Source organism: Lytechinus variegatus, chromosome 2 (genome assembly GCF_018143015.1).
Source record: "Lytechinus variegatus isolate NC3 chromosome 2, Lvar_3.0, whole genome shotgun sequence".
Lineage (NCBI taxonomy): Eukaryota > Metazoa > Echinodermata > Echinoidea > Temnopleuroida > Toxopneustidae > Lytechinus > Lytechinus variegatus.
The window spans coordinates 48,603,559-48,747,737 of record NC_054741.1 but is presented as its reverse complement, the minus strand read 5'-3'; the positions used below and the strand labels follow the sequence as shown (position 1 = coordinate 48,747,737).

General features: G+C 36.5%; 3 protein-coding genes and 1 long non-coding RNA gene across 7 annotated transcripts; 2 read left to right on the top strand and 2 right to left on the bottom strand.

Annotated features, from left to right (window-relative positions):
* The first annotated feature begins 30,192 nt into the window (after positions 1 to 30,192).
* Positions 30,193 to 34,248, top strand: LOC121408230 (muscarinic acetylcholine receptor M3-like). Its single transcript, XM_041599622.1, has one exon. It carries the CDS (start codon positions 30,425 to 30,427, stop codon positions 31,784 to 31,786), a length of 1,362 nt encoding a protein of 453 aa, XP_041455556.1. The 5' UTR covers positions 30,193 to 30,424; the 3' UTR covers positions 31,787 to 34,248.
* A 24,361-nt stretch (positions 34,249 to 58,609) lies between these two features.
* On the bottom strand, positions 58,610 to 107,904 carry LOC121406842. The gene is made up of 6 exons (XM_041597712.1): positions 107,817 to 107,904; positions 104,160 to 104,435; positions 103,598 to 103,666; positions 102,063 to 102,335; positions 63,306 to 63,362; positions 58,610 to 60,127 (listed from the first exon to the last, which is right to left on the bottom strand). The coding sequence occupies exons 1-6, from the start codon at positions 107,902 to 107,904 to the stop codon at positions 58,737 to 58,739; spliced, it is 2,154 nt and encodes a 717-aa protein (XP_041453646.1). The 3' UTR covers positions 58,610 to 58,736.
* A 7,037-nt stretch (positions 107,905 to 114,941) lies between these two features.
* Positions 114,942 to 117,825, top strand: LOC121408228. 3 transcript variants are annotated; one of them, XR_005969020.1, is made up of 4 exons: positions 116,068 to 116,178; positions 116,291 to 116,773; positions 116,886 to 117,482; positions 117,654 to 117,825. It is a non-coding gene; the product is annotated as an uncharacterized LOC121408228 (long non-coding RNA). The 3 variants fall into 3 exon arrangements; XR_005969021.1 differs by lacking the exon at positions 116,068 to 116,178 and adding an exon at positions 114,942 to 116,057 and having other exon boundaries at positions 116,886 to 117,825; XR_005969019.1 differs by having other exon boundaries at positions 116,886 to 117,825.
* Positions 117,826 to 135,096: 17,271 nt separating this feature from the next.
* Positions 135,097 to 142,938, bottom strand: LOC121408227 (transmembrane protein 199-like). 2 transcript variants are annotated; one of them, XR_005969018.1, is made up of 7 exons: positions 142,700 to 142,938; positions 139,483 to 139,559; positions 138,982 to 139,071; positions 138,169 to 138,208; positions 136,720 to 136,832; positions 135,654 to 136,020; positions 135,097 to 135,284 (listed from the first exon to the last, which is right to left on the bottom strand). XR_005969018.1 is itself a non-coding variant. In XM_041599621.1 (6 exons), the coding sequence occupies exons 1-6, from the start codon at positions 142,899 to 142,901 to the stop codon at positions 135,943 to 135,945; spliced, it is 600 nt and encodes a 199-aa protein (XP_041455555.1). In that variant the 5' UTR covers positions 142,902 to 142,938; the 3' UTR covers positions 135,290 to 135,942. The 2 variants fall into 2 exon arrangements, 1 of the variants encoding a protein (XP_041455555.1); XM_041599621.1 differs by lacking the exon at positions 135,097 to 135,284 and having other exon boundaries at positions 135,290 to 136,020.
* Positions 142,939 to 144,179: the final 1,241 nt, after the last annotated feature.

The following is a 144,179-nucleotide window of genomic DNA, read 5'->3' as shown; positions in this document are numbered from 1 at the left end:
ATAGTTTTAATCGTAAGAAATCATGAAGTGCAGCCAGACTCCTTTGCCTAGCCATCAATTTAAGAAGAACCGTACCTACATGAGAATAAATTGTATTAAGTGTTCCACATGCCTAGCGAATCTGTGTATATGAGCATGCCATAATAAAGGGATATTCACAAACGTAACAGACACCTACAAAGAATTAAACTAATCAAAATAAACAAATGCACAACAAAACGCATACCACTTACGAAGTCATTCTGTGCAACGAGAATGAATGTTACGTAATAGCACGTGTGGGAAGAGAAAAACAAAAACGAAAGAATAATTCAGTACGACCTCATCATTAGACCTTGAACAGGCCAAAAGGATGAATTAACAAATGGTCATTGCTTGAGTATTTGTATTCAGCTTGAGTATTTTCACTGCGAGCAGTGAAAAGCTGATCAAAAGGTTTGCACATGCAAACAATGACAAGATCAATTCCTTCACCCGTCATCAATTCAGGAAGAGCGTAATAGAACATTTTGGATCTAAAATAAAGTATGCCGCAAAGGTCGGCAAATCTTTATTATAATTTCATTTTGCGAAAAGAGTTCAACCGAGGAACCTTGTTTGCATGAACTGAAAATAAGCAAACAACGAAATTAATCGAAATAAGAACAATTTTTTGGTTGTCCAATGAGTGGAATTTTTAGTCGGAAAAAATGTTTTTATTTGAGAATGATTTGCAATTTTTGGTCGGAAAAAAATTAATTTCGTAAAATATTTATTATTTTGAAACCTTTTTTTTGGGGGGGGGGGTGGCAGAAATAACTGTCAAAAACCTTCCAAAGTAGTTTTTTAAAGCTATAATTCATAGTTCCATTTTCAGAGGGTCTGTCGGTTGAGGACAACAACCAAAAAATAATCTTATTTTTGCCTAAATACGGGGAAAGCAAAACCTTTTCAAGATATCTAGGATACATGCATTAACAATGGCATTAACACGACGTATTTGAACACATGGAAACAAATGAAACAAAATAAATAAAAAAAAATGAAAACAAATGACCATGCATTGAATGTCAATTGGAATGATCAACAAATATTAACACAACTCATAGTTGAAAAAAAACATATAAACTGCATCATTGAATACTTAAATCATGACAATTTGTGATCCCATGTATAGAATATAAAGTAAAATTGAACTGCAAATGGAAACATTGGTAGAATTACATGTTGGCAATTCATCGAATTTCAAATAGAGTAATTCAGAAATCCTGAAAAAGTTAATATATTATAATGACCTGAACATTTTTATATTGTTCTGTTCATGATTTCAACAGTTTTGACCAGTTCAATATAATAGTTCGGCATTTAAAACTGAGATTTCTTCGAAAATAAGTTGTGGAGAAATTATGTATGACAGACAGATTACTTGACTTCACAGGTCTTGTCAATGTTCAGATGCAGTGGTTGCCATGTTTGAAGGAAATCTCTTCGTTCTGTTTATGCGGATTCCTGTAGACAGATTTTCCTCGCTGTGGAGCTTGAATGCAGCTACAGCAAGATAGACGTCCGCGTTCCTCGGGGATCGTGGCCATTTGCAATTCCATGTAGATAGTGTGAATGTACAGCAAATGAAACATTGGTAGGCCTATATAAAAACATGACACTCAAACACTCTCAGATCGGTTGTCATTTCATCAAATTTGAAAAAGGTAATTTATAAATCCTGAGAAGTGAATACATTATAATGATCTGAAAATCCAGTGTTCTGTTTATGATTTCGATAACTTTGATCAGGTTGGTAGACTAGTTCGGCATACAGTATAAAACGGAATTTCTTCGAAAATAATTTGTGAAGAAAATTCAATAATTTTTAGCAGTTTAAAGTTTGGCATATAAAACTGGAAATTCTTCGAAAATAATTTGTGAAGAAGTTATTACATAATTATTAAAGACAAGATTACTTAACTTCGAAGTTGGTCCACTTTCCGGGTCGAGTCGATGTCCCAGATGCTGGTTGCCTCGTTTGAAGGAAAATCTTCGTTCCGTTTATGCGGATTCTTGTAGACAAACGTTCCTCTCTGCGGAGCTTGAATGCAGCTGCAGCGAGGCGTCCACGTTCCCTTTTCATGGCGGGTGGGAGATCCGTTCTGATGGTGACACGGGAGAATTGTTCATCGGGCGTGGTCATCTGATCGGACGTCCCTGGCGTGGTCGCGGCCTGGGGGATGTTTCGAGTAGGGTCCTGGCTCGTAGAAGGCATGTCATCAGCCTGCTTGGGGCGTTGCCTTGAAGACTGCTCATACGCGTTCAATAAGCGATCGCGATCCGCCATTCTGACGAATCGTATGATAATTGGTCGAATCGTGGGCTGGTTACTAGCTCGTTGGGGGGCAGGCAGACGATGTGAATTTACGAGGGGAATCCGGACAGCTTCAGTTCTCGAGATTTTCATAAAATGAACAAAGATGTCATAAACAGTTTCATACACATTCTCATTAATGCCCCGCTCCCCGACTCCATACACCAAAAGATTTTGCTTTCTTTCGTGAATTTCTAAGAGAGTTATCTTTTCCTCCAATAGTTTAGTTTTTGAATCAATCTCCTCTTTCAACCTGGGCAATTTTTCTTTTTCTACTTGATCAATCCTACCCGAATTGAAGTCTACCGACTCTCTCAGCCCCTCAATCGCCTTCCTAGACTCAGCAATGTCAGCCGAAACAGAATCGAAGCGTTGGCTCATATCGGCAGAAAGTTTGGCGAATAATCCCTTCATTTCGGTGATAAGATTGCTCCCAGTTGAGTCGCTTTGCTTATGTTGATCCGAATTGGGCGGGATCGCGGGATCTGCGGTCACGTGACTATTCCCGCCAAGGTCGTCGGCGTTTGCGTGTAGTTGCGTTAAGGCACCCTCATTGGTATGAAGAATTTGAGGTTCAAGTACTTTTTCTGAAGCAGAATTCGATGTAGAATCCATTTTTTTCTTCGCTTTCTTGGTCACTTTCTGGTGATGATGAAGTCTTGGTGGGTGTCTAAGGTTGTAGGACCTGTTGCTCATCTCAGATCTATTTCATATCTTTAAAGCGGTACAATGTTCGGGAGCTCAAAAATACGCGTGTGTCACCTACGAGAGCATGTTAAATTACATTCAGTACGCGTTTGGAAGCCCTGTTTACACGTGCATCGGCTTTTGGCTCAGAACCATAAGCCGATGCAGAATTGGCTTTTATGGTCTATCTTGCACCGCAGAATCGGCTAACCCTCTCTGGGAATCGACGGGCGGACGACATTTATACCGTTTTCATACTGAAGGCGAAGTTGAGTTACTCCGGAATAACTCCCGATTGAGTTTATACGCTTGTACTGCGGACCGACTTTAAACCCCTTTCATATTGGCAAACACCGCAGCGGTGTATCCGCAGTTGTTGCCATGGTTTCCAAGCGAGTTCGCGCCATACGTGCTGCGAGATCACAGCGATAAGTGCATACCGCATTTCCGGTGCGGAGTAACTCCGTTTGTAACCCTCTTCTCGAAGTGGGTTGAGTACACCGCTTTGAATCCGGATCAACTAATCTCAGACTTTTCGGTTACAGCCCGATAGACCGCGGGTCCGTTAGACCGCGGGTCCGATAGACCGCGGGTCCGATAGACCGCGGGCCCGATAGTCCGCGGGTCCGATAGACCGCGGGCCCGATAGACCGCGGGTCCGATAGTCCGCGGTGTGTGTAAAATTATCATCATGACAATATAATGAAATTCATGTTATAAAGAGGTCAATGATACGAGTCCATGGGGTTCTATAACGATGACCCACTGGACAATCGCCCCCTGACATCTACTTCAAGGAAAATATTATCCCCATATTTTTATCGTCGGGGACTGTTACCCCCCCCCCCCCCCGGAAATATACCCTCTAGACGCCATACGGAGCCTCTAAAATGCCATCGACTTGACGACATGGCGAGATACTTTATCTTGCCATATCGACTAAATAAGATTATTATGTCCGCATGGCGAGATACGTTATCCTGCCAAGTCAGTCCACTTATAAAAAGTTATGTGTCAACAGTCAACATGACGAGAACATGGCGATTCATCGGGATTCTTGCCGGGACTTGTACACTTCATATCTCGCCATGTGGACATATGGACTTGACAAGATAGAATATATCGCTATGTCGAAATAATAAGCTTATTAATTACTTAGGCGGCGGAAGTGGGGGGGGGGGGGCTTTCCCCCCTAAATTTTTAGTTGAGAACCTTTTTTTGGTCGTCAATATCTTTTCTACGTCCCCTCTCCCTAAATTGAGGTAGACCACCCTAAAATATTTTTGCCCCCCCCCCTATGGTTGATAACCTTCCTTTTTTTTCCTTGTCAAAATATTTTGGTGGTCCCTCCTAAAATTTTGGTTGATTTGCTTGTCAATTTTTTACCTGTGTCCATCCCAAAGTTTCAGGTGGATCCCGGCCCCTAAATGTTTTGCCTTCGGCCGCCAATGATTAACTAAGACATGGTAAGATAAAGTACCACGCCATGTCGTCACGTTAAGGCATTTTCACAATTATTATTTTCATAATTATCTGGGACAATTGTCTGGAGAGTAAATTTCTGGGGGGGGGGGTAACAGTCCCCGGCGGTAAAAAAATATGGGGATAATATTTTCCTTGAAGTAGTTGTCAGGGGGTGATTGCCCTAATGGGTTATTGTTATAGAACCCATGCAGGCGCGGATCCAGGATTTCAAGGGGAGGGAGGGGGAGCAAATTTGATCTGATGTTTGGCGCCCATGTGTACTTTTCGAAAAATGGCGCCTACTCCCTACCGGTCAGACTAACTTAAATTATCTTATAATCACATTAAAAAAGAAATAAAGACCACTTTTTAATGTGTTCTTGAAAAAAAATCCATGAATACATAAATACCAAAAGGTAGGGGGACACAGGGGCGGTTCCAGCCTTCGCCAATAGGGGGGGGGGGGGTGGGGCGGAAATTTGTTTTCAGCCATATTTTCCCCGATCGGCAGCTCGAAGATAATTTTTGTTTGTTTCTTTGAAGGGGTAGTCCTTATTAGTCACTTCTTGGCTTTATCCTCATAAATTAATACATAATATCATAATCCTCATTTATATGATTCGAGCGCGAAGCGCGAGCTAATTTTTTGGGAAATTTTAAAGTTGAACTGATTCTGGGCAATGTTTGTTATCCTGAAAAAGACATGTATGCAACTTAATAATTACTACGAACGCAAAGCGCGAGGGGAAATGAACTGATGAAAAAAATACCTGTTACATTTGATTTGACAATCAAATAATGCGAGCGCGAAGCGCGAGCTGAATCTCTTCGAAATTTTCACCCAAAGAAAGGAAATTCTAAGCACTTTTTTATTAACTCAAGCAGAATAGGTATATGAGAAAACAAATAAATCAAGCGCGAAGCGCGAGCGGAAAATTTCTAGATTTAGTTCCATGATATTTACTGAACGAGACACTCTATTCATGATTTGTAAATCCTAAAAAAAAAATGAGATTTAGACCTAAAAGGGGGCCACTCTGTTCATGTTTTGTAAATCATCAAAAGGATGAGTAATATGGGGTCTTCCTACATTAATAATGCGAGCACAAAGCGCGAGCAGAAAATTGTTTAATATTGTGATCTGAAAATGGATAATGATTTAAATTAGAGAAAGTTGGGTATCTGAATAAACATGCTCGAGTGTGTTTCATATTTAGACCTAGAATCTAGGCATTCTAAATACAACTTTAATCATGAAAATCATGAAACTTTGATGGTCCGATCTGAAAAAAGAGAGTCAATTTCAGCTTTATATTTCTAGCACTTTGTAAAAAAATTGTAAGGTGGATATGGATCGCACTTAAAAAAGAGCTGATATTATTATGACTTTGAGTTTTGACATAGGACCGGGACATCCTTACGACATGCCATCATATGAAAATGATGACTATCTTCCTATTAATCTTGCTAAGCGTGAGATGAAACAAAGGGACAATTTAATTATTAAATTGATATCATATTTATTAATGCCTATTGAGGGCACAAAATCTGATGATATCATGGCATAAAAACTGGACATTTCACTTTTGTGATTATGAATAGGATGCATCAGTTAATATATTTGTAACCATTAATGCGAGCGCAAGTCGCGACCTATGATTTTTGATAAACTGTCATGAAAAGGGGATTTTAAGTAGTTTGTTGTATAAACTATATTGAAACATTTATATAACTCGCCAATCAAAATGCGAGCGTGCAGCACGCTAGCTGATGCGTCTTAACAATCAGACAAGAAAAGGGATATTTTGAAAACTTTATGGAATACACGAAAATATAGGTACATGATAAATCAAAATTTGCGAGCGCGTAGCGCAAGCAGCAAATGTTAACATTCAAACCATAAAATTGACATTTTTACAGAGCACTTTTCAAAAACCAATTTTTAAATTACACAAAATAATGAAAGTTCGATTTCCGAGGTGAAATATATATGTGTTGTATATTGACTTCCAAACTTGATATTCGAACTACATTTTGAGCAAGATATGTAAATCACCTAATAGGCAATGCGAGCGCGAAGCGCGAGCGAAAGTTTTATATAGTTGCATTAAAGATTCTTTTTATTTTCCAAGTCTTTCCCTCATCTTATTTCATGCCTTCGTCGTCCTTCTCTTCCTTTTCTCCTCTCTTTTTCATCCTTTTTTCTTCTTTCTTTCCTTTTTTTTCTTTTTTTGCTCCGCCAAGGGGGGGGGGGGGAGCTCGGCCCCCTGGATCCGCCTATGGGGAGAAGGGGCGGGAAAATATAACAAGCAAAAAAAAAGGGTTATCATCGCCAAATTAAGGTCATCTCGTCCCAAAATACATGTTTTATTTCGATTTAGAATAATGTATTTCTATGATTATAAAAGACCAAAATAGTAGGGGGACATTTTATATTGTGTCCCCCGACTATTTTGAGTAGGTGGGACACGTTCCCCCCCCCCCTTTCCCCCTGGGATTTCCGCCCATGATGTAATATCAGTGGGAGCGCGAAGCACGAGTGATTTTGGGGGGTTTCAATTTGGTTTAACTTCTCACCAGATTCAGCCCTACCAGAATATTGTAAACCGGAGCTGTAGTTTCTGTACTGTTGTTTTAGTATACCCTTCAATATCATTAATGATAACCTCTAGGGAATATGCAATCTCGACTAATTATCCTCATCAGTGGCATATTTATTCAGCATGGGTGCCGGGGGGGGGGGATCGAGGGCACCAAGATATAAAAATAGATGAAATGGGGGGTAGACGTTAAAGAAAATCTGAGATTTTATTCTTGAAAAACACATTGAGGTATCTCACAAGGCCTGAATAAATAATGAGAACCCGAAGCGCGATCTGATTTTTTTCCCTGTATTTTATCTTGAAAGCCTAAGTCAGGGGCGGTCCCAGCTTCCGCCAATGGGGGAGGGGCCATTTTTTCACCTATATTTTCCCCGATCGGCCGCTCAAAGTTGATTTGTCCAAGTGCCGTAATGAGCCAACAATTTCGAGGGGGCTCGATATGGCGTATCGCATAAAATTGATAAGAAGTTGGCAGTGAGCGAAGCGAGCAAGCAAATATGTTGACACTTTTATTACAAAAATACAAGGTTGTGATAGTATTATAGATTTTGACATGATATTTGGAAAATAATAGTATATTTCATCCTAATATCCCTTTCATTTCTCTCTATTTTTTCTAAGCGTTGATTCTCTCTTTTTTGTTGGGGGGAAGGGGCAAACGCCCATGTCCTGACAGTAATTTCCTAGATTTACTTTATAAGCAACATAAATGTGTTAAATCTCATAAGCCAAATGCAAGCTAAAAATCAAATTTCATGTATATTGTCCTGAAAATTTAACATTCTGGGCAATGTTTGTGAACCTGAACAGGACGCGTATGTAACTAGATAATTACCACGAGCGCGAAGCGCGAGCAAAAATGTTACATATTATCGCCTGGTCGAAAAGTTAGCCATTAAGAAGATACATATTTCAACGATTAAACTGAACATTTTTGATATTCCAACCTAAAAAAGATGAGATTTCAAATCCCCCAATGGGACATTCGACATTCATTTCCATCTCTCTCTTTCTTATCTTTCTTCCCATCTTTCTCTCTTTTTAATATTATTCTCTTCCTATTTTTTCTTCTTCTTTTCCCCCTTTTCGTTTCTTTTCTCTTTCCCCCAATTACTTATCCCTCTTTCTTTTTCTTTCCTTTCCCCTTTTTTCTCTTTTAATCTTTTTTTCTTCTCTCCCTCCCCACTCTCTCTCTCTCTTTATTCTCTTCTTTTCCCCTCTTCCTCTATCTCTCTTTCCAGACACCCAACAACAGGTCTGGAAAACGAAGATCGAAGACCGGGGACATGCGTTATGTCAATGGTATAAAATTTTAATGCCAGCTGAGCTGAGCGCGATATATTGCTCAATCAATTATCATTCACATTACGATATCCATACAATTAATCATTAACTTATCAACCAATCATAATTCATTACATATCCAATATCAGAATATTTCTGAATTTGATCTGAATATAATAATGGTTTATTTTAGCTAGACGGATGCGATGGCCCCGGTCTTCTGTCTTCGTTTTCCAGACACCCAACAACAGGTCTGGAAAACGAAGATCGAAGACCGGGGACATGCATTATGTCAATGTTATAAAATTTTAATGCCAGCTGAGCTGAGCGCGATATATTGCTCAATCAATTATCATTCACATTACGATATCCATACAATTAATCATTAACCAATCATAATTCATTACATATCCAATATCAGAATATTCCTGAATTTGATCTGAATATAATAATGGTTTATTTTAGCTAGACGGATGCGATGGCCCCGGTCTTCTGTCTTCGTTTTCCAGACACCCAACAACAGGTCTGGAAAACGAAGATCGAAGACCGGGGACATGCGTTATGTCAATGGTATAAAATTTTAATGCCAGCTGAGCTGAGCGCGATATATTGCTCAATCAATTATCATTCACATTACGATATCCATACAATTAATCATTAACCAATCATAATTCATTACATATCCAATATCAGAATATTCCTGAATTTGATCTGAATATAATAATGGTTTATTTTAGCTAGACGGATGCGATGGCCCCGGTCTTCTGTCTTCGTTTTCCAGACACCCAACAACAGGTCTGGAAAACGAAGATCGAAGACCGGGGACATGCGTTATGTCAATGGTATAAAATTTTAATGCCAGCTGAGCTGAGCGCGATATATTGCTCACTCAATTATCATTCACATTACGATATCCATACAATTAATCATTAACCAATCATAATTCATTACATATCCAATATCAGAATATTCCTGAATTTGATCTGAATATAATAATGGTTTATTTTAGCTACTGACGGATGCGATGGCCCGGTCTTCTGTCTTCGTTTTCCAGACACCCAACAACAGGTCTGGAAAACGAAGATCGAAGACCGGGGACATGCGTTATGTCAATGGTATAAAATTTTAATGCCAGCTGAGCTGAGCGCGATATATTGCTCACTCAATTATCATTCACATTACGATATCCATACAATTAATCATTAACCAATCATAATTCATTACATATCCAATATCAGAATATTCCTGAATTTGATCTGAATATAATAATGGTTTATTTTAGCTAGACGGATGCGATGGCCCCGGTCTTCTGTCTTCGTTTTCCAGACACCCAACAACAGGTCTGGAAAACGAAGATCGAAGACCGGGGACATGCGTTATGTCAATGGTATAAAATTTTAATGCCAGCTGAGCTGAGCGCGATATATTGCTCAATCAATTATCATTCACATTACGATATCCATACAATTAATCATTAACCAATCATAATTCATTACATATCCAATATCAGAATATTCCTGAATTTGATCTGAATATAATAATGGTTTATTTTAGCTAGACGGATGCGATGGCCCCGGTCTTCTGTCTTCGTTTTCCAGACACCCAACAACAGGTCTGGAAAACGAAGATCGAAGACCGGGGACATGCGTTATGTCAATGGTATAAAATTTTAATGCCAGCTGAGCTGAGCGCGATATATTGCTCAATCAATTATCATTCACATTACGATATCCATACAATTAATCATTAACCAATCATAATTCATTACATATCCAATATCAGAATATTCCTGAATTTGATCTGAATATAATAATGGTTTATTTTAGCTAGACGGATGCGATGGCCCCGGTCTTCTGTCTTCGTTTTCCAGACACCCAACAACAGGTCTGGAAAACGAAGATCGAAGACCGGGACATGCGTTATGTCAATGGTATAAAATTTTAATGCCAGCTGAGCTGAGCGCGATATATTGCTCAATCAATTATCATTCACATTACGATATCCATACAATTAATCATAACCAATCATAATTCATTACATATCCAATATCAGAATATTCCTGAATTTGATCTGAATATAATAATGGTTTATTTTAGCTAGACGGATGCGATGGCCCCGGTCTTCTGTCTTCGTTTTCCAGACACCCAACAACAGGTCTGGAAAACGAAGATCGAAGACCGGGGACATGCGTTATGTCAATGGTATAAAATTTTAATGCCAGCTGAGCTGAGCGCGATATATTGCTCAATCAATTATCATTCACATTACGATATCCATACAATTAATCATAACCAATCATAATTCATTACATATCCAATATCAGAATATTCCTGAATTTGATCTGAATATAATAATGGTTTATTTTAGCTAGACGGATGCGATGGCCCCGGTCTTCTGTCTTCGTTTTCCAGACACCCAACAACAGGTCTGGAAAACGAAGATCGAAGACCGGGGACATGCGTTATGTCAATGGTATAAAATTTTAATGCCAGCTGAGCTGAGCGCGATATATTGCTCAATCAATTATCATTCACATTACGATATCCATACAATTAATCATAACCAATCATAATTCATTACATATCCAATATCAGAATATTCCTGAATTTGATCTGAATATAATAATGGTTTATTTTAGCTAGACGGATGCGATGGCCCCGGTCTTCTGTCTTCGTTTTCCAGACACCCAACAACAGGTCTGGAAAACGAAGATCGAAGACCGGGGACATGCGTATTATGTCAATGGGAGAACATGTGTAGGGGGCAAGGTCCAAAGTCCATTCTAACCCGCGCACGTGTTTTGTACACACTTTGCACTGCTTTGTACACGCTTCGTGCGTGAACTACAAACGCTTTCACACGAGTGTGATACGTGTCCCCGGTCTTCGGTCTTCGGTCTTCGTTTTCCAGACACCCAGGGTGTGTGGTGGCCTTTCGTGTTCTTTGGTGAAGAAACATGATCCATTCTCTCCGAATTATGTTTGATATGGCGAGTCAATTTGGGGTGCATGCTCAGTAAGAAATACATTGTTTGGTGTCCAGTTATAATTCATATCTTCTGAAGAGGAATGTATTAGATTATTCTCGGAATAGATAAATGTTTGGTGCTCAGTAAGGCAGGGTCGAAAGTGTGGGGTTACACTTCGTAATTCCGAAGGTTCGTAATTCCGAAACTCGTAAATTGCCTATACCTCAATGTTCGTTAATCCGAAAACGTAAAAGGGTTCGTTAATCCGACCATTTGTGGCGCTATTCCGAAGGTTCGTTATTCCAAAGGTTCGATAATCAGAAAGCGAAATAAGGTTCGATGTTCCGGAGGTTCGTTAGTCCGAAAACGAAATAAGGTTTGTTGTTCCGAAAGCACGTTAATCCGAAAAGGAAATAAGTTCGTTAGTCCCGGGGGGCCACTTCCATTCACGAGTGGATACCATGCGCGACCATGGGGTCTCGAAAAGCACCCTAAACACGTAATTTCCATATTCTGAAAATGCACCCCTTAACAAGTATTGGCGTGTGAATCCCTACCCTTAACAAGTATTGGAAACAAAACGATACTCTTGGCAAATATTCCCCGAAATAAACCCCTAAACAAGTACAGGAATATTTTATTATTACGGGTCCTTCGGTCGTCGGCTTTACCTTATTTGGTTTAGTACGATCCCACCTTCTCACCTCGCGCAAAACGGACTCTAAACACGAAGTGTTGGGGCAAAAAAGACATCCTTATAAAAAAATTGATTTTGTTTTATCATCCCCGTAAATTCTACTCTAAACACGTAATTTTCCTAGCGAAATAGATACCCTTTTTTCATAACTTTTGTGTTTTTGACACCCTTATCACGTTACGTACGTAACGTGCCCTATCGTGAAAAGGACATCCTTTTTACGTGTTTTTTTGGTCGCGCATGGTATCCACTCGTCAATGTAAGTGGCCCCCCCCGGGTCGTTAGTCCGAAAACGAAATAAGGTACGTTAATCATTACAATTTTGGACTAACGAACCCTTGGAATTACGAACCTCACTTTGTTTTCGGGCTAACGGTCCTTCGGAATTACGAACCTTATTTCGTTTTCGGACTTACGAACCTTTGGAATTACGAACCTTCGGAAATACGAACCTTCGGAATAACGAACCTTCCGAATAACGAAGCTTCGGAATTACGAATGTATGCGGAAAGTGCATGGGGCAGGAATAAAGGATACGTCCTCTTAATAACGGGCACTATCTTAAAGAAAAATGACACAAAAAGAAAAACAGCAAATCTACCCTACTCTTAATGAAAGAATGCTTAAGCGTACAGTGTCATGAGACGTTAAGCATGTGGGATCAGGGGCAGTGAAACGTATTTCCGTTGGGGGAGGGGCAAAGCCAAGACTGAAATTAAGTTAAAAGGAAATTTAGGTCAATCAGATATAGCATCACAATCAGATTACCTTCATGCCTAATGTAGCGGTGTGTTTTTGGTAATGTAAGTGGAATAAAATCCTTATAAAGGGGATTTCTGATAATGAAATTTGTATATTTAAATTATATTTCACTCAGCGAGCGGGCTTTTTGGGAAAATTGGGAAATTTAAGTCTATAAGAACTTGCTTTGTGCTCGATTCTAGCTGGCACTAATAATAACTCTGAAATTGGTAGCGTGTTAAAAAGGTATGGAAACTTCTTTCCATGGATTTTTTTTTGTATGTTTGTATGAGAAAATGGTCGTCGGAAAATTCCGTCACCATGCATGCTCACGAAAGACACTTTTTTTTTCTCTCGAAGAGAACATAAAAATTTTAGGGCCATGTAATCATGGAAAAAGTTAAGAGGCGCCAACTTTCCCCTCTCCAAAATTACCTATTTCGGTCACAATTTATTTGAATAGTATTCACTTAGTCATGTCTTCTTTGTGTTTTATACGGTAGAAAAAAAGGATATACAAATAAAAGAGAATCAGCTTTCGGGGAAGAAATGCGTAGATCTAAAAACATTTATGGTAAGGGGCACATTTTTTTAGGGTAGAAGGGGACACTTTTGCTGTTTCAAAAAGTGTGTGTGTGTATGGGGGGGGGGGGGGGGCTTTACCACGCTGCGCCCCAAGGATCGCTGACCCTGCACTACTGAAAATAATGTTTGATCTTGAGTAAGAAGGATGAGAGTTGCTGTTAAGGTAGCCTATCTGATATATGCGTCGGGCTAGCCGTGTTCGACACGGCTCGCTGATCACACTGATCGCGTTTACACAGCATAAAATTGCCGTGTTGAGCACGGCTCGCGTGTCGAACCCCCGAGCCGTGTCACTGTGTAAACACGGTAATAGTGGACAAACTACATACCGTGTTTACACATGACTCGGCTCGAGTGTTGAATCCTCAAGCAGGGTCGAACACTGCGAAGAGGGCATGCTGTGATCGCGTTTATATACGTACATATAAAAAGGCGAGTTCAACACGGCTCGCGGATCTCGAACGGAAGAATTATGACGTCGCAAATTAAAGGCGGGAAATTCACCGCCGGAATCGAATCTTGTCCGTGCGAACAACAACAATGCCAAAAGTGAAAGCGCGCGCAGTGACCTAGGTCAAGAGGGTTCGACACGGCTTTCTGTTTACACACGAAAAAATTGCCGAGTCTGACTCGGCTCGCGGGTTGAAACCTACGATTTTGGCGGATCAAAAAAGCCGTGTTCGACACGGCTCGCGGATCACAGTGATCGCGTTTACACAGCATAAAATTGCCGTGTTCGACACGGCTCGCGTGTCGAACCCCCGAGCCGTGTCCCTGTGTAAACACGTACCGTGTTTACACATGACTCGGCTCGAGTGTTGAATCCTCAAGCAGGGTCGAACGCTGCGAAGAGGGCATGCTGTGATCGCGTTTATACGTACATATAAAAAGGCGAGTTCAACACGGCTCGCGGATCTCGAACGGAAGAAGAATTATGACGTCGCAAATTAAAGGCGGGAAATTCACCGCCGGAATCGAAACTTGTCCGTGCGAACAACAACAATGCTAAAAGTGAAAGCGCGCGCAGTGACCTAGGTCAAGAGGGTTCGACACGGCTTTCTGTTTACACACGAAAAAATTGCCGAGTCTGACTCGGCTCGCGGGTTGAAACCTACGATTTTGGCGGATCAAAAAAGCCGTGTTCGACACGGCTCGCGGATCACAGTGATCGCGTTTACACAGCATAAAATTGCCGTGTTCGACACGGCTCGCGTGTCGAACCCCCGAGCCGTGTCCCTGTGTAAACACGTACCGTGTTTACACATGACTCGGCTCGAGTGTTGAATCCTCAAGCAGGGTCGAACGCTGCGAAGAGGGCATGCTGTGATCGCGTTTATACGTACATATAAAAAGGCGAGTTCAACACGGCTCGCGGATCTCGAACGGAAGAAGAATTATGACGTCGCAAATTAAAGGCGGGAAATTCACCGCCGGAATCGAATCTTGTCCGTGCGAACAACAACAACAATGCCAAAAGTGAAAGCGCGCCCAGTGACCTAGGTCAAGAGGGTTCGACACGGCTTTCTGTTTACACACGAAAAAATTGCCGAGTCTGACTCGGCTCGCGGGTTGAAACCTACGATTTTGGCGGATCAAAAAAGCATATCGACTCCTACGGGACACTAACTGCGCGTGCTTTCCGCGCGTGTCTACCACTCTATGGACATGATGGAAATACCATTGGAAATGTCATGTTTCGTTAACAATTTTGTCATTCCTGAAAAAAGTTCCCACTTTTATCCCTAGTTCCCATGATATAATGCTGATGATATCATATCATTTCCATTAAATAATTGAAATTTTTGCAAAGATGTTAATTACATTCGCGTTTTGGGGTCAAAAACATCCCTTTCATATCAAAAATAGGATGAAACTCAACGTAAAATCCTACTTTATGTCACCACAAACGATTTCCCACTCTTCCAATTTCGCTTGATGGTATCGTACAGCTTAGTTCCCATGAGTCATTGTGCAATTTTTTCTAAGCTTTACGATGATGTAAGAATGATGTTCATTGGTCAAACTTTGCGTTCGCGTTTTAGCTTTAAATAAACATGTGTCAGCCCACAAGCCAATGGCAAAAGTTGTCATATTCGGGCCGGTGCAGCAGGCAGGAGCCACGGCCGCCGTGCCCCGTAGCGTATAGCCCTAGCGCTAGCCGGCTGGGCTGCGCTTGTGCGACTGTGCGTGCGCCGCTGAGCATTGGCGCGCGCAAGGGGTCCAAAAGACGTAAAAGGACTTGATATGCCGTGTTCGACACGGCTCGCGGATCACAGTGATCGCGTTTACACAGCATAAAATTGCCGTGTTCGACACGGCTCGCGTGTCGAACCCCCGAGCCGTGTCCCTGTGTAAACACGGTAACGGTATACTAAAGGGCGAGGACGCGCGCCCGTCATTCTGCTTCGCGCGACCAGTAATACCGTGTTTACACATTGACTCGGCTCGGGTGTTGAATCCGCGAGCCGGGTTGAACACTGCGAAGAAGGGATCAGAGATCGCGTTTATACGTACATATAAAAAGGAGAGTTCAACACGGTTCGCGGATCTCGAACGGAAGAAGAATTATGACGTCGCAAATTAAAGGCGGGAAATTCACCGCCGGAATCGAATCTTGTCCGTGCGAACAACAACAATGCCAAAAGTGAAAGCGCGCGCAGTGACCTGGTCAAGAGAGTTCGACACGGCTTTCTGTTTACACACGAAAAAATTGCCGAGTCTGACTCGGTTCGCGGGTTGCTACGATTTTGGAGGATCAAAAAAGCCGTGTTCGACACGGCTCGCGGATCACACTGATCGCGTTTTACACAGCATAAAATTGCCGTGTTGAGCACGGCTCGCGTGTCGAACCCCCGAGCCGTGTCACTGTGTAAACACGGTATAACTTGCCCACTATAGCCCGGCGGATATCAGATAGACTAGTGTTAAGGATGCAATACAACATTTTTTGGTCACTTAGTTCACATCTACGGTAGATAACTTAGTTGAGAAATTCAACGGTCTTCATCGAGACAATTATTATACTGATCATCATTTTTTTTGGGGGGGAGGGGTGATAAGAATGTGCTAAACGACCATAAACAGATATTAGCGAGGGAACAAAGCGACGTAAAAATTTTATATGCTCTCGTCATTTTCAAAAGAAATGTGAAGGTTAAGAGTTCATAAATTGAATGTATACTGTTAGGGGTTTGTGCCCCAAATTATAGTAACGAGCCTCAGGCCGTATTCTGAAGTCGGGTTTACCTTAAACTCAGGTCTCATGGGAAGCCAAAGTATCAAAATTTTCATTTAGTTGTATTTTCTTATGTTTACTGTGCTCTTTCCTTATTCATCGATGGTGAAGACAATCATCTATTTATACTTCCTTCACAATTATGAATGACTTAAGAGCCGAATGAGATGAAGTTTGATATCTTTACTGTAATAGTGTTAATGCAATAACTGGCTGCCCATACTTACGGGCCTCAGTGTGTACTGGTGCATAGAGATATACATCTCTATGGTGTGTACGTTGTTATTTTGTCTATGGTGTACCGGTATGTATATAGTAGGCGATTGAAGTGCACTTTTTCATAGGGGCCATTCCCCATGATTATTACATCGTAGGTATCGAGAGACCGAACTCATGATTGCAATAAAAAAAAACAGCTATGCGTGAGATTTTCTGTGAATCTGTCCAAAATGTTTGAGTCTCATGCATTATGCATGAGACTTGGTAGCTAACTGTTGAACAGTATAGGAATAATCACACGAGGTGTCTTTAATCATCTCTGCTTCGGTTAATTGAAGTCATTTTGATATTTTTCATAGGTAAAGGTCTATTCTGAGTTCTGCAGTGGTTAAATAAAATACAGATCAGGGGCCAGTTTCATAAAATATTTGCCGAAGCGGCCCATTTTCAGCGTCAAATCTAAAAACAGCGTATCAAGTTTGCGTTTTATAAAACTTTGCCGCATAAATCTTCTGCGGCAAATAAATTTGACGCCAACAGCACAGCTGTTTCATTTATTCATGAAAATGGCTAGCAATAATCAAATCCAAGTCTCCGAGACTCAGGAGGAGCAGGAGCGTCCCACGGGCGCGGCGTAAGTGGGACAGAAATAAACACGTTGACTAGATCACCAGACTACGACTACCTGTACCGTTTAATGATGATGAAATGTTTAAAATGTATGGCGTGACTGTTGCCGTGTAATTTGCCGATTGGAGCTCACACAGGATCGATCAGGAAATTCGAACACGGCAATTCCCTTCGAGCTTCGCGCTCGCGCGCCGGCGCGGCCGCGCCGCGCGCCCTGCATGCAAATATAAAATAAGTGTGTTATAGGCTAGGCCTAATTAGATCGAAGACTTAGATTCTTCTCGACAGGTTCCGTGCTAGACGGTAATGCCACCATCCATGGAGTAAGCAGGGATACTAGTTACTATCTGCATAGTCCATCCCAGAGTCCATCATGTTGCTGAGGCTATGTGTAGCATTAAGAATGAGGTAAGCTTTTCCTTTATTGCTGTTTTAATTGTCATGGTTCGGTTGAAACTGTCAGCTGGCCCTGCCCTGCGTTTTTCTACAAGGCGCTCGTTTCTACCGCTTCGCCGGCGGATCGGCGGCGGACGAGAGGTAAATTAACACAGTACCCCCATTTATACCATAGATCATAAAACTAAGTAACAGTTTGAAAATAAATGGTTTGTTATTTTTTTAAGCAGAAATCCCTCTTTACAACTTAACAAAATCACACTCGGAGTCAAGAGATAGCCACAGCTTACCGGTTACAGTGCGTAGGTCTATGACTACGAATTGATTTTTTGCCAAATGGATTCAACGACGATTAATTCGTCGCTCTCTTTAACTTAGAACTAATTGTCAACCATAAGAGATATAGTAGTAGCCTAATATACGGTATATCTCTAAGGCACTATTATGTCAACACTCCTTTGTTCATGGACTATAGTATAGTCTATATCAGGGGTTCTCAAACTTTTTCTTTGAAGGGCCTGATGAGACTCCAAGTAAACCTGAAAAGGGCCAGGGTGAAGTGGACACTTAGAAAAAATATTGTGCGCGAAGCGCAATGACCCTTGCGGTCGGGGTCCATTGTGTACCCACGTAGACCTAACCGTAATAAAAGTAATGGCAGTCAATTTGACTTTTAAACAAAGATTGAGAAGCTCTGCGGGCCGGATCCGGCCCGCGGGCCATAGTTTGAGAACCCCTGGTCTATATGGTACGGTATGTGGTATCGTGAGAAATTGAGAAATAAAATGCACACACACACACACAAATAATAGCCGAAAATAAAAAGCAGGGGTTCTCAAACTACGGCCCGCGGGCCGGATCCGGCCCGCAGAGCTTCTCAATCCGGCCCGCGAGACTCTGCTGGGATTTTTTTAATCACTTTTAAGTCACAATATGAAACATAGCTCAATATGATAACATTGTGTACCCACGTAGACCTAACCGTAATAAAAGTAATGGCAGTCAAATTTGACTTTTAAACAAAGTTTAGTGGAGTCTTTACTGTCTGTTTGATCTACTTATTAGATTGACCAGCGCTGTTGTCACCATGTTTGGATTTACATACAGGTGCAAAAGTACATTTTCCATAATGAACATTTTCAAAGAACTAACTCATACCGAAGTACCTTAGGGGCCAAATGGTTTTCAAATGGGGGTCTGGTCATGCAAAAAATCACAATCATATGGTCAGTTTCACGTTTTTGTACATGGTTTTTGAAAAAAAGTGGGGAGCTGTCAGCTCCCCCCCCCTTCCACGGCCCCTGCTTGCCCCATCCTTGTTATAGTCTACAGCAGACATGGTATATTATTCATTCTACTTTGACTACAAAAAATATTGATACTTCAAGACATTATCTGTCTCCCCAATACCAGGTATGTATAGGTACAATCTAGATTCGTTTTAATATGTTTTAAAGTTCTACAATTTGTTATCATTGATTAATATTGACTTTTGCTGTGTTTTGAAATCTTTTCTAATTTTGCCTGCGTTCCATATGAAACTGTTATGAATTTGTTAGATTAAATGTTCCCAAAATAAGGGCCAGATTGCAAAAAGAGGTCATCTAGGACCCCGACCGCAAGGGTCATTGCGCTTCGCGCACAATATTTTTTCTAAGTGTCCACTTCACCCTGGCCCTTTCAGGTTTACTTGGAGTCTCATCAGGCCCTTCAAAGAAAAAATTTGAGAACCCCTGATATAAAGGTAAATGAAGGAAAAGAATAAGGGAAGAAAAAACAAAGAAAACGATAAAGAAAGAGAAACAAACTGTAAAATTATCCAAAATATAAATTCACAGAAAATATGATTAGAATATTTTGTTGTGGCAAAGTTAAGGACAGTGAGAAAGATAAAAAAACACTGACAAGAAGAGAAAAGGGGCGGGAGGGTAATGTCCTCGATTATGCAAGGTATATCATGTCTAAATATTAAATCTCATGGATTGCTTGCAAACAAATAAGATTTGTTTTGCAGACCTACATGCACATGACTTGAATGTATTTTCCAAAGTGAATTGATTAGTTTTTGCTTGACATCTCCATACTGTGACTTCGATATCTCGAGGGTGAATTGTAGGCCTATTCAAACCTCTTCAAAATATTAGTTAAAGCGTTAAATAACATCCTCTAAATGTATTATTTTGATAATGACGTGAAGTAAAACATCATTAAAATGTAAGTTTATATTCTTGATTTCCTTCACATTGTTTTAGTCCTTTAATACACGAATGTTACTTAACAAGCTAGAAAAAGTTACATTATTAGATTGAGCATGTTGTAAATCAAAATAAAAAATCAACTGTTTAAAATACAATGTACCGGTATGCAGTTCTTGGATTTTTTTAAAAACCTGTATGAAAACAGTCACGCACTGTGCCATGAAAATACAATAAGGTGAGCTAATGTTGTCATGACCAGGGGCGGATCCAGCTTTTTATAAAGGGGGGGGGGTGGGATGGTATGCGAGAGAGCGTAGCGACCGAGTCCAAGCGAGCAGAGCGAGTGAGGGGGGAGGGTGTGGGAGGGGGGGGTGTCCCCCCTCCCACAGTAGGGAAAATTGTTGAAAATCTGTGTGTGAAAATGGCGTTTTCTTGCATCTAAAACACCACTATTTTTGGTATATAGAGGTCGTTGCCAAATTAACCCCTATGAAAATTTGTATAATTAAGTTGCATTTTCCTGCAATGTAAGGCCAGTTAACAACACAGATACAAAGAATTGGGGACCTTGGAATGAGCACTGTTAGCCTAAAAAGAAATAATAATAATAATAATAAATGAAATAAATATATAGAAATAGAATAAAATAAAATTACAAGTTAAAAAAAAAAGATAAGATTTAAAAAAATGGTCCCCGGATTTTTTTATTTTTTTTTTTGGGGGGGGGGGGGGTTGCAACCCCCAACCCCCCCTAGATCCGCTTATGATGACTGCACTTTCCTTTTTCTTTTGTTATGATATCATAATTCACATTTTAACGCATATACGTCGTTGCTTAAGTCATTGTCTTACACATGAAATCAGTAGTGTTTTGTCTCATCTGCATTAGACCCCGCTTTTCCGACGGCGGCGGCGTCAACACCAAATCTTAACCGAAGGTTAAGTTTTTGAAATGACAGTATAATTTAGAAAGCATATGGACCTAGTTCATGAAACTTGACCATAAGGTTAATCAAGTATAACTAAACATTCTGCCTGAGTTTCATGTCATATGACTAAGGTCAAAAGGTCATTTAGGGTCAATGAACTTAGACCATGTTGGGGGAATCAACATCAAAATCTTAACCTAAGGTTTAGTTTTTGAAATGCATCATAACTTAAAAAATGTGTAGACCTAGCTAATGAAACTTGGACATAAGATCACCCAAGTATCACTGAACATCCTGCGTGAGTTCCACGTCACGTGACTAAGGTCAAAGGTCATTTAGGGTCAATGAACTTTGGCCGTATTGGGGTTATTTGTTGAATTACCAACATAACTTTGAAAGTTTATGGATCTGATTCATGAAACTCAGACATGATAGTAATCAAGTATCACTGAACATCCTGTGCAAGTTTCAGGTCACATGATTAAGGTCAAAGGTCATTTAGGGTCAATGAACTTTGGCCAAATTGGGGGTATTTGTTGAATTACCATCATAACTTTGAAAGTTTATGGGTCTGATTCATGAAACTTGGACATAAGAGTAACCAAGTATCACTAAACATTTTGTGCGAGTTATTGTAGTTTTCAGAGTCAGCACTGCCGTTATATAAAATCGCGTGATGCAGGTGAGACCGCCAGAGGCATTCCACTTGTTTATTTTATTTAGTGAGTACAAAATATGAATATCATGTTTGGATATGACTTCAACTTGCTTATTGCATATTCATTAAAGCATGCTTAGGACTGCTTCACCAAAATAGAGTACAAAACATTAAAATGAAATGATTTTTTAAAGTTTAGTTTGTCAGATTAGTACTAAATCTTTTCAAATCATATTATTTTCAGCCTGGAGTCCCCCCCCCTCACAGGACTAACCTTGACTCATACGTCCATACACCTAAAAAAAAATCATCTTTCACAGTGAACACACAGTCACAAAACATTCAAATACTTGCATGGCTCCATCGTTTTAAGAAAATAAGATGGTCAGCACAATGCATACAGAAGACATGTTTACACAGTTGTAGGCAAGCACTTCATGAGCAATCTAGAAACAAGCTTTTTTTTAAATGAAAATCTAGTTTGGTGACAAAATGTAGAAAAAAGAAACACCAAAAATGAATGATACTATACAACTTTCCCTCTCACTTTCTCAGTTTATTTATTCATATTTTTATTTTTATATTTCCAGTCTCTGGACTTTGGGAGGATGTGTGGAAGGCCTTCACTTTACGCTCCACCCTTCCGTTTGTATGCCAGTTGCCCAGTGCTCACAGAAACATATTCTATCAATTTTCTCAACTCCAATTTCTACTAGAACATAAGTAGAAAGTATCTTTTTGTTTGTTTGTATTTATTTCCATATAGAAATAAAATATATACATGCTCAATTTAACATAACGTACAGATCATATGGAGGATGGCCTATTTCAGCGGTATTAATAAAATACCACTGTTCTTCCATGGGGTCCATGTTTGTTAAATAAAAAATAAATATAATTTAATCGCCGTCTTCTTTATATTACTATTTTCCTAAACACAAAACATACACAAAGTCAAAGAATGAATGAAGATGCATGCTGGACAGGATTTACAAAATTAATAATTCTCCTGACTTACCAAGGAGAATTGAGACATGATATTCACAGAATGTAATTGATATAATTCAAGTACCACAATATTTATGATTTATAACACCATAAATGTATCATAAAAAAATTTACACCGTACACTGTTAAAAAACCCGTGATTTTACAGAGAAATAAAAGAAGATTTTGCAGAAAGCAAATACAGAATCATTCTGTAAATTCATAAAACATGATTTTTTTTCTGCAATTTAACAGAACAGGGGTCCGTTGCAGAAAGAGTTGCGTTTAAACGCAAGTCAAGAAATCAATCGCAAGTCCAAAATGCGCGCTGTTGATTGGTTGAAAATCAAGTTGTGCGTGATTTTTAGAGTTGCGTTTGATTGCAACTCTTTCTGCAACGGGCCCCAGGTCTGTTTAAAAAGGTGAAAATTTGTAAGATGCCATACACCAAATACCAATTTCCTGTAAGATTACGCAATCTGTTAAGATTACAGGTGTTCTCGAGACTCTGCTGCAGGAACTTCTTTTATTTCAAGGATAAATTTTCTAACAGTGTAAAGAAATGCAATACCAAATATTATTTAAATATTTAGTAACTGGCAAAAAATAAACAAAGCAATGTTAATGATAAAACATGAAATTAAAAAAATAAATATTCCAGTTTATATTATAGCACCAATATACCATACTCGAGTGCGCATGCTATATCACCCCAGCTGTAACTGAGATGATATGTATATGCCTATGTGCTAAAACATTCAAGCAATTAATTCCCTTGGGGTAGTCATTCACCTCATCTTGGCAGAATGAAGTATAACGCTGATGAATCCTTTGCTGAAGGAAAAGAGGACATTGCCAGGATTTTAAATAACTATTAGACCATGATATAACAATATAAAAAGAGTAACCAAGTAATTAAATGCCTAAAATTGGCATCAGCTTGATATGATTTATATTATTCCAATATCTATCTTTTCCAACAAGACGATAACTTAATACCTCGTTCTTCCTCATATAGATAATCAAGTTTCCCTGCACCGATGATGAAGTGAGAGACCGACAAATGAACTTCTATAAGATCGCACGCTTCCATGGGGTTGTCGGTGCAGTTGTCCAGTTGATGGTAGCCATTTATACCTGCATGGACTGGAAATTGGCCCGATGAACATGTGTACATCAACCGCAAAGGCTGATATTCTATTAATGTGCAGTTGATATGCGACTACGAGTTAGGCTTACGAATTGTCTACACACGACAGTCGCATACTCCAGGTTAGTATTGGACAAAATCACACTTAAAAGAGTGTTTTGAAGGTGCGGATTTGAGCAGAACAACATATTATGTACATTACATATGCATAATTACATATTGCTTTTTAAATACACTTTGTAAATACTGAAAACGAAACAAAACACATGCATACCCTGTTTTTGTTATGTATGGACAGTCTGTGTATCCGGACCATTGATTTTAAACAGCCATTTGAAAAAGTTAACAAGCAAAGTTTCATCAGTGTTTTGTGCAAATTCATTGGCAATATTATAGAGATCAAAACGAAAAAAATACCACTATTGAATTCATGTTTTCTGTGCAATCCAAATGTGTTTCATCACCAATAATAGTTGCAGACAGTTGCATAAAAATGAATGGTGGTGTACGTGTAGTATTTTCTTGCTTCTTATGCAAGTTGATGAATAATGTTCATATAAACAATTGAAAGCTGAATATGAATCATTGGATTGAAATACACCTCCACTATAAGCAATACGTACATAATAAGAGATATCATTGAACCATTCACAAGGAAATGTGTTTAGGGAATTTATTGCATTCCTTATTGAATCACCAATTAAAGAACAATTCAATCTTCCTTCTTATTCAAAGAGCAGCATTGTCGGACATGAGTTCATCAGAGGAAACCTCCATGGCATACTGCTTGGTGATTCTAGTAATGCTCTTCATCCCTGGATCATGACCCCTTTCATAAACTCAGCTATATCAGGCTGAGAGAGCCTTAAATCGGTGAGTGAAAACATTATAGCCTTTTATTTTCTCCTTGCTTTTAATATTTAAAAGAAAAACATACTTACGATAATTGAGTGACTCTCTGTACAGGAATACAAGTGCCATTTCATAATTTTCAGCAAAAAATTATGGCCTTATGATACAAATCCTCATGTTTGTTGGAATGGGGAACAAGAGGAGTCAGAATGGGGGCAAACAATGGCATAGTATCTATGTAATTGCCTCATGGCCGTGAAATTTTGTTAATATTGGTGTAATTTTTTTCCAAATGACAAAGTATAGTGAGAGAATTGCTGAATCTTTTTTCTTCTTGATGTTAAATTTTACATTAAGAACACTGATTTTAAATTTTGAAAAGTTCAATAAATCTTTAACAAAATCCTTTTTTAAATAAGTACATCGTGTATCCCTGAGAGAAGGGGGGGGGGTGATATAAGTTGTCACCCCCATCTCTGAAACATGAAACATTACCATTCAGTTCCCTTGATTTTTGGTCACATTTTAAAACATGTCCCCATCTAAATTTCTTTCTCCCTTTAATAGTGCCCACAGTTCAACCAGAGTCCTCATCGAGCAAGTTAACGGGCAGTTGAAAAATAAGTTTCGCTGCCTTTTCGGCCATGGCCTCCAAATGGGCCCTCCGAACGCCAAGGATGTTATCATGGCATGCGCAGTTCAGCACAACCTGAGGAAAGACCTTGGCCAGCCTGAAGTCCCATTCCAACTAGAGGAAAATGATGACGAGATCCCTGATCTTCCTGATGGTGTGAATGGTCCCGCTACAAGGGCACAGATTGTTGCTAGTTTTTCTTCCAGTAAATATATGGCAAAGAGCTATGAAGTATTTTGAAAAATTCACATCAATCCTTTTCAAATTGGGACAGCATTGCTAACATTTATTTTTTTTTTATGGTTAATCTTTGTGACTGTATTATACAAGGAAACAGGAGCCTAGGAAAATCTGAATTTATTGCAATATTAAAGCTTATCCAACATTGCAGGTTTCGGCTTTAAGTTGTAAAAAGTAGCCCCGAAAAGAAAAGATTTTTTTATTTGCCTGATTCAAATTCTCCACACTGATTGAGATATATGGAGAGGATTCACCTTGAAGGAAACCATACCCCATGTGCATGAACTGAAAAAATCTGTTACTGTATTCAGACTCAGAGTGGATTTATTTCTGCCCCCCCCCCGCAGTAAACATGCATAACCTCTGAGTAAAACTAGAGGCAAAGCAGGATACAAAATATTCATCCAAATTTTAGGTTTCCATCTTTTTTTGAAATATGAATAATATATTATGATATGCGTATTGCGCTTTCATCACCTTGCAACCAATGTTCTCCTTTTGCAATTTGTGACACTTTCATTAAGAACGAGATGATATACGGTTAGCATCCTAGATTACTCCCACAATTACTCTCACTTTACAGGAAGGTCTTCATCATTTATAGAATTGTTATTTTAATCGAATTAATTATTTGTTATTTATTAATTAACTAATTTATTTATTCATTCATTCATTCCTCTAATGAAATGATGGGATATATTCAACTAGACGATAGTTCATTGATGTGCATTAATTTATGATTATAAGCCAAGCTTGGATGTTGTATTTTTAAGACCGCTTCTGACGAAGTCTTAATAAAAACGAAATCTAAAGCTAAGAATGGTTTCCTGTGTTATCTTTTGAGTTGACGTCATCACGTTATACATATACATACACACACATACATACATACACATATATATATATATAAAACAGCTTAAACAAATAATTGGCCATATTCATGTCCATTTAATGGCCTTTGACATTTCATAGTCACTCTGTGCAGTGTGCATTAAGTATATATATATTTTTTTCTTGGCTGTAGGAGAATTCTAGGTGCAAGATATGAGAGTAAAGACAAAGCGGAATATTAAAGTGTTCAGTGATCATTAGAGTATGGTTCCCTTCCTGAACAGTATATTCCGGAAAATTCAGAGTAAACGTCCATGTTTTGACTTCATGGCTGATTTAATATCAGACACAATTATCTTTTGCTTGAGGTTTGAGCTTGGTGGTATCAAGGAGAACATTTCATGAAATTCACATTCAAACATTGGCATGTTCTTACTATATATGCACTGGATAATTATTTCTTTTTACATGACCCAGAATCAAATCGCAGACATAAACGAGATCGATATCTCGTTCCTGCTTGAAATATTGTTGCAAGTGAATAATTTTTTAATACGCTTGATATTGAGTCAGTTAGGAAAAGTTGGAGATATATAGAGTAGAGTAGGCAGAGGCTTTTGATAACCCCAAAGTGGGCTATTTTATGAAATATTCTATCATTATTTGTGACTTTAATATGGAAGAAACACTTTTATGGTTGTATTGCGGGGTTTTTCTCTTATAGATTCGCAATAGTACTAAGAAACAGAATTGTGTGAGTAGGTATACATACTTTTGATATAACAAAAACAGGCAATTTAATGAAGTCTTCCATCATTTTTTGTGACTTTATGGAACCCACATTCCCATGGTGTATTGCGGGTTTTTTTCTCTCTTAGATTTCGCCATACTACTAAGGAACAGAAATGTACGAATAGCTAGATACAGGCTTTTGATATATATAAAAAATAGGTCATTTTATGAAATCTGCCATCATTATTTGTGACTATTTGAAAGCAACACATGTTTGAATGTAGAATACATGTATGGAGTAGAATTGCAGATACCTGCAGTTCAAATGTTTCAAAAGGGATAACTGTATTTTTTTTGTCAAGGAGTATGTGATCATACTGAGAAATAAGTTTCGCTCTTCAGAGAGCGAAACTTGATCTTTAATCATTGAATCCTCTCCTTCTCCAACTGAATTACACGCTGAGGAATAGGGGTGCAAGAAAGGTGCAACTTTGCGATGAAAGGTGCAGAGCGAGTTTTCGCGCATAGTTGCACCTTGTACTCGCAACCGCGCCTGCGCAGGCCCGCAGCTGGTGGTTGAGGTGCAATTTTGAACGTCGCGTATTGTCTAGGTTTCTGCCATACTTCATCCTTCTCAAAACCCTCGCAAAGTTGAACCTGCTAGGCAATGAAGAATACCTTTTCTTGCTTGCGTCTGTGTAATAGTGTATTTCCTCTGTTCATTTTTATGCAACTTGAAACCCCAAGCCGGGGGGGGGGGGGGGGTCCCCTGTACAGCTGCCCCTTGGTGACTGTATCATATTAAATAAGACTATTATACGACACTTTCATCTAATATCATCCGCGGTATTTGTCGAAAAAATGAAAGCAAAAGACATTATATAGTGTTTTGCATAATTAAAAATTATGATCACAATCTCTTTCTCCCGATACTTGTCCCTGTCTTCATAATTGTTCGAAATCAACCAGACGAAATAACAATTTTTGTAACGACACTCGAGTGGAAAATGTCAAATTATGAAAACATCTTGGATGTTAATCTGACGACGCCTTATCTGAAAATTTATCTCCAAACAGCAGCGGGTCCCATTTCCCAGACAGTCATGACAACGGACCTCAGAATAATGGAAGTAAATCAAGCTTGCAAGCAAAAACTGCCAATAAAATGAAAAAAAAAATTCTCTACACATCTCTTGCATAGCTAATGTGAATGTCATGTCATAAAAATTACTATCATGGAGTGCGGGAGAATTCCCCCATTTCCCAGCACATGCGCGCTTTTATGTACATAAAGTTCCGAGAGCAGTTTCCAGAGCACTGACACAAAAAAGAAAAAGAAAGAATTAAAAAACGTCATTGGTTTTAATAACGCTGGAAAAATTTCGCATTAGATATGATTTTGGTTTGATATGAAATACATATCCCCAAATCATAACGCTGGGAAAAACTCGTATCTCGCATTAGGTCTGATTAGATTTTGATTAGATTTTCTTGGATGTCTGACCTAATGTTATACCAGGTTCCTTTCTTGAATTGTAATTTCCATTTTGACTACCGAAATAGTGTATACTTTTGTGTTCCAACTGATTCAAAACATTGGGCTAATTTCTTGCATTTTACTCGTTATAGGGTAACTTGGGGGCAATATCCCTTAGGACATGTAGGCAACTAGTGTATACACAGTTGAAGTCAAATCATCCATTCTATGTAATACATATTCCTCAGATTAGTTAGGGCCAACTGGAGGGAACCTATGAACATCAAGTTGATTTGAGTAAATGGAGAAAAAATCTAACAAGCACAAGACTAAAGATTTCATTCAAATCCGATATCAATTTTCAGTTGAATTATTCTAAAGCTTTCATTATTTTGTACAGGGTTGTTGATTAGCATTACTCTCAAAGCAATGACCCTGAAGAGAAACGCGATTCATGAAATATAGAATAATGAATTTCATCTGTATAGTGACTGTGAATCATTCAATAAGGTCATCTGATAGTGGTTCGTAAGAAGGACGTTGCTACGGAGTATTGTGTGTCCATTATCAATTTACTGCATGGTAAATAGAATAACGTTTCCAACATATAACTTTTTCTTTATTTCTGTAAATTTCGTTTTCGCCTCAAAGTTTACGAGTATCTCTTACTAGTATTTTATTTTAATTACATGACATTTAAACATTTAATTTTGCACTCGTACGCGTTATCCAGCATAGTATATGAGATAATCTTGCATTAAATGGAGGCGTCACGGTGAAGTAGTTCTGACTCCATCTTATATCCTTCTCCTGGGCCCCGTCTTACAAAGACTTTCGGTTGATCCGATTAATCGTAACTCTATATGGAAATCCATCAGTGTCATAAATTTTTGTACATGAAATTTGCACAATATCCTTTGTAAACAAAGCGAAGCACAGTGAATTTTCAAGAAAACAAAGAATGCATGAATATACATCATAGTTTTGAATATTTTGAACAAACATGCATATAGGTGTTGATGTTGCTGGCCGATCAAAATTGTGATTGATCGGATCAATCGTAACTCTTTGTAAGACGGGGCCCAGGCTTAACTTTCCTCCAGCGAGAAAATGTGTCCATATTTTGCTGCAGACCCAGGTAGAAGTAATGACCTCTGTGACACACAACCCTTCTCCTTTTCAAAATGAATAATGGAGAAAAAAAAATAGTCCATTTTCACCTTCATACAAATGACTGCATTCTGTTTTTACCTACCAAATCGAAAAAAAAACTCGTTAAAATTTGATTTTATTTGATTTAGTTCATTCGTAGACGATGAAGATTAACACTTTAATTCAGTCCTTTATCGATTCAAGGTTGAAAGCATATTCATGACTTGACTGCGCAAATATTTAATTTTTAAAATGTCGAGGGATATTTCATATCAAGATGGAAGGTTAAACATGTACCGTACTGCTTGTCAATTTATTTTCCCACGATTGGTACACTCTAAAAAAATGTTAATTAAGCATTTACCCAATATTCTCTGTAAGGCATGCAGGCTAGGGGCAGTACTACAGCGGTAAACAATGGTATAGTAAGGGAACCTAAGATATGATGATATATTAAAACTAGGATATTATTTGTCATTTCTCTTTTTCTTAACTGCAGATTGCAAGTATCAAGAACGAGAACTTCATCAAATTTTGAGTATAAAATTGTTACAGAAAGTCAGCAATTTTCAAACTATATATTTCCGCGCAAGAGATTTGACTAATGGTATATATGGACTGGAGAAACCGGAAGTGATATTCTTCTCACTGTCAAGGTAAAAAGGCTAGGAATTGACAGAACTGACTTTTGAACCACTGACAGGTATAGCTTGACAACCGCCTCTACTATTGGGTGGATGGTGACTGGAAGTCCTTTGAAAATGTCAAGCAATGTTACAACAAAGAATACATCATGGAATTCGACTATATTGGACAACACCGAACAATTCGAGTTCACCTTTCAGAACTGTGTATTCATTTTCCTTGCATCGACGATGTCATTGACCACGGTTCTTGCAAATGTGATTTTAATCATCCTCGTTTGCGTAGATGCAAAGTTACGTAGGTACAGCAACTATTACATAATCAACCTTGCATGCGCCGACCTAGTGGTCGGGATATTCGTCATCCCACTGTTTAGTCTTTACACCATCTTAGGAAGATGGCCTCTTGGACCGGTGGTTTGTGAAATATGGATCATATTTGATTTCTCTTGCGTATCAGCCTCCATCTTTAGCATCAGCATTATATCCCTGGACCGTTACTGGGCGATCTCCCAGCCTCTGAAGCATCTTAAGAGACAACGCAGAAAGAGGGCACTTCTGATCGTTTGTGCCATCTGGGTCGTAGCGATGTTATGCTGGACACCTGCTGTCATTGTGATTGGAGTAATATCTGGCAGCTACGCGATAGAATCAGCTTGCCTGTACCTACCGGGTTTTATCTATGTCCTCCTATCAAATACTGTAGTATTCTTGTGCCCGATGTTATTGATGGTATGCCTTTACGCAAAGATGCTGAACGCCCTCAAGAAACATCTGCGCAACCTGACTGAAGTCACGAAGATGGAAACACCAGATACTTCCTACGCAAGAATATTTTGTTGTTGTAGCGAAACCTTGAAACCCGACTCCACTTTGGCGGACAACAAGCAATTGTCGATATCGACCGTATCTATATTGGTTGATTCAACATCTTCATTTACTCTCAAAAACGTCATAGATACAGATTTGAAGACAACTTATTCTAGTAAAACAAGCACCGATACTCTCGGAATAGATGAACTTCATTCAGTAAGTCGCTTATCAAGCGATAGTACACCAACGCAGTCATTGCCCTCTCCTTTACAACAGGAGACACGCGTGACAGGAAAATCACGCAACAGCGACAATGAAAGTTACAGTAAACGCCTTACAGCGAAGAGGGCCCATCACCATAATCTTGTGAACCATCGTCTCCATCAGAGGACAGCGCGAACTCTTGGCGTCATCGTCGTGTCGTTCATCCTGTGCTGGATTTTCTTCGTGATTCTCTTTCCTGTCAACTCCTACTGCAATTGCGTCCCATTATGGCTCTACGACATGTCATACTGGCTGGCCTACATGAACTCTACACTTAACCCTTTCTTGTACGGATTCAACAAAGACTTCAGAAAAGCTTTACGGAGGCTCATTTGCCCGTCGAAAAAACATGAGAACAATTCAGTGTCAAATTTCTAGTAAGCCTAGCTAAAGACCGTCCCAGGAGGTTTGCAGTTTTTTCTGATTCTCAGAGACTTTTAATACGAATAACATTTTATTCTAACTCAGAAATAGTGTATTTCTGGAAATCTACCTGAATCGTTTTCAGTTGGTAGGAAGGACCACATTTGATTTAAAGAGGTAGACGAAAGGGACACTAGCTATCGTTTTGCACAGTAAAAAAGTTAATCAAATGAATCATGTCCCTAATGAGAACATTTTTATCGCATGGAAAATTGAATTTTACCTTCGTTTTGCTTCTTTTGGGGACAAATTAGCCTCATACGAGTTCTCTTTTTTATGTTTTCACACTCTTTGCGCATCAGGCAATACTTAGCCGGAAAACGGCAATATCTCATTTTGTTCTATCGTTTGTATTGAAATTAAAAAAGAAGAAATGGGTGTGTCGGTTGAATTTTCTCAATACAAAAAATGCTTTTGAAATTTTCTATTGATGATGCAGATGCTAATCGAACTCTCTAAATACATTAAACATCATGTAAGTAAATTGGTGTTAAAATCAGACATGTTGACTTGGATATTAATCAGTAACAACTTGAAGAGCTTTTGCATTCTCCCCTTTTCACGAAGGTTGTCACTTGTTAGACATTGGAGGTGTCTCATTGAATTTTTGACCATTATATACCCTTTATGAAGTGGAAAGAAAAGTAATTAATATTTAGTCATTTGAATTTATTTAAATTAAATCTTAATTCATTATAGTAAGATTCAAGAGAACCTATTCACGGTAACGCCCTTAAATGTAAATAAAAAAAGAAAAATAAGGATTTCATATTTTTTTAATATTCATTTTAATACACTTTAATAAACCAAAATGGAGAAAGATGTTTGTCACTGTACCAACACGATCACGTTTATTTACTGAATAGTATTATCACTTAAACGGTGTTGGTTTGGACATAATGAAAGCAAAGTCCACTTTTCCAATATCGGGTCAGGATAAGAACAATCGGGCGCAGATCCAGGAGGGAGGGGATGTACATAAAACAGGGAGCAATTAGCGCTGCCTCTTGCGCATCTTTTCCAAATTTAGGGTGGAAATATTTTTCTTCTGGAATTGAGACTTTGTTTTTATTCCCTTGTTAATTATTTAGAAAGAAACTGTAACCAAGTTTGGAGTGATAACCCCCTTTCTCCTGGCTTTTTCAAGTATAAGAACATTCTTAACTATAAAAGGGATCATTGCGAAACATTGGATACGCTCCTGACTAAATAATTAATGTCGCCTTCAGTTAACTTGTCACAGCCAATATTTTAGGCGTATCAATCAATCAAGATATAAGTCTTAACGAATAATGATAAACATGCACTGTATAATTAATGTGAATGATATATATTTTATTCTGTATCATGGAAATAATACATCAATGGGAATGACAGTAGAGAATTCCGTGCATGAGGTACAACTGTTACAGTTCTAACAGCATTTGTAATTTAAAGATTAAACATTAAATGGCAATTGGATGTACTGACATGCACATCCATTCACTGCCACAATGGTTCTTTCACATAGAGATACTTTTTTAAAAATAAAAGTAACCACCCAGTCATGCGAAATTGATGAACAACTAATCAAACAAATTTGTGAATGAGCTAGTGGAAAAAGATTTGTAGAAAGATTTGATAATTCTAAACACGATCGTCACTGCCGTACAGATGTGGAGAGGCCATAGGGGCCATGCCCGAACAACAAAAAATAAGATTGATACATGGGTCATTGACCAAAAGAGAATTAGACCAAGTATGTATTAGACCAATTGAAAAATCAGACCAAATTATTAGTAGACCAGATGGGTTAAGCAAATGTGTTGATAGACAAACGGAGGATTAGTCTGTTGTTAGACCATGTGGATAAAACCGAAATGTCCACGAGTTCTGCTGCTGTTCTCTGTATTAGCCTTCCCAAAGCTAAATTGGATTTTTGGTCTAAATCCGATTTGGCTAATGGCCGTTTAGCTCATCCTATACATGGTCTTATTCAATTTCATCCACAACCAGTTCACCTTTTGGTCTAATTGTAATTTTTCCTATTTACCATTCCGTCTAATTTCTCTTTGATCTAATATCTATTTGGTCTAAATGGTATATCACTACTTGGTCAATTCCTGTGACAGTCTGGAAATATCTATTTGGGATTTAGACGAAAACACGATTAGACCATTCGGTTATTTGACGATTCAGCAATAATACCGACCAATATTCGACCAAGTCCTATACATTAGACCAGTTGGAAGTTAGACCAAATACTGTTACTAGAGCAAATCGATTTAGATTTCAGAGAGTTTGACCAACTGCTAATGCTAGACCATGTGGATATAACCCCCAAACTGATATTAGAAAAAAAATGATAGTAATTATTCTCACATAAACACACACGCACACACCCTCACAACCTTACTAACACAACACTTACCTCTAACATTACACACACAACCTTACCACAAACAACGACACGTACGACACACACCAGGACGCACAAACACTGCACACCAGACTGGTGGTTGAAGACAATATGTGTAATGGACGACATTTTGTGGTTCTAGGTTTTTTTTTGCAGACGAAAATTGGCACAATATGTTGAAACCGGCACGTGCAGCTCAAATTGTCGCCCTGCGACAGAGACAATATGTGGCCGCAACAACGTCCTAATGCCTGAAATGAAGAGTTGATATTTTGATCTACGTTCCACATCTGGAAACCATAATCTTCCACATATTAAGAAAGGGAATCATAAATCTTTGGGATGAAGCACAACTCCTGGTAAACATGATGTTATCTCATTTGTAAATTTACAATTTTTGGTATTCTTTACTTATTCAGTCATAAATCACATCTCGTTATAGTTTACATATATATAGTTGTAGGCATACATGTATATGACATGGTTTAAAGACTTCTGATTTAGTGAGCAACAAGTGCACACGTGGATACTTCTCTTCCAATAAGCTTATTGGTATGCGCGGTTGTATGCTAGCGAACTTAAAAAAAATCAAATCACATTTGAGAGTGATTATTTTTAATGTTTATTTTTGTTCACCCGTGTACATTAATTTCGCCTATCCAAAACTGAAACTACGTGCTTTGAACACATTTTTAATAACCTTGTTGGTTTAATGATTATGATCAATTATGTCCTTGTGAATGCCGTGCCTATATGTCTACTCTCTTAAAACAAATCAGTCAAATTGACGAGACCACTAGTCAGCTGGGAGTAACTGATATGGCAATCACTGATATTCACATTTCTGACATATATTCTAGTCAGAAATAACTCTGTTCTTGTAAAATATGACTAGAAAATAGTCAAATATGACTAAAATAACAGTTGCTCCCAGCTGACCCTTTTAACCAGTCACTTTTGACTGATTTGTTTTTAGAGTGTAGACGAAAGTCAAACTGAGTACTAATATTCTAGATCTATTTTGATTACAGGAGAGAGGCATGTATGTATAAATAGTCCATTGGACACTGTTCCTCACTATAGAGAAATAACAACTGTAACCATGACAACAGTGACTTTGCAACATATAACACGCATATCAATGATCTATGCACAGTTCTCAGGGTCACGGTATCCTTAAAAATTCAGTCCACCTCATAATAAATGTTATCGTCCTCTTTAAGGCATCCAGGTTGCCTGGAGAAACGAGCAGAATGATATTCATCTGTCGTGGTTGAGGGAAGTTCGGGTAATGGCAGTTCAGGTACCAGATACCCATCTCTCGTTATTCGGCTTGCCATGAATCTGCGTTGAAATTTGGTTGGTTTTTCAAGTGGGTAAATGTATTCATGATCTAGTTCAACAGGGTCTGTTGTGTCTTCTTTTGCATTCTGAATGGCTGATGCGATTGAGGTGTCGACATAATTAGCGTCGGAGTAGTGGTCTTCTTTTTCTAGACCGTCAATGTTATGGATAGTGGTGTCTCTGTTTTGTGCCATACTGCCACTGGCCTTTTTCGTTCTGGTGGTTTCAGGTACTGATAGCCTATCACGGATCTTCTTATTCATGCTCTTGATATCTCCAAAGGCTGCTAGACTGTGTCGCGTCTTCTTTCTGATATCGCCAAAACCTTTCAAACTGTCTCGGGTCTTCCGAGTGATGTTGCCGAACGCAGCTGAACTCCCATTACCACGTCTTTTGATATCTCCAAAAGCTGCTACACTTTGGCGGGCTTTCTTTTTGATGCTCCTGAACGATGTTGACCTGTTGCGAGTCTTCCTATTGATGTTTCCAAAAGCCTTTGAATCGTCTTTGACCTTCCTAGTTATGTCTCCGGACGCCCCTGGACCGTCTTGGGTCTTAATAGCATCGTCTCCCAACACTGCCGAAGCTCCGTAGATCTCCCCTTCCATCTCGTTGATTGGCGATGAATTGTCACAAGTCTCCCCTGCGAGTTCTTTGGATGCCTTTGAACTCCCTTCAGACTTCCTTGTGATATCTTTGAACGCTGATGACCTCCAAAACATTGGTTTAATTGAGATTCTGGTTGACTGTTGATGACTGCTTAATGGACTGACGTGGCTTTTGCGTTCCGAGGGTTCCTCTCGATGACCCGTTGGGAAATCTTCCGTCTTGGTGGGGGGATTCTCTCCAAAATTCTCCTCTTCTTTATCTCTTTTAGATACCATGTACTGTGTCTTGTGTAGCCATCGATAAAGAAATATAGCCACAGTGAAGACAATAACACAGACAAAAACTGTGCTGAAGATGGAAATTATGATAGTCGATAGCATACCCATGTCGTCTGGTTCATCTTATGCGAAGAAAAAAAAGAGAAGAATGAAGCTATAAGTTACAAACAAACCAAGGGAATCGTTAGGATGGGTGTACATCCATGAATTATTGTTTTTTTTTTATCAGGAAAGAGTCATAATAGAATGAAAATAACGCACATGGTGTACAATCAGAGAATCGAGCCTTATATCATACTGACATAAAATGACGGGAAAATGTAGTATGAGAACAGAGATGATCAAACCGAAATTTTGATTTTCTGAAACCAAAATTGAATTGATAAACTTGTAAATAATTATAAAATTTGGTGGAGAATTAGCTTAACAATAGCTGCTCAAAACATTCATTAAAATTTTGTAAGTGCCTCAACAGTGTGTAATGTGTAGATACAATTGATATCATCGAAATCATCACCACGATCATCATCATAATTATCGTCATCGTCAAAATCATAACCACCACTTTTTTTATTATCATTGTATCTTCAATTCCATTTTATGCATATCCAAGAATAGATACCGTGTTTACACGCTGCAACGGCTCGCGGTGCAGACCCGAGAGTAGATGCAGAAGCACCTTTTATGCGTGTGAACGCGATTAATTTGCACGTGCTTGCGGTGCAGCTAGACACGGCAATTTTTCACCGCCAAATTAGCAGGATCCGAACCGGGAGCCGATGCAATCACGGTACTTTTTCACCGTGTAAATATGAAGCCGAGTCTGCACAGGCGATTAGCGCGCGTTTCATGATGTTAAGGCCTGGTCACACCGCCCGAGCGTTGTTGGAGCGGTCGTGGAGCGGAGAGAAAAAATCATCACCGCTCGCTACCGTTCACAATTTTCGATTTCGATTGTTTTTTTTTCGTTTTCGATTTTTGTTTTCGATTTTCTCCCCAATTTTGTGAGCGAAATTCGACCCGTTCTCCCTACCGCTCCACGACCGCTCCAACAACGCTCGGGCGGTGTGACCAGGCCTTAAAGTTAATCCACTTATCTGTGTTTTGCCCCGCGAGCCGATGCTGCATCTCGAGCTGGGGCAGCGTGTAAACGCGACGCAGGATAATCTGCGAGCCGAGTCTCCACCGGCTTTGGGGTTTGCACCGCGAGCCGATGCAGCGTGTAACCACGGTAGTAGTCGAAATACCACGTCTTCGATAGGTTAATTACATATGGATATCGATCGTTGATACTTACATTCCGTATCCAAAGTTGCTTCGGTTGTACATCCACCGTTTTTACATGGGTCTTTTGTGGTGTTCAATGACGTCACCATATGAAATATGATAAAAAAGGAACAAATTAAAACTAAACAGAATAGACTGATAAATCCGATATATCAATTACGGATATTCAATGTGACAAAATAATGCAACAAAATAATTCATGATGCTAACTTGGTCAAGAAAGAAATAAATACACAAAATGAACTTAAAGCAACTTTAAAAATATCATAAAAAGTGGTGGAAAACTTGTTCGCTGGTTATTATTGTAAAAAAAATAGATATTATTCAACTAAAATCGGTAGCATTTTTCTTTTGGTTTGGAATATAATTCATATTTTCTTCGCGGGGGTTTGTGGGGGGGGGGGGGGGTTCAGGACAGATCCCACATCTCCGATAGGCCAAAGGAAGAAAAAGAGTGAAGACAGTAGGCAAGAATATTTAGGTGGTTACAGGTAACATACATATTCCTTTAGTTTTGGTTATATCTAACTAGTCGTAAGAATTCTGAATCATGATAGTTAAAATGAGAAAAGAAGTTGACAAGAATTATGTTTAAAATTGGGGGAAAATCACATTGTTTTCTATTCATGATAGGTAAATGAGATACATTTTAGATAAAGTTAAGGATCAATCGATTAAAATCGATAGAAAGTCATTATCTTTACTCCAACCTTAAAAGTGAAAATTTGGAGTTTACTTTTTAAACTATAAATAAGGCTTATTAATGTCATGACTGACAGAAACTCAAATTCTTAATTAAAGTATTTTCAAAATATGAACATACCTTCTGTCTCGTTACCTTTTCCCGATACTCCGAAGTAATTCATACTAAATAGAATGCAGATGACAATAAAATGATGCATTTTTACTCGCTTTAAGAAGGAAATATACAGAAAAAAGCAAGATAACATTGAGGAGACCCTACAGTCGATCGATGTGGTTACAATACAGTGATATTGGATTAAGGTAGGCTCTCGTCTGCTTAGGTTGATCAGAAAGTCTCTTTGATAAATTAAGGCTAAGCGAGTGTCCATGTGAGTTTGGAGGGTCAATAAATATTTCCATATCGCTATTATCTGTCTCTAATTGCAAGGGGTTCTGATCGATAATCACCACTGATCCAGAAATTAATCTCGTCTAAGATGTTTCACTCTCGAAATGCTCGAAATATAATTGATTTTGTGACATTGGATATTTTAACTTGCTTATAATGTGAAACCCTTTTGCACAAAGTGAGAAACACGTTCTATATTGGTTTCAGGGGCAGCGATCATGGGGGGGGGGGAGGGCGGGGGATCTCCCACTTTTTGAAGCACTGTAAAGGGGCCTTTTTACGTAAGAAAAATGCCCCCAAACGAGCGTGTACTATGCCCCTTTCACCCGAAGAGGACCCATTTTTTTGTGTCAGCAAATGCCAATTCTCGTATCAGTGCCAATCCATAACAAAAAAATGCCCCCTCACCAACGTGTGCTGTGCCCCTTTCATACCCGGGAAGGACCCGTTTTGTACCGTTAGAAAGTGCCCTTTGCTTTCTTATAATATGTGCCATTTCTCGTATCAGTACCCCTTTTTACCCAAGAAAAATGCCCCTCACGAACGCGTTCTGTGCCCCTTTCATCTGTGAGGAGGACACGTTTTATGTGTTTATGAGCGCCTTTTTGAAACAAGAAAAATTTTTAGATGCTACTATTGATATGAAGGAAAAAATGGTAAGACTAATCCAACGTGCCTTAAGTTTCATGAGTCATGTGAGTGGGGTAGATAAGTAGTGACGTACAGATTGGGGGGCTTGGGACCCTTCCCCCGAAAAGAATAATTCACGACCAAGAAAAAAGGGAAAAGGAAAGAAAGAAGATGAAATATAAAATTTTCTTAATATTATGACAAAATAAAAAAAATGGATTTTTGTTTTAAAAATGTCAAATTTTGTGCTCGCCTGCATCTTCTTATAAATTTTACGTTATACGACATATCAAGCCCCCTCAAAACCATTGACTCATAACAGCACTGAAGAAGTAATTTTTCCTTTGTTTTAAGACAGTGCTTTTTTTCCCTGTGCCCCCACTTTCATCTTCGCTCCGCCGCCCCTGATTGGTTTACTTCGTTTAATTCAAGGAAGAATTAATGGAATATAAACGAACAATATAATAACTTACATGCATTCTCCTTTTTTTTTTGATTGATTGGCCGATATGGCCTTTTATTGCATCCAAGATAAAATCATACATTTAACATGATAAAACAATATTCACAAGTATTATAAAGAGGCAAAGGGATAAAAAAGCAAAATACAATTTTAGAGATAACAATTACAACAAATGAAAGCACAACATACAAGTACCGGATGCAGGGGACCAGCAAAGGCCAAAGGCCTATCAAGGCTAGTCCCCGAACATAACATAACAATAAATAAATAAAGTATACACCAAATACAAAAGGGCAAAAACAGGCAACTGAAAGTCTATTTAATGAACGATTGATTAATAAGATATGATTTGTATTGTCTTTTAAAAAGAGACATTGACTGATAAGATTTCTGTTCTGATTTCAAATTATTCCAAATAATAGGTCCTCTATAATTAATAATGGAACGAGAAAAATCATATTTGTACTTTGGCAAGTATAGATCATTATAGTTTCTTGTTGCATATTTATTGACTGCCCTTTGAAAAATAAATAAATCATTAAAACATTCAGGCAAAACATTTTAAAAATATTTTTAAAATACTGATACATAAATATGGCAACGCAGTACACATTCAGGTCAAATATTGTTAATATATTGAGATTTTTAAAAATTATGTTTGTATGGGCAAGGTATGATGACTTTGTTATTATTCTAATAGCACGTTTCTGCAACAAATATAACCTCTGTAATAAGTATTTTGGACAATTTCCCCATATGATGTTACAATAACTCAACTGTGGCAAGATCATAGCATTATATAATTTCAGGAGAACTGACATTGGTAAAATATATCTAATTCTACTCAATATTCCTATGACACATGAAATCTTACGAGAAATTTCATCTACATGATCTTTCCAAATTAATTTATTGTCCAATTTCACACCAATAGTAGAGCGGATTAGCCGAACAATTGTGCAAATTATGACTAAAGCATGAAAATTTCACAAGTGTTAGTATATGCCGTAAGATTTATTTTAAAGATGGGAGGTAAATTTAAAAATGCCATTTTCGGCCGTTGCCATGGCAACGGAATAATTTCTCAAATATGACATACATGCCCATGTAAATGGTAAATAAACACGATATAGATGAATAAAATGATAATTTTCAAGCTTCCAATTGAATATACATAAAATTTAGAAACATTCAAAATCAACAAGATAGTTCCAATTGGTCCGTTGCCATGGCAACGGCTTGTTTTTCCCCAGAAAAATAAAAATTTTGATTAGAAAAACTTTGTAGAATATGATTTCTCTTGAATTTCCCCTAATTTTACAGTGTTAAACAAAGATATTTTGGTTGCTAGAGGTATAAATCATATCTCAAGCCATTGCCATGGCAACCAAATAACAACTGATTTACAAAAATAACATGGTTGACAAGACAATGGGCAGGTGGAAAAATCAACTGGAATTGACTTAATCTGTATGCTTTAGTTTTGACCCCCTCATTTGAACCAAAAATACAGAAAGTGTTCTGCAGGAGTTCTTTATAAAGATAAAACTTTATGTTGCCTTGGTAATGCTTGAATTAAATATTAAAAAAAAAACAATGTTGCAAAGATCCCGTTGCCATGGCAACAGCTTATTTCCCTCTAGAAAGGTAAAAATATTGATAAAAATGTAAAATACATGTATGATCATCATTCCAATTTCAATCATTTTTGCCTACTAATCGGGATATTGTGACTAAATTTATAAATATAACATCTTAAGTCATTGCCATGGCAACCAGATAACATCTTATTAAAAGCAACAACAGGGATGACAAGGTTATGAAAATGAAATTTTTTGCTCTGTCGCTGGCTCGGTGAGAACATTTTAAAGTAAATTTTGCTCGATACGTCATATCTGGCCCCCTCAAAATTACACTGCTGATTTTGACGAAGAAAATTGTGTAATATTGTGATAATTTATAAAGTAACGTATGAATCTATTCAACACGAAGTTTAATCTATTCACTGGTTATTTTACATGAAAAGTAGACTGGTCAAATACGATAAATATACCCTTACTGGTTGAAAGGTTAAAAATAATTTAAGCACTCAAGGGTGTTCCAAGATGGTGCCCTCACTGGCTGCCGTGAGCTAAAAATCCATAATTTATCCATTACTTGATAAAATGGCTTTAATTTGGGTTCTATTCATTGGTTTTAAGGATCAAGTAGTACATTTGGCCAAATACAGGGACAGCCAGTGGTTTGGAATGTCCAAAAATCCAAGATGGCTTCGAAAAATTGAATCTAGAATGGTTGCTGATACCTAAAGCGTACATAGCTCATTTCATATTGGCCTAGAGGATGATATATTGGTGTCTAAATCATTGGTTTCAAGAGTCTAACAATATTAGGACAAGTTACAATGACAGTCAGGTGTGTTCGAAAATCCAATATGGCTTCCAAAAACTATTCTAAAACGGTTGCTGATACTTGAAAATGGAATAGCTCCTTTTATATTCACTTGTAAAATATATTTTGGTGTTGAAACCATAGCTTCAAGAGTCAAATAATAAATTAGGAATTGGGAATATGATTTGTTATTTCAAGGGTCAATACATAAGGACAAGCTACACGAACAGTCGGTGGTCTATAGTATGTCCACATTTCCAAGATGGCTTACAAAAAAGTTTTGTAAAACCATGTCTAATGTTACTTACAAATATACATTGGTTGTTCAATATCTGGGGAATATTATGTTGCTGTCTAAACCATAGTTTAAAGGGTCGGTGTAATGCATTAAGACAAGTTACAAGGACAGTCATTGGTCTGGTATGTAAAAAAACGCAAGGTGACTTACAAAAATGGGGTCTAAAATTGACTGTTTTTAATAAAATTTGACGTAGTTCATTCTATATCCGCCTGTGAGATGTGATTCTGGTGTCTAAACCATAGTTACAAGAGTCAAATAATAAATTAGGACATAGTTTGTTCAATATCTGTCTGGGGAATATGATTTTGATGTCTCAACCATTATCATGAAACCATTTTTTAATGCATTAGAACAAGTTACAAGGACAATCAATGGAATGATATGTTAAAAATCCAAGATGGCCTCCAAAATGGGGTCTAAATTGACTGTTGTTACTTCAAAATATATAGTTCATTAATAATACACATTGGGGATATGATTTTGGTGTCTACACAAGTGTTTCAAGGGTCAACTAATACTGTACATTGTGTCCAGTTGAATAGACAGTCAGGCGTCAATATTGTGTCCAAAAATTCAAAGATTATTTGAAAAATGGGGGCTTTAATGTTACTTAAAAGTGGACATAGTACATTAAAATACACCTTGGGATGTTGTTTCGGTGTCTACACTAGGATTTCAAGGATCAAATGATATGTTGGGACTGGTTAAAATGATGTATAATTGTCCAATTTGCCTGAAAATCCAAGATGGCTTCCATAAATAGATTCTAAAATGGCGACTGTTACTTTGAAGTGGATATGATATCCACTTGTGAGAATCTACCTTGGATTTTGGACAAAATTGAAAACTAACCATCCTTGTTACTTGTCCTAATGTAATAGTGGACCCTTCATACCACAGTGTAGACACCAATTGTTTCTTACAGGTTTTATGAACTCTGATAATTTTGGAGTGATAGAAGTCATTTTGGATGCCATTTCGGAAACCCTCTTGGATTTTTAGGCAAAATGGACAACTGGATATCATTGTAACAAGTCTAAACATATCTTTTAAAACTTAAAACCAAAGTGTGAACACCAAAATCAGTTTTCCTTGGTGGATTTAAATGAACTATGTCAATTTTTAAGCAACAGGCTCCAATTCAATAGACTCCGATTATTTGAAGCCATCTTGGATGTTGGAACATACTGGATTACTGACTGTCCTTGTGTCCTTGTAACTTGTTCCAATGTACATGGTGTATTTACTGACTTTTAAAACCATGATTTAGATATCAAAATAATATGCACTTGGCAGATATTACACGAAATATGTCCATTTGTTAGTAACAGGGGCTATTCTATATTCCATTTTTGGAAGCCACCTTGGATTTTTGGACATACTTGACCACTAACTTGTCCTTATGTATAGTTTGACACATTTCACTATGGCATAAACTTATTCCAAGATATTAAACAAACTACGTTTTTTAATGCAGCAACAGCAATTTTAGACTCCATTTTCAAAGCCATCTTGGATTTCTTTTAATATACAGGACAACTGACTGTCCGTGTAACTTGTCATAGTGTATTACTTGACCATTGAAACCATGGTCTAGACACGAAATCATATAATTATCCCAGACGGATATGAAGTGAGCTATGTCCATTTATATATCAACAGCCATTTCAAACTCCATTTTTGGAAGCCGTCTCAAGGTCTTGGACACATCGGACCACTACAGTTTTTCTAATCAAAACTGATACTTTTCTTGGGAAAATGAGCAGTTGCTATGGCAACAGATCATTTGCAACGTTGATATTTATCATTGAATTCAAGTATTACCAAGGCATCATCAATGTTTATCATTCTAATTAGTTCATGCAGAACACTCATTGTATTGTTTCCCCGAGATTGAGGTCAAACCTTATGCATGCACATTAAGTGAATTTTTCACCTGTCCATAGTCTCCATACCCTTGTCATCCATGTTGTTTTTGAAAAAAATAGATGTTATCTGGTTGCCATGGCAATGGCTTAAGATGTTATATTTATAAATCTAGTCACAAACGTATCTTGATCAGTACCTTAAAATAATTGAAAATGGAAAGATGATCATACATGTCTGTATTCTACATTCTTATCAATATTTTTACCTTTCTACAGGGAAATAAGCTGTTGCCATGGCAACGAGCCCTTTGCAACATTTTTAAAAGAATTTAATTCAAGCGTTACCAAGGCAACATAATTTTTTATAGAACTCCTGCAGAACTCGTTCTGTACTTTATGTTCAAACGAGGGGTTCAAAACTTAAGCATATACAGATTAATTCTAATTGTATTTTCCACCTGTCCATTGTGTCGTCAACCATTTTTTTTCAAATTAGATGTAATTTGGTTGCCATGACAATGGCTTCAGATATTATTTGTATGTTAACAGCAAACATATCAATTCTTATCACAAAATTAGGAGAAATGAAAGAAAAATCAGAGTCTATAGTCATTTTTCTTATCAAAACTAGTACTTTTCTTGGGTAAATGAGCCGTTGCTATGGCAACAGGTCATTTGCAACATTGATATTTATCGTTGAATTCAAGTATTACTAAGGCAACATCAATGTTGGACATTGTAATTAGTTCATGCAGAACACTCACTTTATTATTTCCCCTAAATTAGGTCAAACTTTATGCATAAAAGTTATTTTCATTGTTTTTTCCTATCCATAACCTTGTCATCCCTGTTGTTGTCGTTTTTTTTTACATTAAATGTTATCTGGTTGCCATGGCAATGACTTAAGATGTTTTGCATATACATAAATTTAGTCACAAGCATATCCCGATTAGTAGGCAAAAATGATTGAAATTGGAATGATGATCATACATGTATTATACATTTTTATCAATATTTTCACCTTTCTAGAGGGAAATAAGCTGTTGCCATGGCAACGGGTTCTTTGCAACATTGTTTCTTTTTATTTAATTCAAGTATTACCAAGGCAACATCAATCTGTATCATTCCAATTATTTCATGCAGAACACTCACTGTATTATTTCCCCTAAATTAATTGAGTAGGTCAAACCTTATGCATGTACATATAAGTTAATTTTCATTGTACTTTTCACCTTTCCATAACCTTGTCATCCCTGTTGTTGTTTTTAATTAGATGTTATCTGGTTGCCATGGCAATGACTTGAGATGTTATATTTATAAATTTAGTCACAAGCATATCTCGATTAGTACCTCAAAAATGATTGAAAATGGACTGATGATCATACATGTATTCTACATTTTTATCAATATTTTTACCTTTCTAGAGGGAAATAAGCTGTTGCCATGGCAACAGGATCTTTGCAACATTGTTTTTTTTTTATTTAATTCACGCATTAACAAGGCAACATAAAGTTTTATCTTTATAAAGAACTCCTGCAAAACACTTTCTGTATTTTTGGTTCAAATGAGGGGGTCAAAACTAAAGCATACAGATTAAGTCAATTCCAGTTGATTTTTCCACCTGCCCATTGTCTTGTCAACCATGTTATTTTTGTAAATCAGTTGTTATTTGGTTGCCATGGCAATGGCTTGAGATATGATTTATACATCTAGCAACCAAAATATCTTTGTTTAACACTGTAAAATTAGGGGAAATTAAAGATAAATCATATTCTACAACGTTTTTTTAATCAAAATTTTTATTTTTCTGGGGAAAAACAAGCCGTTGCCATGGCAACGGACCAATTGGAACTATCTTGTTGATTTTGAATGTTTCTAAATTTTATGTATATTCAATTGGAAGCTTGAAAATTATCATTTTATTCATCTATATCATGTTTATTTACCATTTACATGGGCATGTATGTCATTTTTGAGAAATTATTCCGTTGCCATGGCAACGGCCGAAAATGGCATTTTTAAATTTTATGGCATATACTAATACTTGTGAAAGTTTCATGCTTTAGTCAAAATTTGCACAATTCTTGTGATTTTTGGAGCTTATCCGCTCTACTACAAGAAATTTTACAGATTCTGTCATTTGTATTTCATTATCATCAATATATATTTTAATTTGACTTAAATCCAGGCATTTATTTTTTGTTTTGAAAATTATTAAATTTGTTTTATCGAAATTAAGTAACAATTTGTTTGCAAAAAACCAAGAATGAACTTTTCGTAACTCAATATTGATGCAATTTGATGCTCTTACTAGATTATCATCAGAAACAAAAAGGCTTGTGTCATCTGCGAATAAAATAAAAGATAATATATCACTAGAATTCGGTAAATCATTCACATATAACAGAAAAAGAAGAGGGCCGAGATTTGAACCTTGGGGAATGCCTGTAGAAATGGCATTGCCAGAAGAAGTAAAATTTCCAATGCTAACAAACTGTTTCCTGTTAGATAGATAATTACTTATTAAGTCATTTGCAATACCCCGAAAGCAATAAAAATATAATTTCTTCATTAAAATACGGTGATCCATACAGTCAAAGGCTTTTGAAAGGTCTAAAAAAAGTCCAATCAAAATTTTTTTATTTTCAAAAGCATTGGCAATCTTTTCTGTAAGATCTAAAAGGGCATGATGAGTACTGTGTCTCTTTCTAAACCCATACTGTCTCTCATATAGTATATTATTCTTTTCAAGATATGTCATCATTTGATCACAAAGTATTTTTTCAAAAATCTTGCTAAAAACAGTTAAAACAGAAATGGGTCTGTAATTATTCAAATGAGTTTTATCTCCCTTTTTAAAGACAGGTAAAACTTTGGCAAGTTTCAAAGAATCTGGGAAAGCACCATGTTCAATTGAGAGATTAATGATATAACACAGTGGTTGGGCTATTGCAAAGGCAGAATGCTTTACTACTTTTGGATGGATACCATCATAACCTTGACTTTTATTAGCATCTAGTCCTTTAATAATTTTAATAACATCACAAGTTTTAACTGGACAAAAGAACATAGACGAAGGGTAATTTCCTTTTAACCAGTGACTTATGTCTAGTTTAGGATCTGAACGTCCAGCTTCTATGCTGTCTTGAATTTTTTTCCAATACTAACAAAATAATCATTAAAAATCTTAACAATATCTTGTTTTTCTGTAAAAATTTGACCATTGTGTTCAATTCTCATATCATCATTTGTAGGCCTTTTTTTGTTCATTACTTCATTAATCATATTCCACAAAGATCTTATATTGTGTTTAGCGCATTCAAACTTTTTCTGATAATATTCTCGTTTTGCTGTTCGAATCATACTATTTATAAAATTACGATTTCTTTTATAAGTATCATGTCGATATAATGTAGGTTTTTTAATGAATTTCTTATATAAAATATTTTTTTCTCTTATTTTTTGTTTTAATTGTTTAGTCATCCATGGTTTAGCTTTATTATCATCCTTCTTTTTTACTATGACAGTCTTGAAATATTCATCATACAATTGTTTAAAAATATCCAAAAAGGTGTCATAGCATTTGTTAACGTCATGTATATCATAAAGACATGTCCAATCAGCAAGGTTCAATTGTAAACAGAATCTATCAATGTTTTTGTCACTATAATCAACTTTCACATATTCATGTGACACTGTATCAACCTGATCATTTAGACCAACAATCATAAAAGGTGTCAAATGATCGCTAACATCTGTTGTTAAAATTCCAGCTCTAATAATATTTTCAACATGATTATAAAGAATATTATCAACAGCTGTAGCTGAAGTTGTAGTCACACGTGTTGGTTTAGAGATTTGTGGAATGTATGAGTATGAAAGAAACATGTTTAGAAAATCCTGGACACTTGTTTCCTTACTACATACATCGACATTGAAATCTCCCATTACTATACACTCTTTCTTTTCTCCTTCAATAATATTCAGACTTGGTTGTATTGCATCTAGAAAATCCTGTACCTTCTGACCTGGCGGTCTATACAATACAGTAACTATTACATTGGTAACTTTAGTAACAATTTCAATAAATATGCTTTCTACACTGTCACGAAAAATATCTAAATCAAACCTTCTTTTATATCTTAATCTTTTGGATATGTAAAGACCAACACCTCCTCCTCTCTTGTTTTGTCTGCAATTTCCTATAAATTCAAAATGTGAGATTCCAATAAATTGCAAGTCATTTTCTTTGAGCCATGTTTCTGAGACTCCAACTACAGTAGTAGGATCTTCTATAACATTAAAATCATTCAAAAATGATTCAAAATTACATCTCAAGCTCCTAAACTACATTAGCACTTTATTTTTTAAAAATAATCGTAAATTTATGCATGCATTATAAAGTATTCACTATATGATAATAGATAGCCAATGGAAGCCCGGGAAGGTCAAGTCCACCTCCGAAAAATGTTGATTTGAATCAATAGAGAAAAATCAGACAAGCACAATGCCGAAAATTTCTTCAAAATCGGATGTAAAATGAGAAAGTTATGACATTTCAAAGTTTCGCTTATTTTTAACAAAATAGTTATATGAACGAGCCAGTTACATCCAAATGAGAGAGTCGATGATGTCACTCACTCACTCACTATTTCTTTTGTTTTTTATTGTTTGAATTATGCAATATTTCAATTTTTACGAATTTGATGATTAGGACCTACTTGCCTGAAGCACAATATGTTAAAATAATGGAATTCCACGTGTTCAGGGAAGAATGAAACTTCATTTCACATGACAATGACGAGAAAATCAAAATATTTCATATTTCATATAATAAAATACAAAAGAAATAGTGAGTGAGTGATGTCACCAGTTCCCTCATTTGCATACCGACCGAGATGTGCATATAACTATTTTGTGAATTGAAGAAAAACTTTAAAATGTCATAACTTTCTTATTTACATCCGATTTTGATGAAATATTCAGTGTTATGCTTGTTGAATTTTTCTCTTTTTATTCAAATCAAGTTTTTCTTGGGGTGGACTTGTCCTTTAATAAAGGACAAGTATATGGGAAGATAATCCCATACTATTGTCAGTTTTGGCATTGAAACTGAGTTTCGTTCTTTTCGTTTGCTACATTATATTTATATACATATAATACAGGTGTATATACACGTACGTATACAAGTACACACACACACACGCGCACCATCTCCCTCACCTCCACACACACACACCCACCCACACACACAATCACACACACACACACACACACACATATATATATATATATATATATATATATATATATATATATATATATATATATATATGTATATATATATATATATGTATAGTTGAGGCCAGATGTTTACATACACCCGGGAAATTCAAAGAAAAGTTGACACTTGCCAAACATCGACTCCCGGACAAGCCCCCAAATACGTTACGTGGCCAGGACCAACTCTACATCTCTATGGAAGCAGGAAACCGCCAAAAACACGGATATACGTCGTGTCGTAATTCAATTTACTACACGACGTAAATAATTACGTCGTGTAGTAATTCGAATTACTACACGACGCAATTCCGAATTACTGCCCAACGATTTAACGTCATGACGTTAAATGAATTAGTGTTGAGAGCGGTGTTGGCTCAGTCGGTAACGCGTCTGCCCGTCGAACCAAAGATCGTGGGTTCGAGTCCACCCCGGGCGGATGACTGAAGCCAGTGCGTTGTGTGTAAACGTCTCTCCCATGTTTCATAGATGCAGGCTATGTTACAATGGAAAACACTCCGTCCCTCGGATAGGACGTTAAATGGAGGCCCCGTGTAGAGGAGAGTCACCACCTTTGCACGTTAAGAACCTACTGCACTATTCGTATAAGAGTAGGGGGAAACCCCAGTGTAGTGGTCCACCTGCATTCCCCAATCAGTTATATCGGGAGGAGAGACCTGCGGGTCTTAGTGATTCAGTTCGCTTTTCGCAAAACACAAAAACACAACCAATATAAGATTGGTTAAGTTGAAAACTATATATTTTGTGATGAACATATCAGCAAAAATCAACGCAATGAAAAGGCAACCCCAATTACTTATTTTGGGTATAATTTCTTTGTGTTTTGTTTAATTTTTGCATCCAAAAAGCTTACAAGCCCCCAGTGACAAAGACTGAGCATAAATGTACATTGTATATCTTGATACAAAATAACAAACAGTTTGCAAATAAGATCAATGATGGAAGTTAAAGTTCACTTTGGGTTCATTTTGATGGTATCAGTTCGCACTTCAGTTAGTGTTCAGTTTGTGATTGTTCAACTTCCAGTTTCCAAGATCAGTTAAAATTGAAGTATATCTGTCAAAGTTCCGATTCATCATTTTCAATACCAAGATCTAGTACATCCGTTGGATTCAAATTCACCGTTATTCAGTTTAGGTTCAAATACAATATTACTCGGCAAATCAACGAGACAAGGTATCTGCGATCACATTGTCCTTTCCGGGTATGTGTTCTATGGTAAGATTGTATTCCTGAAGCATCAACGACCACCTCATCAGCCTAGAGTTCTTGTTCTTCATTCTGTTGAGGAAGGTCAAGGGATTGTGGTCTGTTCTGACCACCAATGGATTGTTCGATATGTAGACATCTGATTCAAAGTGTTGAAGGCCAAGAATCAGTGCGAGATTCTCCTTCTCATTAGTGCTATACCTAGCTTGATGGCTATTTAGTTTTTTCGACATGTAGCACACTGGTCGCTCTATCCCATCACCATCTTTTTGAAGAAGAACCCCTCCGACTCCAAGACCGCTAGCATCAACTTCCAGCACGAACGTCTTGCTGAAGTCCGGTGCTGCCAAAACAGGCTCGCTAGTAAGAGTTGCCTTCAGGCGTTCAAAAGCGATCTGGCATGACGGTGTCCAAGTATATGGCACATCTTTCTTCAACAGGTTCGTCAGAGGTGCAGAAACAGAAGCAAAGTTCTTGCAGAATTTCCGATAGAATCCGGACATCCCCAGAAAGCGACGTAGGGCTCGCTTATCCTCTGGAACGGGGAAGTCCACAATGGCTCCTACCTTTGCACTGATCGGGCGTACAGTCCCGAGCCCAACAACGTGGCCGAGGAATGCCACCTGTGCATGTGCGAAGTCCGACTTCTTCAGATTCACGGTCAAGTTGGCCTCAGAGAGGCGATCGAAGAGGGACTTCAGGAGATGAAGATGTTCTGCCCAGGTCTCGCTGTATATCACAATGTCATCAAGGTATGCCTGACATCCTTCAAGACCAGCAATCACTGCATTCATCAACAGTTGAAAAGTGGCAGGGCTGTTCTTCATTCCGAACGGCATGACTTTGTATTGGTAGAGACCATCTCGTGTAACCAAAGCAGACAGCTCTTGTGCCCTTGGTGACAGGGGCACTTGCCAGTATCCTTTTAAGAGATCTAGTTTCGACACAAACTTGGCACTCCCTATCTTGTCAATCAGGTCGTCAATGCGAGGTATGGGAAACGAGTCTGATTTGGACTTGGAATTCAACAACCTATAGTCTGTACAGAATCTATAACTACCATCCTTCTTTGGTACTAAGACACAAGGAGAACTCCACTGACTACTACTTGGCTCAATAATGTCAATCATGTAGTTAACTTCCTTCCTAAGAATTTCCAACTTTGACGGATTCAACCTATACGGATGTTGCTTAATTGGGGTACACTCCCCGACATCAACATCATGTTCTACGAGAGTGGTTATACTGGGGACATCACCAAACAAATGACTGTATTCGGAAATCAACTCCTGCAACGACTCTCTCTCACTCACTGGAAGATAATTCGACCTTTCACCAAGATCCTCCAGAACTTCCGAGTTCTCAAGCTTAACTTCAGGCCAGGAAAAACCAACTTCCTTTTGTCCCTCAACGTCAAAAGTATCACTCCTACCACAAGCAACACCCACACTCGCAACCGACTTCGCTACGCGATCCTCATTGCTCTCTTCATACTCTTTCAACATGTTAATGTGCCAAAGACGTTTCTGTTTTCTCTTATCCGGAGTGCGAATTACATAGTTCAACTCACTCACTTTCTCATCCACAACGTATGGACGAGAGTACCGAGCCTGCAAACAATTACCTGAAATTGGCAAGAGCACTAACACCTTGGAACCAGGATCAAAGCTTCTCACCCTAGCTTTGCGATCAAACACCTTCTTCATGTCTGCCTGAGCAGTCTTCATGTGCTGCATGGCAAGTTCTCTTGAATAAGACAACCTATCTCGGAACCGAGATACATAATCTAGTAATCCACACTTCTCATCCGATTCAAGCATCTTCTCTTTCAACACCAATAAAGGCCCACGAACAGTGTGGCCAAATACCAAGTCAAATGGACTTAATCCTAATGAGTCTTGCACAGACTCCCGAACTGCAAACAAGAGTAAGGGTAGTCCCTCGTCCCACTCTTTCTCACACTGAAAGCAATAAGTTCTCATCATGTTCTTCAAGGTTTGATGAAACCTTTCTAATGCCCCTTGGCTCTCAGGATGATAGGCACTCGAATTCACGCATCGAATTCAAAATGTCTGGCAGAACGTATTAAATGTTTTATTAATTGTCTTATTCATACTGATCAATCTGTTTTTTAAAGAGGTAAAAACATAAGTCATAATGTACGTTTGATATATGATATCATAGAGTACACTGAAGGAAATAATATACCAGGAGCTATACTCTTACTTGATATTGAAAAGGCTTTTGACAGTGTAAATCATAATTTCCTATTTCAGACTTTAAAACAGTTCAACTTTGGGGACAACTTCTTATCTTGGATAAAGACTCTTTATAAGGAACGTACTTCTTATGTACTAAATAATGGCTTTTTGACTAATCGCATTTTGATGCAACGAGGTATTTTTCAAGGCTGCCCTATTTCTCCATATTTATTTTTGTTTGTTATTGAGATTTTGGCATTATCAATAAGACAAAACGATAATTTGAATGGGATGAAGATACAAGATCATGAAGTTAAAATTTCTTTATTTGCAGATGATTCTGTTTGCTTTATAGATGGGTCCAGAAGGTCATTTGATTCATTGTTTGATGTTTTGAACCAATTTGGGAAATATTCTGGATGCAAGTTGAATTTATCTAAGACTGAAGCAATTTGGATTGGGTGAAAGAAAGGGTGCCAAGACTTCCCCATGAGTAATCACGGAATTACTTGGAGAAACTCTACATTTTAGTCTTTAGGGATAAATTTTTCATTGGATTTGAGTTTGATATTTGATCTTAATTATAAAGAAAAACTTACGCAAATGACACAGACCATAAATTGTTGGCGGATGAAAAATCTATCTCTTATTGGTAAAATTTGTGTGATTATGTCTTTAGTCTTGCCTCAACTAATTTATCTGTTCTCTGTGTTAAGTTTGAAAACACCCCAAAAATATTTTAATGAATTAAATAGTCTTTTTTTCAAGTTTATTTGGAATGGTGGAAAAGATAGAGTCAAAAGAAAATATATGTATAGTGATTATATTCAATGTGGCCTAAAAATGATTGATCCGTGGTTTTTTTCTCTTGCTCAGAAAATGTCTTTGGTGAAACTTTTACTTAATGATAAATATGTTTCAGCATGGAAGTCCATTGAAGTGCTGGCTTTGGAAAAATTTCATAAGGATAACAAAATTTTATGGAAAGCATTCGCCCCAGAATCAATTTTAAAATCTCTGGAAAACTCTCAAATAGCTGATTCATTGCGAACTTGGTATGTCTATCGTGAATATGCTACTCTAGAATCATATCACTCTAAATTCTCTGAAATTGGTACTTGTCAGATTTTGTGGTTTAATAGACTCATTTGCTCTAAATCCAAAAGGTACTTTTATTATGAATCATGGGATAACAAGAACATCTCAAGCATTTCAGATCTATTGAACCCACCCTTACCAAACTATAAATTGTTTGAAGAATTGATTTTAAACTTTGACATTCCTAGATCAGATCGAAGAAAATATAATTTTTTGATCAAACACATTCCAGAGGACTGGTTAGACGTTCCTTTTTTATATACAGTGCGTATAAAAAAAGTTTACACTTTGAAAAAGCCCTGGGAATTAAAAAATATACATCATGCGGGTAATTTTTTCATATATAATGTTGAGTATGGGTCTCATTTATCCGATGAAAGTAAAAGTTTTGACAGAATATTACACTTGAGTGACCACGGTCCATTTTTGTAAAGCTCGCAGAAATCTGTTTGCGCAGAAATGGTCGTTTTCACGCTGTGTCAAGGGGAAAGGGCGAAATCAAACTTACCCTGCGAAACATTTCTCATACATTTCCCTTGCACTTTTAGTCAATTTAAATAAAACGGATACATTCAAGCATTTTGTAACAATTTTGCCACCCAAATTGAAATTTCAACACTTAGTAAGCACAACCTTGACCCTTTTTGTGTCAGCTGGATCTGAGGACATACCTGAATCTGAACAAAAGTTTTTATCACACATCTCCAGCATTTTTCACTAAGTTTTTATCATTTAAAGGGTGTTTGCATTTCATGTTCCATTTAATACTTGTTTCTCCACACTTTTCCCAAGCATGAGAATGATTAACAAAATGAAAATCAAGCCGTAGCCATTTCATGTAAATCACAGCTCAGTGTAAAGCACATATCGTCACAATGGACTTGATGTGTGGGGAAGTGGGGTGGGGCACAATGCACTCTTCGAAGTGTTTCGGGCAAGGAAACAAGTTTAAAAGGCTGAAAGATATCTTCAAATCAACTTACTAGCTAAATTCTACGTGTTCATCCATGATTAAGGTTTACTTTTATTTGCATAACTATTACAAAGTTCTGCGCAAATCCTTTTTCACTAACTTTTCTAAAGTAAGTGCTGCTCATTCAAGCGGAAATATTTTTCGACAGATATATTGTCATTTGCATAAATGGATCTGTACCAATGTTGAATATAATTTTTTGACCAAACACATTCCAGAGGACTGGTTAGACGTTCCTTTTTTATATACAGTGCGTATAAAAAAAAGTTTACACTTTGAAGAAGTCTTGGGAATTGAAAATATATAGAATATGGGGATTTTCTTTTCACGTATATACTTGGGTTTGGGTCTCATCTATCAAATGAAAGTAAAAATTTTGACAGAATGTTACACTTGAGTGAGCACTGCTCATTTTCATGCTGTGTCAACATGGTCAAAGGGAAAAGGCGAAACCAAACTGATCATGTGGTACATTTCTCATTATTTCTTTTGCATTTTAGCTAATTTGAATGAAACAGATACATTTAAAAATTTTGTTACAACTTTGACACTCGAATTTACATTTTAACCCTCGACATGCACAACCTTTACCCTTTTTGGTGTCAGCTGCATCAGAGGACGGAGTTGAATCCAAACAAAAGTTTATTTCAGACATCTCCAGCATTTGTTCACTATTTTTTGTCATTTAAAAATGGATTTTCATTTCATATTTCATTAATGCTTGTTTCTCCACACTTTTCCCTAGCTTGACAATGATCAGCAGAAAGAAAATCAAGCCTAAGCCATTTCATGCTCAGTGTAAAGCAGATATAATCATGATGGCCTCGACATGTGGGGAGGGGTGGGGTGCAATGACACCATATGAAATGTATTGGACAAGTAAACAAGTTGAAGAGGTACAAATATTTTAAAATCAATCTTCCAGCCTAAGTCCATGACTTGTGTTCTCCATGAATTTTATTTATATAACTATATCCGAGTTCTGCACAAATAATTTTTCACGAACTTTTCAAAACTAAGTGGTGCTCACTCAAGCGGAAAGATCGGCAGTCACATCGTCCTTTGCTTAAAGAGATCTGGGGCCCGTCGCAGAAAGGGTTGCAATCAAACGCAACTCTAAAAAATCATGCGCAACTTCATTTTCAGCCAATCAGCAGCGAGCATTTTGGACTTGCGATTGATTTTTTGACTTGCGTTTAAACGCAACTCTTTCTGCAACGGACCCCTAAACCAACATTTAAAGGTTTGAAAGGCTTCAGGATATTACAAATATGTAATTTTAAAGGATTATTTCTAAGTGTAAACTTTTTTTTAATACGCACTGTATAGTTTCACAACCCAGATCTTTCTTTTAATACTCCTTTTTTTCATTTTCTTTCTCGTTTTTTTGTTACTTCCTTTTCCCACTTGTTTCCCCCTCTTTTCATTACTAGAAAAATAAGCCTTGACTTAGCGGTGATCTCCCCTCCCCCCCTTCGGCACCCCTGTCTCGTGATTATCTGCTACCATTCACACTTTCTCCTCAATCGCACTTATATACGCAGAACAACCCAATGGCAAATGGGAATTTAAAAAATGGAGGCAGAAGAATTTGGCATAAAACCACCTGCATAATTATTAAACAGGGATACATCAAGAAGATTCATGTTGCACTATGGGTAAAATGAGAAGAAAAAATCTTCCAAAAATCTACCCCCTCCCCTTGAAAAATATCGAAGTGGAATAACGAATTTTTGTATATTAGTGTGAGGTGCATCATATCTCTCTGTACAATATCGACCAGTGCGTGACAGATATTAATCATGTCCATGTATTTCCCTTTTTATTACGCCTAATCATTCCCATTACATATTCAAATAACAGGGAAAATAATATAAACGACCATCGATACTTTAATCGCTATCTCTACCAGTATGGTTTTTGTTTTTTTATTAGCCTCATCTACACTTTATTAAACATTATTGTCAATGTCAATGGCTTTATCTTTTTATGACATATGATGGTGTGATCTATGTTAGTGTAGTATACAGTAATGATAATTATAAAAAACATTTGTGATATAATTACAACTTAATATTGCAAATTCTATAGGCTATAAATGTTAAATATGCAGAAATTCATCAAGTAACGTGTTACTTACAATACAGTGTTACAGTTCATATTTTCAGCTAAATCAACCTGTTAAGTATGTGCATTATGGATGATCTTTGGTCGGATATTATGACTAATCACGATGTCTGATATGAAGCCTAGAGATGGTAAATGCACAGGACAAAACAACAGCGTCATTTTTCCTTTCATTTATAACTCACAAATTGACATTCTATTTGATATATTTCTTATCATCGGTTTCGATCTCTCCTATTGAGTTCAATCAGGTATACATCATTCATGTACAATTAGGCTAAAAAAACATTGTCATCAATCTTACTGTAGGAGACTAAATCCCTGGAAAAAAAAAGTTTCCATTAAGAGCGGTGACCGAAAAGCAACTGAAAAAGTATTATCAAAGTATCAGTTAAAATTGAAAAATTATACTACTTTCGTGGCGTCCCTACTAGTTTGCAAATTTTCTTTAACTGACATGTTATGCTATTCTATTTGTATACAAATAACCGAATTCCTGCATGATTCCATAAAGTACAGCAGGTTTTGTTTCCTTCTTAGTCCTGGAAACATCGATATTAATATCGTGCTTCAGTTCTTCTCTCGCTCCATATATGGCCAATTATCTACCCATGTCCAACAACCTCAGAAATGCACCTTATATGACGTCATCTGCATCGTAACTCGATTTGTGTCCCTAAATGGCATAACACATTAAAAAATCACCCGAAGCAGCCAGAAAAGGAAAATCCACTAATTCTGATACCTAAGTGGCGTAAGTAATATAATACAAGGATTTTCTTCTTATCTGAAACATGAAAATTGACAATACACAATGCAAGCGAGACTTATTGAAATAACTTGTAATTCATTTATGTTTTTTTTTCCTAATGAAGAAAACAATTCAACTTTACCCATACGTGGCGCAAACCATATATGATCAATCTTTTAACCCTATGATAACAATGCGACGTGCAAGGACGGAGATCTCTCCCCCAAAGAAGGGGCTGGAAAATCTGACTAGCAAAAAAAAAGAGGGGAGAGGTAATCACCCTAAAAGTAAGGTCATCTCGTCCAAAATAATGTTTTATATCGATTTTGAATTATGTATTTATTTCCATCTTAAAAGACCAAAACTAGTAGGGGGACATTTGATCTTGTGTCCCCCAACTATTTTGGGTAGGGGGACTCGTCCCCCTACCCAAAATAGTTGAAATGACTGGCGAATTATCCTTGAAAAAAGAGAGCAATCAACCCCTTTTCCAAACACGTAGGCAACGCCCGGGTGCCTGAAACGGGGCCTTCTTCGGTAGCAGGCCATGTGGATATGCAAAGACTCTGTTGTAGTTGCATGTTCACAATTCGTATTCATTTCCGTCATTTTGGTAGTCTCTTTCCTCGTCGGTATTTTTTCGAATACACGCAGAATAATACATGATTTCTGCCTCGGGAGATTTAGGGATAAGGTATCCGTCCTTGCCGATATGGCTTACGACTGGACTGCTTTCAAGGGAATCGTGTTGTCTTTCATGTTTTAAGAGGGGCACAGTTGAGGTCAGGCCATAATGTGCCTCAGAATAGAAGCATTCAGGCGATGATATGTCGGGCATTGAACCCTTGGTGTCTGCACCTGCTTTACGATCCCGTTTAGGAGGCGGTAGGGGCTTGGGCGGTTTACCTGATCCAGACGTACTTTGTTTTGAACCTCTCGCAATTGGAGTTTGTAGGTGATGAACTTCTGGGTAGAATTCTTTTGCAGCTATTCCAGAACATTCTTGTCTTTCATCATCATCAACCGAATGCTTTTTGTTGGTCTTTGTACTATGGTTGACAGTTTGATCAGAGGCGCCATTTTGAAATGACCCTACATCAAACCGACTGTTCGACGTGGCTTCGTCTTGATTGAGCTCTATGATTTCTTCAGGTGCATCAGATCTATCATTGCTCACAATTTCGTCGACACGACAAGGTTCTTGATATAAAACCTCTACGGAGGTTTTAGGAAAGCCATTACAAAGGTTTGAGGTATTATCTTCAAGAGTTTCTGAAAGATTTCCTGGATTTCCAACTACTCCATACTGTTCAGAGTTCTGAATGTTGTCACTTTCTCTATGATTAATCTCCTCTTTGAGGTCTGAACTATGTATTAATGCTAAATGGTTCATAGAAGTATCGTAAGTTGGAACCAGAGGTAACATCTTTTTCCGAACCTGATTTTCTGAAGTCAGACTGTGTTCCGTTTGCATATCTTTAAAGTTAAGGCCAACGTAGTCATACTCATTTCCTGTCAGTTGACCATCAGTATCTTCCGTATTGCTTCCACTGCCTATTACATGATCAGGATACTGGTAGGTATCAACTGATTCGTAATTCATTTGGTTGGTACCCTCAGCAGTCCATGTCGGTTCAGTACGGATCTCACCAGGGAAGTCATTTCTCTCGACGCTTTGTGGCGCTTGGCCTGCTTGTCCTGATGATGTAAATTCCAATCCACGGTAGATAGCTGGTGACACTTGATCCTGCACAGAGACCACGTTGTGCTGAATGTCGCATCGATGACCCTTCTTTGGGTAATGCGCCCAATATCGTACTTTCAAGCTCGAGTACCAGTTACTCTTACCCTTTGATATAGGCGATTTGATGGTCCTCTTTCGCCACACATAAAGAATAAGCATGATGAAGGCAATCACTATGATTGAAGTGACTATCGTGTAGATGGCTACATCTCTCGTTCGCTCATTTTTATCTGTAACAAAAATAAAAGAAAATATGGTTATATGGGCAGAATGATAGAAAGATGGGAATAAAAACTATCATTAATATCTACCCATTTACAGGAATGATTGTACCATAATCATCGCTAATTAATTGCATTGAATCACTCGTGAATGTTTAGGGTGGATAGGCACAGAAAACGCATGGTTATTTTTACATTAATGGACTTGTAGGCCTTGGACATGTTAATGGACTTGAAGTACTACGACCGCTATATTAGAAACAGCGGTGGTAGTAGCAGTAGTAGTAGGAGGAGGAGCAGCAGCAGCAGTAGTAGACGTAGTTCTCTAATCCTCATTCCGTAGTAGCAGTAGTAGTGCTAGTACTAGTAGTAGTAGCGGTAGTAGTAGTAGTAGTTGCAGCAGCAGCAGTAGTAGTAGTAGTAGCAGTAGTAGTAGAAGTAGTTCTCTATTCCTCATTCCGGAACAGGCAGGACTTTCGCCAGAAATGTCTTGTACTAGTCAACTGCTAAATCCGACACAGTGCATCGAAGATGGTTTTGAGGAAGGACTGATTACTGGAGCAGCATTTCTTGACTTCTTTGCAGCCCATAGGATCCTCAAAAGGAGGGTTTTGAGATTACGAAGTAAGTCATCCTACAGCAGCTGATCCAGAAATCGATAACAAAACAGGCGGTTCTTTGTGAATGTCGGTGTTTCTCGCAGCAGATGGCGGAGGCAGAAAAATGGTCTCAAAAAAGGAAGCGTCCTCGCCCATGCACCTTCCTTTAACATCTGCATGCACGACCAACCAATTAGAGCTTCCTATACACTGATGACCTCTGCATTGCCACGAAGAAGCAGTCCTTTGAAGAGGTGGAAAAAACACTCAAGTCTGACTCTATCATTATTTTAATTATGTAATCTAATATCAATGGATAATTTATTAGGGCGACCGCCCTACCCATGAAAATATTGGGGGGGGGGGGGGCAAACATTATCGTTCCCCCAATAATTCCGAATGTGCAAAAATAAAATAAGATTGTAATGTTACACAGAAACCGGCAAGCGAGATTGAAATACACAACTCATTCTTTGATTAAATACGTGCTCAAAATGTCCGCTTTTCATATTGGAACATAAAAATTTTCACCTCGCGCTCGCATAATTTTTTTTCAGCCAAAATCTATACCTTTCATTATTAAGTAGGTGAATAGAATGTCACGTTTTCACTTCTAAACCACAAAAGAACTCCCGATTTGCAATAATTAAATTAAATTGTAATTTTTTTTTCAGATTGAAATATCAAAATTTTCAGCTCGCGCGCTTCGCGCTCACATCTTCTTTCAGATACCCATCTTTATTATTGGTACCAAAAATGTCTAGAATATCAAGCTTTCAGGTTAGAATATTAAACAAAATTCAGCTCGCTCTCGGCACTCGCATTATTTGTGTAGTATCCTCTTCATGAGTTACTACAAACAGTCCTAAAAAGGTACATTTTTCCTGTTTTCAGGTCAGTATACTAAAAAATTTGAGCTCGCGCTTCGCGCTCGCATTACTTTGTTGCTGAGATATATGTCTCTTTCTCATGAGTCATAGATATATACACACACATAGGCCTCTGTGTGTGGGGGGTGAGTTTGTTTGTTTGTTTTGTGTGATCGAGCGCCTTTGGAACGTTAATTCATGATCCCCCTTCTGAAAAATGGATCGACGCCCCTGTGAAGATGGCTAATAATAATACGTTGTTTACTCCAGAAGGAGCTATAATGCAATCTCAAAAGATGTAAATTCCACTCTAAATTAACGACTGGTCCCTTGTTTCCCTCTGAGAGGTGTGTGATTAGGGACCAGGGCCCGTATTCCACAAACGAGATTAGCATGGTTTAATCGAAAATCTAAGCATTTTGTCTTATTTTCTGTCTGAGACAAAAGTCTTAGCCAAAACGCGTACTCCATTAAAAATTTGCTAAGAATTTTGTCTTGCAATTTGGCCAAGAGTTTTTGCGCGACTAAGACAGATATAGAATGAATGAATAAGTAACTTTTCTTAAAACTACAGAGTATGTACTCCATAAATACAACATGGCTAAGAATTTTGCCCTAACTTTAAGAAAGTTGTGAGTTATCTTAAGGCCACCGCACACCGTACGACAGTTCGCGATTTTGAAACAAATCGCATTTTACTCATTTTCTGAAAAAGTGAATGGAACACATCATTCTATTTGAGGTTTAAATTAACTGAAAGAATACTAATATATCCATTTTGAAAGATTGCAAACCTTTATTTCGGAGTAAAGGCCAAATTAATTTCAAATCGTAGCCAATCGTACGACTGCTATGACGTCATTACGACTAGATATTCTAAGAAGGATGTTAGCATAGTCACAGATTTGACCATAGGTATTCGAATGATGATTTAGAGCATTACACAGTAAGATATTCCAAGTCTCAATGGTAGTATCAAATTCTACTATATTTTATTATGAAATCGGGTCGCAGACCAATCGTAAGGAATCCGGTCGCCTATAATAATATTGTTTTAGTTTCAAGGCAATTTCGGCCCATGCCTTTTCTTTATCTTGAAACATGATACGTAAATCAAGCTTGGGTCTCTAAGATCTCTTCCCTCTCTCTTATGAATGCTCTTAGCGTAATTTTCTCTTCTTAAGCAAAATCGGCATTCCTTTTTTTTTTCTCAGCCTCCATCTTGATATTTGTTATGATGCGATTTTTGCTTTAACACATAAAATGCACAGACTTTTTACCCCGAAACAGCTGTTCGCGACGAACGAAACAAACGTTCGCGACAAAAGTTGCGCGACGTTTCAATTTCCTCATGACGTCATAGAATTTGAAACTTTGGCTTAGCCTTATCGTCTGACTTGAGACAAATGTCTTAAAGTTTAGAGAATATCGTTAGGGAAGATTTCTTAGACAAGCAAAATGCTAAGACAAAGTGCTCAAACTTAAGCAAAAAGCTTATCTCGTTTATGGAATGCGGGCCCAGATTAGCTATTTTGCATTTTAGCAGAAGTTAGAATATCGAGGAAAGTCTCTAAGTGGAATGTCGGCAGTGCACTACACTAGCAGTGTCAGATGACGTCAGTAGATTAGATAAGAACAGATATGAGGATACATGAGATGACACTGCTGTGACTATTGGGAGGACAGATCCCCTGACTCAAATTATAAAATGATACTTACCGCTGAGTAAACTGTCTCGTTTCGAACAGGGAGTATATGATGTGTTTACAGTCTTAACTGTTCAAGAAATGTGGAATTCATGGAGAAAGTATTAATAATAGTGATAACAACGACAGTATTCCTCATGGTAAAGATGATAATAATGATGATAATGATAAAGATTATAGAAAAACATAGCACTAACATTAGATATATTGATAATAACAAAATATGACAAATCACAAAAGTACAACAGCAACAATAAATGCTTGTCAGTGGTCCAGTGGTTAAAGCATTGGACTCATAATCGCAAGGTTGTGAGTTCGAATCCCAACTCTGCCATTGTATCCACTTTGATAAAAAGGCCCAAGAGTGATATCTGTCGTCTATTACGTCAGCCACTATGACTGATTAACCTAGACGTAAAATGTTTCCAAGGTAATTGGTTATATACCAGCTTGGCGTTTATCAACAAAAAATGCTGTCCTGCCGAGTTCCTACGGGAATTACCACAACAGAAACAGAATGATAAGAATGAAAGTAAAGACTGAATATAAACAAATAAATCGTTGGAATTGAGAATATTCATCTGCTCATGAGCTGTGAAAAAAGGCGCCGGGCATGCACTGCTGCTGCTGCTGTGTAGCAGTGCTCTCCAAGTTTACCTCCGTGGACTTGATTAACACCTTAGATGTCATGACATACTGTTACACCTTTTTATATAACCCTCAGGGAGTCTTTTGGAGATACTTTTGTGTTTTGAACGTGCTTTTTCATGGATTATGTGACCGTTTTCGCATGAGGATATTTTGTGTTTCATGACTTTCATCTTGCTACCTACTCACTGTTGTTTGAGAACATGCAGCTACCTCTACAAGGCGCAGAACTTTGATGCCCACTCAGCCATGATATTGAGTAATTAATAACTTTTTTGCTACACAAAGGAGTGTTTAGCACTAACAATTACAGATATATAAATATACTTTCACTTCTGCACCACATACACTCAATCATCTACTTTTGCCGTTTGGATGTTCTCTCCTATTTTTGTCTACACTTTTCTGCACACATTTGTCTATGCATATTCCTCTCACTTCCCTGCTTACACTAGGACTATTAACATTCCTTTATCTTGATGACCTCGTCGATATTGTTTTTTTCTCTCGCTCTGTCTCTCTACACATGTGTGTGTCCATGGACCTACTACTCTCACTATGAGATCCCCGGCCAAAATCTCTCCATACTCTCTCGTTATTAACTCATCAATGTCACGAATGGCCTCCAATTCGACTAATTTTCTACTTGGCCAAAATCACTCGTTTTTATCTCGTCAGGGTGAAAGGGGGTAGTTGTAAAAAAGTTGGAAAAAGGATATATTTGAGATTTTTCATACATCGTTGAGCCAATGGCGAAGGTCAGAGAACTTCAATTCCTCTCAAATTTTGACAACGGTCGTAAACCATTGCTGAATCACTAGAAACCGTCTCGATTTAATGTCCCTTTTTACGAGCGGCCGAAGGGCGCTCACTCCCCAGATATGTCATCAAATAGTCTGTATATTCATACATTGGATTGGATATGATAATGGCATCGACCAACATGGCCAGCATTTTCTATTCTGCAAGTAATATAGTTAATGAATTAACAATGAAATGAATCAATGTATCATATACTTTAATTCATTTTTCCACCAACACCATTGTTTATTGTTTTTTTATCTGACATTCCCACCAATTTGGTCTGGACAAACAATTGTACGTAGACTATGAAGTCTGGCCCCGATATAAATAGAAGGTCATTGGCAGTGTTGTAGTGCCTTGATGCTCGGCCTTGGCCTTAAGGCGCCTTAAGGCCTACTTTTTCAAAGCCTTGGCCTTGAACATTCAAGCCTTGGCCTTAAGAGGGCCTTGGCCTTGGCCTTGAGGATTTCGAGCCTTGAAATTTAAGGCATTTTCAAGGCATTTTCAAGGCTTTTTCAAGGCATTTTGTATTTTGTACTTTTATTTGCTTTTATAAAAGTAAGTATAAATGTTTAAATTGTTCTGTATATCTAATGACACAAATGGTCAATACTACCAGTCAGCAGTAGTAGCAGCTGTAGTAGTAATATACTAGCAGGGCCATCAATTGTGATTATCACCATTATCAAGAATTATCATCACATAATTATATAACAAAGAGAAGTGATGAAAATAACATTATTTATTGGTAATATCATGACCAATGATGATAATGACAATATTAATAATAATGATAATAATGGATTTTAAAGACGGCTTGACGATTTAAAATGATTTATTAGCGGGCTAGCAAAATACACATTTTAGTTTGTTTTGATTTTGAAAGGGGGCGTGGTTGCCCGAGAAAGGGCTCGTGACCCGACCCGTAAAGGGCGGGGCAGCGCTTTTTGGCGCCCGCGCCAAAGAATTTGGGCACAATGCCAGACATTTGCCGCGGTTGAGCTATGCGCGGATAAAAGTGCGGGGAATGCTTCATTTTCGTTTTGGCTTTCAATGAAGAGAGATGACGGTGCATGTGTAAAGCGTGCTTACAAAATTCCCACCTCCTCCCCATTACCATCCTCTAGTTATAATTAAGGGGGATGTTGACATATATATCGTGGGGGGATTCTTGCATATTATGGATATGGTTGTGTATTTATTGTCCTTGTGCATTCTTAATGTTATTTTGTTTATTTAGTTTTTGTTTGCAAGGAAGAAGTCAATTCGAAATTACTATGAAGCAGGTTATGCCTCAAACGTTCATGTGAGTTGTCATAAAAATCCAAGTTATGGATGGTTATAGAAAAAATCTGGGGATTGAAATTATAATTTTCTCAGGTCATTTGAGAAGAAATGTTTATGAATTCATAATTTCTATGTATGTTTTATTTTCCTCTACCATGAGCATTATATATGAAGAAATGTTTGATAAGTTTGCATAGGCTTCATTTCAGATAAAGTTATTTCTCGGGTCTGCATCGGACTCCTTAGGAATTAGACGGAAGTATTGTCCCAATTTTTAGGCTTCTTCAAGTTCAGCCGAATGTTCAGGTCTTTAGGCGTAGTATGTTGGTATACTTATGTGAATTTGTATGGTAATTTTGTCATGGTGTATTTATTATTAATACTGCCCACCTTTGGTATAGGAAGCAGCTCACGCATCAGTCAGATTTGAGTTATGGTTTTTAAATATCTGTTGTGTGCTGCCCGTTCAGGCAGAAATTGTGAAGAAATGATCGTTTTGGGGAAAGATATTGAAGAAAATATTATTTAGTTTAATTGCATTGATGTATATGTTAATGACGAACACGCATTGGTCATTTACAACGAGTGATACTTTCGTACCTTGCTTCCCTTTGCCAGAGTATGGCCATATTAGTGAATTTCGTTTGGTGAAACAAATTTCTTTCTGAATTCAATTTCCTTTATTAAAGTTCCTTTAGGGGCTCAATATTTTCAGTGGGATGAAAATTGGATACCTATAGTTGGCTTGAATACCAGCAGTAGTTGATCTTGGCAAAGTGTGATTAGGGGGGGGGGGGGGGGGTACAAGTACTTTTGCATTTATATTTTCCAGGGAAGTTGTATTTGTTGAATCTATATGATACTCTATAATGAATGGTGTATGAAGTAGTTGGAGGGTGATGGTATACTTTTCATGGTTAATTTCAGAATCTAGGCAGAGCCTAGGCTGATAGAAGAGCGTAACACGAATCCAAATTCGAGGGTGTTTGACCTGGTCGCACACCAATCCTAACAACGATCGTCGTGCATAAGTGGGCCGTAAGGGAATTTTATCCTCCTGTCCTATTTTGGCCAGTGGGCAGGCGGGTTTTCGCCCTTACTCGTTTTTGGGAGGAGTGTTGACGCCTTGTGTGTTGTTGAAAAACAAGCAGTTGAAGTTCTGGGGGCATGATTTCAGTAAGAGGCGCATTATTAAAGTACCTCCTTTTTTCCTTTCCATGCCAGGGCAGGCATGTGGATTTTAATCAATTATGTTATGTTATTATGTAAGTTGCAGGTCCCCACTCGTTACCTAGGTGAGGGGGACCTATTTGTACATACAAATGTTTGAGAACGCTGTTAAACTGAAATAATTGTGTCATGCTTAAAGTTTAATCTTAGCCTGACCTGATCTTAAAGGCGGGCAGGCTGGTCTATAGTCATGGGCATTCATATATCTCTATATGCTATATTTATGTCATCTGTAATCCCGATAGCTCATAATTAATAGCTGTGCTGGGATTCCGGTCCGGCTAGCAGGGAACCAGTGGGAAAACAGCCATGAATTTTAAACATTGAAGAACTTACGAGGGGGGCCTTCTAGCCGGGGGTTTAACCCCTCTCCGAGGAGCTTATTAAACAAGGGTATCGGTTGGTTACAGACATTATCGGTATATGTATATGTGATGATATTCATACACTGTACACAAAAAGCAGAATTGGTAAAGATGCACATTCATCTCTATTTTCATTAAAGCCACGACAAATCGCAATTCACTTGTTCTTGTTGTTTTGTTAGCCGTGAATAATGATTATTATAAAGATTATAGTGATTTTATGACAGGAATAATTGTAACAGATCCGACTGCAATTTCGACAATTTTCAGACTTTAAAAATAGCTAACTCTAAAGAATGATAACAAGGTTGATTTCTATTCCATTAGGATTTTCCTTGTATTATTTTCTTTGACCAACAAGAATGTTTAAGTCTTAATGATTATCTGAAAAGATTTTGTAAACTTGAACACAATCTTTAATTTTGTCATTTCCAAATAGGATATGTCAATGGCATGATGAGCCAAAATTTTGAGAGGCTAAGCATGGCATCTAGAGCAAAATTTCTGCCCCAAAAAGTTGAAAGCGATTGAAGCGAGCACAATTTTTCACCCTTATACTATTAGAAAAGCTAATTTTGTGATATATTGTGACAATATGTTCAGAAAATGATATCAATTTCTTTTTATATGTATATGGTGGAACTTCTTGTCTCGCTCTTTTTTTCGGGGGGGGGGGGGGGTCCTGTTATTATTAAACAGGCAAGAAAGAGGAATGGGAAGAGAGATAGAGAGGAGAAGGGGGGGGGCTGGTTTGGCAGAAAATACTGCAAAATCGGTTAATATGTTGATTGACAGTACATCTAATTGAATTGTTTATATTTTGTTTTGGGTCTAGTGTCTCAGATTGACAAAACAAAATAATAAAGAAAAGCTACTTATTTTTAATCATATGGTTTGACAGTGAATTTCATTTCACTAGTTTCACGGAAATAAACAAAACTGACAAGATTCCTAAAAATGACTCGTTTTCAGGTCAGCATTTGAACATTTCAACTTGTGCTTTGTGCTCTCTTGCCCCCCCCCCGGAAAATTCTCTGTAGGAAAAAAATGCTTATTTTCCAAAATCAAAAATACCTTTTTCCCAAATTATATATGCCCTTTTTAAAAAAGAAATACATTTTTTATAGTAAAACATGATACATTTTAGGTTACAAAATCACCAAATTTTTGGATCGCGCTCGGACGCATAAAATTATTTAAAGTAAGGTTCTCTTTCTGTTCCTGTTCACACACAAAAACGCTAAGAATGTCCAGTTTTCAGGTTGGAATTACCAAATTTGTAAATTTTGGAGCTCGCGCTAAGCGCTCGCATGATTTGATTGGTGAAATAAGTATCCTATTTATGAGTCACTGAATGTAGTCAAGAACAGCTTCCTTTCTGGTCACTAAAAATTTAAGCTCACGCTCAATTCTTTAGTAAGATGCACATCTTTTTCATGATTACAATAACAGCTCAGAATATTTCATTTTCATTTCTTATTACACGAAATGTCCAGAAGTTTGAGCTTGTGATTTGTGCTGGCAACATCTCGCAAGGCTGCCCTAGCTTTTAACAGTGATTATCGCAATAATTGACCAAAAATCAAGTTTTACAACTTCAGAATTGATTTGTTTTTTTCAAAACCGCTTGCTCGCTATGCTTTCTTGCAGAAAAGTAAAGCCTAAGTCAAAATATCTGTCCTATCAATTAGAAATCACCTAAAAAGGCTTTGCTGAACTGAAATTCTACAAAACACACAAATTCTTCATGCAGTTTTTAATCTCATTTGAAAATATCTGTTTGCACTAAATGCTATTTTTTAGCTTTGACCCCTCCCCCAAACAAAAATATGTTCTGCCTCTCCTGTCTCAGGGAGTAGAGAAAGACATATGTTGAGATTGGTCATGCCAGGATGGCAGGATCAGATCACTTTGGTAATAATAATCAATGCAATGTAAATCGCCTACAAAAATAATTGAATGAACAAAGGTAACTATATCATTATTTTAGTAACATATGTCTAAATCTATCATGAAATTATTTCATTTATGTACAAGGGTCAAAATTTTCTCTCGCTCACACCTTTTATACACTTTGTCTTGTGCGTCATGTCTGCCGCCTAAGAATTGTTGTCCCATTGTTACATATATTAAAAATTTGAAAATGCCTTGGCCTTGGCCTTAGCCTTGAGGTTTTCAGGCCTTGGCCTTGGCCTTGGGTTTCCATGCCTTGGCCTCAGCCTTGGTTATTGAAGCCTTGGCCTTGGGTATTAAAGCCTTGGCCTTGGCCTCAGCCTTGGAGGTTTGAGCCTTGACTACAACACTGGTCATTGGTCTGGGTGAAGTATAGAAATTAGCTAATCATGATTATTTCCCTATCTCATTTACATGATTTCGACTAAACATGTAAAAAAATGAATAGAGTATGAAATTTCATGTTAAAACAAACTTTAACGAAGGAAATTGATGCACGAGAAGTCGACTTTCTGCACATGGAACATAGCCTCATGTCAAGACTTTTGGTATCGGTTTATTATTTTGTTCTTTTGGTGGCAGCCCCATAATAAGGCTATTTCTGCTGCCTTCTGAGCGGCTGTCTCCTCATTTCACAAATCATTCCGATTTCTTGTGTATCTCTCGCATGAAGAAATATTAAGCTTACCAACTAAAAACTTTTTAAGCAATTTCGCCAACATCTAAATAATTCTGGCACTATGGTGGTTGTAGCAGGTTTTTTTTTCAATAAACCTCGCCTGAATTGAATTAAATCAGTCGCGTAATGAGCCCCCCCAAAAAAAATAATAATAATAATAAATGAGGGAGCTGTATAGCTTTTCGGGTATATTTATGAAAAAGATTTCAACATTTCAAAACAAATTTACGATATTGTGATAAATGTTGGCATAATACTCAAATAATAAATTTGACACTTCTCTATTTTTTCATTCTTAATCGTGATTTTAATTTCTTTTGGGGTGGGGGGTAAAGCGCCCAAGTAGGGGGCATCTGTGCGCCACTGAAATGAAGCTTTAATGCTCCCCCAAAACTTTAAGGAAAAGGGGCCCAACTGCATAAGGCTCTAAAATACCATAAACACGATTCCACCTATTATAATGATCATTGTACTGCATCCGTATTCATTGAAAATATTACGCAAGCTTTGTTTTCAAGAAAAAAAATAATAAAAATGATTTTTAAATCATTAAATAATTGATTTACTTATTTATTCAATCATTTATCTATTTCGTGTACAATGAAAATGTTCAGGACAAGCCTAACGGAAGAGCTGTTTTGATTAAATGCAGAGACGCAGTCATGTGAAAATTACATTTATTTCTTGACGTTTGTTTAGAGAACCTCTATTCGTATGCTTATAGTATGCAAATATATTTCTTTCAGGAAGGATTTCCCTTAAATTAATACAATATTAGGTCTATAGGATATATATATGTATATATATAGGTATATTCTCAAGCATCAATGCGCTCCGCTGGTCATGCATTCTATATTTGTACAGGTCTAGAATTCACTGTTAGAAAAAAATAGAAGAAGTTCCTGCAGCAGAGTCTCGAGAACACCTGTAATCTTACCGAATTGCGTAATCTTACAGGAAATTGGTATTTGATGTATGGAATCTTACAAATTTCCTTGAATAAAACACCCTTTTCCCCCTTTTTAAACAGACCTGTTCTGTTAAATTGCAGAAAAATACTTTTTATGAATTTACAGAATGATTATTACGCAATTCGGTAAGATTACAGGTGTTCTCGAGACTCTGCTGCAGGAACTTCTTTTATTTTTTCTAACAGTGTTGGTATACATTAAATTGTCATCGCAATGAGAGTCATGTACAGACGCTGGCGCAAAAGCATATTGAAATTCCTCAGTTTATTTTTTCATTGGGTAACTCCCGCCACCACTTATGGCAGTTACACTATACGGGCGAAATTTTGAGTTATTGTACAATGTACAGTGCGTCCCAGAAAAAACGAAACCGAGATTTAGCGATCATTTATCATAACTTAATCATAAATAAAATAGACAAATGACCTACCAATTTAAAGCTTAGAATCCCCTCTTTCATCTGATATTACTTAGGTTATTTCTTATTCACGCATGAGTGAGCTAAAACAATTTGAAGAAAGGATACCAAAAACTCATTTGGCGGGGGGTATCTGGGTTTCAAAAAGAAAACCACATTTCTGAAAAGTTCAATATCTGCTCTTTAATTTGGTACCTAAATTACAGAAAATGGTCAAGAAATAACAAGTTCTGGTCATTTGAAATAAGGCTTTAATTTCAATAATTTCATAAAATGAAGAGGTTCTCCAGGCTGGCTTTCTAACTCACTCGACACTCCGTTTTGTTGACGATCAGCCATGCATTAAATCTTTTGTTCACCATGCGAAAGCTTATGTGGGAAACCGGTGAAAACACGTTTAACTCATGAAATTATGGAAATACAAGCCTTATTTCAAATGACCAGAACTTTTTTATTTCTTGACCAAATTCAGTAATTGAGGTACCAAATTAAAGAGCAGATATTGAACTTTTGAGAAATGAGGTTTTCCTTTTGAAACCCAGATACCCCCCGCAAAATGAGTTTTTGGTATCCTTTCTTCAAATTGTTTTTGCTCACTCATGCGTGAATAAGAAATAACCTAAGTAATATCAGATGAAAGAGGGGATTCTAAGCTTTAAATTGGTAGGTCATTTGTCTATTTTATTTATGATTAAGTTATGATAAATGATCGCTAAATCTCGGTTTCGTTTTTTCTGGGACGCACTGTATATCCTGGTTTCGCCATGGACACATCCGTTGAGAATACACGCATGTATGTGAAAGAGGATAGAGAAAGGGAGAGATGCGTGATTGATTCGATCCATATGTTGGCATTTCAAGTTGTGCTCCAACTCTTGGAGCTTGGAGTGTGGTAATATCTGTTAATAGCTCTATGGTAATATTGATAGAGAAAGTCATTAAACTTCTGTTTATTCTAGTGTAGATCTAAACACTTCGTTTTGTCCAATATAAAACAGATAGACAAACAATCTAAGTATAGACACACTGGCGTGAATGTAAGCGGTGGTGTCATACCCTGTCATCTTTGTGGAGGCGGATGATATTTTTTACAAAAAAAGTCCTATCCCATACTGCAAGGCAATCAAGAGTGTATGATGAGATTACATTGATCAAATCAACCCGTTAATGACACATTACGTTTGGACAATATTTCCCATATAATTATCTTTGCAAAGTATCCAATATATATGGTGACTGCATCATCTTTGAATATAAGTTTTAAAATCTGTCCTATAAATTTTTATTTTTATTTTAATCATCCTGCTATTTCCACGTATTTATATAAGCCTGTTGTGGCCTGTGGTGGATTATAATTATTTCATAAGGCATCCTAGATAATGACAACAACCAATTTGACCAGCAATAACTATTCTGAAATTAAATATGCAGTTTTTAAATTAGCAATTAAATGAAGCAAAGTGTAATAAATATAACACCAACGCATTTTTTGTTTTGTTTTTGTTTAACTGACATTCCCTCCCGACTGGTCTGGACAAACAAGAGCGACTGAAATCTGGTCCAAATAGAAGGTCATTGGACTAGGTGAAGTACAGATGGCTAATCTATTTCCATTGCTCATTTACACGATTTCGAAAAAAATATGCAAAAATGAATAAAATATGAAATTTTATGTTTAGATAAACTTTGAACAAGAAAATTGACAAGTAAGCTTTACTCCACATTGAGCATAGCCTCATGCCAATACATTTGATATAGATTCATTATTTTGTTCTTTTGGTGGCAGCACCAATAAGGCTTCTCTGTATTCTATGCCTTCTCCTCGTTTATAGTATTAAGCAAACATATTCGTTTTTATACATTTTTATCTATATTTTTAATTGCACACATTTTATCTCTCTTCTTTATCATTTACTATTGTGAATATAAATCATTTTTAATTCTCAATTCATTTTTCAATGGGTACTCCAATCTGAACAATATTTACATCTAAATGAATAGAGTATAATTCACAGAGCAAAATGCTGAAAATTTAATCAAAATCGGATTAGGAATAACGAAGTGATTGAATTTCAAGTTTTATCAATATTTTGTGAAAATAGTTATCTGCACGTTTAATATTCATTAGGTGGGCTGATGATGTCACATCCCCATTGTCTTTTTTTTATGTTATTACATTAAATCAATACGTGTAAATGATGTGTTTCCCTTTTAATGAAATCAGTTGAAGCAATGAATATCTGATGCACTTAATATGTTGTCAATGCATTTTTTTTTCAGTTCTTGCTTGAAAAAGAATGTATAAAGCTAATTTCATATAATTAAATACAAAAGAACAAGTGGAGATATGACTTCACCTTGCTCACTGAATATTCATAAAGACATGCCTAGAACTGTTTCACCAAAATAATTCAAATCTTTAAAATGCCGAAACTATTCCTTATCCCATTCGGATCCAATGTATTGTTTGCCTGATTTTTATTTATCTCTTTAAATTATATTATTTTCAGCCCGGCTGGAGTACCCCTTTAATTGAATTGAATAAGTGGCATAATGAGCCATTTTTTTTGTAAGGGCTGGATATTATACTATAGTAAAGTATTTATTTTCCGTATATTAAAAAAATGCAAAACGGATGGATAGCCCATTTTCAGTTTAGTCTACATGACTATACTGTTCTTTCATGGGTCCATATATACAAAGAAAAAAGTAAACACATATGTAACATATACGGTAAATCAAACAGAATAACAAAAGTGACATGATATATGTTGTTATAAGAAAAGATCATAAAATTAAATAGTTTGGCAAGAATTTACACTAAATATTTTATAAATTGAATGAATTAGGCTGATACCACGTTATTGAAAAGGCTTTCACAAGGAGCAAGGAATAATAAAATAGGTACAATGATTCAAAATGAATATGTAATTATTGGAAACTGTCATCATAACACACAATTCTGGTGCACGCATACAATTTTAAGAGGACAAACAATATAAGAGTGTAAAAATATTGAAAGGAATTCAGGATAAAACTACAGATTGCATTGAGAAAACATCAATATAAATATATAAAAACATGTATATACACTAATTGGAATCATAATGAGGGGTAAAAAATAAAAAGGGAAAAGGATCATGGCTTATTAGACAACATTTATGAAAAGTTGTCAGCGTGCAAGCAAAAATTCTGACATAAGTATTATGATAAATTTTGACATATTCAGAAAATGTATTTCACCTTTCTCTCTTTTCAATTTCTTTTTTTCTTGGTCGTGATTTTTTTAGTCAGGAGCAAGCGCCCCAAGGCCAAGTTCTCCATATGCACGCCACTGAGTTGAATAAAGTTTATGTTGACTCCCCCCCCCCCCCCCCCCCCCCCCGCCTTCATGGAAAAGGGACCAACGCTCAAAAAGATCAAAATGATAAATCCTCCTGATATCATACTGCTCGCGCATATTCATTCATTCATTCATTCATTCAATTGTATTTACTCTTATTTACAATGGCAATTTACAGGATTTATTAGGCAACAGGCCTAATAAACGAGCTGCTTGAATTTATGAGACGCCAACCATGTGAAAATTACATTATTATGTTGACGTATGTTTCGAAAAACATATATATTGTATGTGGTTATAACATTAAAATTTACTTTTCCTTCGGGACGAATACAATTTATAGGGAAAAGGTATACTCACAAACATCCACGTGTTCTGCTGGTCATTCTATGGTGGACAATTCGTCGCCATGATATATATCACAATATTAATGTACAGAAGCCTGCGCGAAAGCATATTCCCTCAGAGTTTCCCAGTGAGATAGTTCCCGCCACCACTGACAGTCACGTTACGCGCGAAAGTTATATCCGCGCATCCCGGGGTATCCCTGGGTGGGTTCACCGTATAAAATACACACATACATGTGTTTAGAGGATGGAGAGCCAGAGAGAGAGAAAGCATGATGGATTGTTCAATGAAAATATTAATCCATATACTGTTCACATTATTGTAAGTTTGTGCCAGATGATCCAACCATCTTGGAGGATGGCAATATCCATATAGAGGAAAGTCATTCGTCTATAGATCTGGACGTCTTTATTTTGTCCAATATATGGTCCACGGTATGACCATAGACCAATAAATCATAATACAAATGTTCATTTCATCTACTTCAGACCTTGTAGTTTGAGCTAGGGGTTAAACCCTTGACCCATGGAGCTATTAGCCCCATTCTCAACCACTGCCAGGAGGACTGGACATGACTTGTGTCATGCAGAACATGGCTATATAACTTCACATCCAAGTAGGCAATATATGCAAGCATTGCCCGCCAGTAATAGTATTTTCATTAGAGATAATCAATACGCACCTTGTGAAGAGAAATGTACTTAAAAGAAAAAATATTAATTGATTAATGTTCAAATAATAACGCGTGAATTCATAATTTAATGCACTCAAAATGTTTTATTTTGCCTATTATTTTGCATTCTAAAAACGAAAAGTTCCTCTGCGGTCTTTCCGCTTTTGCAGTCAATCATGATAAATATTTTTTTTTGTTTCTAATTCATTTTATCTCGATTTTTAAGTATACATATTTTTTTTTATTTATTGTGAATATCAATCATTTCAGATTCTCATTATTCATATGTTACGGTGTACATAATATTGTGCACAATTAAGTCTATGACCGCAATCATGTTTCTTATTATCATTAACGGCTCCGTATATGAACTGTATGATTTCATTAACTTTAATAATATAACTTTGATCATGAACCGAACCATCCTGACATTCACTGGCGTGGATGTTAGCGGTGTGTGTGGAAGCGAGTGACATATTCTTTTCTTCTTTTTTTAATACTTCAAAACAGTTAAGTGTATATATATGATCAATGTCATTAATGAAACACTTATACGATAGGACAACAACATTTCCGACATATCTCTACAATTTTATTCATTTTATAGGGTAATTACATCATCTCTGCATAGTTTTAAAGATTGTTCAAACTCTGTCCTTTTCGCAATATTTTCCTTTTCATTTTAATCATCGATCGTGATATTTCCAAGTTTTTTTTTTGAAGTTGTGGCCTGTAATGGCATAATCATTTCATAAGACATCCCTATACCCGATAACCATCGTCTAAATATCTCACCTCTAAAAAGTTAGGAAACTAGTTTTCATTTCAATTTTAGTTTTATTTTATTGTTCACATGGAAATTTGTTCTGCTCATTATATTAACATTTGTAATAATTACCTAATACTTAAATGATTCGACTTCAAAGAGCAATTTGTTTTTGTTTTTTATCCTTATTTGCCAACTGTGATGTAACAACTAATTTATATTTCGTTTTCCTATTCTTATTAGAGTTCAAGTCCACCTCAGAGCAATGTTGATTTGAATCAATAGAGAAAGATCAGACAAGCACAATGCTGAAAATGTTATCAAAATCGGATGTAAAATAAGAAAGTAATGACATTTCAAAGTTTCGCTTATTTTTAACAAAATAGTTATATGAACGAGCCAGTTACATCCAAATGAGAGAGTCGATGATGTCACTCACCCACTATTTATTTATTTTGTTTTAGTGTTTGAATTATACAATATTTCACTTTTTACGAATTTGACGATTAGGACCTCCTTACCTGACGCACACAATGTTAAAATAATGGAACTCCACGTGTTCAGGTAGGAATAAAACTTCATTTCACATGACAATGATGAGAAAATAAAAAATATTTCATATTTCATATAACAAAATACAAAAGAAATAGTGAGTGAGTGATGTCATCAGTTCTTTATTTGCTTACCGACCGAGATGTGCATATAGGCCTAACTGATTTGTAAAATGAAGCGAAACTTTAAAATGTCATAACCTTCTTATTACATCCGATTTTGATCAAATATTCAGTGTTATGTTTGTTGAATTTTTTCTCTTTTTATTCAAATCAAGTTTTTGTTGGGGTGGACTTGTCCTTTAAGTTTTTCGTTCTTCTTGCACTTACTTTCTTCTGTAATAATATGCACATTACTTTCTAAGCAATCTTCAAGGCTCACTCACTACGCTCGCTTACATACCCCTTGAACGACGTTTTAGATACTATTCTGCCTTTAGCTGCTAAGATCTAATTTCCATAGCAATAGCCATCTGGAAAAAAAATTGAGAGAGGCCTTATCTGTTAACACGATATTAAATTCAGAATGGTAGTATTATTGTTCACGGAGCCCCATATGCGTGTGATAAATACTGTAAACTACACATTACTTGAAATATGGTTTGGACAACATAATTCTGTCCTTTGATGTAGTAATAATTGAAAACTGTTTCACTCGCCTAGTTCCCACATTGATTTATATCATTTACGCCATCAAATAAATAAAGGCACAATCTATCTGGGTCGAGGGGGGGGGAGGAAACTTTCCATCTCCTGCGATCAAACGAAGTCGGGAAACTCTTTCATGAAATTTGTAGACGTGTTTCGTAAACAATAAAATCTTGCTAGAAGTCAGTGCTAACAATAATGGAACCCCGCCTTGACCCCTGACCCATGGTCTGCACGCTTTATGGTAGGTCTAGTATTAATAGCTCTATGGTCTGCAGGAGCCGTTTTTTTTACATGCTATACTATAATGCATGGAGGGAAGGAGAGGGGGTGCAAATGGAGCTTCAAAGCTTACCACTTAATATTATACATCTCTTTCGGAACATAGCCCCTTGATTGTTATACCAGTGAGAAGAAAACAAAATAAAAAGAAAGTTGCATAACATACGAGAGAGGCAAAATTATTTTTCTATTAAAAAAATACTCCCTGCTAACATAAATAATTGTTTATAGCCTAATGATTCGTAAAAAATATTTTTAGCCCAACACGCCAAATTTAGACTCTAAAATACATGTAGTATATTTTGCTTTAGAATTCAAGGATGAGGACCCCCCCCCACTTCGGATCGTCGGGTGTGCCAAAAATGTGGCAGCCAAAAGGCATATGCAGCGTGCATCGATCTTTGGTCGATATCATGGTGCGTGTGCTTATCTGATTTATTTTACATGAGTCATGGCAGGCATAACTTTAACATAGGGGCAATGATTTTCTTTTCTTCAGCTGATTTTGTTTTCTGTTATGTTGTCAATTACAGCTGAGATTCCGAAAAAAATATACGGTAATCAAATGTAGACCGTGAGTGTAACCCCGGGAGTGTAACCATCAGTATGTCAGTGATCTTATAAATTTGCAAGAAATCCTGTCCTCCTAGCGCCGAACAGTATTGGATTAAACGAAATAATTAGAAGTACAGCAATCACACCACATTGGTTTGCATAGCCAGTGGCGGCACCAGGATTTCAAAGTGGGGGGGGCAAATGGGGGGCAAAAGAAAATATTGGGGGGGCAAGGGCAGTCAAAATTTTTTTTTGCATGTGTGGAAAAATCGAGCACGAAGCGCGAGTTTTGTGGCCCCATAAACATTTTTTTGTTACACTTGATATAAACAGAAATTTTTGTAAAATCAGGTAATGCTTAATGGAGCAAAGTTATTGATCAAAACTAGATCATGAACTGAACATTTACATTTATGTAATCTTAAGGCGTAGACCTATTCTACTTTTACATTTTTGTATCACATCAGAAAAAATGCATGATCGCATTGTAAAGACTTCAATATTTAATTTCTGTTCTCTTTTTCATATCTTATTTTTTTCATACATAGGCCTAATAATTTTCTTCCGAAGACAGGAAAGTTTTTAATACACAGGGTAAAGTTTATTTTCAATATACTATAGTTGGGTGTCTTGTTATGAGAATATAACCTAATAGATACAGACATTCCCCTCGTGGAAAGGTCGAAAATTTAAGAGGGAGGGGACAGAACACCCATCGCAGATTGCACATCTTTACATAGCCTATTTACTTTTTCACTAAAAACCATGACGGTGACAAATTATGAACGAAGAGTTCAAGCATTCTTATTTGTTAATGAAGCAAATCGATGAGTTTAATCCAAATTTTACATGAGTAGATGCATATTTATTTCAAGGAAGGGGGCAGACTTTGAGTATTTGTCCTCCACGCCCCCCCCCCCCAAAGAATAAACATTGCTGACGACAGAATACACGCCATGTACTGTAGTTTAACACTTACATTAGCTTGTGTATCACACATTGAAATGTCTGCCTTAATGCAAGATATAACAAGCGATATAAACTTATTACAAACTAATAGTGTGCGAGGAAGCCAACAGCGACTAAGTGAGAAAATTTTCAAGTTTTGAAGAGCAGAAAATGGTATTTTAGAGCACTTCACAGCTGAGCTTGAATATGTAGTACGACAGCATCTACTTATTTACAAATTACTGTATAATTTTCTTTTAAGTCCTCAAAATTTCTGGGGGGGCAACTGGGGGGGCAAAGCTTCTGAGTGGGGGGGCAAATGCCCCCCATGCCCCCCCTTGGTGCCGCCACTGTGCATAGCTTAATACAGTTAGCATTTAAAAACAATCAACAGGAACCATGATCGTAATATTAAGGCTGTGTGAAACATTTTAAGCCAGAATACTATATTTCCTACGTTTTTCAGTTTCATTTTTCATCACAGCTATAAACGATGTATCGATATTTTTTGTTGCTTCCCAAACTTTCTGTTGGCCAAGAATTATTCATTATCGTCACAGTTATTATCATTGTGTTGTTGAATAACTATCATTGTTTTCTCGTACAAGATATATTATTCCAGAGGTCTTTTTTTAATTTACTTAATCTACTGATGGGTTACTTTTCTGTACATTGTTAATCCATAGATCTGTAATTAAACTTTTATAAAGGTGCACCCCCGCACGGACCTCAACATTTCTTAACTACAAAATATGAAGACTGGATTCCCCTTAAGCCCGCGGTGCAAAACGATTCGTAGCGATCCGAAAAGCAAATAAATTGTAATAACATTTGATGCAAATTTTATTAACATTACATCCAATAAAATCTTAGCGTTCAAAGTAATGGTAATGAAATCGAAATTCTATCTTGTTCGAGCCTTTGTGTACGAGAACAAATTTATTTTGATAATGAAATTCATCCCTATAACCTCTAAATTATTGATTGTCCTACATAGTAAAAAAAATATATACAATGCTGTTTACTATACGAACCTTACAGTAATTGTGTAAAATGATTAAACAAGGGTTAGTGTTTTACTCTTAAGCAACAAAGTTTAATTTTCAATATCTTATCTTCAATAAATTAAACAGGATTGTTTAAATGGTTAAACAAATTCTGCAAGGTTCATATAGTAAACAGCGCTGCATAAAGTCTTAAAACATACCCTTGTTTCCTTTTGATAAATTTTCAATTTGATAATGTTCTAATAGCGTCCCTTTTCCTTTTGCACAAGTTTTCCTACTACATGTATAAAGATTCTGGAAACACACATTTTAAATTACTAAATATTATATCGAGCCTCGAGGAAAACGAGGCTGTTGCTAAAATCAAATGATAAGCTATGTACATTAGTTTCATGTCAAAGCTTTGTGAGTGCAGTGAGTGCCATTTCGGGAAAAAAATGTGCCCTTAACCCTCCCCCTTTTCAACTTCGCTCCACCACCCCTGGAATTCTGTGAGCTCTTATTAAGCCATACGGGCCAATATGACTTTCCTTGTCTGATGACAGTTCACCGTTGATTTCCTTCAATTTAAAGGTACACATATGCAAAATGTTAGGAAAAATACTGTCCACACAAAAATTTATTTGAAATTTTTATCCAACTCTGGGTAGTTTTCAAACAAAGCACACATTATTGGTTTAAAACTACCCAGAATTTGATAAAGTTTTAACCAATTGTTGTGTGGACTGTATGTTGCCAAACAGTTTTGAGAGTGGGTTTTACAACACTTCTCAAACGCATGGTTTGACCGATGTAGATTACTGAAATTAAATTGTTAAATGCTGTAATTTGAATTAAATCATCTTGATCCATATCCCGTTATTGTATACCAATGCAGATTTTCTCTTGAATATGATCGACTGTATTTTGTTTAAATAATAATAATAACACATTGATATAAAGTCATTGTATATATACTATTTAATTTGTATTCAACTTTGATCCTGCCTCATTTAAACTATGGTATAACAGCATGGGGGAATTGTGCTCACTGCCTCCTGAACAGAATTTTACTTTTGCAGAAAAAGGCTATTCGTATTATTTGTCATGCTGATTTTCGTTCACACACTGACGAACTTTTCTATAAATATAATATTTTAAAGATTGGTGACTTGTATACAATATCGGAAAACTCATGTATAGTTTAGATAAAAATGAACTTCCAAATATTTTTTATTCCATGTTTACTAAAAATGTCGATATTCATCATTATCCTACTAGGTCTGCCGGGCTCTTTCATCCACCAAGAGCTAGAACAATCCTCTTGAATAAAACATTTATTTTTACAGGTATCAAACTATGGAACTCCTTATAGAATCATTACGTAACAAACCAACACATTTAAGTTTCGGTCGAGGGTTGAAGAAAATTTTTATCCTTCAGTATAAACCCCAGAACTCAAACATTTCTGTGTAAGCAGCTACCACCTCTTTTGTTCTTCTTCCCTTCTTATTTTCTTCCTTCTTATCTTTCTCCCTCTCCTCTCACATTTCTTTTTTCTCTCTCTCTTCCTGTCATCTTTATGTCTAGTTCTATTGCTTTTATAAATCTTTCTGTCCGTCTATGTTTTGTAGTGTGTTTTGTTATGTTTCTTTTCCTTTTTCTGCTGTCTTGTCCTGTTCTGTTTTGTTTTTGTTTGTGTGTGTGTGTGCCATTTTGTTTCTTTTCCTTTTTTTGCTGTCTTGTCCTGTTCTGTTTTGTTTTTTGTTTGTGTGTGTGCCGTTTTTGTTTTTGTTTTGTTTTTAGTATTCGTCCTCTCTTGTCCAAGTGATTGTCTGTTCAAACACTCCTGAACTTAGGTTTTTTTATTTATACAGCAGGGGCACGATATAACATTTTTTTCTGTTAATTGTAACTTATTTAGTAAACATAAAAAGCTTGACCCCACTGGTATTCTTTTTCATTGTACAAACCTTTTTAATTTACGAATTGAATTTCATCGATCAAAGATATACTTTAACTATTTATTGCAGGGAACCCATACTAACAAGCTTTGCTTTCCAGTGGGTTCCCTTTTTTCATTTCTGTATATGATATTTTTGTGTTATGCTTTACATTGTAACTTTTGTTAAATTTGGAATGAAAAAGAATAAATGCAATCAATCAATCATTTTCGGTGCTCTTCCCACCAATTATTACCACTGCAACTTGGCTGTTATAGAGCTGTGGGATAACTTTGTATTCTTGATATTAAACAGATCATACTGGTGGAATTTTTTTAAAAATATATCTTACCAACCACCAACAAATACAAATTTCACAAATACAAATTCAATTTAAAAGGCTTCGGTTCATAAATAACTCCATCTGTATGGTGATGTGTTGTTCTAATAGGGAATACACGACTATGTTTGTGTTCTCTTTAATCCGTTTCAATTATGCAAATTAACTTTTAATGGATGTCATGTAAATTGTATAATATCCAGTTATCTCTATAATTCATATAAACAATCTTCACTTGATTTTTCTGTAAAATGTGCAAAGAATTCTAAATCACGTCAAGCCTGGCAATTCAAGCCTGCTGCTTCTACGGCTACGCCTGACACATCCCGCCTTGAGTTCCGGGGAATTACAGTCCGGGTCGGGCATCATTCCTGCTGGATATTTTGAAAGATTTTTTGCCATACGTAATATTTATGTTTTCTCCTTGTTTTCGATAAGATCCGTATAATTGTCCCGTTAACAATATAATCAAATGTCATTTTAACAGAGTTTTCGTTAAATTTGCTCCTCTGAAATTACATGCAACTTGTTTGGGCCTATAAAATGAGGTCATTTTGAAAGCTGTAAAGAAAATCAACCTTTCTCTAGCTTCTTAATCAAAGCACTCGCTATTCGATAAAAAGAAATTTTACAAGGCTGATTTTTTTATGCTGACTAATTAGACATATCAATAATTTATTTCATTATTTGCATGATTTTATTTGCATTTGATGATTTTTAAACAGATATTTCTGTTTTGAAATTTTACGCCCTCTATGGTTGAACATTGATTCAGTATGAATATTATAGAATTATTGTAACAGTTTTCTTTCTTAAAATAGTTTAAAAGTAACATGATTTTATACCATAATACAATGATATTATAGTGCATTCCTTTCCCATCTTTTTAAGACTGGATTCAATGTATAAAAACTTCTGAAATATGGTCATTTTGTGATGTTTGAAGTCAAAAGGCCTACTTTTTTCCATTACATTATGCATGTACTGGTAAAAGGGCGAATGGGATGTTTTTCCTTGTCTGATTATACTTCACTGTTGCTTTCTTTAAATTTACAGGTTCACACATGTTCTGTAGTATAAACTTCTCAAACACACCCATGCATCAAACCAAAGTTTGACAGACTTCCCAAATGAAATTGTAAAATGCTATCATTATTTTGAATAAAAGTTAATAATCTTGATCCATATCCCCGTTATGGCATCGACCAGATCTTCTTTTGAATAGGACTGTATTTTTTATAATAATAACTAAAAATACACTCTTAAACTGTTGGGTAACAAACTGTCCACACAACAATTATTAAAAAAATCAAATTCTGGGTAATTTTCAACCAGTACTGTAGTTTCACCCAAAGCACACATTATTGGTTTAAAACTACACAAAATTGAAAATTTTTTTTAACCAATTATCGTTGTGTGGACAGCATGTTGCCAAACATTCTAGGAGTGTGGGAAACATTCTAAATATCATATATTGCCAACCACCAACAATGTTTGACAACTGTTCGCTATTCAGGAACACCTTTCACAAATACAAATTTAATTTAAAAGGCTTTGGTTCATTTAAAATAACTCCATCTGTATGACTGAATCTCTGATATATCGAGATCTTACATCAATACATTTATATATTATATACATTATATAGACATCTGTTTTATTTCTTAGATAGCCCTTAGCCTACACTTTGAGAACCACCTAAATGGAAGGGTCACGGTGATGTGTTGTTCTGATAGGGAATTACACGACTATGTTTGTGTTCTCTTGAATCTGTTTCAATGAATATGCAAATTAACTTTTAATGGATGTCATGTAAATTGTATAATATCCAGTTATCTCTATAATTCATATAAACAATCTTCACTTGATTTTTCTGTAAAATGTGCAAAGAATTCTAAATCATGTCAAGCCTGGCAATTCCAGCCTGCTGCTTCTACGGCTACGCCTGACACATCCCGCCTTGAGTTCCGGGGGAATTACAGTCCGGGTCGGGCATCATTCCTGCTGGATATTTTGAAAGATTTTATGCCATACGTAATATTTATGTTTTCTCCTTGTTTTCGATAAGATCCGTATGGTTGTCCCGTTTAACAATATAATCAAATGTCATTTCAACAGGGTTTTCGTTAAATTTGCTCCTCTGAAATTACATGCAACATATCCAGGCCTGTATGAAAATGTGGTTATTTGAGAGCTGTAAGAAAATTAACCTTTCTCCAGCTTCTATAACGAAGTATTCGCTATTCGATAAAAACAAATCGTGCAAGGTTGATTTGTTATTCTTATTGATTAGACAAATCAATAAATTATTTCATAATTTGTATGATTTTATTTGCATTTACTGATTTTTAAACAAATATGTCTGTTTTGAAATTTTACACATTCTATGGTTAAACATTGATTCAGTATGAATAAAATTGAAAGTAATATGCCTTTATACCATAATGCAATGATATTATAGTGTATTCCTTTTCCATCTTTTTAAGACCGAATACAATATATAAGAACTTCTGAAATATGGTCATTTTGTGATGTTTGAAGTCAAAGGCCTATACATTTTTCATTATAATTATGCATGTACTGGTAATAGAGCGAATATGATGTTTTTCCTTGTCTAATTATACTTCACTAGTGCCTTCGTTCAATTTACAAGTTCACACATGTATATACACTTCTCAAACACGTAAAATGCATGCATTCAATCCAAAGTTTGACAGACTTCCCAAATGAAATTGTAAATTGCTATAATTTGAATAAAAGTTAATAATCTTGATCCATATCCCCATTATACAGCAGTATCAACCATATCTTCTTTTGAATAAGACTGTATTTTTTGTAATAATAACTAAAAATACGCTCGTAAAATGTTGGGTAACAAACTGTCCACACAATTATTGGCCAACAATAGTTTTCAACCGGTACTGTAGTTTTCACCCCAAAACTACACAATATTTAATACAGTTTTAACCAATTGTTGTGTTGCCAAACATTTTAGGAGTGTGGGAAACATTCTAGAATAACATGTCTTGCCAACCACAAACAATGTTTGCCGACTGTTTGCTATTCAGGCCCACCTTTCGCAAATTTGAATTCATTTAAAAGGCTTTCCGTTCAATTGAAATAACACCATCTGTATGACTGAATCTCTGAATTTATCGAGATCTGCACATCCATCTCCTGTCTGTTTTGAATATCACTGAAGTTTTTTAACCAAGTTATATAGAGGTTATTTCCAAGCCTCGCCTACACTCTAAATTACAGGGATTTAAAATAAGTCCACATGGACTGTAGTTAGGGACCAATCGAATTCCGGATTTAGTTTGAATCCTTAAGATTCATTTCTAAATCTCGAAAGATTTAAATTTAAATCATTTGAGATTTAAATTTAAGTCTTTGTGATTAAAACTAAGTCCAAAAATCGATTGGTCCCTAACTACAGTCCATCTGGACTTAATATTTTAAATCCCTATAATTTAGAGTGTACATGGAAAAGTAAAAGTCCCGCATCTAGCTTGCAGCATGTATATGCCTTTCATAATCATGTTGAGCTCTTTTTCTTCGTACTCGAGTTATATAAAGAATATCAAAACTAGAGCAGGTTAAAGTTTCAGAAAAAGTTCTAAAATTCAGAGCTTCAACGCCATTCGCGGGAAGGAGTATTTGCTCCCTTTGCACATTTTACAGACAGATCAAGTGAATATTATTTATATGAATCACTGAGATATAAACTGGATAGTATACAATTTGCATAACATCCATTAAAAGTTAATTTGCGTATTTGAAACGGATTAAAGAAAAAATGAACACAGTCGTTCACCCAAAGCACACATTATTGGTTTAAAACTACACAAAATTGAAAAAAAAAGTTTTAACCAGTTATTGTTGTGTGGACAGCATGTTGCCAAACATTTTAGGATTGTGGGAAACATTCTATATATCATATCTTGCCAACCACCAACAATGTTTGACAACTGTTTGCTATTCAGGCCCACCTTTCACAAATGTGAATTCATTTAAAAGGCTTTCGGTTCAATAATTAAAATAACTCCATCTGCATGATCTGTATATCACTGAATCTCTGAATTTATCGAGATCTTACATTTGAGAAACCCTATACGTTTGGAAGTGTGTCACGGTGATGTGTTGTTCTGATAGGGAATTACACGACTTTGATTGTTTCCTATTTTAATCCGTTTCAAATATGCAAATTAACTTTTAATGGATGTCATGCAAATTGCATAATATCCAGTTATCTCTGTAATTCATGTAGATAATCTTCACTTGATCTGTCTGTAAAATGTGCAATGGGAGCAAATACTCCTTCCCGCGAATGGCGTTGAAGCTCTGAATTTTAGAACTTTCTCTGAAACTCTAACCTGCTCTATAGTTTTGATATTTTTATAAATTTATAACTCGATTACGAAGAAAAAAAAGAGCTCAACATAATAATGAACGGCATGATGCAAGCTAGATGCTGGACTTTTACTTTTCCATGCAGGCGAGGCATGGAAACCTCTGTAACTATGATTAAAACACTATTCAAAACAGACAGGAGATGGATGTGCAGCGATATAAAAAGTTTCATCACATATACATTTTCATGTAGCATGACACGAATTAAATGCCTCCGCCCCTGTGAGCAGATACTTTGCTCAAAAATTGCTTGCTGAAAAGCGGAAAAAATAGTATTTTGGAACTCGGGGAGTGACGGAAGTGTTAACCGCTCCGAACAGAAGAGCCGAAATTTTGTGTATTTATGTGCAATGAAAAAAATACTTTTCATACCTTAAATCGTGTATACTTTACAATTTCTGGCAAGATAGGGGAAAACTGAGTAGAAAAAAGGTGTGGGAACTAATGGAAACCAAAATTTATATGGAGAGAGAGAAGAACGTCTGGAATATAGGTTTTATTCTTTGGACAGAAAGAAAAAACACAAAGCCATATAGAGGACTGTGTATTAAACGTTTGTTCTATCATGTGCAAAGGGACCGTGTACATTATTAGCTGCCATGGCATTTGAAGCTTCATATCCCAGAGCAACAAATAGACAAGGTTCTTATTTCCCGGTCTTATTCGCGTTTCACTGTTCATTTGAAATCATGATCATGTTCACAACTTTTACTATACATGGTTATCGGTCCAAACACACCCATCTTTCGAGACGGTGGCACCTTAGTCTACATGCAGACCCACATCTGCACCTCAGCTGATTCAACGAGTCTGCACAGCAGACTAGGTCTACTGAGGCTGCAGAAGATGGATGAGGCTGCAGAAGATGGATGAAATGGCTCGCTTCGCTCGCCCTTTCAGGCTGGTTTGCTTCGCAAACCAGTAGCAGATCCCACCTCACGAGCCATTCAGAGTCTGCATAGCAGACTAGTGGCACCTTTGTTTTCCCTCTGAAGTACCCATAAAAAGGCTAAGGGTTAAGGTCGAGAATAGTTTACCTACATCATGGACCCTACCACGTAATATAGGTCCATGATGTGACCATAGAGCAATACATTGGGAACAACTTAAAGGTCTAGTCCACCTAAAAAATAGTGTAATTTGAATCAAAGAAAAATCAGACAAGAATAATGCTGACAATTACATCAAAATCGGATATAGAATGAGAAAGTGGGGACATTTTAAAGTTTCGTTTATTTTTCACAAAATATAGTTATAGGGCCTATGCACAATTTAGTCACATGCAAATGACAAAATCGATGATGTCCCTCACCCTCACTCACCACTTCTATTGTGTTTTATTGTTTGAAATCTACAATATTTCAATCTTTACAGATTTGACAATAGCTCTATGCTGTGACTAACAATTATTTACCATGTCATTACCGAGTCATAAAAGGTTTATTGTTTGAACATGTTTCTTAATAAGAATAAACAAATCAATCACTCATTTCATCATTTGGATAATTTTATTTCCATTTATTGAAAGACGTTCAAGTGCTAATTGATGCCTCTCCATAGCCATAAGGCACAATATGAACAGGCGCGATTCTAGACGAAAGTGTTTTTTTTATTTGGTGAGGGGGGGGGGGGCGCTTAGTTGGGAAAATTTTGACGTTGGTTTACTCATTACACTGAAAATGACCTATTGCTGCTAGCCTTATACTGACCAAGAAGCTGTACACCCCCTCCATTAAAATATTTGTAATATGCGAGGGAGCGTAGCGACCGACAGACGAAAAAAAAATCAAACTTTCAAAATGCTTGAGAACACCCTAATGGGTGTTAGGGCATTTAACGATAGGGGGGGGGGGGCTGGGATTCATGGGACTGGTACGTTCAGGATTTTTTTAAGAGCGATATTCTCATATTTTAGAGCCCTTAAATGCAAAAAATGTATTATACAGAATAAAGCAAGATATTGGGTTTTAATGTCAATGACACCCTTTTATTACGAGGGAATGTGGTGACCAGGTAGAAACATTTTGAAGTGAAACCTTAATTGCATTTGGAGCACTTTATGAACATCCGAATACATCTGCAACATCGTTAAGTTACTTAATTATATACTCAGCATGTATACAGGCTGCAAATGAATGCACCCCAATAATCACTGCCTTGTATACATAAGTCAACACGATCGAGTATTGTAGAAAATAGAATCAAATCATTCTACATGTTATGATGTTGCTTCTATCAGGAGGCCGCGCGATCTCGTGAGACCGCGACGTTTGTAGAACGAGCTGACAAAGGCGTGAACATATAGGTATATTACAAGCAAAAATAAGTATGTCCCACTGTTTTTTCGCATGTTCTTATAATAACAAACCATGGTTTTTCATTTGCTTTCCTCGGATGAATAAAAGTTTTGGCATTGAAGATTATAGCTCTTTATTTTCAATTATAGTCTCAAGCCAATTGCCAACTCGTCTATCATAATTATGATTTACCACCAGCCTTTCCACTATCCACATGGTCTAATTGCCAATGTATCCACTCACCATATTAACCAGTTGGTTAAAAAGCCTGTAGTATTTTCAAAATCTTATCGCTTTCCATTTCTCAAATTTGCCCATCATCTTCGAGAGGACATCACCCTTGGATACAGGTTACCTCCACTCCTTAGCAATAAACATGCCAACAAGTGGTGACTCTCAAACCTGTGACTCATAAATTCTCTGAATTGGTACCTCTCTCTCTCTCTCTCTCTCTCTTTGTTTACATTCTCCATCTCATTTGGGATGAAAAGTATTCCATGTACATGTACTTTCTTTTCTGGCACACTTCTCAAGGTTTCCTACTTTCGTAAACACGTGTTTTGAGAACGTCGTCAAATTACTTTATACCCCAGGCTTTATATTATGTGGACTTCCATCATCTCACTTGGAGCAAACTTCATCCACTTCATCTCACATACCAGTTATCGTACTACCCTTTTCTCCGTCATTTCACTCAGAGAAAAATCCCAAATACCGCTTGTGCTAGTCAAGTTATTTTTTGGTAATCTGTGTGATCTTGTGTATATTTTATACACGTATAAATACAAATACTGGGATCGTGCAATAATAATTGGACACATTGAAGAATTGTCTGTCGGATTTCTCTACACGACGCATAAAGTCGGTAAGTGGAGATTGGCTTCCATTTCCGCTTCAAGCCAATTACTCCATATAGCACTTGGACTAAATAGTTATCGGCTTGGCCTTTAAAAGTCAAGGACACTTTCCCCTCAGTACACCGTTATTCAAAAGCAGAACTGAACCAAAGAAATATCAAGATTGCTTTCGTGATTCCGACCATGTTCCAACCACGTACATTAAAAATTGTGCCACGCCCATCCACACCCTTTCGATCGGTCACTCTGCCAGCAGCCAACTGCCCTGCAAATATGGTCAGTCCAGCATTCAGTGACTACTAAGTACTGAAGCTAATGAAATATGGAGAATAATACCAACCACGTTCCGCCAAAAGAGGCAAAAACAGTGCAATGCCCTGCCAAAGGAAAACTTATCCGGCACGGTAAGTGGATCAGTTATCATATTTTATGTTTGGGTGTGCGTATGGGTGTATGTGCGCGGGTGGTATGCCTTTAAAAGAAAACTTGCAAATTAACTACAAATAACAAAGCAGGAACTAGGGACATGTACATAATGGTGTAAAAAGACATAAAATATTGGAGAAGTGGATGATTGTAACAGAGTAGTTCTCCCGGAGACGCTACACATAAATTGTTATATTCCTTTACTGGCATACCTTGGGTTGCGGCATTGAAGGGGGGGGGGGGACCGGCAAAAATTCCAGGTATTTACTTTGACTGACCTATTAGGGACAGTGCCATTGAACGGATATGTATCTCACTCATCAAATAATGCGAGCGTGATGCGCAATCTCAAGTTTTGATATTCAGACCTAAAAAGGGACATTACAGCAATGTTTGTAATCACGATACGTACCTGTTTAGCTAAACAAATAATGCAAGCGCGAAGCGCGACCTGACATTTCCGTGTATGACCCCAAACAGAGACATTTGAGGAATACAGTTTAGGAATCCATTAAGAATATATAGGCCTACTGTATATCTAACAATAGCAATCTTATGCGAGTGCCAAGACCAAAAAAGGAAAGAGATAAGGGTGAAGTATGATATTTTATTTTCTGAATATTATGTCAAAATCTATCACAAAATTTGATCTTTTTTGTTTGCTCGCTTTGCTCCATCGCAACTTTTTTTTAAAGATAATTTCTTTCCGATACGCCATATCTGACCCCCTCAAAAATTTTGCCTCATTAAAGGGGAAGTTCACCCTGAAGAAAACTTTGTTGTAAAAATAGTAAAAAATATTGGTGAAGGTTTGAGGAAAATCCGTTAAAGAGTATAAGAAAGTTATTAGATTTCACAATTTTGGATTTGTGACGTCATAAACGAGCAGCTGCCCCATGTGTTATATAATATAAAATGTATGAATTTCAAATTTTGTATGGTTCATGATGACTTAATTTTGTTTTCTTTTCATGATCGGGTGTGAAATGATTTGTCTATTGATATACAAAAGTTACAGTGAAAACCATTTTCAATTTTCTGAGAAAATGGCATTTCATTGATTTTTTACCATTCGCTATGTAGGAATGCTGCTCGCATATGACGTCACAAATCAAATAATTGAAATTCTAATAACTTTTTAATTATTTGATGATTTTTTCTCAAACCTTCGGCAATATTTTTTATCATTTTTTCTGCTATTTTTACAATAAACTTTTTGTCAGGGTGAACTTCCCCTTTAAACCACTGCCCGTTCATACCATGATATGACTGGTAAATTTTTGCCCCCCCCCCCTCCACCAACGACGCCTGTTACGCCCCTGCACACAATGACCTAAATAGTTTGCAGGCACAGACCCTGATTGAAACTTTGATCAACAGGTGTGTCTCCACGCAAAGACTAGCAAATACAAAACTTTCTGTTTCACACAAGGCATATAGGCTGCAAGTCAGACCCTTTACTCGAGTAAGGGTTTGCACAGCAGACTATGTCGTAAAGGGCTTACACGTGATGAGATTTATCTTTACCTGTTTTTTTTTTTGTAGAATCTGATCTAAAGTGGGCATGTTGAAGGTCGCACGCGCCCGATGATGTCGCTAATCACGGACCCTACTAGTATTTCAGGGGAATCCAACCCAAATACAAACGGTTTTGACTTTAAGAAAAAGAAAAATCAGACAAGTTGAAAGGGGAAAGTTGAATAGCGGACAAAGTGCTTCTCTAACTCCTTTACACCATTCTGTTTTATTTATTTTGCCCTTTCTACCACGACATTTTATGATCAACGCTGGATTCCCCTGTCCATATTCAGGGGGGGGGGGGGGGATATAGTCCCTCCATCATTACGCGAATCCTGTGTTTAAAAAATACCCCACCAGCTTATAACACAGGAACTCCTTTGCCTTGCGTGTTGTGTCAATGGGAGCTCAGGTGGGGTATTTGAAACCCCAATTTCAGATTTTGGGAGAGCTCTCGTTTAAACTGGGGTGGGGTTCATCTGACTGCTGATAATGCCTTGCGTGTTAGTCAATGGGATCTCAAGTGGGGTATTGACACCCCAATTTCAGTTTTTTGGGAAAGTTGCATTTCTCGTGTTTAAACTGGGGTGGGGTCGATTCAGGGTGCGTTTATTCGACACTTTTTTACCCTAGAATCATGATTAGAATCATGATTCAAATCACGATTCTGCAGAATCACGATTGCGTTTAGTCGAAATTGAATATAATCATGATTAGAATCACAAACATGAAACACGAAAAAAGGGGCGTTTGGAAAGACGTTTCTGTAGAATCACGAACGAAAAAGGTCGTATAAACGATATCGTGATTTGAATCATGATTCTATGACGTCATTGTGTCGTGCTTCTTCCGGGTTCGACTCAAAGGCGCGCGCTGTGTTTCGTGCAGGTTAATTTTCGTGTAGCAGTATTGCCAGCATTTAGGAATTATCATTCTGTGTATTGTACCCCCGGGGTTGTACTGTAGCGTCATTTGTATATTTCATTGTTTTCATCAATCATTTCTTCAAGTTCCAAAGGCACAAATTGGACTGATCGACGATGAATTAACTCAGGGCTCTGCTTGTGCTTTGGGCTCAGCCTGAAGCACAAGCATCCCTTACCAGGATTCACAGAAATAAGACGATCCCTTTCAGCGGCGCTTGCGAGGGAGGGATTTCAACGGAGATGTGGCACCGCCTGTCGAGACAAAATTAACAGAATTCGTGCCCAGTACAAAATCGATCGGGAGGTGGGAGGGAGGATAATGACCCCTTCTGGTTCCCGATCAAAAACAATATGAGGTAAAATACACGGAATTCTGGAAGTAAAAGATTTATTTTTCGGAAGCCGAGTAAGCGTTGCACTTGCACAAACGTTTGCTCGTTAGCTCCGGCGGCAGCAAAAATCTAGCAGCCGACGTGAAGTTAGAAACACGTGCGAAAATGTTGACCTATACTTCCTGGGTCAAACTGCGCACTGTGATGCGCACTGGATCGGCCCGAATTCAGGGAGAAACAGCGTTAGAAAGATGGTCGTATAAACGCTGATTCTGTCGGATCGTGATTCATGCTGCTGTTTTGAATCATGATTCAAATTGTGATTCAAATCATGATTCTGGGTCGAGGTCGCATAAACGCAGCCTTAGTGACTGCTGCTGCTGATAAGAGCCAATAACACCGATGCCTGCCACCACAACAGGCTGATGAACAGCATGGAGTGGGATTGCAGCTGTCCTTGTTACGTAATAGTATAAACAAACTCTTCAGAGCTTCCTGGCTGACATTAATCTTGAAAGAATGAATTTGTATTCTATTTGTTTTAGGACATTAGCATATCTAAAAACGATTCGGGATTTAGATGAAGATCGACATGAAATTTTGAACGATGCAAAATGACCCACAATTGCCGAAATAACAATAAGTTTTTAAAAATCACCCTCTCTCTCTCTTGCTCTCTCTCTCTCTCTCTGCCAGGCCTTATGAAGGTCACTTCTCCTTGGGGAAGGTGGATTATCTGGGAGAGTGCGTGGTTGTTTACTTAAGGATAAACATTCCTTGTTGATATCGGGGATGGGGGGGGGGGGGCGAGTGAACGTAGCTTGGAATTTGACATTGGGGTGTCAGATGTGATCCATTTTTAAACACAAATTTTCGTAATGATACTTACAAATGTTGGTGTATATGTAATAAACACACTCACACAAATCACACACTCAAATGGACCCCGCCCCCACATACAAATTATTTGACCCTGGGATTTGACCTATATTCATCGTCAGTTCTACTCAAATCTCATCGCGTAATATTCGTAATATTAGTGCAACATAATGTTGAATTATTAATTTTTACCATGGATCCTATAGAACCATGATTTTACAAAAAGAAACCTCTGCAGATTATAAGTATGTTTAATTTTAGACATTCCCTAGACAGTCTCTTTTATTCAAACATCCTTTATCGATCGAATCTTGCCATATATACTCGGGTATAACCACCAAGTATTACCCTATTTCAAGGAATGGTCCGGGCTGAAAATATTTATATCTAACTAAATAAAGTGAAATTTTCAGTGCAATATGCTGAATATTTCATCAAAATCGGATAACAAATAACGAAGTTATTGAATTTTGAAGTTTATCAATATTTTGTGAAAACAGTTATATGCACATCGTCATGGGGTGGCCGATGATGTCACATCCCCACTTTCCCTTTTCCTTGTGTTATTACATGAGATCATAAGTGTTTCATTTTTCCATGCATGTGTAAATGATGCATGTCTCTCATTTATGATAAAATAAGTTGCGGCAGTAAATAACTACATGTAATGAATTTAATCGGTTGTCCATCCAATTGTTTTAGTGTATGTTAGAAAATTTTTGAATAAACCTAATTTCATATAATAAAATTCAAAAGAAGAAGTGGGGATATGACATCATCAGCTTACCGAATGTTATAAAGACATGCCTAGAACTGTTTCACTGGAATAATGCAAATCTTTAAAATTCAATAACTTCGTTATTGTTATCCGATTTTGATGAAATTTTCAGCATTTTGCTTTGTGAATTTTACTTTATTTTTCAAGATATAAATATCTCCAGTCTGGATCATCCCTTTAACAATTTATTTTGAGAAAAAGTGTCGCCTGCCTGCAAAGAACTCTTACAACATTTACGTAGGACCCGTTTATACTCACTACGCCCCAATGCTTCCTGTCAATAGAACTAGCTTGTAGCTTGATCGTGCCCCCTTTATTAGATGCCTCCATTATTGTTGTTTCCTTCTTCTGTTGTATCATTTTCTCTCTTTTATTGAAGCCCCATCCCATTTATCCATGGCCATCTGCTAAAAAAATTCGTCCGTTTTATATTTGCGTTCATTTTGAGTGTTATAAGCCTCTCGCTCCTTTGCTGTTGATCTCATTTTAAACGCATTCATTCAATATGTCATATATGCCTAATTTCAGAATTGTTTATAGTTTATCTTATGAAAATGTCGATATGAGATTATTGTATTGAGTTTGCTTTGCTATAACACGATGATTTGCATCTGTACGCTCATTAACTTTGTTGACTTTGTTTAAAATTGAAAATAAAACGAATAGGTGAAAACTGGGAGTAATAATTCTTTAGGGTGTTGTCTGAGCTAATGTTTCCTTTATTTTTTTATTCGCTGCGAATAATGATTGTTCAGCCACAGATGCGATGAATGCATGCAGTACTACTTTACAAAGCAAAAATATACTTGGGTATACTTTGTATTTTTTTTTTGCATCTACTTTTTCAATTTACAAGAACTGAAGAAAAATCAACTGTAACTTTTAACCCTTATTTGCCATTACGCTTTCTACAGGGATCTGTGGAAAATAGCACAGAACAGTAATTGATTTAAAATGTGATAAAGTTATAATAACATTTACAAATTCATGAAATATTATTGAAGTCATGCTGTGATATGATACTATTCGAAGACAATTATGATGAAGAGTTTTCCTAGTAAATTTCAGATATGAGAACAGCCACTATCTAACAGCACAATTTTCTTTCATGTTCGACGGTGCCACAAAATTCTGGGCCTTTCAGATCCGTAGAAGTATAAAACAACACAAACGTGATACTGCCAAAGGATGCTGCAGAACACCGTCTATCAAAAGCTCTTTTCAATTTCAAACTTATTCTAATAATTTTTTTATATCGGTTTTTATGTACAGTTCACTGCATAAGCCTGCACTTTTTTTTAATTTCATGAAAGCCTGGGACTGAGATTAAGCGCACTAGTGGCCACGATCGAGAGGGAACGGATACTCCCTGTAGGATCGTAAATCCCATCAGCGAAGTGATTTGCTTGGGCCATTCAGGGCCAAACGGCCATTAAATTCTAGGTGTGGCCTTCGAGAGGATCATAAAAACTAACTTTTCTCTCGAAAATTTTGAGATGAAAATCCGTTAAAAATAGTTCAAAATGAGACACTTTTTCGGGAGAAGTGGCTCTCGTTTTATTGAGAGTAAAACGAGAGCAATTCCTGCTCGTGTTCATAGTGTCTAGTCCATGGTGTGTCCTAGAAGCTGTAGTCTTCCGCATCAGGCGTATTTCTTGTGTTTTTGAACAGCATCAGATTGAATTGTATAATTACACTTGCTTATATAGCGCTTTATATCAGAAGTCTCTAAACTCTTCAGTAATGCAGCAGAACTACCCTGGCTTTAGCAGAGCAGCTGTTACGTGTTCAGCGTTCCAAGGAATAAATTCCTGCCAGCTTGGTTACCCATTTACCTCACCTGGGTTGAGTGCAGCACACTGAATGTGGATAAATTTCTTGCTAATACAAAAAATGCATTTATACCAGCTACAATTCTCACTTTTGGACATGGAAGATGCAGGCGTATACTATACAAGTGCTTCATGGACCCTCCAGGACATTATTTACTTTTGTTGAGTCAATGAATAAGATGTAGGCCTAGACTCGTTTGTGTGAGTGGGGAGTGGGGAGGGTAGTAAGGGGGTGTGTGTGTGTGTGCGTGGCTCATATTTATGTCATGAATTTTGTTTTCTATTATTTGTTAATTTCATTTTTATGTTCTTTCCATGTCTCATCTGGTTTTGAATATGTTACTATCAAATCGTTTAAGCGCGTAAAATACTTTCGCTCTCGGATTTTATATTATCATAATTCCGTGGCCACTTTTCAAACAGCAATATATCAGGAACATAATCAAGTCTTTTTTCGTGTTTTATTGTCTGGCGACGTTGAAACAAATCCCGGTCCAAACTATAAATTCCCTTGTGGTCATTGCGAGAAACCCGTTAAAAATAACCAAAATGGACTGTTGTGTACCACTTGTCAAAAGTGGTATCACACTAAATGTCTCGAGATCTCTTTAAATGAATATACTAGGCTGTATCAAAACCCAAATGAGAATTGGATATGTTTAACCTGTTCATTGCCGCCATTTTGTGACTCAATTTTTACACAATCCTTGATTGATGTTCAACCCACCTCAACAGTTAATGCACCTCCTATCCCTGAATTTAACACACCTACTGGAATTGATAAGGCTATTTTATACAAATCATTTAATGATATATTTAAAGCAAAAGGGTTGCATTTCGTTCATTTAAATATCAGATCCATTTTACATAAAATTCCTGAACTACGCGTCCTTCTCTATGAAAGTAGAATTTCAGTAATTGCAATTACAGAAACATGGTTGAATTCGTCCATAAATAATGAAGAAATTTATATCGATGGTTATTCTATATTAAGACGAGATCGTGCAGGCGACCATGGTGGTGGGGTCTGCCTTTATATTAAAAATGATATTGCATTTAATCTAAGAGAAGATCTTACACCTGATGGTATTGAATCATTGTGGATCGACATTCTATTACCACATACAAAGCCTATTACTTTAGGTGTAGTCTACAGACCCCCCAGAGACAATCACTTTATTGATTCTCTCCATGATATATTGGACATATTAACAAAAGATGATGAGGTTATTCTTTTAGGGGACATGAATATTTGTCTATTACAACAATCAGCACTGACCAAAAGATACAAGAATATTTTGAATTTATATGGTTTTAGCCAACTTATAACAAAACCCACCCGAACTACACCTACCACTTCTTCATTAATAGACCATGTAATTTGTAGTAAAGAAGAAAATATTTGTCAAAGTGGTGTCTTTGAAATTGGCTTAAGTGATCACTTTTTAACGTATTGTTCAAGGAAACTTATCAGGCCTGTATTTGGGCAGCATAGAACTATAAGCATTCGATGTATGAAAAACTATTGTGAAAATGATTTTAATTTCGTTTTATCTCAAATCAATTGGTCTGTTATATTTGAAAGTAATGAAGTGAATATTGCTTGGTCGCACTTCAAAAGTATTTTCATGTCAGTAGTTGATAAGTGTGCACCTTTAAAACAAGTAAGAATTAAGCAAAGAACAGAAAGATGGATGACCAGTGAAATTATTGGTTTGATAAGACAACGAAATATAGCTTTCAGGAAAATGAAAAAAGATATTGGTAATTTAGAACTCGAAAGGAAATTTAAACTATTGCGAAATGTGGTACAAAGGAAAGTGAGGAAAGCCAAAGACGAATTTTTCCAAAATCAAATTGAAGACAATAAACATGATTCTAGGAAATTATGGAAAAATCTCAAAGAGTTAGGTGTAAAAAACAAACAAAAAAATATTCAGAAAAGTGTTATTAATATTAAAGGGGAACGATGTCATGATAATCTAAAGATAGCCAACGAATTTAACAATTATTTCACAACAGTGGCCGATAAATTAGCTTGTGAGCTCCCCATTACGGACAGAAGTGAGTTTGGGGCCGACAGTCCTAATGTAAAAAAACTTTACGACAATAAAGGTATACAAAAAGGCTGTTTTAATTTTTCTCCTGTCACAGAAAAGTTTGTATTAAATGAATTATCCAAGCTGAAAATATCAAAAAGTACCGGACTTGACTTGGTTCCTGCTAGATTTTTAAAGGATGGTGCAAAAAACGTCTTTATTCCTTTAACTTACATTATTAACCTATCTATTTCAACTTGCACCTTCCCTGATGAAATGAAAATCGCTAAAGTCACACCATTACACAAAAAGAAAGACAAAACTCATGTTGGGAATTATAGACCTATTAGTGTGTTAAGCATAGTGTCGAAAATTTTGGAGAAATGCGTGTATTCTCAAATTGAGAAATATTTTAAAGAATACAAAATCATTTATGAATTTCAGTCTGGTTTTAGAAATGGTTATTCTACTGAAACATGTTTAATTCACTTGCTGGATTTTGTTAGGAATGAAATTTCCGAAGGCCGTTATGTTGGAATGGTTCTTCTTGACTTACAAAAAGCATTCGATACGGTTAATCATGAAATACTCTTAAAGAAATTAGAAGTGATGGGTTTGAATTTAGCATGTTTAAATTGGTTTAGGTCTTACTTGACAAATCGCCGCCAAGTGGTATCCATGCAAAATGTACTCTCATATTCTATGCCTATAAAGTGTGGAGTTCCTCAGGGGAGCATATTAGGTCCCATTCTTTTTATGTGCTATATCAATGATATGTGTATTTGTGTTAATGAAAGTAAATTACTTTTATATGCAGACGACAGTGTTTTACTCTATTCTGATACAAGTCCTAAGCTGATCGGTGAAAAACTTAGCTTAGAATTATCAAATTGTGTTAAATGGATGACAGATAATAAGCTTAGCTTACATGTTGGTAAGACCGAAAGTATTTTGTTTTGTTCGCGGGCTAGGTCTAAGCATACAGATGATTTCAATATATACTATAACAATCAATTAATTAAGAGACAGAATTCCGTGAAGTATTTAGGCCTGATATTAAATAGTGATCTCTCATGTACATCTATGGTTGACTCTATTGTCAAAAAAGCTAATGCTCGCTTGAAATTTCTATACCGGTATCAAAATTGCATGAATACGAAATCCAGACGCATTTTAAGCTTTTCATTAATACAGTGTTTATTTGATTATGCAAACGCAGCATGGTACTGCAGTCTTGGAAAGGTTGATCAAAAAAAGTTTAGAATTATTCAAAATAAGATTGTTAGATTTATTACTTGCTTACACCCAAGAACACATGTTGGGAAGAATGAAATCGAAAAAGCTGGCCTTCTTCGCATAGACTTGAGGTCGCAACAACTTATACTTCACCATGTTCATAAAATTTTCTATTCAAACGAATATCATTACATCTCAAAAAACTTTACACGGTCATCTAATATTCACGGGCATGAAACAAGAAATAGTCTGTTTAACTTTGTTGTACCTATGAGAAAAGGTCAAATTGGCAACACATTTTATTATAATGGTATACATTTTTGGAATTCCCTCCCTAATCATGTTAAATCGGTTAAGACTTTTACACAATTTAAAAGAGTATTGAAACAACACTTAAAGATTGTCCCCACTCTGTAATGTTAAATATTCTTTCTAATTTCATGTGTATATCATGTAGTCTTATATATAACTATTTAGTTATGATTTATTTTAATAATCAACTTGTTTTACATTTTATCATCATCTTTTGTTGTTTGCGTGAAAGTTTGATGTCAAACTTATTTGTACTTTTTCATATCTTAGGTTTTACGATTCATGAATCTTGTATTAGTTACGATGCATTTTGCGCTATTTATAAACTGATTATAGTATAATTTTCATATGTAACCTAGAAGTAATGATCGTTTACTCAACATGTTTTACAATTATTTTAATCATATTTTGCGTAAATGGTTTTCATGGCAAACTTATTTGTTTTTGTCTTTTTATATATTAAGTTTTACAATTCTTCGTGTAATTTTAGTGGTCTAGACTTAATTGATGTAGTTTGTAGATTTCTATAGGTGTTTTTCATATATTATGTACATTGTTGTCAATTACTGATGTAAGGACCCCATTGGAAATAAGCCATCTCGGCTTTCATGGGCAATCCTGTCAAGGTATACACTACTGTTCATATTTTCATGTACTTGTTCACAGTTACCTGACAAATAAAATCAATCAATCAATCAATCAATCAATTGATCATCAAACCGAATTCAACATAATTCCACCTCTATGCCTGTCGTCATGTTGGAAGCGAAACTGTTAACAATTTTTCTTTGTAAAAACAATATTTCAGCAGGGGCCGCAGAACTCTTACAGGATAATTTATGCCTATTAATAGTCTATAACAGCACAGTACTACCGATCATGTTTATTGGTAGCCTAGGTTACACACTTAAAATGTTGGGGAACATACTGTCCACTGTGTTGGATAATGTATGTTGTTAAAACGTATTATATTCTGGGAAACTATTATCCAATTGAGCAAATTTATTACTAAAATATTACATTTTATTTCCCAGTTTGCGAAGATTTCTACGAATAGATATATGTTGCCCAGGGTTGGTTAGAAGTAGGGCGGTTTTTCCCCATCAATTTTAAGAGTGTACGTTAATCATACAGTGTTTGAATACCATTTTTTGTGTAAGCTTGGCTATATAGGGTCATTGACTTACCCCTGTATACAGAAGCACTTGTAAAACCACCGCAAACTGTTAATGAATCCCCTGGACATGGCAATCCACAGTACTTATCAGGCAAGACAAAGTTGGTGCACGCATGCGTACATGAACAAGAGCAGAAAGATTGGTTGTAGAGTGACGCAACCGGAAATCCGCTTTCCCGACATGCACTGCTGCAAGAGGAGGGGTCATTCTCAAAATCTGTCGTATTGAACGTGAAGTCAAATTCCATGCACGACTGCGCATAACAACCCTTGTATTCGATATCTAATGAGAAAGAATTATGTATAAACACAAACTCACATTACATTATCCCAAAATGTGGGCCTACTGAGGGTTAAAATTCCTGTTGTGAATATTACAAAAAAAACGAGATTTTCTCCATAATTGTTTATTTTTTAAAAACATAAACAAACAATTAATATCTACCTCCTCTCAAAGATTATGTTCTTGTTGGTTTAAAATAATCTGTGTTTCAACCATTTTCGCCACAAATGCAAAATTGTGACCGGTGTGTTTGGTCAGTTTATAGAGAGTCCGTCTGACTATCGGAAGGTCGGGAGTGCGAGCCCCAGGCGCGTCAGACCAAAGGACCCGGCTTTGTTCGAGATGGGAGTTGTTGCTACCCTGTTTGGATCTGGCGCTGCAAAGTGACTGCCGGGCCCAAGTTTAATGAGGGAAAATGAATTGAGATCGAGCAATGAAATATAGATTTTCATTTTCAAATGCCGCTACATTCTTTGTATTGCAATTTTCTATCTAAGCTCATGAACTCTTGTTGGAATGCTCCCCAGGGAGTGGAGAAGGTGCATACATTGTATGCGGGCATGCAAGGATCCGATGACCGGGGTAATAATATACCAGTAAAGCGCTTAGAGACGTCGTTCCGATGTATTAAGCGCTATATAAATGCGGATTATTATTACTATCATCATTAACCTAAAAAACTTCCCTCTTGTTTTTTTGTATGAATTGAATATCATTCTCTTTAATTTCGAATCCTCATATGAGAAAGGTTAAGACTATGAACCTATATATCAATCCCCGTTTGATATTGATATCATTTAGATTTTAGCCAACAGTTCACAATAAATACATTAAACTATTCCTCTCAGAAGCGAAAGGGGTCCATAAATCAAAATTCTACTGTTTTAGAGATCTAAGTGACATTAAGTTAAAGGAGTACCACGTTGTAAAACTGGTTTTGATAAATGGCAGTAAATCCGCAATAAACACAATGTTGAGGGTTTGGCGAAAATCTGTCAAAGAATATATACGTTAAGGATTTATAAATTCTGTTAAAAATGAAAAATTACATGAGAGCAGCCTTCCCATAGGCAATGACTGTGATATAAAATAGCCATTTCATTTGTTCCCATCATTCCCAACATTTATGTACAGTGTTTGAACATAAAATGGTCAATGATCATGAAAGTATCTGCCACCATCTTATAATAGGTATCTGAAAAACTTTTCATCGGTGAAAATAACTTTACACTAGAGAAAAATATATGTATATCACTACATACCTTTTTCGGGTCCATGATCAGTTGGAATAATGCGGTTACATGCTATATTCGGAGTACCTTGAAGGTACACTGCAAGTAATTGAAAAATGTATCAGGAAAAGAGATACATAGGTCTGATTAGTTCCACATTGGTGTTTGCGTAATATCTATGCAAATATGATGAAGCTACGATTTAGAACCTGCGATAAGTAATATCATTATGATGTATGTTCCGCAAAACCAAAGTGCATAAAACGAAGAAATGATTCCTCAGAATATTTTCCTTAGCGAACGAGTAAATAAACAAACGTATATATCTAATTTTTTCCAACACTTTGTAAATTTTGGTATGTTTGCTATCATTATAATCATTATTATCATTATTTCTATTATTATTATTATTATTAATCATTATTGTTATCATTATATCATTATAATGGTTAATATTGATATCATCGTCATTGTTATTACTGTTGTTGTAATTGCTTTTGTTGTTATTGTTCTAATTATGATAACCATTATTATCATCACCACCATCATCATCATTGTAATCATCCCCACCACCACCATCATGCAATCTTACCTTTATAGACGTCAGCAGCAGTAAAACCGCCACAGAATCTATCCGTATCTTGTTTGCAGGGCAACCCGCATGTCACGCCGTTCCAATCTCTGTCTTGTGATGAACAGGTTAGCTCACAAGCACAAGAGCATTCCGTGAAATTGAACACCGCTGCATACGGGAACTTTCTGTCCTTGCAACCATTGGTACATAGATCTGGCGTCATGTGAACTGTGCTCTGCAAGTTGAAATCGGAGATCAGGCAGCTTTGGGAAAAGCATCCGACGAAATCACCGTCTGAAAAGTGGAAAAGCAAAGACAACATATCAACTCCAAATGTTAAATGAACATTTACAAGGTTGTAGGAGTGACAAACTTTTGTAACTGTTACATTTACACTCTAAAAATTATTGAATAAAAATGTTCCATGAGGGTAAATAATATGTGTCAAACCAACATTATGCATTTCTTTGGGGGCTTTGTCATTTATCCAGTGTGCAAAGACAATATATCCACTCTATAAAAAAAATGATTATGTTAAATCAACATTTACAAGGTTGTAGGAGTGACAAACTTTTCTGTTACATTTACACTCTAAAAATTATTGGGTAAAAATGATCCATGAGGGATATGTGTCCAACCAACACTAGACATTTCTTTGGGGCTTTGTTATTCATCCAGTGTGACGAAAAGTTTGCCCATTCTAATGTAATTGCTGCTTATTTTAAACCGCACTGGACAATATGATTCCCGCATTGGGTAAAATACTGCCCCAAGTTGGTTGGACACATAATTACCATCGCGCTAGTTAAAATTTTGGTTCCATAACATTTGCTCCGACGACGATTGCTCCGATGGAAAGTCTGCACATTAAGTCAAACATATAAGACCCTACCTCCAAAACTAAATAAACCCTAATCCTTATCTTTACATTATTCTGAACCAAAAACTCTATTACAATCCTTACTCTTACCCTATGCACTCTGAGATATTAAGACCAGAGCAACTGTCGCAAGAGCAGTGGCGTAACTACGGGGGGGGGGCACGTGCCCCCCCCCCATCGGCTGACCAAAAAAATACGGGGAAAAGGAGAAAAAGAGGGAGAAAGGAAGAGAAACGTGGTGGGAAAGAAGACATTATTGTTCATTATAATGTTATATTATATCATAATTATGTTATGTTATATTACATAAGAAACATTTTTTTCATAACTTTATGAAACATAATTTGCTCAGGGCCTATGTTTTTTTAATGTATCTGGTGCTCGCATTGTCTGTTTACCGAGAAATATAATCATGTTATTAAAAACCTCCCGTTTGCAAGTCAACATACACCAAACTGCCAAATATATTTCCTCGCACTTCGAGTTATTATTGTTTCATGTACAATAGTATGCTTCTTTTTTCATTACTACTTTGCCCCATTTTAAGGTCTTAATATAAAACATTTCCTGTCCGTGCTCACGTTCGCAGAAGTGGATTGGTGAAATATGTCTGCTCTCCATGCATGAATTCCTAGAATCAGTCCTTAAAATGTCCCTTTTTCTAATCTGAATATCGAAAATTTTCAGCTCACGCTTCGCGCTCGCATCATTTGGTTAGTGAACTATGTATGGTCTTCGTAAATTCCTACAAACAAGCCTTAAAATGCCCCTCTTCAGGTCTGAATTTCCTAAAATTTTTAGCTCGCGCTTCGCGCTCGCAAGATTTGATTAGTGAGATGGGTATGTTAATCATGATTACAAGTGCTTTATGTGCATGTTTAGATGTAATTCTAACAAAATCAGCAAGCGCTTATTGGCACTCGCATTAGATTACTACGGTGAGATGTGTATAATCTTAATAGATTCCTAAAATAAAGTCCTTAAAATCTTCCTATTTGGGGGTCAATACTTTCAGCTCGCGCTTCGCGCTCGCATTATTTAGCGAGACAGGTACGTATCATGATTGCAAATGATTGATTACAATGTCCCTTTTTAGGTCTGAATATCAAAAATTTTTAAGCTCGCGCTTCGCGCTCGCATTATTTGACCAGTGAGAGACATTTCCGTTTAGTGGCACTGTCTTTAAAATGTCTCTATTAGGTCAGTATACCCAGCAACTGAGCACGCTTCGCGCGCTCACTTAATGACTAAAAATTTTTGCTGGTGCCCCCCCAATGCCATGACCCACGGTACGCCACTGCGCAAGAGCAAATGTCGTGTCACCCAATAGATATTTTTTCCACAGTGTACCATTTTAAATGGTTCTAAGCAACACTGACATTTTGGGATTCAGCATTATGCAATGTTTTGGAGATAACCATTTGGAAAAGGTTGTCAAACCTCTAACCATTCACAAATTCACAAAAAACTGCGAGTGAGAGAAGTAAGCGAGCAAAATTTTAACATTTTTATTTCAATCTTTTTTTTGATAAATATTGATATAATATTCAGAAAACTGTATCATGTTTCACCCTTCTCTCTTTTTTCTTGGTCCCCCCCTCTGTACGCCATTGCGACATAATTATGCTATTCGATTTTCGAAAATTTTTACTTTGCCATGAAATTTGGATGTATAGATAGGTCTTTGTAAAAGATGAATTTTGAAAAGTCAAATAGGATTAATGTAAGGCCTGGGCAATCATTTCTTTGATTTTCATTTTATTTCTTCATTTCTAATTGACATGGCCTTTTAGGTCATTATCACTTCTGACAGTATGAAACACTATAACAGAGTCCATCTACGATTGAGTTTAATCCAAATAAATGTTGGTATTCATGTTCTACCAACCGTTCAATACATGTACAGTATCAGAGCCTAGTTTGTGTGAAAGCAGAATTGAAGATGAATAAATTCAAAGAAAGTTTAAGTGAAATTGAAAAAGCAATACGTAATTTATGAGCATTTGGATGTCTTTTGCCATTCTGCTTAATTACCATTTGTCTATTTAATTCCAGATTTGGCTATATGCATTTCGTCGAATATTCAACTGATCTAACACCACTTAGATGGTGTTGCAAGAAAGTATTTGCAATCGATTGCAAATACTCTGCTGCAATTTTAAAAAGATAGATGAATTTTAACAGTAGCAAAATCAGTTTACACGTCTTGTTTCAAGAAGAACATTGGAAATCGATTCAATCAAAATCTCAATAAATTTCAAAACTTAAGATTGATATAAGAACCAAAGATAAACTTGTAATTGATCGCATGTTTTTTGCAATGCCTCTTATTGGCTCGATGAACAGTAAAATTTCGTTTGACTAAGTAAACAGAAATAAGCAGATGGAGTGGAAATTGAACCTCCTATCAGACTAAATGAGAATAAGACTAAGTTCTCTCTAAATGCAAAGATCTGGAGCTAATTTGGTCCCCAAATACCCTCTTCTCGGAGGAAATGAGGGACCAGTTCTGATGGCATGAGATCTTAATCTTTTAAGAGTGAATGTTTCCTTTTTTGAGTTAAAGTGTGCATCTTACACTTTCACTCTAAAAGAAGTAAAAATTCACTTTTGAAAGACTGAAATTTCATTCCATCAGGACTGGTCCCTCTTCTCACTCTGACTCGAGTGTGAATAGGGACCAGATTAGCTCCTTTACAATTAGAGAGTAGGTATTAAATAAAGTAAATTGTAGACCAAATGACAAGTTAGACTGACCTAAGTGTAGCCCAATGGGGTTTAGTCCATGAACTCACCTTTGGCATATCTCTTGTGCTCACTGGACACACTGACCGGCCTCGATATGAAAAAGACGACCAGCAATACCTTGAGACTCATCTTCATCTTCAGGTTCTGGTATTACAATCTGATATGAAGTAGCTAAGAGACTCCCGTCATTGATCCACAACATGACAAAATGAGCTTCTAAAACAGGCCTTTGTTGGTTTTATACCAGCTAAACAATCAATTAAGGAAGCAAGAAGCTTATAAAATGAATATGATACAATATTTTTTATCAGTCAATATTCTTGATACAAAAAGAAAATGTTTGATGATAAGAAGTGCTTTGCATTGTCTCGAGGTTTCGACTTTGAAGTAGTAAAAGATAGATTAATGGTCATGTGAAACGTTGATACGGCTTAACATGCTAATCCGAAAAAGATACATGGCATATGGGACTCGATCACGTAGCCATGGTATAGTTTTCAACATCTGCATATTCAAGCAACCAATTTTGATTGGCTGATGGACAAGATATGATTAAAAGGTTTCATCGTATCAAGAAGAGACAAATAACGCTGTACATTTATGTTTTATTTGTGGGCTAATAACGAAACAATGTAATGACGGGGAGGCGCCAAAGAGGGGGCAGGGGTGACATCCCCCGATGTATTTTTTTTTTGCAAGTAGTTGGGCAACATCTAAGAAAAAAGAGAGAGAAAAATGAAGAAAGGTAGAAGAAGAGTTTGTAATTCATTTGACATGTCGTCATCTGTAGCAGTTTAGATCGTCTTGGACTCCTACTTATCAAATATCATTCGACTGCCCTTGTGTAATGATACCGGATGTTCTTGTCCTCATTTCATTATTCCGCAATGTCTATTATATTTTCTTTCGTTCTGAGTGCATCCGTTGATCAAACTAATATTAAAAACGTAAAAGTGATTACTGCTTATTGCATGGTTTCTATCTATTCGAACCCTGCCTTGCATTCGCTATCTTTTGTCATTTTAACCTTGTATTCACTCATTTTATGATACGTTTTAAGGGGGGGGGTGAACTGCAAGTGGTCTCTCGTTGACTTTGTTATAAATACATAGTCTTATAATATACGTAGTCAGATATTTACTAATACTACAGAGAATAAATTGACCTATAATTGTATTTTGTATAGAGAAACTAAAATGTTTTGAGAGGAAAAGTAATTGTTTTGCTACTTGGTAACATAATTATTGCGGTATAAATATAACGAGTAGTTAATTAGCATGTTATAATTCAAATGGGTCTATATTACTAAACTACACACTAGCATTATGGCCCGAATTCACAAAGGTGGATTCTGCAAAATCCACGGATTCTAAAATCCGTGGATTTTGCAGAGTCCACCTTTGTGAATTCGGGCCTATGGGTCAGGAGACTGGCCAGGTATGAGTAGTTGAGGACTCGAGATGACGCTATTTGTTCGTAGCTGCTTTAGGTGTCGAATAGTTATGATTCAACTGTACGCTCCATCTATTTTTGTTGTTTTATACGTGTATATACGCCGCTAGTATGTCCTTTTACATAAATATCACGCGTCCATATCCAACCAAAGCAGTCATCGTGGCCATTCATTCATTTTCTTTATTTTCAATTGTCGTAAAAAAAGAAATTCAAATACATACAAAAAATACACAAAGAATATAGCAGGGTACATTGGCCATTCACAAGTTGGGCTCTACATAATGTAAGACACCAAAGCTATCTACCTTCGAAACTTCCAACACGCTCCCCTATGAAACAGGAAAAGAATGTATAGCAGATAAAAAGGATAAATAAACCATAAAGTATGGGTAAAGAAAAGATTTGGTCATAAAAAACTCAAAGATACTATATAGTATATTCTCTTCATATAAATAAGCAGAGGCAAATGAATATACAAGTGGGTAAACCCCTATCTCTATCAACCCCCCCCCCCATTGTACTTATGCGCATTGAATAGATTGATCAAATAAGTTATAAGTATGCATCGGAATGTGTACTTTGTACACTGAAAAAAAACATATTGATATACCGCTCTACTCTTGACTCAATAAATCAAATAAAGTTTCGATCACTGGTCTTTGAAAAAAAGAAATGACATTTTAGAAATCTTATGACAAGCTCTATATCAACAATGGTATCATATATATATATACCATTCAAATAATTTTTTGTTCATTCAGATAAATCAAACACAAAGTGATTGATGATGGTCAAGAGTGAACTAGCACATTAAAAGTTGATCGTTTCACTTTCAGTATGAAATAATGTTGAAATAATTGAAGACTTAATAGACATATCTTTGGCAGATTTAAACGTTATGAAAACTTTCGTTGTGAATGCTTGCATTTTATTGAACAGTTATTACTAGTTATTAAACGCTACCAATCATTAATAGAGTGTTTTGAAATTTAAATGCACTTGTGATTGATGTGGGTTATCAAAGTATTTTTTCATAAAGAAACGACGATCTACTTAGTTTATGCATGCTATAAATAAACCAAGTAAAAAATAGAAGTGTTTTTTGGCGTTTTTATCAACCTATAAAACACTCTATTGATTTATTGTACTTGGGAACAGAATCTATTCTTATTCTTACACACGGAATTGCAGAACCTATATGCATCTTGGCCTACATGTATTGTGATGGTTAATACAATAATCATTATGTTGACCTATAATTTCCCCTTTAATGCTCTGATGCAAATGCAAAATATTAAATGAATATTGAATAAATTATGAATCCTGAAAAGTCAAATGGGAGATAAATTTCAAGTTTTTATGATTACTATTTCTCAATTTTTGTGATTATTGCCATTATCATTGTTTCCTCATCACCATTATTATGATCATAGATGTGTCTTTTAGGATTTCTCTTATTGGGCAAGCCACGTTATAAGAATTTGTTGGTGTTTAGATTTTGTCGTATACAAGTGTGTTAACCTCTGTATATATTTTTTCAGCAATCGCCATTAGGACGTAATGGGACCACTTTCCAATTTCTTTGTAGCTTTTAAGTTTTTTTCCCACGTTTCTCCTATTTTATAAATTTTACATTTATACTCCTGTGTTAGGTCCGTAGGCCTTTTTTCCGTTTTATTGTTTGAATATATTAATTTCTGCTGTGTTTTGTCATGAGATATGAAAATTGATCAGTCAATCATTTTTATTAGTATAATTATTACTATTATTATCATCTCAATTATTGTTATCATTATTTTCATTATTATCAATTTTGATTTATCATCATTATCATAACTAACGAAAGGTTAGATGAACGCATAATAGTACAAAACTTAGTTTAGACAAGATTAATGCAGGATATCATTAAATTAAAGTGGAAATTGAAATCATAACTTGGCTTTCTTGAATTTGTCTTCAACATTTTGAATGTACACTTTAGAAATTACCTTATGTGCGTGTGTGGGTGTGTGTGTTGATGCACCTCTTGTACATGTATAATACTGATTAAAATATTTATTTTATCATGTGCTTTAGTGGCTTATCAGCACTCATTATAACTAATTAATCTCCATAACTGTCCCTTTGTGAAAGTATGACCATTATGATTTTACTAGTAAGGAGAAGAAGTCTGTCATGAGCATAGATAGATTACTTGAACGTGATTTTTCAATGATGGGATATACAGTTAAGTACTTTGATTTATTTCACAGTTCATTATTGTTTTTTCAATGTCAACATTACAGATAATTGTTACATTTCTATATACCATTTAGATTATATAGCTCTGGGGGCTCGAAAATGAAGTTTATCTATATACATAAACAAATACATACGAATAGAATAATAAACAAAATACTTCGGCTGCATATAGTACAAAAAATAAAATAAAGAATAAGAAGCATTTTGAAGATCTTTTTTTTCTTTTTTGCTTTGCTTGTTATTTCTTTCGTGGAAGAGGTTGTTGTCCTTAGTTGTTGGAAAATCCCAGATCCACCCTGCCTATATGATTATGTTATTGGTAATGAAGATTGGCCCTGGATTAAATGTGCTTTGAGATTGGGTCATGTTGTTTAGGATAGAAATCAACAATCGATGTTCAAATCGCAAGATGATTCACACATACAACCCTCAGCATACAATTGCAAATATCCTGGAAAAAACGCAAGAGGAACTGCGATTTAAATCGCGATAATATTGCGACAGATCTTGATGTTTTCTGTCGAGAAACACATTTTTTTTTTTTAAATCGTGATTAAAGAGTCGATTTCCATATTTGCCCTTTTCCGTGAGCGCCGCTTATATGGATTGTTAAAAGTATTTGTTGTAAGTTTTGTGCAGCATCCAGTACGGATCGAGGGCGGTGATCCGGGGTTGGGACTGGGGATAGATACCCTTCAGAAAATTGGTACTTTGTTTAGCATACAGTGGAAACGCTCTTGATTTTTTGCCGTGACGAGAAATTACCTCATCTATGGTGTCTATATAGATGGGGAAATACGAATGGTAAACACAAAGATTTTTTTGGAAGAAAAAGAAAATTATCAATGAAAGATAAATTTCATTAACAACCACACCCCCATCCCCTAGCTCACCCCAGCGATCTTTTCTTTCCCTGCCAAGAACCCATCTCCAATTCACGTACACCCTTACAGAGGAGGGCAATGTCGCTTTAGAGTAGACTTAAATACAATGCCTGCACTCAACTTGAACGAGTAGATCCTGGCTTTAGATTGACGCTTTAATCTTAGGTCCATACTTTAAAGGAGAATGAAACCTTTGAACCAAGATAGCTTGTGTGAAAACAGAAAAATCAAAGAAACAGATCAACAAAAGTTTGAGAAAAATCGGACAAATAATGAGAAAGTTATGAGCTTTTGAATATTGCGATCACTAATGCTATGGAAATCCTCACATTGGCAATGCGACAAAGATGTGTGATGTCACTCTTGAACAACTCTCCCCATTACTTTAGTATATATTTCACTTAAATTGCCTCTTTTATTACATCTATCAGTAGAACATGTATTCTTTCTATGTGAGGGCATGTAATACAGATTTTTAAAGAATACATCATGGATAGAGTTAGTATCACCATACGAAAAAAGCAAAAAGACACATTTTCAGGGTATTTATTAGTCAATCAAAGGGAAAGTTGTTCATGTGTGACATCACACATCCTTGCCATGTTGCCAATGGGCGGATCTCCATAGCATTAGAGATTGCAATATTCAAATGCTCAAAACTTTCTCATTATTTGTCTGATTTTTTTCAAACTTTCTTTGTTCTTATTCTTTGATTTTTCTGTTTCGACACAATCCTACTTGTTCCAAAGGTTTCATTCCCCTTTAATTGTTATTCCTTCCAATGTCGATTGGTCTTTATCTGTTTATCACGTCACTATTTATTTTCAAAAGAATGCTGATGAGTGGACGAAGGATTTGAATGCCTCTTAAAGTTAACGGTCGAAATCATGTTAAGCAGCAGGTATTGCAATTTAAGTGCATTCAAAGATCCTGCGGTCATTAATCCATTGAATAAGAAGTAGAAAGCAGAGATCCAGGAAGGGGGGGGGGGGGCGCAGGGGATATTCGCCTCCACGTGACCCCAAACTAGTGCACAAACATTTAGCTGTCGTATGCAGTACCCCCTCATATACCCATTTGTAAGTGAGGCTGAAAAAAGGAAGATATATTCCCTTTTTAGTTTTGCCCTCTAAATGAAAAAAACCCCTCCCATCATTAAATGTCAAATCAGTCCTGTTTGAAAGCTATTTCCCTACTGAAAGGAAATCAGTGAAAATGTTGCAGCCACAACAACTAAATCAATTCCAAAACGATTAAAGTCATTACGTTGATTCGAATGACATACCATCGGTCTGATTGGAGTTGGTTTCATTAGTGCGGCTGCGATATTACACGGTTTGACCACCGGGATCCCTGACCTTCCTTCCAGTGCTTCCCACCGAACTTGTCATTCCATCGATCAAGCCTGGACCAATCAGTCCCAACCGATTTTCTCTCCGCAGATCTACGGTCTTCATCACATCAAGTCTGTATCGTCACTTTTCGAGTCTGTTTTCTGATTTCTCCGCTAAAGTCTTATACCTCCCAACTTCTTTCCAAGAAAAAATAATGAACATCACTTTGGCAACACGGCTACCGTCTCCAATTTGCCCAGAACTGACGAAGGCACAAACTCAGATTCTCGAAGCGGAATTCCTCATAAACGAACGCCCCGATATCTATACAAGAGATCGACTTGCACACTTACTCCAACTTAGTAATCTCCATATTCACGTAAGTTTTTACATGTTTTAATTTCCATTTCAGTTTTACGGTCTAATTAAGCCGACAATTTCTTGCACGGACTAATGATAGCATAATACTGGATTCACCAATCACACTATGCGAGGTTTGTCGATACCACTTATTCAATGAACAGGGTTATAATATGGTCTTTATTCCGGTGGGGTTATTTGGGTTATTTTATATCGTTGGAGGGGGGGGGGGGGCGTGGAATATGAGAATTAATTCGCATTAAGATGACACAAGATATTTCTCTGTAAAATAAATATCTTATTTTGGGTAATACAGCGCAAATTAAGTGTTGCTTCCTTCAAACAAAATTGTTGATGTGCACTACAAACTCTTTATAGGTTTGGTTCCAGACCAGCCGATCAAAACTTCGCAACCGCCCAGGTCAACAATCTGCTTGCCAAACGGAAACAAATGAGTTCACCGGGAAATCGTCGATGTCCATCCAGGATCGACCAACAAGGAAACGAAAATCGCCATGTGACCTCCACGACAATGATGCGACTTCCCCCGGGAACTCCCCTCCCTGGAAGAAATCGGCCACCATCCCTCCTCCGAAGTCTTATCATTGCCTACCTCCATGTCCGCTGATGACGGCAACACCAAATGGATTTGGCGCCTTTCAGCATCACGCATCACGTGACATCCCCAACGGCGCCAATCACCATGTTCAGAAGCGAGCACCATCTGACACGCTAATGTCTGTTGAATTTCTCTCCAGTAGTAGCAGCTCAAGTGCAACAAAGCCAAGTTTCAATGCGAATAGCCTTCATCCCTCAGGAATATCGATATTTTATCCAACAACAGTCGATTTCCAGCGCACTACTTAAACACGATGAATTCCCTTAAACGCTTGGTACTTTTCTGTATTTCTGTATTTCTGTATTCATCGGGACCTATATGTTCTGGATCAGTTTACTGACTGTATCATAAAGCTCCTAAAATTACAAAATGCCGGCTTCAAGAATTCTGTAAGTTTTTACAGACCAATCATATGGTCTATGTCATGTGTCAAGATTGAATGCGTGAACGTTCTTCATGTTAAAAAGTATAGTGAAACAAGATAAAAATTTGTCAAAGTTTAGATGGAATTCTTATAGTCACACTTAAATTGACTACCAGGAGACATGGAATCACTGTCGTCATATTTAAGTTATACGGATAGCTTTAACAAACAGGTTCATGTTTTTTTTTAAACGTATCTTCTATTAATCACATTTGTCGTAGGGCACATGGTACACATGCGGTTACTATAGGCTCACCAAAGTGATCAATGTTTTATGAAGTATTGGTCTTGATTTTTATTACGTACCTAATGTTACTGTGTCTATGAAATATCTGTCTTGCTACCTGGCTGTAAAATAATCAAATGCCCACCCCCCCCAACAAAAAAAAGTGAAAAGTGGAAGCAGGTCTGGGCCCTGTCTTACAAAGAGTTACGATTGATCCGATAAATCGCAACTATGGACGGCAGCAACGTCAACATGTATTACCCCTGGTTGTTCAAAATATGATCTATGATTTATATTCATGCATTCATTGTTTTCTTGAACATTCACTGTGCGTCTCTTTATTTACAAAGGACATTGTGCAAATTTCCTGTAAAATATATATATGATACTGATGGATTTCCATAGAGTTATGATTGATTGGATCAATCGCAACTCTGTGTAAGATGGGGCCTGATATATTTACTTGTAAAATGAAAACGCCTTGCATGTTAGTGAAAAGTGGTAGCAGGTTTGGTATTCTTGCTTGTAATCTGAAAACGCCATGCATGTTTAGTGGAAAATGGTAGCAGGTCTGATGTTCTTGTAAACTGAAAACGCCATGCATGTTTAGTGGAAAATGGTATAGCAGGTCTGATATTCTTGTAAACTGAAAACGCCATGCACGTTTAGTGGAAAGTGGTAGAAGGTCTGATATCTTACTTGTAAACTGAAAACACCATGCATGTTTAGTGGAAAGTGGTAGCAGGTCAGATATCTTACTTGTAAACTGAAAACGCCACGCATGTTAAGTGGAAAGTGGTAGAAGGTCTGATATTCTTACTTGTAAACTGTAAACGCCATGCATGTTTAGTGGAAAGTGGTAGCAGGTCTGATATTCTTGTAAACTGAAAACGCCATGCATGTTTAGTGGAAAGTGCTAGAAGGTCGGATATCTTATTGTAAACTGAAAACACCTTCTTTAGTGGAAAGTGTTAGCAGGTCTGATATTCTTACTTGTAAACTGAAAACGCCATGCATGTTTAGTGGAAAGTGGTAGCAGGTCTGATATTTTTACTTGTAAACTGAAAACACCATGCATGTTTAGTGGAAAATGGTAGCAGGTCTGATATTTTTACTTGTAAACTGAAAACACCATGCATGTTTAGTGGAAAATGGTAGCAGTCTGATATTCTTACTTGTAAACTGAAAACGCCATGCATGTTAGTGAAAAGTGGTAGCAGGTTTGATAATCTTACTTGTAAACTGAAAACGCCGAGCATGTTTATTGAAAAATGGTATAGCAGGTCTTATATTCTTGTAAACTGAAAACGCCATGCATGTTTAGTGGAAAGCGGTAGAAGGTCTGATATCTTACTTGTAAACTGAAAACACCATGCATGTTTAGTGGAAAGTGGCAGCAGGTCTGATATTCTTACTTGTAAACTGAAAACGCCTTGCATGTTTAGTGGAAAGTGGTAGCAGGTCTGATATTCTTGTAAACTGAAAACGCCATGCATGTTTAGTGGAAAGTGGTAGAAGGTCGGATATCTTATTGTAAACTGAAAACACCATCTTTAGTGGAAAGTGGTAGCAGGTCTGATATTCTTACTTGTAAACTGAAAACGCCATGCATGTTTAGTGGAAAGTGGTAGCAGGTCTGATATTTTTACTTGTAAACTGAAAACACCATGCATGATTAGTGGAAAATGGTAGCAGTCTGATATTCTTACTTGTAAACTGAAAACGCCATGCAGGTTAGTGAAAAGTGGTAGCAGGTTTGATAATCTTACTTGTAAACTGAAAACGCCATGCATGTTTAGTGGAAAATGGTATAGCAGGTCTTATATTCTTGTAAACTGAAAACGCCATGCATGTTTAGTGGAAAATGGTAGAAGGTCTGATATCTTACTTGTAAACTGAAAACACCATGCATGTTTAGTGGAAAGTGGTAGAAGGTCTGATATTCTTACTTGTAAACTGAGAACACCATGCATGTTTAGTAGAAAGTGGTAGCAGGTCTGATATTGTTACTTATAAACTGAAAACTCCATCTTTAGTGGAAAGTGGTAGCAGGTCTGATATTTTTACTTGTGAACTGAAAACGCCATCTTTAGTAAAAAGTGGTAGCAGGTTTGATATTCTTACTTGTAAAATGAAAACACCATGCATGTTTAGTGGAAAGTGGTAGCAGGTCTGATATTGGTACTTGTAAACTGAAAACGCCATCTTTAGTGGAAAGTGGTAGCAGGTCTGATATTCTTACTATTGAACTGAAAACGCCATCTTTAGTAAAACGTGGTAGCAGGTTTGATATTCTTACTTGTAAACTGAAAAGGCCATCTTTAGTAAAAAGTGGTAGCAGGTCTAATATTCTTACTTGTAAACTGAAAATGCCATGCATGTTTAGTGGAAAGTGGTAGCAGGTCTGATATTCTTACTTGTAAACTGAAATCGCATTGCATGTTTAGTGGAAAGTGGTAGCGCGTAAATGATTTGTTAATTCATGAGGAAAAAATAAAAATAAGTCAACTACATTTACATTAATTCACTTCGCATTTGTCAAATATATACACTCTTAAAACAAATCAGTTAAATTGACTAGACCTGTACTCAGCTGGGAGCAACTGATATTGCAATTACTGATATTCACATTTCTGACATAGACAGAAATAACTAGTAAAATATGACTAGAATAACAGTTGCACCCAGCTGACCCTATTAACTAGTCATTTTTGACTGATTTGTTTTTAGGGTGTATATTCTTATGCGTGGTAATGGACAACCAAATTTTGGAGGCTAAATGTTTAATAAAAAAAAAGATAGAAGGATGAAATGTGGACAAAAATGGACAGGAAAAATAAAAGTGAGGAGCATGCCGAGAGAAAGAGAGAGAGATAGACAGAAAGAGTGTGAGAGGAAGAGAGGGAGGTAGAGGGGGTGGGGAGGTTGTAAACCTTCTGGGAATCGTAATAGAGAAAATGGGTATATGCATATAGATTTCTGAATGCTTTAATAAAAATTGGCAATTATGAAAAGGGGTGGGTGACTTCAGCATTTCCCTGAGAGGAAAGGCTCCGATGTGCAAGAACCTTTTTATACTTAGCAGTTGCAGGAAATGCTACTCTTGTCTCCGATTGGTTTCAAGACGATGAAAGTGGATTGATTGTAATAGCAGAAACGCCCTTTTATCTTAATATGGGCTCCAAATTAGCATATTTTCCCATAAATTGGCAAATTATGAAAGGGGGGGGGACTTCGGCAATCCTCTAAAGGGGGAGGGGATGGGCTTCAATGTGCCAGCACTTCGTTATATGTAACCGATAGAAGGAAGGCTACTCTTTTGTTTCCATGTGGTCTAAAGACAATGAAAGTGGATTTCTTTTTAGCACAAACCCCCTTTGCCTCAGCGGGGGCTCCAATTTGCAGATTTTTTTCACAAATTTGAAAATACGGAAAGGGTGAGGGTGAATTCGGAAACCCACTGACGGAGGTGGCTTCGATGTGCCAATGATTCTTTATATGTAGCAGATAGAAGAAAGTCTACTCTTTCGTCTCAAAGTGGTCTAATATAATAAAAGTGGCTTTACTACGTAGTAGAACTACTTTCTCCTCAATGTGGCTGCAAAATGTCGAATTTTCCAATAAATTGGCAAAATACGAAAAAGGGAATGGGTGACCTGGGGCAGCCTACTGAGAGGGTAGGCTTGCTGTGCCCTCACCTTTTTACTTGTAGCTGATAGAAAAAGCCTACTCTTAGTGATTTAGTGTCGACCATGCATTTTTATCATAAAAATGCAATGGCATTATCTCAGTGAACAAAGAAACATATTTCTATACACGGTCCAAAGTGAACTTTGGGCCAGATGATGTCTCAAATTTATCATTATTCATTTTCGTATCACTTAATTATTTCTTGTTTGTTCCAGACCCGTCTTCTATAGGTTACGGAGTAGTCCAACCCAAAGAGCAGCTGTTTAATCGCCGTTAACCTCCACCCAAGTGTGCTCATCCGTTCCCAACAATGACACTGAGCATGTTGAGGTAACAAAGTCGTCGATTTCTGGCGGTTATCTTCGTTCTCCTCCATCCAAGAGACGTGCTATCACTTTGCCATCGATGGCGTTACAGAGTAAACACCCTTTTGGTCTTTACTTGGCTCCATGCAGCAAGTAACATCGTAACGCACAATTACGCAGCGCCATTTTGTACGTCGATGCCCGTTGATTTTCTCGTAGCAGCCGACCTGTAACGTCACGCATTCTACTGTACCGGTACTCTACCCGCCATTTGCATGTCCACACGTCATTTACTTTCAGCGATAACTGCACTCGATTTTCTTGTTTTTTGGTCAAGTCAGAAGCCTGCTAGAAATTATCAAAAACAAGTGGAATGCCTCTGGTCATCTCACCTGCATCATGCCGTTCAATATAGCAGCAGTGCTGACTTTGAAAACTACTCTAACTCGCACAAGATGTTCAGTGATACATGGTTACTCTTATGTCCACTTTTTATGAACTAGACCAATAAACTTACTGAGATATGATGGTAATTCAACAGATACACCCAATTCGGCCAAAGTTCATTGACCTTTGACCTTGGTCATGTGACCTGAAATGCGCACAGGATGTTCAGTGATACTTGATTTCTCTAATGTCCAAGTTTAACGAACTAGACCAATAAACTTTCAAAGTTATGATGGTAATTCAACAGATACCCCAAATTCGGCCAAGTTTCATTGACCTTTGACCTTGGTCATGTGACCTGAAATGCGCACAGGATGTTCAGTGATACTTGATTTCTCCAATGTCCAAGTTAAACGAACTAGCCCAATAAACTTTCAAAGTTATGATGGTAATTCAACAGATACACCCAATTCGGCCAAAGTTCATTGACCTTTGACCTTGGTCATGTGACCTGAAATGCGCACAGGATGTTCAGTGATACTTGATTACTCTAATGTCCAAGTTTAACGAACTAGCCCAATAAACTTTCAAAGTTATGATGGTAATTCAACAGATACCCCCGATTCGGCCAAAGTTCATTGACCTTTAACCTTGGTCATGTGACCTGAAATGCGCACAGGATGTTCAGTGATACTTGATTAACCTTATGTCCAAGTTTCATGAACTAGGTCCATATATTTTCTAAGTTATGATGACATTTCAAAAACTTAACCTCAGGTTAAGATTTCGATGTTGATTCCTCCAACATGGTCTAAGTTCATTGACCCTAAATGACCTTTGACCTTGGTCATGTGACATGAACTCTAATAGGATGTTCAGTAATACTTGATTAACCTTATGGAAAAGTTTCATGAACTAGGTCAATATACTTTCTAAGTTATGATGTCATTTCAAAAACTTGACCTTAGCTTAAGATTTGATGTTGACGTCGGAAAAGCGGCGCCTAAAACTCTGCTATGCAGATGAGACCAAAAAAAAAAACCTGGGAATTAGAAAATTTTCAACATGTGGTTTTTTTTTCACATAAATGTATTCTTGGGTTTGGGTCTCATCTATCCAATGAAAGTAAAAGTTCCGAAAGAATGTGAGCACTGTCCATTTGTGTAAAGCTCGTAGAACCATTTTTGCGCAGAAATGCTCGTTTTTACGCTGTGTCAAGGAGAAAAGGCGAAATCAAACTCACTTCGCGAAACATTTCTCATAGATTTCAATTGAACATAGTCAATTGAAAAAAAACGGATACATTCAAGTATATTGTGAGGATTTTGCCACTCAAATTTAAATGTTAACACTTAGTAAACACAACTTCTACCCCTTTCGTGCCAGCTGGATCTGAGGACATAACTGAATCTAAACAACAGTTAGATCAGACATCTCCAGCATTTTTTCAATAAGTTTTTATCATTTAAAGTGGGTTTACATTTCATTTTTCATTTATTACTTGTTTCTTCACACTTTTCCCAACCTTGACAATGATAAACAAAATGAAAATCAAGCCTTAGCCATTTCATGTAATTCACAGCTCAGTGTAAAGCAAATATCGTCACGATGGCCTCAGTGTGTGGGGTGGGGCGCAATGGCACTCTTTGAAGTGTTTTGGGCAAGAAAACAATTTTTAAAAAGTAAAAGATATCTTCAAATCAATTTTATTAGCTAAATTCCATGTGTTCTTCATAATTATTTCAAAGTTCTGCGCAAATCATTTTCACTAACTTTTCAAAAGTATAAGTGTTGCTCATCCAAGCGGAAATATTTTTCGACAGGTATATCGTCATTTGCTTAAATGGATCAGTACCAATGTTAACATGTGGAAAAATCCTCAGGATGTCACAACTGTATAATTTTCGAAGTGTTAACTTTTTTTATACGCACTCAAGTAGAGGCAAAACAATGTCTCACCTATATGGGATGCTTAAGAGTATATCGTGTGATCCTCACCTTCTGTACTGTACAGTGCGTATCAAAAAACGGGACAGTTTTAAAAAGTCTATAAATAATTTGTTCCAAAATATTATATCTATATTTTGATGTTAGTAGATGCTCTTCGATCTTATCTTTCACATGCCATTTGAAAATGTAAATTTTGTTCATGCTTGAGCGAACACGGGCCGTTTTTGTCGGGGGTTCAAAAAGATGCTTGCACCAAAATGGCAGAAATGATAAATTTGATGATTAGCCTTTTGGCTAATTAGCAAACTTTTTTTTAATCTTTTCCTTATCTTTGTCATAATTTTCGAATTATGCTGTCGAATTTCATTTACAAATTTATTCATTTACCTGAAATATTTTGTTTTTTATTAAAACTTCTTTTACCTTTGAATTTCCCTTCATAAGTAAGATAAGAACACTTTTTGTCAACCAAAGGAAGAAGATTTGCATTATTAATTGGGAGATTTTGTAATTATTCGAATCCTTTTATTATGTGAAACAAATTATGTCTTTTATAGGTACCTATAAAAGACATGAATCCCATTTTTAAGGGGTTATTGAATCCTTCACCAAGTTTAATTATGTTCTTGACAGGACAAACAGGAAGGGATTCATGTCTCTCAATGGCAATGGTGTATTGAGTCAGTTTTGAAGAAGCAAGATATGGCAGATCGGTTAAAATGAATTAAAAAGTTGTGAAGCGAGCAAGTAAAAATTTCCACTTTTTTATAAATATCAAATTTTGTGATTTTGACATAATATTCAGAAAATGATATCATATTTCGCTTTCTATGTTTTCTGGGTTTTTTTTTCTTTCCACTTTTTTTTTCTTGGTCGTGATTTTGTTTTATTTGATGGGGGGGGGGGGGACCCCCAGATCCCAGCCCATCAGTATGCCACTGTTCAAAGGCACCATAACCTTTGTAGCACACGATGAAAGGATTTGAAGAAAAAAAACACGCTCTCCCATCATGCCCATACTTCGGTTAAAAAAATGTTCTTGTCTAAAAAAGCTAAAATAAAACATATTAAAAGGGAACAATAACAGAAATATTCAAGCAAATAATGTAGATTTGGAAATGAATTTTGATCGGATAATTCGAGAACTATGGCAAAGATAATGAAAAGATTAAGAGGATGTCTGCTGATTAGCGAGAAGTCCGACAACCTTATTGATTATTTCATGCCATTTTGGTGCAAGAGGTTCAAGTAATCGTGCATTAAATTGTTTATTGATAGTGATACGGCTAATGATTTACACTTCCAGAGTAAAAACATCAATAACCTGTTTTTGATAATATCAGATTTGCACTTCAGAATTATTTCAAGAATGAAAAATATATCGCAGAGTCAAATTGTAAAATGGTAAAGTTTACAAAGAAATGGTTTCAATTACGTGCCATGTTTACATGAAGTGATCTGTTCAGTTCCCTTTCCATGTACAATTATACATATGAATATTATTGTTCATTTACTCCTCGCTTGTTTCTTAAATTGTTTACTATTATGTGAACCTGACAGTTCAATTTATATATTTGTTGCAATTACTGTTGTACTGTATTTCGTTGTTATTAATTCGATTTGTCATTGAAAAGATATCTTGTTATGTTTGAATAATAATAAAATCCCTTGGGAGGGGAAACAAATTGTTTTTTTTTGGCGCAAGCCTCCTTTTTAACCCCAGACAAAAACATTCCGTGTTCGCTCAAGCATGAACGAAACTAAATCATTTGAATGGCATTTGAAGGATAAGACTTCAGACCACCTATTGACACCAAAATATAGAGATCATAATTTGAAACAAAAATTTTATAGATTTTTCCAATCTGTCCCGTTTTTTTTATACGCACTGTATACTCATTGACTATAAAACTGATGTCACTGTTCACTTTTATCATTTGTATTAGTGTTATTCGTTACTTGCTGCATATTGATGTATCGCATTGTCAGTGCTTTGACAAGTTTCTTGCATACAATCAGAAAGAATGTATATTTTACTTTGTCTCTTTTTTGTGTAATGTACTAAAATATGAGTGTTACGGGGTAGATTGTAGTGGACATGATACTTGGGGGATAAAGTCTAGAATTAATCAAGAGAGTGTAGGAAAAAATTCTATGATAAAGGACATACGAGCAATTTAATTTATACAGAGAGATGACTGAATAAAAAAGATGAACAGAGAGTATGCAGCATCAGAAAGAGAAAAAATGGTAACTGATATCTTTCATTCTATATTTTTATTTGATTATTTTTTTACCGTCATTTTCCGATGGGCAAAGCAGAAGGCAACGGCACAAAATTCATCGGCCCGTATTCTGAAGTCAGACCATGGTCTAACTCTGTGCAAAAATTATGGGGAGCCAAAAATTCAAAAATTCTGTTTATATTATATATTTCTTATGATTACTTTTTGTTTCCTATTGCTTTCATTATGAAAAAGAATACTTCAATTATCATTCCCAGATAAGTATTAACAATTTGGATGTCATGTGAGTTAATGAATTGAATGTGCACTGTTAGGGATTTGTGCCCCAATCGGATCTCCATAGTTAAACCACAACTTTAATCCAGCTAGGATTTGAATTAAACCCGAATTTAGAATACGGGCCATAGACGACTGGCTTTCACTCGAGATATAGGTGGTCTGAAATATGCAGCCTAAGATGCCTGGGGTAGAAAAACTAAAACTTTTAATATGGCGTGTTTCCCCTCAGCAAGAAATTTACCCGCATTTTGCTGCACTCAACCCAGGTGAGGTAAATGGGTACCCGGCAGGATTAATTTCTTGAATGAACCAAGCGCCTTTAGCAGCTGCATGGAGCTACATCCGGAGTAATTATAGTGCGCCATTGATTATTGCTTTGAGAGGCATGGTTGTTTCTAGAGGCTCCGCAACGCGACTATGCCCGTGCCCCCCTGAAAAAGCAAGGACCCCCCCCCTAGGAAAAAAATTCTAGCTAGGCCACTGATGCCCGGGGACATTTTTCCTCAAAAACATGGTCTGGCCGATGAGGTACTAAATGACTTTATTCTAAAGTCATTATGAACCGAATTAAACGTTATATCTAGAGCCAGGCCCTAGTCTAGATCTAGATCTTAAACAATTACAAGTTAGGCCTAAAAGCCCTCGAGATTAAGTAAGTTAGTCTTCTTTAAAATAATGTCATATATTTTAACAGGAATTATAATCAACAAGCAAAAGTCAAAGATCGGCATCGTTCCATCGATATGTCATATTTGCGCGCACTTCGCAATAAGCGCGTAAAAGCGCGAATTGTCTAAAACTTTCGATCAAATCGTGCGGATATTTATGGCATCCGCAATCACCGCAGAAAGTAATTGTCCGGGGGTAATTGTCAGAGAGGCAATTGTCCCGGGGGTAGTTGTCCGGGGATAGCTGTCCGGGGGTAATTGTCCAAGGATAATCGCCTGGGGGTAATTGTCCTCGGGGGTAGTTGTCCGGGGGGTAATTGTCCGAGGGTAGTTGTCCTGATCCCGTTAAAAAGGTTTGATTTTAAGAACAAAATACCTGAAATTTCCAGAATTTTCAGCTCGCGCTTCTCGCTGGCACTAATTATACAGTGCGTATCCAAAAAAGTTTACACTTTGAAAGAGCTCTGGGAATTAAAAAACATGCAACATGTGGGTAATTTTTTCATATATAATCTTGGGTTTGGGTCTCATCTATCCAATGAAAGTAAAAGTTTTGACAGAATGTTACACTTGAGTGAGCACTGTCTATTTTTGTAAAGCTCGCAGAAATCTGTTTGCGCAGAAATGCTCGTTTCACGCAGTGTCAAGGGGAAAGGGCGAAATCAAACTTACCCTGCGACACATTTTTCCTACATTTCCCTTGTACTTTCAGTCAATTAAGATAAAACAGACACATTCAAGCATTTTTAAACAAATTTGCCACCCAAATTGAAATTTCATCACTTAGTAAGCACAACTTTTACCCTTTTTGCCAGCTGGATCTGAGGACATAACTGAATCTAAACAAAAGTTTATATCAGACATCTCCAGCACTTTTTCACTAAGTTTTTGTTATTTAAAGTGGGTTGATATCTAATTTTTCATTTAATACTTGTTTCTCCACACTTTTCCCAAGCTTGACAATGATTAACAAAATAAAAATCAAGCCTAATTCATTTTATGTAAATCACAGCTCAGTGTAAATCAAATATCGTCTTGATGGCATTGGTGTGTGGGGGAGTGGGGCGGGGCGCAATGCACTCTTCGAAGTTAAAAAAGGTCAAAGATATCTAAAAATCAATTTTACTTGCTAAATTCTACGTGTTCTTAATGATAAAGGTTTACTTTTATTCGCATAGCTATTTCAAAGTTCTGCGCAAATCATTTTTCACTAACTTTTCAAAAGTAAGTGGTGCTCACTCAAGCGGAAATATTTTTCGATAGTTATATCGTCATTTGCTTAAATGGATCTGTACCAATGTTAAAGTGTGGAAAAAATTTCAGGATATTACAAATTTATAATTTTACTGGGTTTTTTAAAAGTGTAAACTTTTTTTTGATACGCACTGTATATTGTTCTTTTAGAATAAAGCTAAGAAGTGTCTGGAGCTGTATGTATATATATATATATATGTGTGTGTGTTTGTGTGTGGGAAGGAGGGTGTCATTGCGTGTGTGTGGGTACATAAAAGAATTGGGAAAAACTTAGTTATGCCCCCCCCCCTTGAGAAGATATTTTAGCCATGTCAGCACCCCCACTGAAAAAATCGTTCCCATGTCCCTGGCTGATGCGTTGGCGCAGGCAGTATAATAATGAATTCCTGTTCCGATGAAAGTGGCGGAGATCGAGTGTCGGTCAGACATGATCATAAGTCAAGTGTGCTATGCTCACGATGAGGGCGATCGATGTTGTAACGCGCCATTCACCAGGTATCATTTCACCTGGGTCGAGTGCAGAAAAAAATTAAGGGGAATTTCACCCTGACTAAAAGTTTGTTGCAAAAATAGCAGAAAATAGTCCTAATAAAAAATATTAGTGAAGCTTTAAATAAAATACATTAAATATTAAGAAAATTAGAATTCTAAGTTTTGGATTTGTGACGTCAAAAATGAGCAGCAGCTCCTTATGTCTGTATGTCATACAAAATACCTAAATTTCATTTTTTTTTCATGGTTTGTGATTAATTATTATTATTTTCTTTTTAGGAGCGCGTGTGAAAAAAATTTGGGTTGATATACTGAAGGTATGATAAAAACAATTTTCAGATTTCTGAGAAAATGTCATTTCAATGATTTTTTTTACCAGTCGATATAAAGGAAACCTTCTCGTATGTGACTTCACAAATGAAATAATTAAAATTCTATTAACTTTTTTATTCCTTAATGGATTTTCCTCAAACCTTCGCCAATATCTTTTTAAATTGTTTTTTTCTGCTATTTTTACAATAAACTTTTTGTCAGGGTGTTCTTCCCCTTGAAGGCCAAGTCCAACACCACAAAAGTCGTTTGGACTGAAAAGAGAGAAATCAAACTAGCATTGAATGTTGACAATCTAATCAAATCGGATGTGAAAAACCCCATTTCGCTTACACACTTTTGGTTAGTATGTTAATAAGGAAACCAATGATGTATTCCTTTCACTGTCCATTTTTGTTATTTTATTATCATGAAATATCTTTTTGTTCATAATGTAAAAAACGTTTGATTCATCCTACGGTGGAATTGGCATTGTCGCGATCGTTGCAAACTACTTTAATTCAGTTGATTCCTTTAACTGAATCTGAAGAAAAAATATTATATAAATAGAATTTGAAGAAAGTTACGACAATCGAGTATGTAACATCACAGATTCTATGAACATAATCAAAAACATAATCAAATTATGAATGTATCTGCTTCGTGTAAATAAGCGGAACTTTAAATGCCATAACTTTCTTATTCTACCTCCGCATTTTTAGCTTCAGTCTGGGATTCAAAAGCTATTAAAAGCGACGAGAAAGAGAGGAACTCCAGAAACCGAAGATTTTATTCATTCCATTTAATTTGGTTAATTTCTTCCACAATAAAGTATATTTGAAACATATTTGAAGCAACATACACTTGCAGAGTAAAACAAAAAAGTGGCTAAAAAGTCATGAAGAACTATGAAGTTATTTACCAGCAGATTCTACCACAGTTGAATGAAGAAGGGCCATGATGACGAATTCGAACACCATGATGTGAATTTATCCAAAATATTCGACGGCTAATTCAATCATTCGTTCTTTGAAGAGAATTTAGAACAAATCATCTGTCAGGACGTGGACTATTCAATCTCTTATATCATAAACATCGATGTTATACCTTCCTCGCCGAATATGAGATGAGCAATTAGGTTATTTTAATGAACCTGTTTGTTATTTTAAGTGCTTGTTATTCGGGATCGCATACATTCGTAATTCCGAAGGTTCGGTTATTCCGAAGGTTCGTATTTCCGAAGGTTCGTAATTCCGAAGGTTCGTCAATCCGAAAACGAAATAAGGTTCGTAATTCCGAAGGTTCGTTAATCCGAAAACAAAATGAGGTTCGTTAATCCGAAAACGAAATAAGGTTCGTTAATCCGAAAACGAAATAAGGTTCGTTAATCCGAAAATTAAATAAGGTTCGTATTTCCGAAAATGAAAATTTATTCATTTTAGTAACAAAAACCGTGTTGTCATTACAAGATTACATGATATTATGCAATGACGATCGATGATACATGCATGTGTTGTGGCCAAAAGCATGTATATATTTCATTAAGAATAGGCGCCTGATCAAGCCTAAGCTAATTTCGATTTTATCTGACCAATTGCTGCCTAAGCAAATGGTTTAAAGATGCAGGGATCAAGTGTGTTGGTCGAGTGCGAGTAACCTCTAGATAAAAGGATTTGTATTGGAGGGGATGCCATTTTTAATAACAGCTTCTGCTGGTAATAAAAATAATACTATAATAATGATCCTTGTGAGATGTTGAAAGCGCTAATCGCAAGCTCAAACTAGTAGACATTTCATGTAACAAGACGTGAACTTATCCATTCTGAGCAGTTTTTTTAATCGTGAGACAGATGTGTATCTTTCTAAAGAATTAACTCGAGGGCGAGCTGTAATTTGTTTATATACTGACCTGGGGCCCGTTGCATAAAACTTTTTACCTGAGAAAACTCAGGTCGTTTTACTAGAGTTTTTGCCCTGTGCTAAAGTCAATGGCGGAAATCAGACTAACCTTAGTTTTCAGTTTTTACCAGAGTTTTCTCAGGTAAAAAGTTTTATGCAACAGGCTTCTAAGTAATCTTTTAAGGACTGCATTTAGTGACTCATGAATAGAATATATATCTCACGAACTAAATAATGAGAGCACGAACCGCAAGCTTAAAATTTGTGATATTCCACCTGAAAACTGGACATTTTATATTTTTTGTAACCAGGAATAGAATGAGTTCCTCAATAAACAATACTTGATGCGAGCGAGAAACGTGAGCCAAAATTTTTCGATTTCCAACTGAAAACTGGACATTCTAAGCATTCTTGTAAAAAAAAAATAGCTGGGAGAACAGTTTTCAGAACTGAAGTGGCTTCCCTGGGTAAATAATATCTATATCATTATTATCATTCTAGGCCTACATGAAATTTCCAAAAGTTTGAGCACGTGATTCGCTCGCAACATCTCACAAGGATGCCCTTTTAACAGTAATTGACCAAAAAGGCGAATTTTACATCTTCAGATTTGATTTCTTTCCCCCCAAACCGCTTGCTTGCTACGCTCGCAGAAATGAAACGTAAATATATAATTTATCAATCAGTGATCACTTAAATTTTTTTGCTCAATTCAATTACTACAAAACACACAACCTCTTTACACAGATGATAATCTCATGGTGAAAATATACGTTTGCACCAAATTGCCCCTATTGGCCCCCTTTTTGGCTTTGCCCCCCCCCCCCCTCCCCAAGGAAAATATATTCCGCCGCCACTGGTTGAAACACGCATCGTCTTCATGGCTAACTGCAAAAAGTTCTTTAAATGTCCCCTTTAGATCAGGTCAGAGCTTATATATTTAAAATTTCTGTTTGCGATCTTGCTCGCAGTTATTATCTAAAGTTAGTTACATAGGCATTTCGTTTTGAAGATCACAAACATATTGCCCATCATATTAAAAAAAATATATAGCTCGCGCTCGCATTATTTAAAAAGGGTTTATCATGTTATTACATATTTACTTTATTTTATAAGTATAAAGCTAATTATTGACTATTAGGACTACCCTTTCAAAGAAACAAACAAAAATCAACTTTAAGCTGCCGATCGAGGAAAATGTGGCTGAAAAAAATATTGCCCCCCCCCCCCTATTTGACGAAAGTTGAATCCGCCGGGAGGGAGGCAGGGGGCACTTGCACCCCCAAAATGAAATAAAAAACAGGGAAATGAATATTTTCCAAAATGGGAAAGTTCCTTTTTCAAAAATAAATATGCCGTTTTTTCGAAATAAAATACTCTTTTTAAAGTATACAAGTTAAGTTTTCAGGCTGGAATATTGCAAATTTTCAGCTTGCGCTTCGCACTCTCATTCGATTGGTGAAATATGCATCCTAAAGAGGTCACTAAATGCTTTCTTTAACAGGTTCCTTTTCTGGTCAGTATATGTTTAAGCTGCGTTTTGCGCTCGTTTTAATTTTTTAGTTAGATGCACATCTTTTTAATGACAGCAGAAATCTGCTCGGATTTTTAAAAACTTATTTTCATTTTTTATTGAAATACCCTTAAGTTTTAGCTTGTGATTCACGCTCGCAACACCTCGCAATTATGCCATTTTAAGAATAATTGACCCCAAATAACGTTTTACAACTTCACCTTTGAATTTGTTTTACCAAGCCGCTCGCTCATTACACTCTCTCCCGAAAATAAAGCCTAAATATACGTTTTGCCATAATAAGAAATCACTTCAAAAAAGGTTTTTCTCTACTTAATCACTATCAAACACACAATGACTTCAAGCAGATGATAATCTTAAGGGGAAAATATCACCAAAGTGTCCATTTTGACGTATGAGTTTCATTTTTTGGCTTTACCCCCAAACGAAAATTCGTTCGGCCGCCCTTGCCTTCCCATCCTCATAACAATTGAACGGCAACATTGTCCCCCGCCCCTCCCCCTTCCTCTGCTTTCCCGGTTTTCATTTTTCGGATTAACGAACCTTATTTTGTTTTCGGATTAACGAACCTTATTTCGTTTTCGGATTAACGAACCTTCGGAAAAACGAACCTTATTTCGTTTTCGGATTAACGAACCTTATTTCGTTTTCGGATTAACGAACCTTCGGAAAAACGAACCTTATTTCGTTTTCGGATTAACGAACCTTCGGAACAACGAACCTTATTTCGTTTTCGGATTATCGAACCTTCGGAATAACGAACCGTCGGAATTACGCCACAAATGTTCGGATTAACGAACCCTTTTTCGTTTTCGGATTAACGAACATCGAGGTATAGGCAATTTACGTGTTTCGGAATTACGAACCTTCGGAATAAAGAACCTTCGGAATTACGAAGCTTCGGAATTACGAAGTGTAACCATTCGGGATCATGTTTAAGAACCTGCGTCTTATTCTCTGTTGTTTACGCAAACGATATCATTATATAAAACCTTTTAAACATTTTACGATCAGTGAAATAATGATTCCCACTCAAGCACACCAGAGCCAAGTATATATTACATGATAATCTCTTTCACATTATTACACAAATAGGATCATTAAAAGGTTTATCGGTTTCATACTTATGACAGCAGTCGGTTAAAAATGAGATGTTGAGCTTCTACAGTTTCTGGCGTCATGCATGGGAAGGGGTACGTGTTTTATATTGCACTGCGTGAAGTTTCTTGAAGAAAAATGCCAAAAAAAAGAGAGAATGAAATTTCAAAAAAATATCATTTGGAAGTAAGTTTTGGAAGAAAACTTCGAATACACACTCTAAAAACAAATCAGTAAAAAATTACTAGTTAATAGGGTCAGCTGGGTGCACCTGTTATTCTAGTCATATGTGAATTATTTTCTAGTCGTATTTTACTGAGACATAGTTATTTCTAACTAGAATCTATGTCAGAAATGTGACTAGCATACCGGTAATCAGTTGCACCCAGCTTAATGGCGCCACCTAGCTGATGCGCATTTGTCGAATCGGAAAAATAGGTGTTCTCATATATGTTCTATATTAAAATCCTTGTCCTGCATTGTCTAAAGCAGTGTCTAGTTGATGATTTCTTATGTTTCCGTTGTTCTGAATCATTATGGGGATCAAAATCCGTAATGCTTGGCTGATAACCTGGGATTTCCATTCCCCGTTGAGACCATAGAGAGCTGTCAAAAAACCCCTCTCTTTCCGAATTTTGTTAATTCTACTGGAAAAGCTTTACACCTCAGAAAAAAATGCTTTATTTAAAAATATAAACATTCTAAGACTTGTACATTTTGGCTCTGAGGAGGGACCATGCACTGACATGACAATGTGGGCACTACCCCGGCAATACACTGTAAAAACTGTGGTGTTAAAACTGACACCAGTTGGTGTTAATAGAGGACCACACCCTGAGGTGTTAAATCTACACCCTAGAGATTGTACATAACACCAAAGAGTGTAAATGTAACAACAAAAGGTGGTGTAATAACACCTATGGGTGTAAACCTAACACCACCAATTCAACACCGGTGTAAAACAACTGATATGGTCCTCTATGTACACCGGTTAACACCACAGTTTTTGCTGTGTACGCTCGTAAGGCTTATTATAATTACTCGGGTCGCATTTGAAATCACTCGGGTTTTGGATTTATGGCGATTTGGGGGATTTCGATGCAATTATTTTTTCTAACGGTGTCTTCAATGGGACAAACACGCTGGGAAAAAATGAAATTGAAATTCGAGTTTCGTTTCAAGCTGGCAAGTACCTTAAATAAATGTACTCGACTACTGTTTTAACATAACAAACAAGCAAATCAGCCATATGGCTCAACTATCTTAGAATACATCCGGACTTCTACTGTGTCTTATACGCGAGTACTCCGTATCTGTCACATCGATACTACATCAGCATTCCCATATGAATGAATGAATGAATCTTTAATTCGTTTCAATTCCGATATCAAACAACAACAGTACATTATTGCAATACAAGCAAATAGCAAAGAACAAAAGTAAATAATTACAGGATAATATACATGTACAGGGTAATATACATAATACATGCACTATTTTTTATGGAACATTACTAACACCCATGAGAATAGATAGAAATAAAACGTGGTGACCTATTAAGAAACTTAGCTTGTGGGCCATAGGCCACCAGAATGTTAAAATCTCACAATAGCAATCATTTAAAACATCATAGAACAAGCAAACCAAAAATTGGAGTTAATAACCAAAGTACTGTACAGATATACATATTTATAGAAGATACACTAAAAAGTATAACAGAAAGTGAAATGCAGAAAACAAATTCTATCATACCTAAACTATAAGAATCTGAAATTCCAAAAGAAGAAAAGAGGAAAAAAAAATAGACAGAGCTCTATTTTTGCATAGATAATTGTGGGAAGAATACAATTTATAAAGTTAGACGAGATATAGTAAATAGTTTTTCAACTTGTTTCTAAGAACACTAAGGTTAACTGATTGCTTCAAAGAAGAAGGGAGTTCCATAATTTTGGCCCTGTATAAACAAATGAATTAGCCGAAAACTAGTTTTGACCAATGGCAAGTGGAGAAAAGAAACTTGTCTTAATAAAGTAAGAATGGATTTGGTCATTTCTAACACATAATGAATAAATGGCAAGTGGAATTTCTATTTTATTTAATTGATACATAACGCAACCGAGGTTGAGATCAAATATGTCATGTAAATTAAGGAACTTGTTTTGATAAAACAAAATATTAGTGTGATATCATGAACTAACTCCACATACCAGTCTAATCACCCTTTTCTGCACTTTTAATAACCCAGCCAAATGTACTTTAGCAGCGTTACCCCAGGCAAGGATGCAATAATTCAAGGCAAAATGAGAGTTGAGTACTACATGCATAAAAAATATTTTTTGGGAATATACTCTTCAATGAATTAATGACTCCTGAATTTCTGGAAAGAAATTTACATAAATAAGATATGTGAACTTTCCAATTCAGCTTACTATGTGTACCCAAGAATTTTGTACTCAAGACTATAGTAATCTGAACATCACTAATTGAAATATTATCTGGCAATATTGCTAGGATGTTGCTGAATAACATGTTGTTTGTTTTAACAAGATTTAAGGAAAGCCCATTAGAAATGATCCATTCATTAACAAAAAACAATTCTGAATTGCAGACATGCCTGCATGCAATGGTCCCAAGGCGGGACCCGGTCACGGTCAGACACGACGTGCATCAGTAGCATGGAGCAAGCCAATGTGAGTCGAGCCCACGTCAGATCCAACGTTATAGTGCCAGTCAGTCTGCAGCTCGTCCGAAAGTATTTCATTTTAAATTTCAGATGGATTATGATAAAAACGAACATTAAATTTAAGCTGTTATCATTTTTATCGTCATTAGCATTGTTAACACTAGGCGTAACGATTTAATAAAATTTCATAAACATTTATATTCTTTATTACCATTTTTATAATGACCATCATTTGGATTATAATGATCATCATTAGTATTATTTTCATTTTTATTACCACCAGAAGCTGTTGTCAAAAATGACATCCCCTCCAATACAAATCCTATTATCTGGAGGTTACTCGCACGCTACCAACAAACCTATTCCTCTGTATCCTTAAACCATTTGCTTAGGCAGCGACTGCTCAGATAAAATCGAAATTATTTAAAGCCTATGCTTGATCCGGGCACCTATTCTGAATGCAATAGCTGCTTTGGCCACAACACACACATGTATCATCGATCGTTATTACTATTATTGCATAATATCGTGTTATCTTGTAATGACAAGACCATTTTTGTTACCAAAATGAATTAATTTCATTTTCGGAAATATGAACCTTGTTTGGATTAACAAACCTTATTTCGTTTTCGGATTAACGAACCTTCGGATATACGAACCTTCGGAATAACTGAGCCTTCGGAATAACGAAGCTCCTGAATTACAAATGTATGTGAGTCTCACTCTGCTTCGCAGGTGAGACAAAAATGAAATCCTTGGTCTGTATTCTGAAGTTGGGTTTAACTTAAACTCGGGTTTCAAGTTTCGGTTTAAGTATGGATAGCCAATTGTTACATAAATCACAATCAGTAGAGATATCATATTTCAGCTCATTTTGCTCTCAAATCAGTCATAATTGTCTAGGAAGTATAGATAGATGATTGTCTTCACCATCGATGAATCAGGAAAGAGCACAGTAAATGTAAGAAACATACAACTCAATAAAAATGTTGACACTTTTGGCTTCCCATAATTTTAGCACAGAGTTAGACCATGGTCTAAGTTAAACCTGACTTCAGAATACGGGACCTTGTGTCTGATTAGCTCATAACAAATTTTCAGTGCAAATCACAGACGAAATGCTTCATATGACACGCTCATCAACATTTTTGAAATAGAAGAAAAGGACACCGACATATCTTTTCGTTTGCCCTTTTATTTATCACTCTCTTGTCGTATTGATATTTTTACAGGACTCTCACTGCATATTTCTTGGAGCCTTTGACCAACAAGCTCTGCTTTTACCTTTGGCTCCCCATATCTACACCTCACATTTTCTTTCTTTGTCATTATATTACAACCATTTACAAGAATGCATTATAGTACTTTTTTTTTCTATTGTTATATTAAGTACACTTTTCATATTTTACGATATTTATTTATGCTTACCTATAATAATTTGTATTGTATAATATAATTGTTTGTCTTGTATAATATTGTTTGTACCGGTACTGAGTTGTCGACATTGTTGAAAGTGTGGTATGTTTGATATGAATAAAACCTTGAACCTAATTCAACGAAGTGGAATAAGCAGCCCTTGGAATAAATCTATTAAAATGCTGCTGCACATGTCTGATGGGGTGTATGCACACATATGTCATTGAATCCTGTTCCCTTCTTCTTACACTTTCCTCAATGTTTACAGGCCCACTAGAGGAAACAAGAATAACCCAACACTCTTGCGGTCCATAACTGCGATACATACTAAATTCCTTATAGAGCATATCATTGGTCCATAAATTGCAATATTTCATAGTGTCTCTCGAGCGTGCTTGAACATGATGTCGAAGTTAGATGTCATACTTCATGTTTGATGAAGAAGTAAAGATCTGCTACAGCTACTATGAATGCCACTATGAGTCCCGCTGTAACTCGCTGTTCAGAACAAAACAGAAAGATGAGCATAACCAAAGGTCCATAAAATATGTTTTAATCTCACTTTAACATGTATAAATGTATCATACAATTTTTTTTTACAGTGTAAGACTATTGCAATCCTTGAACAGAAGTGTTGAAATAAATCACTAAAACTGATTATATTTTTAAATATGAAGAGATAAAATTCATCCAAGCCAAAGGCTTTCTTCATGGGTAACTTCAAGGAGAAATATGTGGAAAATCCTTTGCTAGTAATCTTTAGATATTGGGTACATTAGTATTAAAAATAATACAGCATAGTGCCAAGTAGACTATAATTAAACACAAAATATAGCATTAAAAAAAAACATCACTTTTGGTGAAAGTATGCCAAAGAATAAGAGTTGCGTCATATACGGGCAGCTTTCTCTTATGTCATGAGGTGCTTTTATCCCAAAAAAAATGTTAACTTTCTGTTAAAATAAATCTGAAAGCTAATGGTACTTGTCTTTGAAGAGTTTTGATTTAGAATATTCCATGGCATAATGTCACAGCTGAGACAATATATCATGTTAAAGGAAGAACCCCTAAAAGTGTGCTTTTTCACGAAAATGTAAAATCATTATCTCTTGTAAACCCAAATTCTTATGTAATTCTGTTTGATCAGACAAAAGATAAGGCACCCCCCCCCTCCACACAAAAATATGTTACACTCACCCATATGACAGGTTGGCTTTGATATGCAGCAGCCATATACCCAAACACAAAGCCTCCTCCGATTGTTAAAACAACATTGAGCACGCCCATCATCTGGACTTGGAATGTTCGAACTGTTCAAATAATATGAGAGTATTTTTCAATTACCTTGAAAGAAGTCTATCTCACATACTAAAAACGGCCTGTAATCCAGCTACTAATGGAAATAACAAATTGATTCAGAGGTTCAAGGTCAAATCTTTCAGATGGTTAAGTTCCAGGTTTAAAGAGGTAAGTCTGAATACAAGTCTTGCTTATGTTCCAATGTGAACAGGATATTTAACTTCAATCTCATTGATTATTGCCCGGGGGGGGGGGGGGGCCACTTACATTGACGAGTGGATACCATGTAAAAAGGATGTCTTTTTTCACGATAGGGCACGTTACGTACGCAACGTGATAAGGGTGTCAAAAACACAAAAATAATGAAAAAAAGGGTATCTATTTGGCTAGGAAAATTACATGTTTAGGGTCGAATTTGCGGGGATGATAAAACAAAATTAAAATGTTTTATATAGGATGTCCTTTTTGCCCCAACACTTCGTGTTTAGAGTCCAATTTGCGCGAGGTGTAGAAGGTGGGGTCGTACTAAACCAAATAAGGTAAAGCCGATGACCGATGGACCCGTAACAATGAAACATTCAGTACTTGTTTAGGGGTTCATTTTAGGGGATACTTGCCAAGAGTATCGTGTGTGTATTTGAGTTTTTGCCAGACGTGTATCAATCAGGTATGATTATTTACGTCTGGGACCGACCTTTCACGTCACCATCCGAAAGACGTGATCAGGGCTCGAACCTCGAACCTCTGCATCAATTTGCAACTTCCCCACAGCTTGAATTACAGGCGCACGCCACAACGCCCAGTTTTGTTTCCAATACTTAGGGTAGGGTTTCACACGCCAATACTTGTTAAGGGGTTCATTTTCAGAATATGGAAATTAGTCGTGTTTAGGGTACTTTTCGAGACCCCATGGTCGCGCATGGTATCCACTCGTGAATGGAAGTGGCCCCCCCCCCCTGTGGTTGGGTATGTTTATGATCACTATCTGGAGCTCAATGCACAAAGAAATAAGGTGCAAATTAAGTTAACTTAAATGTTTGTGAAACACTCTCCAAATATCCAATTTAAACAAATCTGTAAAATTCAAATAACACATACATGTATGCGAGCATACCCTTTCAAAAAATAGCATCACAATGTTGAATTATACACAGGGGGAACTCTCAATTCATGACCCATTCATTTTGAGAATTTGAACGATATTGGATGTACTAGAGTTTGATTTCATGACCAACTTTGGACCCCCACCCCCACAATTACATAATGAGTACCATGGCAGTGTAGTCAAGATGATCTAAATGTAATCTAAAATGCATGATTTATTTTGAATTGAAGAAACACAATTACCTTCTTGTCCAACCTGGGCTAAGGGACTTTCACCATAGGTCTGTAAAGTAATCACAAAAAATAGGAAAAAATGGAAAAAGTTATCAAATGTATCTAACAAGGGGTGAAAAAATATAAAATTGTCCTCTGCAAAATGATTTCCATCCTAAGAATTGCTAGTCCCTGGATAAAAGTAGTCGATATTTCTTTTATATGCATGTACACAGAATATAACTCAATATACAAAATAATTCTTGAATAATATAACCTTTCAGGGGTTGTAAATGTCAAGACGGTGCTCATATGATTCGTCAATAGGATGGAGAAAAGCATTATAAATCCTGGCAAGAGTGAAGGTACATATTCCATATAAATGTAAAATTCAAAATTTTCTATATAAAAGATGACTAAGCCAGAGAAAAGGCATATGTAAAACAATTAAATGAACTGATGGCTTACACAGACAGCTCCAAAACCAGGGGGGGGGGGACACATAAAACAGTAATCATTGAACAGTACTGTTTCTATGGTGATGATTTTTTACCTGATTGTTTAGAAAGCATGAATGCTTGTAAGCAAGCAACCAGTTTTAAGGTCCTCTCCGAAGGACCTGGTACTGAGGATTAATGCCTTTCCAAAGGGCACTGGCGCACCAAATGGGAATCGAGACCGGGTCACCGGAATACGAATCCCCCGCTCTACCCTCTATTTAAAAAAATACTGTAAATGGTTTTTAAAATACTGTAAAATTATAATAACAGTATTGTAAAATGATTCTTCAAATAATTTTTATGAAAAATTAATTACAGAATGCTATCTAGATTTGCCACTTACTCTGATTTTCACATTCTTTGTCATGCGTCTATACTCCCTATCCTCTTGTTCGGCCTTTAACCTTTCCAGTCTGGCAACAAGTTCAGGATTCTAGTACGATACAAAATTGAAATTGCTTGAATATGTTGTCCCGTAACATTACAATGCCATTGCATTCTAGGATGGCTCTCATTGTATATTTTACTTGTATTTTGATTTACCAATAAATGCCGATCTCCTTGAATGCTAATATAGTTTCACAATTATTTCAAGGAACATACAGACACAAAGTTTAAGTTCTACTTTTATGCAGGTTCCTTCATATTTTACCTTCAATTACTGCCATTTGGCATTGCTATACTCTTATGTATTTCTGTATATACATGTATTTCTTGTATTTTGTGAAGTATGAAAATACAATCAATTCACATCAATTCAATTTAGAATGCAGAAATTCTAGAAAAGACCATACACCATCTATAATTGCTCCTCAACATAAAGTCTGGGATAAACAACTATTACCCTTTCTGGTTGTTTCAAAGGTGGATGGTATACATCTGCTCCCTCAAGAAGTTCATGGAGATACAATGTTTTTGAATCTGTGGCAAAAGGGAGAAATGAAAAAAATGACCATATGCATGAGTTACCAGTTGTATGAAAGGCAGTTTTTGAAGTTTTAAGAAACAATGTAAGTCCAAAGTAACTTGTTGCAAGCCCAAGTCAAGACATATTGAGGAAGCACACTCAGCCGCTGTGAGCAATTTGAAAGCAGGATAACCGTTTTGTGTGAAGAAACCAACTTACTAGCACATCAATAATGTGGAGCTCATCCGGCATCTTGCAACGAAATTTAACCAATTTTAATTTCAGCCCAGTTGACACTGAAGTGAATTATATTGGTGACATAAATTGAGGATATAGAATTGAAATTGATGAAAAAATGACATAAAAGCATTTTTTGTATTGATCTATGAATAAATTTCATATAAATTAAGCACAAATAACTTTCTAGTCAAAATTTCTTAACTCTGTGTGGAAATTTGGTGAACCTCATGTAGCTCTCAAATCAATCAACAAATAAATAATTAACTAAAATAAGTAATTTTTTGTGAGATTTGAAAATATATGAATAAATTAGCATATTTAATGAATTTCAAAATTCTGTGTTGACATTTTGTATCACCACCGCTCTACCAGATGGAAGAAAAAAATTCGAATTCGGTCAACAAATAAAGAAGAAGAAGTTTATGTGCATTTTTCAACATTTGCATAAATTAATTTCACATAAATTAGCATAAAAATTGTTCTGGTCAAAATTTCAAAATTCGATCTGTGTAGAATTTTGGTGAACCCCATGAAGCTCTACCAGATGGAAGCAAAAAATTCAAAATCGGTCAATAAATAAAGACGAAGAAGCATTTTTTGTGAACTTTGAAAAATTCACATTATTAGCATATTTAATGAATTTCAAAATCCTGTGTAGAAGTTTTGAATCCCCCACCTAGTGCTATCATACAAAGCAAACAGAATTGAAATCGGACTTGAAATGGCGAAGTAGTAGCATTTTGAAATTGTGGACGGACGACAGACAACGGACGCCACGGCATAAGCTCATCTTGCCCTTCGGGCCGGATGAGCTAAAAATGGTGAAATAGGGCCATTTTGTAGTGACATCATAGATTACGTCATTTCGACGTGAAGACCATGGATAAATCCAAGAAGCAATGCATTTTTGTGAACTTCAGGGTCCATGCCATCCAGTTATGGGGTCATTTGCTTGTCCGGCTTTCTCCTGGGCTGCCGGACTTTTATGTCTCCTCCACTAATTTTAAAAAATACTTCTCCAAAATCCTATTCTTTCATTCTTTTTTTCTTCTTTTTTTTTCTTACTTCCATTTAGAACTTGGATTCGAACCCCTCGTTGCAGAACAATGAATCACCAGTCTCTCGCCTTACTCACTGAGCTAGCAGGAATTGTTGAAAGCTAATGGTTTCATAACGATTAACGTGTGTTTGTGTATTTGAGTTTTGTCAGAAGTGTATCAATCAGATAAATCAACCGATATTACGACTAGTCTACTCTCCAAGAGTATTGGGCATTTATTTTTCTGACTTAATAAACCTATGCCATTGGGAATAATACACACTCAAATTTTTGACAGAATAAAGCCATATTATGGTATGTATCCAAATTTTCCTTCTTAGATCTGGTGTCTGAACTCTGAAGCCACACTAAAAAGTGTCAGCATAAAACTGGCTGATTTAGGGAAAAATACGACACACTTTTTCGGGAAATTCAGGCTGCTAGAAAATGTGATCTGAATTGATTATTAACTTGTGTTTGGCATGTATGGAAAGAGAAAAATTCAGGAGCTTGTTTGACAGTAAGGAAAATTTTTATAGGATTACATGAAATAAGGATTTAGAGATAAATTGCAAACCCTGATTTGTGTGTGTGTTGAAATTGCCATTTCCCCATGCGTTTTCTATGGGAAAATGAAATTTCTGTTACTTTTGCACAATTTTTTTCTTTTTGTCGCAATTTTTCATTGTGATCTGGTTTCCAAATCTTTATAAAATCATACCATCAGAAAGAGCATGAAAAATCCTATTGGACTCTTTATGGACAAGTTTTTGGCATTAGTAATAAATTCATAACAGCTCTCGCAAGCTAAAAATTTTGATTTTTGTGTGTCTGTTTCTTAAAGGACAAGTCCATCCCAACAAAAAGTTGATTTGAAAAAAAGGAGAAAAATCCCAACAAACAAAACACTGAAAATTTCATCAAAATTGGATGTAAAATAAGAAAGTTATGACATTTTAAAGTTTCGCTTAATTTTACAAAACAGTTATATGCACATCCTAGTCGGTATGCAAATTGGCAGACTGATGACATCACCCACTCACTATTTCTTTTGTATTTTATTATATGAAATATTCTAATTTTCTCCTCCTTGTCAAGTGAAACAAAGTTTTATTTCTCCCTGAACATGTGGAATTTATTATTTTAACAGTTTATGGTTAAGTTCGGTTGGTCCTTACTGTCAAATCTGTAAAAATTGAAATATTGTATTATTCAAACAATAAAAAACAAAAGAAATAGTGAGTGATGGACATCATCGAGTCTCTCATTTGCATATCACTCAGTTGTGTGCATTTAACTGTTTTGTGAAAAATGAGCAAAACTTGAAAATGTCATAACTTTCTTATTTTACATCCGATTTCGATGAAATTTGCGGCGTTATGTTTGATTGATTTTTCTTTATTGATTCAAATCAACAATTTTCTTGGGTGGACTTGACCTTTAACTACACAGTCTATGGCAGAGAAATGCTGAAAATTGACCTAATTTCATTCTTCTTTTCTGCAGCCAATAATTTGATTTTTTTTAATGTTACATTTCTGTCAGTCTCAAGGTCATTCCTCTTCAACTTCACAAAGAAAATTTGATATTTTCTTGAAATAAGAAAAATATTTTTTTTCCTCCAGACACTTAAAATAGATAAATTCTTGATGATAGAAAACCTTCTCCATATTTTTTTTCATTTTTAGTGGAGTGGACGTATGGAAGTCTTGGCCGAATTATTCTTGATTGTATTTCCTCTAGTTGTCATTTTTAAAGCACTGAAATAAAGGTGTCCGCAATAGGAAACTGTCTACATAATATTAATTACGCCCTGTCCACAAAAACAAACACGAAACTAAGCGTGTGGGGATGGGGCATAGGTTGGATACTTACTGACGCCTTTTGACAGCAGCTGATGCAATTGTTGAACACATGAGAATGAAATCGATCGTGGTTCGCCATTCTTTTCCGTCCCTTCTGTTTCTATGACATGCTTGAACTCTCTTTTCGTAACCTCTGGAACATCGTCTCTTATCAATATGGATTTAATGGATCGCTCAATGCGATCTGTAACAAGAACAAGAGCCGACGACATTTTCGCAATTTTGCTTTGCGCATGCTCAAAGTTGCTCAGCTCATCAATGCGACCGCCACCCCCCCCCCCCCGCTCCTCTGTGCTGCCACCTCCTTCAGAAAGCAAATGCAACATAACATTACGCAGCTTTTTATTTTAAGCTACCCAATCATTTACCCCCCCCCCCCGTCTCTCTCTCCCATATGTTTTCCCTTCTTCTTCACATTCCTTCCTCATCTCTTCTTCCTATTTCTTCTTCTTTCTCTTTCTAATTCTTCTTCCTCTCTTTTCTTCAAAGTACTCACATTTCAATTTTCTTTCCTACTTTATTTTTCAAATATATTTAAAGGATAATAAATGAATGAAAGAAAACATAATTCAGTCAACAAGGAATTTTATTTTCAACCAGCCAAAAACAGTTTAAGTAATAGGAGAGAGATTGTATTTTAAATATTACTTGGGGGTTCAAACTGCACTACATGCTGATATGGTAATATTCATGGTCTACTTTGGTCTAATATTGTTCCACTTGGTCTAATACCCACTTAGTTTAAAGGTCAAGTCCACCCCAGGAAAATGCTGACTTGAATAAATAGAGAAAAAATCAAACTAGCATAGTGCTGAAAATCTCATCAAAATCGGATGTAAAATAAGAAAGTTATGACATTTCAAAGTTTCGATTATTTTTCACAAAACAGTGATATGCAAAACTAGGTGAGTCAGTCGATGATGTCCTTCACTCACTATTTCTTTTCTGTTTTATTGTTTGAATTATACAATATTTCATTTTTTATAGATTTGACAATAAGGACCAACTTGCATGAATGAACCATATAGTATTAAACAATGCTAATTCCACATGTTCAGGGAGGAAATAATCGTTGTATCACTTGAAAATGAGGAGAAAAATAGAATATTTCATATTTCATATAATAAAATACAAAAGAAATAGTGAGTGGATGATGTCATAGTCTCCTCATTTGCATACCCCCCAGGATGTGCATACATAACTTTTTTCTGAAATTAAGCAAAACTTTAAAATGTAATAACTTTCTTATTTTACATCCGATTTTGATGAAATTTTCAGTGCTATTCTTGTTGGATTTATCTCTTTTAAAGGTATTGTTTAACTTTATGAGCAGCTCATTTAAGAAATTCTCAAACCAAGATGAAACATGTGTACAAATGCATGTATTAGAACTAATAAACCCTGAAATCAACCATTATTGAGAATGAAAAGCTAAAACAACAAGGCAAACCCCGATTTTGTAAATAGGCATCTTATAGACGCCTACATAG

Excerpts from the sequence above, each read along its gene's own strand:
- LOC121408230 (XM_041599622.1), top strand. The coding sequence starts at position 30,425 with ATGGTGACTGGAAGTCCTTTGAAAATGTCAAGCAATGTTACAACAAAG.
- LOC121408227 (XM_041599621.1), bottom strand. The coding sequence starts at position 142,901 with ATGTCGTCGGCTCTTGTTCTTGTTACAGATCGCATTGAGCGATCCATT. Across the intron at positions 139,560-142,699 it reads GCTGCTGTCAAAAGGCGTCA|ATTCAAAAACATTGTATCTC; the intron begins GTAAGTATCCAA and ends CTTTTGCCACAG. Across the intron at positions 136,833-138,168 it reads AGCCCAGGTTGGACAAGAAG|TTCGAACATTCCAAGTCCAG; the intron begins GTAATTGTGTTT and ends TTATTTGAACAG.
- LOC121406842 (XM_041597712.1), bottom strand. The coding sequence starts at position 107,904 with ATGAAGATGAGTCTCAAGGTATTGCTGGTCGTCTTTTTCATATCGAGG. Across the intron at positions 102,336-103,597 it reads TGATCATGGACCCGAAAAAG|ATATCGAATACAAGGGTTGT; the intron begins GTATGTAGTGAT and ends CTTTCTCATTAG. Across the intron at positions 60,128-63,305 it reads ACGAGACAGTTTACTCAGCG|ATAAAAATGAGCGAACGAGA; the intron begins GTAAGTATCATT and ends TTTTTGTTACAG.